The following is a 140,850-nucleotide window of genomic DNA, read 5'->3' on the forward strand; positions in this document are numbered from 1 at the left end:
TTTTATTTTTTGAAAAGTTTTTCTACAGCTCTTAAGAAATTAACCCTTACCATGGAACACATGTCATAAAGCATAGTTTAGTTCCAATCCCATTAATTGTTCCGCATATTTTATTTCTACGCAAATGCATACTTCTTAAGGAAAACAGTAGAACACTCGATTTGACTTGCGAGAGGGAGAGTGTTCCACGAGTACGAGTTTTACAAGAACTTTACTCTTCACTCTTTTCGTTTATGTAAGAGAGCTCGCAAGTTTCTCCTGCTTTAAAAACAAGAGATTGGAGTCAAAATGTCCGAAACAGAATTCACTCTAAAAGTAAACTTACGAATCGGACTCTCTACTAGAATACAAGCGAAACTTGCTGATCACTGGACCTACCCTTCATACCCTAGCGATTATTCTTTGCAGAAAATCTTTCGAGAACTCGTTCATACATTCGAATACAAAAAATCTATGTTTACCAGTTGTTCCATAATGGTAGACATAATGCCACTGAGGGAGTTTACCTCGTACATAATGCGCTTGTGTCATTACTACCAGCATTTCCATCACGATTTGCGTCTTTGAGTCGACCGTGATTCAGTCACTTTAGTTTATCTTTCAATATATATATATTCTTTTTTATTCAACATTGCAGTTTTCCCCCTGCAACGATCGTGTTGGCGGTGCATAAAGTGGCTGAAATTTCACCTCACTGCCAACACCACCTCCACACTAAAAAGCTGAAAGCAAAAACAACAACTGATTGCCACCAACCGAGGCTGCCATTATCACGGCTGACTATCGTCAAATACTTGTGTATCCTTCCAACCCGCACTGGATTCATCATCTCCCTCTCTTTCTTTCTATGACACTCTAACGAAAATATGATATAGTGCCGTAGCAAACCAACTGTGCAACAATCTGGAATACTTCATATCCAGGTGGCAGGAGGGTTGGAGACCGAGAAATGAAGGTGTAAAATGTTCATGTCGAAAATGTTGCGACTCGAACGAGTCATATTTTGGGAATTCCTTGCACGACGAAGACGCCAAGGCATGCAACGTCATTTTTGTGTTTGTATGTGTTCGCATGAGCTTACCCCAGCGCCTGGATGACAATGTGCGGTACGGAGTTGCATGCATCGACGACCAAGTGTTCGTTCATTGGCTGTAATCAAAAATGAACATTTCTCAGATCTTTGGCATTTATGTGGCGGCATAAAATCATTATATTTAAAGTCTTTAGTTGCCGATATATTTCGCTGCAATGACATCCAGACACATGTATGCAAACAGCAGCCACTCAGCTGCAACTAAATCCAAGTAATGGCATGATGAATGCTGAGTAAGAGAAAAGACACATGGTGGCGTGGGGGGAGTAAGGATTTAAGGCCAGTATTTAACGTAAAGTTTTAAGAATTGAAATGTGGGGAAGGGAGGAAATTCCCTGCATTATATAATGCACAATAAGGCCCCACTTAAATAAGGAGCGTCCAGGTCCACATTTTCATATAGAGGCATGTGATATATAAATCAAGTAAAAAAGCTGTAAGTTCGGCCGGGCACAACTTTAAATACCCTCCACCAGATAGAACCTATTTGGCTATTTTCAAAAAAAAAAATATAATCCGTTAAAAATGCTGTTAAAATCTTAAAAATACCGAATGTGGGCGTTATATTAGGGTCTATACGACGACGTGGACCTACATCATCAAAATACCGAATATAGGGAAGTACAATTTTATGGGGGATATACCAAATCGTGGACCGGCACAGACACTTTTCTGTCTTAGGCTGTAGTATCCATTACAAACTTCGGTTAACAAATTTGAAACAATTCCGGTGAATAATGTCGCTAAAATCATTAAAATACCGAATATGGGAAGGTACAGTTATATGGGGGCTATAAGAAAACGTGGACCTGCAAAGACAATCTTCTATCATAGGCTGTAGTATCCATTACAAACTTCAAAATACCAAATTCCGGTGAATAATGTCGCAAAAATCAACAAAATACCGAATATCTGGAGGTACCGTTATATGGGGGCTATGCCATTTTCAATACCAAAAGTCTGCAGACATAATATACATTTGAGTAAAATTTTGTCAACCTACATCATTTCGTTCGGAAGCTATAGAGATTTCCACAGACGGACGGACATCGCTAAATCGACATAGAATTTTATGCTGATCAAGAGGTGTTACAAATGGAATAACAAACTTAATATACCCTCCATACTATGGTGGAGGGTATAAAAATAATTTATCGTATCTGCCTGTGAGATAACTAAACCCTACCTGGAGAGATTTTCTCAAGGGAAAACTTCCTTAAAACAAAGCATTGCTAAAGTCCAAAGAGCAGCATCTTTACCAATCACATTCAGAAGCACTGGACACCCTACTTAACTTGAAACCTTTAAGTCTATTTGTAGAGGAACAGGCTAGGTGTACCTTGAGATTCAACGTAAAACAGCGTCATTATTCGTTTACAGCATAATGGACACTTCAGCTTTTGCCAACATTCTGTTTACCACATAAAGCAAATAATTCTCATTTACTTGATAATGTGTCCGACAGGCTTGCTACTGCAGGGGCCTTGCCAAATGGTATAAAGTGATTTTCTGATGAATCTTTAGATGAGGATACTTTTTTTGAAATGACTCTCATTGAGTATCCGGTAATTCATTTAAACAGGGTCTTCGGCTCGCCATTTCACAGGAGCTTCGGCTCGTTGAACCGCATTAAAGCCCAACATTGGTAGTTCATTAGACACAGTCATAAAACGTAATGCTAGCTAGAATAGTGTCCTAGCCATTGCAGTCGACCCAAACTGATAAACCCAAATTTACCCACAGAGAGCTGCCGAACCCGAACGAGTACCGATCGATCTGTGAAAGCATAGGCATCGGCTGTCACACATACCATCAGTAAGTTTCCAGACCCGAACGAGTTCTGATCCATCTGCGAAAACCTAAACATCAGCTACCTTCAGTAAGCTGCCAAAGCCGAGCGAGCCCCGAAGACCTGGACATCAAAATCCTATCCACATATTGAAGCTCCCAATTGCATATAAATCGTCAATATTCCCAAATTCCTGATTATATTCAACCCTGATCTCTCACACCAGTCAACATCTGACGTCCATCTACAAGTTCCCGATTTGATTCTGCCGCCCCATATTTTTTAGTTTTTTTTTTTTTTTTTTTTTTTTTTTTTGAGGACTCAACGTCTTAAGCTTAACTAGAACTAAATTCTGGACATTGAATGTCATATTAAATGCATTTAAAAAAACGGAGTGAATCTCTTTATCTTATTCAGCGTGATCAGTTTCCAGTCTTTAAAACAATACAAAAGTGATAGCCAACAAAAAATCTCATTACCAAAGCCAAACGAGTTCCGAAGACCTGGTCATCAAAATCCTATCCACATATTGAAGTTCCAGATTGCCTTCAAATCGTCAGTACCCCAAATTCCGGATTACGTTCAACCCTGATCTCTCGCACTAGTCAACATCTGACGTCCATCTGCAAGTTCCCGATTATATACAAATCGTCACCATTCCCAACGCCAGCGTCACATGGTAATTCCTGATCTTCACTCATTTTTCAACGTCCACGAATTATCCCCTGCTAATCACAATTAACATCAATCACTATATGGCAGAGCCCAATTTGTACAATTCTACAATATGATCAAATTAGCCATTGAATAAATATTACTTCTTAAGATGGAAAAAAACGATTAGGAGAACATTTCCAACTGTATGGTAAAATTTAAAAGAGAGCTCGGCAAGAGTAGAATCACTTTCGAACGAATTGTGCTCTCACTCTAAAAAGAGAGAAGCGAAATTGAAACGAAGAGTATACTCGTTTTGTTTTTTTTTACTCCCAGGAGTGCTCCCGCTCGAATTGGAGCGAATTTCACTTTTTTCGGTGGTCTAGTCTCTTAACAGCATATTAAATTTATAGGCGTAGAAAACATTTGCCGATTCCAAAAAAACACATGCAACCAAAGATATATGTTTGTGTATCCGTGCACCCATGACTGTTGCATTTTCCCTTCAGGGTAAAGAGATTTTCTTACAACGCCTGACAATTGTTGGAAGTTGTATATTTTCCTTTGTACGGTTTCGCCCCGCTGTCAGTTAGTTTTAGTGGGGCAGATATTTCTGTAATCACGGGCTACAATGTGATCAAAACATGTTAAATGTAATTTAATGTTGGCGCTGTGATTAGCTGCAATTTATGTAACAAGTTTCTGCATGTAGTGGTTAAATGAAATTTGAACAATAAGAAATTGTGGGAACTTTTTTATGAACACCCGCGCAACAGATTTGAGATGTGGGCGCGAATAAAACATTTGGTAGCGGTAAAGAAATAAGAGGTGACAATAGGAAATTAACTGAAAATGCTACATTCAACCACACGTGCTGGTTCAATGTTGAAGTGGAACACGAGAAAATATTTCAAGTTTTAATTAATTAACAAGAGATAGATATCCCATCTGAACCCCAATTACACGAAGATCGGTCTGTTCGGAGAATAGATTTTCTTCGGATGCAATGTCTTTCATAGCAACAACATTTAGATGTTGGAAGTAACAGCTTGTTTCTGGATTTGATTCTGCCGCCCATTTTTTTTTTTTTGAGGACTCAACGTTTTAATCATAATTTGAGCTAAATTCTGGATATTGAATATATTGAATGCCTTTTAAAAGGAGGTGTGAAGATCTTTATTATCTCCAGCGTGATAAGTTCCCAGCCTTTAAAACAATACAAAAACAAGTAAGCAAAGGCTACAGTCGAGCGGGGCCGACCGTTGAATACCCTACAACACTACAATAAACGATACAGTTTATATAGGCGAGATACTCGAAAGAATTCCACAAGATATTGTGACAAATTATAAAAGAAAACCATCAGGTTTCGTTCTCTAATTTTCGAATAATAGCGACTTTAACTAATTTGCTCATTTCCAATTTATTTTTAGATGTTGCACGTAAACGGTCTTCCTAGATCTGGAACCAATATTTCCCAAAGACCTATAATCTCTCAGAAGTGGCAAAAGATTAACATTTATTATTGGTTTTTGACTGAAACGCATCTATATGAGATACAGACATTTGACTATATTCTTCAACGAAATAGTCAGAAGTGCGTCTTTCCTGTAGTTGTGAATTCTCCAAAAAGTCACTGGAATGGACATTTTCGTATTTTGTCTACAAAAGTTGGCAAACTATTTCACACATTGAATATTTTTGGGATGGCCATCCAAAACTGCTTGGCTTTTGCAATGTCCGGTAACCCCCATCCAAATGTGCTTGAGGATCGGGCAATAATTACGACCTGTTGACAAATTTTGCAGTTTTTTGGTCCATTTCAACCCCTAAATATATGGCGATCATCTCCAAAAAGAGTAGGCATCTATTCTGACCCTCATATTCTCCCCATGCAAAATTTCGTAATGATCGGGCCATAAATGCGATCTGTATATGATATCCTGATATCCTAACTACTTAGTTTTGTTAGCTGTAGAAATATTACCAAATGTTTAATTCAAAATGAAAATATGCCAAAAATATGACAAAATTGAAAAAATATGAGAAAATTTACAAAATCAATATTTTCATCTTTAGCGAGATATTTTTATGCGATTTTTTAGAAGTTTTTTCTTTTCTGCCAAGAGGCCATTCTGAATTAATGAGAACTGTCGAAATCAGTTCAGCCGTTCTGGACATAAAATAGATCTTTCAAGCATATCTTCTTTGATAGACATATATATCGCACATATTTTGCTATATATGCTTTTTGTTGGATGTTAACATCAATGTAAAGATCAGAAGTAACCTTGTCATGCCTTTGTGATTTCGCCGGGATTTAAAATATTCGCGGTTTAATGAAAAATTTTGAATTTTTTCAACAAAAAATATATGGTCTATTTTACCCGCTAAATATTATCCGATAACCACCCAAATTGGTAGGCTTCTTCCCCGCCCTAAACTCTAGCTACATCCGAAATTCCGCGTCGATTGGTCTATAATTGCGACCTGTACAGCTACTGCAAAATCCGACATTTTTTCAGTATTTGGTCCATTTCAACCCCTAAACATTTGGCGATCATCTCCAAAAGAAATAGGGTTCTATTCTGACCTTAACCCCACCTACATTTTAAATTTCGTGAAGATCGGGCCATAATTGCGACCTGTAGAGTGATTACAAATTAACATGGACAGACGGACAGACGGACAGACGGACGGACGGACATACATAGCTAGATCGACTCAGCTCGGCGAGCTAGGAAGATCCATATATACTTTCCTATATGGGAAACCAATATTTCGAGGTGTTACATAATTTTTGGCCCAATCAAACTTATAATACCCCCAACACATAGTGTTGTAGGGTATAATGATAGCCAGCAAAAAATCGCATTACCAAACAAATAAAAATGATTTAAATCCGGCCGAACTTTGAATATCCTCCACCATTTGGATCGAATTTGGCAATTCTCAAAGACAATAAAATCCTTTAAAAATTCTGTTACAATTTTAACAAGTAAGCAAAGGCTACAGTCGAGCGGGGCCGACCGTTGAATACCCTACAACACTATAATAAGTGATACAGTTTATATAGGCGAGATACTCGAAAGAATTCCACAAGATTTTGTGACAAATGATAAAAGAAAACCATCAGGTTTCGTTCTCTAATTTTCGAATAATAGCAACTTAAGCTAATTTGCTCATTTCCAATTTATTGGTAGATGTTGCACGTAAATGGTCTTCCTAGATCTGGAACCAATATCTCCCAAAGACCTATGATCTCTCAGAAGTGGCAAAAGTTTAACATTTATTATTGGTTTTTGACTGCAACGCATCTATATGAGATACAGACATTTGACTATATTTTTCAACGAAATCAGCGTTAACGAAATAGTCAGAAGTGCGTCTTTCCTGTATTTGTGAATTCTCCAAAAAGCCACTGGAATCGACATTTTCGTATTTTGTCTACAAAAGTTGTCAAACTCCTTCACACATTTAATATTTTTGGATGGCCATCCAAAACTGCTTGGCTTTTGCAATGTCCGGTAACCCCCATTCAAATGTGCGTGAGGACCGGGCGATAATTACGACCTGCTGACAATTTTGCAGTTTCGGTCCATTTCAACCCCTAAATATATGACGATCATCTCTAAAAAGTGTAGGCTTCTATTCTGACCCTCATCTTATCCCAATTCAAAATTTCGTAAGGATCGGGCCATAAATGCGATCTGTATATGATATCCTGATATCCTAACTACTTAGTTTTGTTAGCTTTAGAAATATTACCAAATGTTTAATTCAAAATGAAAATATGCCAAAAATATGACAAAATTGAAAAAATATGAGAAAAACTTACAAAATCAATATTTTCATCTTTAGAGAGATATTTTTATGCAATTTTTCAGACGTTTTTTCTTTCCTGCCAAGAGGCCATTCTGAATTAATGAGAACTGTCGAAATCAGTTCAGCCGTTCTCGAAATATATGAGATCTTTCAAGCATATCTTCTTTGATAGACATATATATCTCACATATTTTGCTATATATCCGATTTGTTGGATCTTAACATCAATGTAAAGATCAGAAGTAACCTTGTCATGGCTTTGTGATTTCGCCGGGATTTAAAATATTCGCGGTCTAATGAAAAATTTTGAATTTTTTCAACAAAAAAGATATGGTCTATTTTACCCGCTAAATATTATCCGATGACCACCCAAATTGGTCGGGTTCTTCCCCTCCCTTAACTCTAGCTACATGCGAAATTCTGCGTCGATTGGTCTATAATTGTGACCTGTAGAGCAACTGCAAAATCAGCAAATTTTTCAGTTTTTGGTCCATTTCAACCCCTAAATATTATGCAATCCTCTCCAAAAGAAATAGGGTTCTATTCTGACCTTAACCCCACCTACATTTTAAATTTCGTGAAGATCGGGCCATAATTGCGACCTGTAGAGTGATTACAAATTAACATGGACAGACGGACAGACGGACAGACGGACGGACGGACATACATAGCTAGATCGCCTCAGCTCGGCGAGATAGGAAGATCCATATATACTTTCCTATGTGGGAAATCAATATTTCGTGGTGTTACATAATTTTTGGCCCAATCAAACTTATAATACCCCCAACACATAGTGTTGTAGGGTATAAAAATGCCGAATGTAGCTGTTATATTAGGGTCTATACGACGACATGGACCTGCATAGGTAACATTTGTCATAAGCCATTACAATATTCAAGTGCGAAACTTAAAAAAATCGGTAACAATGTAGCTAAAATCATCAAAATACCGAATATCGGGAGATACCGTTATATGGGGGCTATACGAAGACGTGGACCGGCACAGACAATTTTCCGTCTTAGGTTGTAGTATCCATTACGAACCTCAAATACCAAATTTGAAACAATTTCTGTGAACAATGTCACTAAAATCATCAAAATACCGAATATCGGGATGTACCGTTATATTGGGGTTATACGAAGACGTGGACCGGCACAAACAATTTTCTGTCATAGGCTGTAGCATCCATTACGAACATCAATAATACCAAATTTGAAACAATTCCGGTGAATAATGTAGCTAAAATCATCAAAACACCGAATATCGGAAGGTACCGTTATATGGGGGCTATACCAAAACGTAGGTCCACGTTTTATAATCCATTTTCAATACCAAAAGTCCTGCAGACATAACATACATTTGAATAAAGTTTTATCAATCTAGTTGATTTCGTTCTGAAGCTAGAGTGATTTCCACAGACGGATGGACATCGCTAAATCGACATAGAATTTTATGCTAATCAAAAATATATATCGAGGTGTTACAAACGGAATGACAAGCTTAATATACCCTCCATACTATGGTGGAGGGCATAAAAAATGGATTTATAAAGTACATTTTGGTGCAAGCAACTACTTACCAAACAGCATCCTAACACCTTATTTTAACATGGACAAGACGTAGAAAGTAATTGTCAAATTTACTCCAAAAGCTAATAAATGTCAAATCAGCAAAGAACGGACAAAAATTGGGCAGGGCCGACTATAGGATACCCTACCAACTGTGATCGTTATTAATTGGGTGTTTCGGCTTTGGAGAGCTTTCAGTTTAAAATGGGGTGAACTTAATCGATTCTTACTCAAGTTGCTTTATCTAAATCGATGTGGTACAAAATTGGCACACTTAATGCTAATCGAAACCTGATCGTATGTTCCAAAATCCATTCTAATTGGACATACATAGCGTCGTTTACATCAAATGAGAGGGAAATATATTTGAAAAAAAAACTATATCCAAAGCTGAATCAACCTCAAAATAATTTGGAAAAAAATTAAGTCTGTATGTGCCATCTTGTATCTACTAGGTGAAACATTTATATATATATTGGAGGTATAGTTACACCTGATTTGATCTTCACCCAATTTGACATACCTGTTTATATGCCAAATTTTAGTTTAATTCATCGTATTTGGACTAATGTTTCACATTTAGTTACTGTGAACGTCAAATTCGGTGAAGATATTTTTGAGAGCCATATTTGAATCCGTGCCGATTATCACCAATTTTAATAGGGTTCGTCCTTGAGTCAAACAAATGAACAGTGGAAAATTTCATCTCAATCGGACATGGACAGATGAACGGGCGTACGGACATGCCTAAATCGACTCAGAATGTGATCCAATTGAGATATACAAAGGAAACTATGGGTATATATGTTTTCCTTCCACATGTTATATACAAATGTACAAAGACAATTTATTATCCTTATTATTGATATTAAAACTGTAGCATACTTTTAGGCATATTAAATTCATATATTTCTAAGACACCCTGTTAAACCAGCAGTTGCTATCGTAACGAATCAAGCAACCAACGCAATATGTCAGCGGGATACTGTGGCCGATTTTACACAATACCAGTCTCTTATACATAGACACCCCAATAGGTAATGTCAGTAATCAATCACTACTGACCAAGTGTATTCAAGAAATGCATTTTTCCTATAAACGTGGGCTTGCCATTCAGAAGTCACTAATGACATTTTCGGTATTAAGTCAGTAATCCATAAGAGGTATATGGAGATATTGAAAATAGTGAAGAAACACTTCATGAGGGTAATATAGAGAGATTTGTTTTTTACATTTACTTGGCATTTAGTCCGCTTTTGAGAAAACTTTTACTAGATCGCATAACTAGCTGATTTATTCATAACTCAATATATTGACCTTTTGGGGTAGGAGGTACTTGATGGAGTGGTCCGATATTGTCCATTTTCACACCTGTCCTAGCACAGATGCAAATATTAGAATTTGCAAAGTTGAACTAAAATCCAACTATCCTTTCTCTTTCTGTGAAGTAAAATATTTTTTGAAAATGTCGAACTTTTGTGGGGAGGTACCAGGAAGAGTGGACCGGTAAAGACCATTTACGAACTCGATATAAGTTTGATAATAATATTACGATGTACCTAGTTTGAACCAAATCGGATACTCCCTTCGAGAGTTATAGTGCGCACCAGCCATTCAAACAGAAGGACGATAATCGCTAGATCGACTCCAAATGTCCTGAAACGGATTTGGTCCAAAAAGACCTAGGGTCTAAAATCGCTATGAGGCCCGTTTTGGCCTTATGAAATGATATGTACCCTCTCTAGCCACATGGTTGAGGATATAAAAAGAAGCTATGTGCGGCCAGGCTGAATTTTTAATAACCTTCACCATTTGAAAGGAACATGAAAAAATTTGGGAAAATACCGCTTAAATTAAAATCGTTATATGGGGCGATACGAAGACGTGAACCTGCATATCTATGCCGCCTAAGAGGACGAGGAATAAAGGTTAAACAGTCATGTAGATATCACCTCACCTTGGGGAACTTCCTATTTCACTCTACTCACATATAGTTGATTATCCAATGTTTCAAACTTGGCCGGAGGATGCGCAATCTCAAACATCATACTATTTATACTATAATTTAATCACCAATAGTTGACCCCCCAAGGTCTTCGTGAGTCCTTTACTGTTTTAGGAACAACTCTAGTTTAGTAAAAACTCTTCGAATTTTTAAGTTAAGATAAGGACTAAAGTTAAGCCCTGTTTTAAATGCCGTATATTATAAAAACTATATTTTTAATTTATTGTTTTTTTCTTCCTCGCCAAAATTTCTCCGCCGCCGACAAAATATATAGAGCACCGCCGCCGATGAAAAAAAATCGTTTCGCTTCGTTGTCTGCTTTTTGCATTACCTTCATTCAACCCACAACCAGATGCTCCTGAAGCAGTATGGAAATAGCCTATAAATTAATAAATCTATTGCCACAAATCGATGAAATTAAAGAAATACTGAAATCAAATCCCGAAGGCGAATTTATTTTAAAGAAAACTTTCGAAACATTTAATGGAATCCAAAAGCAGAAACCATCAACAAGTGACTCTGATGATGGAGTTGAAGAATGTTATTTTCTTGTACAGGCATTGTTGGATAAGTTTTGGGAGGTAATACATACGGGACACTTTAGTGAGGTGCCACTGGATGTACGCAAAACATATGCCTTGGCTAGCTTTTGTAAGGTAAGTTCTGCGGGTCACTAACTCAGATTGCTGTCATTATCTCGAAAATTACAGATTATATTTCTCTTATTAGAATCCATGGAAAAATCACAAATTGAGAAATGTAATGAGGTACTGGATGATGCCATACTATTGGGCTGTTCTCAAAATATATTCAGCAATGAAGCGAAATTCATGAATTTACTAACAGAGTTATTCGACAGCGAGTTGGGTAAGTGGTTCCCATTAACACCTCAAATTTCGTATTTTAATAAAAATATCTCTACAGATCCCACTGTGGACCTACAATTGCCCATAATAGAACCCTTACCTCGGAGCTCGGTTGACTGTGATATTTTACGCCTAGATTGTCCATCCCTTGAGGAGTTTAATGAGAAATGTTTCACTCCCCAAGTTCCTGCCCTGTTACTCAACACCATCAGACATTGGCCGGCACTGGAAAAATGGCGAGATTTAAATTACATTCTAAAACTTGCCGGAAATCGTACGGTTCCCATTGAAATTGGTTCCAATTATACCACAGATGAATGGTCACAGCAATTAATGAAAATCAAAGATTTTCTCAAACGGCAATTTTCCCAACCAAAACAGCAATCGCCCAATGATGACAAACATGAAATAGAATACTTAGCTCAACATGAACTCTTCGAGCAAATACCACTGTTGAAAAATGATTTTTCAATACCCGACTACTGCTTGTTGGGCGAACACAAAGAGATGGTGGATATAAAAGCTTGGTTAGGACCAAAGGGCACCATTAGTCCAATGCACTATGATCCGAAACACAATATCTTGTGTCAAATATTTGGTTCGAAGAAAATCATATTAGCTTCACCCAAAGACTCCGACAATCTTTATCCACATGAGGGTGAATTCCTATCGAACACATCACAAATTAATGCAGCCTCACCGGATTTGGAGAAATATCCACGTTTGTCTATGGTAAAATTTTATGATTTAACCTTACAGGCAGGTGATTGTTTGTATATGCCACCGAAATGGTGGCATTATGTCGAATCGGAGAGTCCAAGTTTTTCCGTCAGTTTTTGGTGGGAATAAAATAAATGTGGAATGAATAATAGTTTGAAATGTGTTTTAATTGCTTCTTTCTTAGTGACTTCCAAGTCAAGGAGACTGAAAACTTGGAATGTTTGGTGTACCACCGCCAAATGCTCTTCTGTATGAGACTAATGATTATGGGAAGAAAAATGATCCTAAATGTGTCTTAATTCTTCGATACAGATCCAGAAATGCTACTTCTGGCCAGAAGATTAAAGCGACTAAAAACGACACGATAATATCTTATCGTTGATTACACAAATTTTCTTTTTTTACATTTAGAAAGAATACAATGGGCCAGGACGTCTCCAAGTAAAGCAAATGTCATAAGTCCTGAAGAAGAAACCAATCTATTAGAAAATTTAATGTACGTGTGACAGCAGACCAAAAGAAACCCCTATTTATAGTTGTATTTCGCACCAAATTGAATTATTTCGAAAAGTGGTTTCCCATTTAGGGAATATTTCAGACCTCGAAGACCTGCTAAATTGATGACTAATGGTACAAGATCCCAACACACAATGTCTTGTGTCTATTGAAAGATAATACACAGGGTGAGATGAAAAAAGTGCAACCAACTTCAGCTTGCTGTTATTTCTAAGCCACTCGTCCGATAGCTATTAAAATTATTCCAGTGATAGTTCATTATATTGTTTACAAGCGTACAAAAGCATTTTGGTGAGAATTTTCCAAAATTCTGATTTCTTTATATTTGGCTGGTAAACTACTACCGTGATACTGGTAGCGTAGCCCGACGTCAAGGAAGTGGACGGAAGAAAACAGCAACATCAGCAGAAATGGTTTGAAATGTAAAGAAGCGACTTGATCGAAACCCGCGTCGCAGTGACCGAAAAATGGCTCGTGAGCTGAACATAACGCAATATTCCATTCGGCAAATATTGAAAAATGAGCCATTGAAATTCCAAAAAGTGCAGAAACTTACACCGCAACAGACTCAAAGAGCTTAAGTGTTGCTTCGCTTGGCCGGAAGTGGTGAACTGCCGAATTTGGTTTTCTCCGATGAGAAAACATTTGTTGTCCAGCAGTTTGTAAACAAACAGAATGATCGTGTTTACTTGCCAAAGAGGTCAGCTGAAAATGTGCGCCACAACAACCCAAACGCAGGCCATGGTGATGGTGTGGGCCTCCATAACAGCCGATCGTCTCTCTCCGCTCGTATTAATCGACAGTGGCATCAGAATAAAACCCGAATATTATCACGAAAATATTCTGAAAGGTATTAAAGCCTTGGGCAGGCAAACATTTTGGCCACAGACCTTGAACATTCCAACAGAACTCAACACGTTCACACTCAACACGCTCCACCCAAGAATGGTTACAAAATGAGGTTCCTCGCTTCATTTCCAGCGCACAATGGCCACTAAAATTCCCAGATACCAATTCGTTGGACTTTTGTATGTGGAGTATTTCGAAAAGCAAGGTTGGCACTAAAAAATACGAATGTTTCGATTATATCAAGCAGGCGCTTCGACGGGAATGGGCCAAAATACCGCAGAGCAACATTCGGGCAACTTGTGACAATTTCATTGGCCGTTTACGGTCATAATACGTGCCAAAACTGACCAATTCGAACAAATCTAAACAAGTTCTAAAATTTGATGCTATTTCCGACAAAGCCATAGTTTTTACATTTTGTTTCAAATTTTATTGAATGAAAGCAAATTCAATAAAATTTGAAACAAAATGTAAAAACTATGGCGTTTAACTTTGTTGCAGTTTTTTTAACTCACCCTGTATGGTTATATTATTGAATATTCATCATAAAACTATCAGCACTTACTTGAAGTTTCCATGTCATGTAGGAACAACTTGTAGACATCTAGAAACACAAAAATAAAAATTATTTGTTATAAAATACTGTAAAAACTGTATTGTAAACACTTACGATTGAATATGATTGCTTGTTTGGCCATTTTGTTGACAATCTCATTAAATTTTAAAGTTAAGACGAAGCACTAACTACCCTTGTACCATACACCACAATGGATGACAAATAATAGGAATACAAAAATATCCAAAATTTGGATGAAATTCGACTGAGTCTACTTGAATGAATGTAAATATAGTAAAAGGGGATTTCTAACATGAATTGGATTTAGGAATATAAAGACCTACAACATAATTTTCCTAGATAGAGCCCACAAAAAGTGAAGTTGGGATGCATCTTAAAGAGAAGAAAAATCATCTGAATAAAGAAAATTAATTACCCCTTGAAGCTTCCAGGGATCAATTATAAGCCAAAGCTCCGTTACTTAAAAAAACCCAATGATTGCCAATTTCTATCAGATGTAAATGTTAAAGCAACAACTTCAAATCAGTTAACAGGCTAATTGGAAACATTGTTTCAGTATTATATTGAAACGTAAGGACTTAAGATAAGATGCGGATTTTGCAGCAAAATTCCCAAGATCATTGCAGTTTTTCAACAACCCATTAGTTATAGAAGAAGATTAGATTATTTATTTCTATTGTCTTCAATTATGTGGTGTAGGCGCTACAAGAATGGAAACATTTTAACGGAAACTCTAATTTTTATAACACTTATCGCACACACTTTAAAAAAAGTCGACTACAACCGAAAATTATTTTCAATGACATTATTTAGAAAAATTAACGACATTTCTATTCCACCGCGCGTCGAGAAATGTTAGCCTTTAATACCGGATGTACAATAGCACCAATAAAAGTTTCCAAGAGCGATTTTTTTCTTTCACACATAAAACAATTAAGATTTTCTTTGCCATTTTTTCACACACATCGGAACACAATTCAAAATATTGATTTTAAACTCAAACACACATTTCACAAATCAAAATAATGGCAATTTAATTAATTTAAGAACTTTTTAATGCAAATAAACTCACAAAACTAAATCTGCAATTTTTATGCCGCGAATAACGGTAAAGGGACGCAATGCTATAAGAGTTGCCAGATTGAGTGGTCGTATAGCATAGCCTAAATTAAAATCGTTTCAACGGCGACGTAAAATTCAAACAATGCTTAATATCATGGTGCAAAAATACAGGTAGTCACATCGACACAGCTGCTGGAACAATGAACTGTTAAACCAATTTTGAAATTGAAAAATTTGAATGAAAAATTATTCAAACTCGTTAAAATTGTTTAAAAATGCATGTCATGGCAACATCCGATTGGTGTCGTATAAGAAAACATATAAAAATCTACTTATTTTTGAAAAAAAAAAAATATTAAAAATTTGATATATCAATGTTCCCAAGCGTTGATGCATCTACCTAAATTCTCCTACCATGGCTTAATACGATTGCTAAAGACTTCGAGACATGTGGTATGTTCCGGAACTTCAAGAATGTAAAGTTTTTAACTGGATAACCGATTTTCCCTTTATGATTCGAAAAAAAATTGGAAAAATAGTAGATTCTTTAGGTTTTGGAACAAAGCAATGGTATTCCTCTTCCACCATGCTTAGAGACATATTAAAACATACAGGGTGAGATGAAAAAACTGCAACTAACTTCAGACTGCTGCCATTTCTAAGCCACTCGTCCGACAGCTATTAAAATTATTCCAGTGACAGCTCATTATATTGTTTACAAGCGTATAAAAGCATTTTGGTTAACAATTTTCCAGAAAAAAAGTTATTCGTAATAAAATTCAAGCGTGATAGTGTGATTTCTTTATATTTGGCTGGAAACCACAAGTCGCAATGTTCCACTCGGTAAATATTGGAAAATGAGCTCGGGGTAAAGCCATTGAAATTTCAAAAAGTGCAAGAACTCACACCGCAACAGGAAGAAAATAGACTCAAAAGAGCTAAAGAGTTGCTTCGCTTGGCCGAAAGTGGTGAACTGCCGAATTTGGTTTTCTCCGACGAGAAAACATTCGTAGTCAGTTCCACTCGGCAAATATTGAAAAATTATCTCGGGGTAAAGCGATTGAAATTTCAAAAAGTGCAAGAACTCACAACGCAGCAGAAAGAAAATAGACTCAAAAGAACTAAAGATTTGCTTCGCTTGGCCGAAAGTGGTGAACTGCCGAATTTGGTTTTCTCCGATGAGAAAACATTCGTAGTCCAGCAGTTTGTAAACAAACAAAATGATCGTTTTTACTTGCCAAAGAGGTCAGCTGAAAATGTGCATCTTCGGTTGGCCACCAGAACTCAAGCGCCGGCCATGGTGATGGTGTGGCATCAGAATAAATGCCGAATATTACGCGAAAATATTCTGGAGGGTGTTTTAAAGCCTTGGGCATGCAAACATTTTGGCCGCAGACCTTGGACATTCCAACAGGAAGACTCAGCACCATCGCATTCAACACGCGCCACCCAAGAATTTTTACAAAATGAGGTTCCTCGCTTCATTTCCAAAGCACAATGCATTTATATGCTCTGTTCCAGAACTTGCAACAATCTGCTAGTTGTGCATTTTTTCGGTATTTTAAAGGGGAAATCGATTATCGCAGTAAAAAATTGTATATTCTTGCAGTTCTGGAACATGCCAATATATTGGAAGTATATTTGAACCGTTTTTTTCATATTCGTTATATTTGCTTAATTCTAAATTTGGTCGTATGTGTCAAAAACCCATCCTATTTGGGGGGATATTAACCATTTGGTGCTCAAAAACGTGAAATCGGGTGAAGATATATATGACAACTACACCTAAGTCTCTTTTTACACGGTAGATTGGTTCCAGAAGAAGCCGTGTAAAAAAGAAACGTGTAAAAAAGGACATTGATCTTATACAAAAATGGGTGATTTGTTCCTAATCTCTAAAACCTATTAAAATTAGTGAAAAACAAGAATTTTAATTTTTTTAATTTTTTCTTTACCAAACGCGACTTATTGCATTGACAGTTTACAAAATATTAACACGTTTCAATTACTCTGACCAGTAAATTTTATTGTATGCACATAAAGGGAATTCCCCTAAATTAGTGCTATTCACATTTGCTTTGACCAACAAAAATTGTTTGTACGCGCTAAAGGGGAATTCACTTAAATCTTTAAGCTAGTGTTCGCAAACTATCGATACTATCGATGGTTTCAGACTTTTTTTTCTTTTTTCAATTTTCAAACCGTGTTATATCAAAACCGTGTGCAAAAAGACCGTGTAAAAACAGACTTAGGTGTATATCCAAATCTGAATCAATCTCGATAAAACTTAGCAAATAGTTTTCTGAACTGTATTTTACATCTTGTCTGTAATACCAATTTCATAGTGTATATTACGGCTGTGGAGGACTTTAATATCAGATTGGAGAGACATTATTTCTTCCCAATCCGATCCGACACAGAATGTGATTCTATGGACAAAAAACGAAACGAATTTTATTAAGGTATTTATGTATATATTTTATTATTAAATCTATGAACTATATAATTCTGTGTTCTGAACCTTATAGGTTTTTTATTTTTCGTAACACTTGGCAATAAAAAAATTTGAAATAGAATGTCGTTCGGAGATTGAAACAATTTTATCAATATAAAATTATATTTCTCGGGCGAATTTTACAAATAATTAATAGATTTTATTGGCTTATTAGGCAAAGAAAATAAATGGAAATATTAAATACTATTATCTTCGGTTGGTAGGCTTTTAACATCATTTATCGGAATTGCAAATTTGATATCCGCAAACCAATCGAGTCTTTGCCAATCTCACTCACTTCACACACGGCACACAGTTTGCCCTTGTATTGTGGATCATAGTAGGCACCGCAGAAGGGACAGCTTGTATCGGGTTTACCACGATACAATGGCTTATAGCTAATGCCACAAATATTAAATGGATTGAATTCTTCGTATTGCAGTTGATGTTCATCGACGGGATTAACTTCACAGGCTTGTAGAATTTTGCGCACCTGTTGTGCCACCTCAGGACGTGGTCCCAATTCCAATAGACGGCGTGCAAACGATGCTGCTGTTTTGTAGTTCTTCAGTTTGAAGAACATGTTAAGAGCTGTACGCAAGGTAAGAATTTGATGTACAGGCTGCAATTTGCAGTGAGTAAAGTATGCAGCCATTTCACACAGACGTTTTTGTTCCTCCAATGTGGACTTGGGCAAGCCTTTGCGGGCAGTTTCCATTTTCAGACCGAGAATGTATTCCGTGCAGATTTTCAACAGTTGTTGGGCTTCAGCTATATCTTGTTTGGTATCGACCACCAATAGGGGAATGCTTATTAAAATTGAATGGAATTTCTCCACAGCTTCAGAGAATTTGCCACCCGTTGTTAATTGATAGCCAGCCTGTAAACGTTGCACCAAATCGTTCAATTTAATACCCAATGCGGGACGTTGTTGTTTCACATTGTTTTCATTGGTATTGCGTAGTGGGTAAGCACACAGTGATGCCAAATTGGGCATGCCAGTAAAGCTCGTTGAGGCACAGGCATAATTCTGCATAAACAATGCCTTAAATGGTTGGAAATTTACAATACCCAATTGTTCGTTTAACAAACGGAAAGCAGATTCAAAGGAGCCGGACTTAATGTGATCCAGAACCAAGGGTGAATTATTGGCCCAGTGCTGTGGTGCAGATAGACCCCTATTTGGAGCAGCATAGTAGCCGCTATCCAATGCAGATGCCTTAATTTTCGATGCAAGCTCTTCGGGAACCACCAAATCATCATCGCCAACATCCCAACCAGCTCCTTCATCAGCAACGCCCTCCAGACCCTCATCACCAATGGCATCATGCATTTCATCATCGCCATCTTCATCAAGACCCAAATCAGCATCAGCTCCCCAGCCATCGCCGGCACCCACATCAAGGGCAGCATCAGCATTTACGTTCAAAGCTTGTCTAGCTGTAGCACTTGTATTTGCACGTGTCAACATGGCGCCCTCAAAGAAGCCCTTCGAAACACTTAACAATGGCCAATTGGTTTCCACTTGTTGAATTGGTACAGGTGGTCTTAGCAAAGTAGCATTTGGATTCACTTCAGGCAAAGGATTTCCCTCCTGGGCAATGGCTTCAGCCAAATTGTTGGCTTGTTCATCAAAACCGTGGGTGGCTGCAGTCAAATACGCCAAGGACATTTGGCCGCAATTCTTCAGGATGTTCACACGTTCCTTGACATCACCCAACACCAAAGCTCCCTGGTATTGGGCCGAAACATCCTTGCGAATTTCAGCGATCTTATTCATTTTCTTAAGCTTCTCCAAGTTGCCGGTAATCAGATAAAGGAAACTAAGCTTGTCGAAATTCTTGGTACGTTGATAGCACATTTCCACAATTTGATGGTTACCTTGCAAGAGGGCGGCTTGACCCAGACGCTCCCAACAATCCTTATCATCCAGAGCCTTGGCAGCCTCCAAAGCAATTTCAATATTGCCACATTCCAAGGCCAAGCCAAATCTTGTCTTTTCATCTTTGACAAAATGCAATGCAACCTCTGGATAACCTTTCTGCTGCAAATAGGCAATAATACTTTGACCTACCAAACGGGCATTGCGTACCATATGCAAAACTTCGTCGTATTTACGATTGATAAGAGCCAATTTGAATTTGTATTCGGTAGGATCTATATGAAGTACGCGAGTCCGGCATTCACGATCCAAACAGAAGACCTGGTTACCCTTGACACGTGTCAAGTAAATGGGCAAATCTAATGTTCTAATAATACCGTGATCTCCATTTGTAATGGCATACTTGATATGGTTACTGGTGGTATAAATGAAGACACCTGAATCATCCCAGGCTCCCGATTTAACACGGCAATTTTCTTGTATGGTACAGAGGTACTGCAAACGTCTATCGCAAATGGTGACTGAATGCTTGCACAACAAAGCCACCAAAGACATGTCCGGAGACCAGACTACATAACGACACTTGGGTAGCTTAATGCAACCCACAGACACGAGACGTTGCACTTCGTACAAGGTAACATATTCAGGATCACGAATAAGCAGCATACCAGTACCGGCATAGAATATCTCTTCGCAGAATGTGGGGATCTTTTTGGTAACTTCATTCTTGAAGTTCTTGATGACAAGCTGCTGATTGCGATCGAGTACAGCAAATCTGTTACGGGCTACCCAAATCGCTGTTATGCCCGATGAACGTTTGCTATCATTTTCACTTTGAGATTCTGCATCCTTGGGGATTTGACACAGATCATATGTGCTGTTCTCCAAATTGTTGGTACGTGTACACAATAGAACTGCATTCAATGCTGGATTGTAGGACATGCTATGAACCGGTGATTTGCCACCACCTCGCAATTGCATAACCACTGTGTCCTTGGTAGTGGTAAAATCAAGTTTGCGCAAGAAACGATCCTTCACGTAGTACAAGATATTGCCATGTACAGCATAAGCGGGGCGCTCACGTTCCAATTTGAAAACAACCATGCCTGGAATTGAAAGATGGAGTAAATAGAAATGTTATATACTAGAAATGTTCTTCATACCTCCATCGTGGCCGGCGGCAAAAAGATTGAGTGTGGGATGGGCAGTAAGAATCCAGAAACGTTCTCCATCTCTTCTAAATGTATACAAACACTGGCGTTTGGTCATATCCCAAACACGAATGCTGCGATCTTCACCATTCGAAATGATGAGGTCTTGACGTGGATGGAACAGGACACATGACACATTGTTGTAATGGCCACGGCATGTGTCCACTTCCCAAGCTTTGTATTCATTCATGCGCCACAACTTCACCAAGCGATCATCGGCACCGGATACTATAAGTGGCAATGTGGGATGGAAACTAGCCCAATTTACACCACGATCATGACCCTCCAGAACATGTTTAACCACAGCATCGGCTTGGCCAAAAAGATCTGTTGCTCCTGGATGACCCTTTAGGTGTTCATCCAATCCTCCCGGTCCTGGAGCCACATTCTTCTTCCTCAAACCCGAAATATCCCAGACACGCACGGTCTGATCCAAAGAAGCCGAAACAATTTGATCTTCTGTTGGGTGGAACTGGGCGCACATCACATAATGATTGTGTCCGGTCAATACACAAATACAATTACGCGATTGCCAATTCCAAATGCGAATAGTTTGATCATCGGATGCACTCAAAATCCAGGGATATTCATGATGGAATGCCACTGTTCGTACATAATCCAAATGAGCCAGTAGCGTAAAAATGCAACGTCGCTGCTTGTAGTTCCATACTTTAATCTTGTAATCATCGCCACCGGAAACGAACAGTGGCATTTGTTGGTGAAAAGCCACACTACGCACTGGGCCATCGTGCTCATCGAACTTTTCCAACAAGGTGTGCATACGATAATCCCATAACTGGATTACACCACTATGCAAACTTGCCAAGATCCATGGTCTTTTGGGATGGAAAGACAAGCCTTTGACTCGTGCCGATTTCGATTCGAAGTTTGTCAACATTTTTTGTGTGTGTTTGTGCAAATCTTTCTTTTGTTCTTAATGTAGATATGTGGTTTGAAGTTTATAAAGTCCACAATTGAATTTAAAACATTTACTTTCTTATATTTTTTTAGTTAATTCTCTTTTCACATTAAACTAATCGGCCACACAAATTCTTTACACGTCATTTACTTTTTGATAATGTTAGCGTTGCCACATTGCAAGTGATGTGATATTGACAAAAGCAGAGGTATTAGGTAGTCGCATTAGCACTCGTAGCGGTGACAAGATATGTCAACAAAAACGTTAAAATATAAAAATAAAAAATATAAAAAAAAATAAAAATTATAAATGAAATATTATGTGTAAATGTAAAAATTCTATTCCGAAATGGTCAAAATTATGTCAATTTATTAAAACAATTTTATTTCTGCAAGTTAGATGTAGTAATGTCAATTTTTTATACAATTCACTTATAGGTGCAAGTTGAAGTACTTCATTATATGCATTGAACCATGGCAGAAAAATACAGGTAGATGAATCAACTCTTGGGAGGATCGAAATGCCAAAAACTTTTAAATGTTTTTTTAAATATAAGTAGATTTTTATATGTCTTCTTATACGACGTCATTCGGAGGTTCTTATAATTCATGTTTTTCGACAAGTTTTACAAATTTAAATAATTTTTCATTCAATATTTTCAATTCCAAAATTGGTTTGACAGTTCATTGTCTCAGCAGCTGTGTCAATGCGTCTACCTATATTCTTCTACCATGCATTGGACACTGCACTAGACACTGTTTTGTTGTTGTTATCTTATTTCGACTACGGGTTTGCAAATTGCAAAGAAAAAAGTGATACTATTTGGGACCCTATACTGTGTTGTTTTCACTACAAAAAGAAAAAAAATATGTCGTCCTAATTAGGATAATAACATCTTTTCTGGTAAATTCTCACGAAAATGTTTTTGTTCGCTTGTAAACAATATAATGAGATGTCACTGGAATAATTTTAATAGCTATCGGACGAGTGGCTTAGAAATGACAGCAGTCTGAAGTTGGTTGCAGTTTTTTCACTCATCCTGTATTTAATTCTGCTGTCCCTCCTATATAAGTGACTTCTATTATTTCTCTTTTTACGCAAATTTTTTTCATACCTTCTTACAAGAAAGAATATAATTTCATGCTTTTGAAATCTGTCCAACTATGCACGAATCATTTATCCAAGTTTTTAATTATTTTTGGCCGTCCTAGCCGATTTCTAAAAAGTTTGTCCAATGTAAACAAAAACAGTTTTAACTTCTTCCGACTGTTATTTTTCATGGAGTTTCAAAAGTTATGCCATGAATTCAATAGAAATTCCCACAGGTAGTGTGGAATTTATCTAACTTATCATACAAAAGCCCAAGATCTCGAAACATGTGTTATCATGTTCCATAAAAATACTTAATCTAGTTGATTACACTCACAATTATGTTATGAGTCACCACATCAAAATTCAATAACATATTCAAGAGTTTTATCGCTTGCAAATTTCCAATATCTACAATAAACCGTTTTAACATGAAGCAAGTCTAGGGGAACAAGTTAAAAGGATTTGTGCCATGACCCTAGCGAATATGTAAGAACTTATGTTACATATAATAAACAAGATCAGCTGTTAATTTCCAAGAAAACTGTAGATTTTTTTCTTTTTTTGATTTTAAAAATTTATATTTATTAATTACAAAATTTTTAAACTAATAAAGTGTTGAAAGAATAGAAAGTAAAGAATTTTTTGTTGAGAGATTTGTCATCGTTAGATTGCGCAAACAAAACAAAAACACCATAAATATTAAATATAAATAAGTAAAGGAAATACTAAAGAAAAAAATGTTACATCAATATAAAAAATACATTTTCAATATATATGTTTTATCAAAAAAAAAAAAAAAAAGAAAAAGACAAAATGTAATGCATATTCTTTAATATCCTTTAATTAACATATACACTTATTTTTAGCGTTGCCTTCTTCCTTTGCCGGCAACTTATATATAGCTAAGTCACAATCGTTTGTTATTCTCCTTTCACATATTTCATTTCTGGGCGATAAAGAAGAAAGTCTTGACATCTTAGATGTTTCCTTTTCATTCAATTAGTATTCAAGTAGAGTTTAAAACGAAGCTAAATACAATGTTGTTTATTTAATCATCTTTGGAATCGCCCTTGCCGCCAGCACCACCACTAATGGTGATTTTCTTCTGCAATTTGCTATATTCCTCGGTGAGACGATCATATTCCTTATTCAAACTTTCGGCTTGAGATTTCAGGGCTTCCTTGTCCTTCTTTTCACGATTCAATTCGGCAGTAAGCTCATGGATGCGATCTTTCAATTTTGTAATCTAATATAAAAAGACATATTAGTATTTAAAAAAAGGCTTATTTCGCTGCTCGTTATTCTATATAAACATAGATTATTCATTAAAAATCGTTATAAACAATACTGTGGGTATACTTAATAAATACAAAAACAACACAACTATTACATATACACTTAATATATGTATTTTTGTTGATTTCGTTATGAGTCGTTTTGGATTAATAAGGATAGATAGGATAGATCGTTTGTGTTGGGTCTTTTTGCTAAAATTCAAATTGCATAGTATTGTTTTGTATGCCCTCAAGTGTTGGGAGGATACCGTGCATTTCTTCAAGAGAAATCAACACAGTTATTGATTGAAATATATTTTGTTCGTTTTGCTTATGAAATGGGATGTTGTGCTAGCTTTGCTGTGAGTCCTTGTACACGTCTCCTTAAGCTGGATAGCTGTTAAAAATAATATAGAAATGTAAATATATAAAACAAAAACATAAAACAAGAGGATAGTGTTTTATTATTTGGCAAACAAAATTGTTTGTTAAAAACCAAAAACAAAAAAACGAACAAGAAACAACAATCAGAAATGCATGCAAAAATCTACCAACAATTGTTGTGGGTATACTAAAAGTAGACAGCATTTTTGGTAAAATTTGGTCAAAGCGCATTATTTTCTATACAGAGATATGTACAAGAACTCGTTTTATATTATATCAAGCGGCTGTGGCAAATTGTCATAAATAAATATAGAATAAAAATGAGCAAATCGTGTATAGTCTAATAGGTTAAACTAAAAGAACAATTTGGAATTACTTCACAAAAACATAGGTCTGTTTCTCTATGTCGAAATAAAATGAAGGCGAAAGAAACCCCCTAAATGTATGTGTTATTCATAGTTTTGATCTTCATTCAATTAAAATGACATTCCAAAATTTCGCATTCATTTCCATTCGACATAGAGCAACTGTTCTAGAATATTGATATATATATATTTTTTTTTTTTTTTTTTTGAAAAACTTGTTGGCCAATTACAATGTCTAGAGGGTTGTCAAGTTGTGTGCTTCGGCCACAAACGATACAACCTCTTTGTACAACTTCACTTTTCGAAGAGTTCATTTGAGTTAAGATGACACCGGAAATAATTTCGTGCTCTATAATTTACTTAATAGTCTTTATTTATTTTTATTTTTTGAAATTCCGTTTTATATATATTTTAAGTTTTTTATATTTTTATTGAAATCACACATTTGATTGGATTTCGTATTGTTTTGATGTGCAAAAAAATGATGTTGCCTCCTCAAAAATAAACACAAAAATGAAATTGTATTCGACATGGCCACTAACGTTACAATCGGTTGGTACAACATGCCAAATATAAAAAAATTTTGATTTTTTATACAACCGAGACACAACTTCGTGCAACCGGGCCACAAACGATACAATCTTGAATACAACCTCTCCAAGTTGTACAGCCAGTTGTATTGTGTGTGGCTTGCATCAGATTTATCATGAAAGAAAAGGACTTTTTTATAAATTTATGGGGAAAATATAACATTTCAAATACTTGTCTTACAAACTAAGCAAAAAAGGAAAAAATAAAAGTCGACCGGAGCCGTAAACAAGTAGGACAAAACATAGGGTGAATCTAGTAGATTCTCGTAAAAAATATTTATTCAATTTAACATTATATATGGATGCTAGATCAGGATAATATTAGATAATCTTCAATGTATTATAACATAGCCATGCTATCGGTTGAAAACATGTGTGGAGCTTTATCGGAACCGTTTTCACAATGGTAGCTGTACTAAGTTGTAACCTATTAAGACCATGAAAACGGGTGAAAATAGGAAAATATCAATTGTGAAAGGTTTGTATGTAAAGTAACATCATGAATGTAATTGCGAAAGGAAAACGCCATTCGAAAAGTTTTTATACCCTCCACCATAGTATGGAAATCACAACCGTATGTGGAAATCACTCTAGCTTCCGAACGAATTAAAGTAGATTGATAAAATTTTATTCAAATGTATATTATGTCCGCAGGACTTTTGGTATTGAAAATGGGCCATGTAGGTTCACGTTTTGGTATAGCCCCCATATAACGGTACCTCCCGATATTCGGTATATGGATGATTTTACCGGCAATATTCATCGGAATTGTTTCAAATTTGGTATTTGAAATTCGAATGGATACTAGGAAAAAATTGTCTATGCAGGTCCACGTCTTCGTATAGCCCCCATATAACGGGAACTCCCGATATTCGGCATTTTGATGATTTTAGCTACATTATTCATGTAATGGCTTATGATAAAAGTTACCCATGCAGGTCAATTTGGCCGTATAGACCCTAATATAACAGCTTCATTCGGTATTTTTAAGATTATAACAGAATTTTTAACGGATTTTATTGTTTTTGAGAATTGCCAAATTCGTTCCAAATGGTGGAGGGTATTCTTGTCAATTTTTTTTAATATTTTTTTTAATAATTAGATTTTGATATTTTTTCACGCCAATCGTAGGTTGTTCTGATATGCTTTTTCAACTATTTTTTTCAAATTTCATTTTTTTTCATTCAGATTTTTAAATTTCAGTGTCAATGCGGCTATCTGTATTCTTCAATCATGGCCCTGAAATGACGTAGAATATCGGGTTTTTACTTATTTCTTTAGAAGTGATAGATTTCTTTTCTAGCAAATCTGCTAAGTTTCGATTCGAGTTGAATATAAACAAAAATATTTTTAATACCTATAGCTATTAGCAATTCCCCACACTATTGTTGTTGTCGCATACCCCCATTTAAAATATTATATGGCTACGCATCTGGCGAAGGGTCTACTTAGCTAATAGTAACCAAAAAATTGCTGTAAGCTATATTGGCCCAGACAAAAATTAATATCAACATATTTTTGTGCAATCTTCCAACACACACAACACACTCACTCATTCACTCTCGCAGCCAAAATATGTACGCATTTTAAATATACACTTTTGCAAAAACACGTCATACAAAAATAGAATTTTCAAAAAACAAAACGAAATACTAATTAATGTGAGTGAAGGGGAATGGAACTCTTCACTTCCAAAAAAAAAAAACAATACAAATACATTTTGTTGTTATTGTTTGATTACAACGTACCTCTCCCAATGTAGCATCCTCGGTTGCTTCTTTAGCTTTTTCGGTACTCTTCTCGGCCATCAATGACTTGGCAGCTGCCGAAGCAGAGGCGGCCTGTTTCATTGAAGCTTCACTTTGAGCCAAGAGATTGGCCTGTGTCGAAATCAGGGTGACCAAACGACGAATAACCAGGACCAAGAAAATTGCAAATCCAGATATGTAGAAATTACGCTGAGCACGGAACAAACGCATACTATGTTGCATTTCAACATTCAAATGTACATCGCTGCTGTGGTCGTGGTGTGAATATTTACGCATTTCCCGAATGGCATCCAGCAGGAAGAGCACCAAGACTCCCATTATTAGGAAGAAATATAAGTGAGCCTGCCGGGCCAGCATGGCCAAAAATTTGGATTTGAAGAAACGGTTCCATTTATACGGACTGGCAACGGGCAAGACTAATAGCAGTACCACGGCTATTTCGGCATAAAGGAAGCCAGCAATCAAAGTCCAGACAAGACTCATGGTGGTGTGTCACCTTTCGAAGTTATTCGATTCGTCTAAGTCTTTTAGTTGTGATCTTAAAATAGATTCCCTTTCCTTGGATTTCGCTTGACTGTGTGTCTCCAAGTATAAGAAAGCTGTTGAAAACTTTTAAGAAAATGCCTTTATATTTACTATATGTTGACCGTTAATAGCTCCGAATAGGTAAAGGAATATCCAAATCGTTACTTTTAACTTTCTCAAAATTAACTTTTTTAAATGTTTCTTACGTTTTCCCTTATTTATATATTCGTCGTTTCGTTGCTTGCTGAGTAACCAACTGATGAAATATTTTGAGACACGTATTTTAAGTGCCTCACCTTTGTACCATTTCAACCGAATGAGAGTGAAAGAGAAAACTGCATATTAGACCGGTAACATCTCTTTTATTTTTGTTTTATTTCGTTTCATCTGTCAAAAGTACACTGTGTTGCCATATTGCTTCATGTCACTAATATTTTTTTTTTTTTTTTTTTTTGGACTCGATAGTTGATTTCTCCGTCAAGAAGTAGTTGGTACCCGATACCCGAAGTATTCATGTACCAGTTGCTAAGTTATCGGTTATCGATTGTTAGTTCCTTTTATTGGTATTTTCTTCTAGTGGTGTGTGCGTATTATAGTTGTATGTTGTTTTTCTTAATGAATTTGCACAATTCATTAAAGTGTTCGCTGGAGAAGGTTTTGAGAATCGCTGGTAAGTCCGAGAAAATCGTGAAAAAATTGTAATTTAACCGCTCACTGTTGTATTTAGGACATACAAAGATTTGGTGATTGTCGGTATTTGGTATATTGCAGATTTCGCATATGTTGGAATTTTCAGCCTTTATTAAATACAGGTAAGTTTTGCCATAGGTGTGTCCTGTGAAAAGTCGATTAATGAGTTTTATGTTACCAGGAGTGAGGTTAGTGCCATAAAACCAGTGACGAGTTGGCGGTTCAGGAAAAAATTGGGAGAAGTATGTGCCTTTTCTTGTGATGATATTTTTGTAATTTTCATTCCATTCTCTCCATAGGTGTTGATAAACTAATGAATAGCCATCCTTTATTGCCAGCTTACTAATATTTCTAGATGTTTACAACTCAGCAAGGCATATCTACTAGGTAGCACAGTAAACAAATATGATGTAAAATAAAGTTTAAATATACAGTTTTAGTGCCAATTTCCAAAACAAAAATACATTTTTTCGGTATTTCTGGAAGTACACCTACAAGAGTTACAGTGGAATCAACATTCCATTAATGCATTGTTTGAACATAACGGAAGACAAATAAAACTCGTCTTCCTAAGATATAGAACATATGAACTGCATTTGCATGTCGAGGAACGCCGAAAATCAGAGATTATTTATTATTTTTATAAAGTATGCCAGTCGTCATACATAAATATATTAGGTATGAAAATAAATTTTATTTGAAAAATGACAAGGAAGGAGTTATTTCGAGAGGACCTCTATTTTTTTGCCTATTAGGCTAACTGACCGATTTTATACGGACATTTATTGGGGACTTGTCTCAAACAATTTTCTATTTTAATTTGCAGTGTTTTCCCAAATTTCCTGTGCTTAAGCCGCTTCTCAGGACAGCCATATAATTTTCAAAACATCCTCATCCTTATTATCCAAAACCACAATTCTGTTTTCATTTCGCACTTACCTCATCAATTTGTTTATCTTCACCCGCTTCTTTGGCCTTCTCAACCGATTTATCTTCCATTAATGAACGGGCAGCTTGCGTTGCAGACTTTGCCTGTTTCAGCGAAGCTTCACTTTGTGCCAACAGAAAAGCTTGTTCCGAAATTAAAGTGACCAAGCGTTTTATGACAAAGACCAAGAATATAGCGAAACCCGATATGTAGAAATTACGTTGGGCACGGAATAAACGCATACTATGTTGCATTTCAACATCCAAATGTTCCGAGTCCGATTTGCTTTCGCTTGAGAATTTTTGCATTTCACGCAATGCCTCCAACAGGCACAAAATTAATAGACCAATCAGCATGGCAAAATATATTTGTGCCTGCTTGGCAAGCATTGCCAGGAATTGAGATTTGAAGAAACGATTCCATGTTGTGGCATTGAACACTGGAAGTGTTAGTAGTAGAACCACGGCCAATTCAACGAATAGAAATATATCGATTAAAGTCCAAATTAAGCCCATGACCGCTCTGTTTGTGTCTCGTTGCGTTGAAGAAATTTGTTAAACTAAAACGAATTGTACTCCACACCATATCACCTTTGCTCTTCTATGGCCGTTTATAGTAGAAACATAGACAAATGAAAATATCTTAATTTGTCTATGGTAGAAATGCAAACGTACATATGTATGTAGGTACGTGTTTGTGTCTAAATGGTTTACACATTATCTTTTGGAAGCTTGTTTGTTGTTTCATTCAAAATCGATGATTAGCTAGTATGATCAGTTAGCTGTTACTTTGGCTCATACTTTCTTTTAACTTTTTTCTCTCCAAACTGGAAAGATTCTTCTAAACAACCAAACAAATGGAGAGTATTAGTTGTTTTTATTTTACTTTCAACTCTCTTCTCTAAAATTTACTAAAAACCTTTGATAACCGTTATCTTGATACGATTGAGTCACTTTCGTTTGGAATTACCTTTATGTGACAGGTACACCGTGAGAAAGTTGTTTTAAAGAGAGCACATTGCTTTGACATAAGTGCATCGTGACGGCACAAAGAAAAAACAAGAAATGAGTATTAATTAACAAGTTCAAAAGAGTCTTCTCCGACTGTGTAATATCAAACAACCGGGCATTAAGTCTCTTTTAGCTACAGATATAAGCAAGTTTTTAGTGAAAAAATAAATATCATCTACACCATATTCCTTCGAAATTTGAATTATTTCAATTACAATTCGATATGCTTGTATTAGGAGAGTGGAGATAAGACCTTTTCTGCTTACCTTTACCTACATAATTTCATTCAATAAAACAGGTTTAAAAGGAAATTTGTATAACATTAAAAATTTAATAGATATCTGTACATTTTTCATAAAAAATTTCCTGCCAAAAGCAGGCCCTTGTTTTAATATTAAATGCATGAACTATCTTACATTTATCACAAACCACTCGTTCTATTTTTTTCAGCACCAACTCCGTTTCTTTACAACAACTGATCGATGAAACATTTATCTCGGCGCGGTTCTATTTTTGGTTTCTTCATGAAATTTGTGCCATTTTCATTGCTGCTATTTAATAAATCATCTGCTTTGCGTTTCATATTCTCATGTTCTTCTTCGGTGAGTGTTGCAAAGACAAAATTTTTGGGTTTAATACTTTTTATTGAAACAGTACCAGCTGCATCATCACCAGTGGGATTGGCCATGGCGGCACTTCCCTTAGTAAGCCCTGCTAATTTACTCAGAGTTTCTTTGTCACGTACAAGAAAAGAGCCACGCACAGTTTTCTTATTCATAGCTGCTATGCCTTTCGAGATTAGGAACGGTGTAGCCGTTGTAGAATCATTACTTTTTACAGAAGTCTTTTTTGCAGTAATAACTTGTATCTTTTTAGTTGCTAGGGAGACGTTAGCCATTGTGGTAGAGTTTGTGGCATTTAGTGTTGCATTTGTTATGGTGGCAGATAAATCTTGGGAATCTGGTTTAAGGCCATTCTCCTTAAGAAACTGTTCCCTCTCGTAGCGTATTTTACGCCATTGATGCTCATTCAATTCATCTCCGCTATCACCACCATTGTTAGCTTCGCCATTTTCATCTCTCGGTCCATCGTCCAGACTAAATCCACTTTCAGCATTCTTCCATTTAAACTGTCTCTGACGACCCACGCCATCTTTTTCTTCATCTTCAAAGAGCATATCTTGAATTTTTCTCACTTCGCGCAAGTCATCATCCAACATTTTTCGTCTAAAAATAAATAGCAAAATTTTTGAATATAAACTCAGCAATCATAACATTATATAATACGTACGCATGTATTTGTTCCAGTTCAGAACGTAATTTCTCTCTGTCGAATTCGTCTTCATCACCCAATTCTATGTCGTATTTATCCAGATTCTTTTCATCTTCATCTGCACTACCCCACTCAGATTCGGAAAGCTCTGCTTCTTTTTCCAAGAAATTTGCTGCCTTCTTGAGACAATCTTTCTTGGTCATTTGCACAACAATTTCATTTTCTTCCGAGTCATAATCCACAAATGTAGCAGGTTCATCATCTGCGGGTAATTCTTCTTGTTCCTCGTCTGCATCATCTTCTTCGTCACTGTTACCGCCTTGTGCTATTTCCTCCTCTTCTTCTTCATCGTCTGAGAATCCGAGCTTGGCTGCTTTCTTCTTTAACTTCTTGGTTAACTTTTTGGTTCTCGGTGCTTTTGTTGTTGTCTCATCGTCTTCGTCGCTTGATAAAATTTTATTGCACTTTAATTGCTGGACCTCCCCTTTGACTTCGGTCTGCTGAGTTGCGCCCACTGCCTCCTCAAATGTACCAGAACACAATTCCATTAATTCATCATCATCCAGTGGTTTGCCTTGATTTTGTGTTAGAGGTATTTGTGACATCAAAGCATTGGGCGATGGAGGTTTTTGGGTAATATCAAATGTTCCGGAACACAAACCCATTAACTCACTTTCTTCATCTGGTTTTGTGGATGCTTGTGTATCGAATATGTTTGGTTGGGTTTGTGGTGGCTGTGTTTTAAGAAAATCTCTATCATCGTTGTCAACGTCTTCTTCTTCGGAATCCTCAAATGTTTTTATAATACGTGTACGTTTGATTTTATTTTCAGGATTTGTTTCGGTTAGTTCGTCATCGTTGTCATCGTCACTATCATCATCTTCGTCTTCCGCATCATCATAAGCTTCTTCGTCTGAACTATCCACAGGATTTTCTTCATCATCCATCTGGTTTGAGAAAAAAAATTTAATATAAAATGCTTGATCAATAAAGAGTTTACATACTTCGATTTCATCTTTCACTTTTAATTTTGTATCTTCTTCGTCATCATTTTCATTTTCTTCTTGGTCTTCATTTTCTTCTTCGTCGTCTTCTTCATCTCCTTCTTCCAGGGGATTTTCTTCATCGTCGATCTGTAAACATTCGATTGTTATTAAAAAGTCAACACATGAGATTCTATACTCAAGTATTACCTCTAACTCACTAGCCTTTTTGTGGGGTTTTGATTCTGGCTCGTATTCTTCTTGATCCATTTCATCGTCTTCTTCTAAACACTTACTGTGCTCTACTTCATCTTCCTGTTTCTTATGCAATTCTTCCAGTCTTTTCTTTTTTATTATTTCTTTGAGATTCTTTTTCAGTTCAAAGTAGGCTGCACGCGGTTTTGGTTCACTTGTAGTTGGATCTTTCTCATCAGTAAGACTAACATTAACTTTTGTTATTTCAAGTTTTCCATTATCCGTTGTTAGGATATTGCAAACTTCATTGGTTTTAGATTTTCGTCCTTTGGCATTACACATTAAACGTTTCATAAGATTTTCCACTCCTGTTGGTTTTCGTTCTACCAAATCTCCAGTCTCTAAATCAATTAGCTTATTTGGATCGCCGCTTAGTGAAGGGCTATCTTTAAGATTTTTTGTGGCCAAAATCTGTTTTATATTTAAAGAATTTCTAGGTGTCTGTTGTGGTTTTGGTGGAGGCTTCTTTACAGGACTAATTTTCACTGTGTTCATATCTAGTTTCGGCAATTCAATAACTTCTGTTATAAGAACTTTTGAAGTAGATGGCATATCTTTGTTTGTATCCTTTGCCGCAACTTCTTGTTCTTGTTGTTCTTCTCCCGCTAAAATCTCTGCCATTTCCTCTTCGGTCAATTGAAGAGGCTCAGACACGTTTTCAGTTGATTGTGGTGTAAATTCAGGGTAAGTCTTGTCGAGATCTTCTTCAGTTGGCTTATCCAAAATCCCGTCATTATCTTTGAATTCTTCTTTTTCGTCATCTTCTGATTCGGATTTAAAGAATTCTGTAGCTTCCTTAGCTCTTTCCTCCATTAATTTACTGAAATATAAGAAGTAGGAGTGTTAATTTTTTTCCTTATCTGATTCATATATATAGTTCATCAAAGAAGGTTGTCGTTTATACTGACGCATATTCCTCTAATTCTTCTTGTGACATCTTTAAATTTTTAGATCGCACTGCTTCCACAATTGGACTACTATTTCGAGCTTCTGGTTTAATGATTGTCCTCCGATTTAGAAAATCTTGAAGTGTATGTTTCTTGGGTTTGTGGTAGGGTATGCTACAAAGAAAACAAACTAAATTATTTAGAACTGCACACAAAATACCACAGAACTCACCTTATACTGGCTTCTCGATGCAGCCTTTGTTGTTCACTTTGAATGGCTTGCATTTCATCCATAGCTTTCTTGGCAGAAGCCTGAAAATAGTTTACGAAATTTTAGAATCATAAACTTCGATAATTCTTATGTATTTACCCGAACAGGTTTCTTATTTTTATCCTTTGTTTTTATTGACAAATCCTCCTCATTATTGTTTTCTTCGTAGTTGTAAGCTCTGACCGATGCATCTAAATCCATTTCGCTATCATTGCCACTGTTGGCACAATTTTCTTCTTCAGAATCGCTGTCCACCAGTTGGGATATTTTCTTTTTCGACTTTTTAAGATCACTATCATCTTCCTGTTCCGACGACGTTTTCTTTTTGGATTTTTTCTTCAATTTATTCTCTCTAGATTGTTTTTGTTCTTTATTTTTCTTTTTATGTTTGATTCCATCATCTTCAGCGCCATCAGTTTCACCTGCCGAATCTGGTTCTCCTGCTCTTGATTCATTTTCTGAATCAGAATCCACCAACATTAGCCGATTTTGTTTTGCGACATCATGTTCGGTGCCCTCATTTTCGCTGTCAGAATCTATAAGTGCAGATATCTTTTTCTTCGACAAAGTAGTTGGTTCGTTCACATTGCTAAATTCTTGCTCATCAATTTTTTCCTTATTTTCCATTGGTTGCTCATCGTCACTGTCCACTATACGTTTGGTTCTGTTCGAGTTATTCGGGCTGATTTTCTTCAGAGGGCTGTTCTTTTTTACACCTGACTCGCCTTCATCTTCTGACTCGGAGAATAACAAACTCTGTGCTCCCAATATATCTTCTTCCATTGAGGTTTCTTTGACATTATCTTCCTCATCCACCTTTAATGCTTCCATGCTGGTATTATGTTCATCCATTGTTGTTTCTTATATAATTGTTTAACTAATTTAGTTATTTAATAAAATATCTTTGAATTCGTTTGTAAAGTTGTAAAAATAAATTGACGAACATAAATATTTGTTTCTAGACCACACACACACTTTTGTAATTGGGCGCGAAATAACAATACACAAACCAGGGATATGTAACTCGACTTTCAATTAATCGATTAATCGTCGTTTGATATTTGAGAGACTTATACAATGTTCTCATTGAAGCTTGAATCGAGTTGTTGGTAAATCCTATTTTCAAGTTCAACTAGAGAAATACTCTTAAAAATTGTTTTTGTCGATACAACCATGGTAGAAGAATATAGGTAGACGCGTCGACACAGCTGCTGGGACAATGAACTGTCAAACCAATTTTGGAATTGAAAATGTTGAATGAAAAACTATTATATTTGTAAAAATTGTTGAAAAACGCGAATTATAATAGCCTCCGAATGAACGTAGTATAAGAAAACATATAAAAATCTACTTATATTTGAAAAAACATTTAAATTTTTTTGACATATCAATGCTCCTAAGCGTTGATGCATCTACCTGTATTCTTTTGCCATGGATACAACGTTATCAATAGTAAAAGGTAAAGCAACAAATAACGATCGAATTTTTGTTTAAATATCGTTGCGTCAGAAAAAATGTCACCTTATCAAAAAAATGCCGGGATGAACTCATGATCAGCAAATATTTGGTCTGTTCCAAAACTGCAGGAATGTATAAGTTTTTAGAACAATAACCGACTTTCCCTTTATGAAATCAAAAACAAATGCCAAAATAGTAGATTCTATAATAACAATCTTCTTAATTCTTTGTTTAAAATTTGCTGAAAAAACTGGACAAAATCCTAACAATATCTAAACTCTGTATTAATACGTAATTTAATATGTCGTGTGTTTCTACTACTAGTATATGACAAAGAGAAGATGTTCATGTAAATGTATAATCATTCTTTTTTGTCATTATATCATTCTTTTGCATGTGCTGAACTTTTTGAAAGTAATAGAGTCAAATTTATTCCCAACAGATGTGAATTGTCAATTAATTAAGTTAATAATATTAAAAATGCCGGAAATTGAGATTTTTTGGATTAAAATTTAATCCTAAATTAAAGGGATATGTTCTTATTACTACCATTATCTTACCTTTGGTGGAAGAATACAACTAGATGCATCAACGCTTGGGAACATTGATATGGTAAAAAAATTTAAAAGTTTTTTTTTTTAATTAGGTCGATTTGTATAAATGTTCCTATATGACGCCAATCCATGGTAAAATTAAGAAGGTAAAGTCTTTTCAAATAAGCATTCCCATCTTCGCATTTTCTGTAATTTAGCTTGTCAAATTTGACTGCATGGAAAACAAGCTCCCATCTCTGATTTTGTATGTACAATGGGTTTATAAATATATACTTTGACAATGAGATGTTGTCAAATGAATAATTTTGAAAAAAAATGTAAATATATGATTGCATGACTTTACCTTCTTAATTCTACCAGGCGGCAATCGAAGGTTGTTATAATATGTATTTTTCAACAATGTTTCCAGATCCAATATTTTTTCATCCGAAAATTTTAATTTAAAAATTGGTTTGAGAGTTCGTTGCCCCCATGGTAGAACAATATAGGTAGACGTATCGACGCAGCTGCTGGGACAATGAAATGTCAAACCAATTTTGGAATTGAAAATGTTGAATAAAAAAAATTTTAAACTTGTAAAAATTGTTGAAAAAGGTATTTTATAATAACCTCCGAATGACGTCGTATAAGAAAACATATAAAAAGCTACTTATATTTGAAAATAAATTAAAAAAATTTTGACATATCAATGCTCCCAAGCGTTGATGCATCTACCTGTATTTTTCTACCATGGTTGCCCCGCAGCTGTGTCGATGCGTCTACCTATATTCTTCTACCATGATCTTACCTTATTCTTATACCATGTTCCTAGCCAAAATTAACTGCCGCCGTCGAAGAAATAGGAAGCGCGGCATCAGACTTGTTTACATTTTGAGTAGCCGGCGGTGAATAAATCGTTTCGCTTCGTTATCTGCTGCAACAGCCCTGAAAGTTTTTAGTGCGTAAATACCGTAAATATGGATTCAGCTCCACTTAATTTGGTAATAACAGACACTTCAAATAATAATAGTAAATATTATAATAATTATAATAATTATAGGCTCACTTCCATGAAAGGCGAGCAGAAAAGTTACTGAAACGGCATCAATACGATGAGGCTTACAAAGCCATAGAAAATTCCTTGTTTTATGTTGCAGATGCCCACAAAACAGTGCGAACTCCAAAGGCATTGGAAGTGCTCGATATTATAAAGTGGGATTATGAAAGAAAATTGCAACAGATATGTATGCGTAAACAACAATATGAAAGATTGAAACAAAAGGAAATTCTACCTCCCGTTTGCCAGAGTGAAATCATCAAACCAGAAATTATAAATGTTCCCTCTATTGCTGCCAGGTCCATTGATAAAACAATTAAGGAATTCAATGAAAAATATGGAAGTGCTTCCTTAATGTTAAATATGCAAGGGCTTTCTTTGGAGCCAGGCAATGAAAACAAAGATCCCAACAGCGAGTGTTCCAAGGTAAATGTGAAAAGTGATGAAAGCAAATCGGAATCAAAAGATGATATTGCCAAAAGGCGTATGAGTATTTTGGACGAACATATGCTACAAACCGATGAAGAGTTACCATCATTGGTGCCTTTGGAATTACCTTCCTTTGATTATTCTGTGTTTATATCATCGGGTTTGGTAGAAAATTTCCAAAAATAATTTAAACCTGTGATTTAGTTTAATTTTTCCAGTATGATCTCTATGGTTACCGCAAAGTGTATATAGTATAATAAAAAAACAAGTGTTTGTAAAGCCAAGTCGATTTATTTATTTCTTTAAGAGACCTTGTAAGAGTTCTTCCATATCGGTTTCGGTCTCAACATCTTTCAACAAAAGCAGCACTTGGGCTTCCATTTCACAAAGAATTTCTGGTTTTTTATAGGTTATTATCAATGTGTTGTATTGATGATGAACCATTATATTTTCCTGTGACGGTGATATACCACAACGATCCAAGTCTGGTACGGGAATCACTTTGTAATATTTTTTATTGGTGGTTTTTACAACAATGGCACGTTTCTCTGCATCGGCTTGAACATTGTATACCTCCAGGGGATATGGTAGATTTCTAATTCTCCATTCAATATTTTTCTTTGTAATACGTTTGCTAAGTATAGGTTCATTGCTACAAACTTTTACCATAAAACTGCCATCATCATTACGAATGTCATTCTTTTCTCCCGCACTACCCAATTGTCGAGTATCCTCTCCTAATTCGACTTCCCATTCTGGTTCTCCCATAAGCTGCTTACATTTGCGCCAGGCCCTTTTTTGTACAACTCCGGTTTCCATGCTATATTCTTCAGCCATTTGATTTCCGTCGGGAAACTTGTAGAAAACTTTACGAGTTTTGCCGCTTAGCATTGAATTTTTCTCGGCACTTTTAAGGTAAGTTAACCAATTTTCATATGACATTTTTAAATAAAATGAACTCTTAGGCCTGTGCTACTGAAAGAAATTGGAAGTCTAAAACTGAGTTTGTTTACTTCGGTTACTATGGCACAGGGACGCCTAAGTCGACTTTCGACTAATAATATTAATTGAATTGCAAGTAGTTCGATCACGATAAAATAATGCTATCGATGTACATCGAATAAGGTGACCAATATAAAGTAATGCGTCTTTGAATAGTAATTTGAGTTTCATTACATGATTCGGGTTTCACACATGTAATTCGATACACTGTTCCAGAACCTGGTACATTGTTGCAGGTTCTGGAACATTTGTTTCCATGTTCTTTTTCGTATTGCAATTTAAATGATTCGAATTGCAAAATATGTTCTTTCCGGGTATACTATATGGATGTAATAAACACTCCGAGACATACCCAGTGTAAAAGTTTCAGAACGATATGCGTCCAGATACCAAACTTAATTTATGCCCATCTCAAAAATCTTTACTAACGAAAATAAGCACATATTACAAGCATAATGCAACCTGTACCATACTTCTGCTGCCCTCACCGAGAAAATATACAATTCCATTAACAGTACTTCATAGACTTTATTTACTGTAAATTGAAGTGCTTTCAACTACTATTCTTCTTTCTGATTTGTTTTCTATTCATAAGTCTTCCCTTGTTATATGGGTTCTTTTGGAATTTCTTCTTTTTCCTTAGATGAGCTGGTAGACTTTTCAACGTATTGTTTCTATCTTTTCTAGCTTTCTTCTGATTGGCCTTTTTGTCCAGCTGCTGTTTCATTTTGAAAGCCTTAGTCTTCTTAAGTTTCTTCATGGTCTTGACTTTTTTGAAGTGGTCCAATTCTTTTTTTGTTTTTAGTTCTAATTTTTCTTTTTCTGTTTTTGACTTTTTACTTTTGACTTTTTCCTCGTCACTGTCATAATCTTCATTTTCCGAATCTGCGGCATGTTTCCTTTTTCTGGCGTTGATATCGAAATCCATTCCTGGTATACAGTTGGGACTATTGTTTTCATCATCGTCGTCATCTGTTTTAGCCTCTTTTTCGCTTTCTTCGGATTCCTCTCCACGATTTACTCCCAACATATTGCGTTGAGCGGCTAAATCACCCGTGGATAACTCCACTATTTTAACCTTCACATCATCATCTTCGTACTCATCCTCATTGCGTTTGTCTGCCTCCGTAAGTTCCTTCAATGGTTCAAATGACTTTTTCATGTGTTTAATACCATCTTTGATTTCCAATCGAATTCTGCGACGTTCTTCCTTTAAATTGCGCTCCAATTCCTCTTGCGCACGTTTACGTCTCTCATTCTTACGCTTCCGAAATCCGGTCAAAAACTCCCTTTAACATAAAAATTATCATTTATAAATTATTAATCTTTTTAGGTGTAAATACATTTTGGCTGCTTTACTTTCTTTTCTGTGGATCGAAAACAATTTCCAATTTCTTTTTAGGATTCTTTTTTCTTGCCATTGTGTTTATTTATATTTAGCACATGTACTAGGTATGTATAATTCGAATATCGGCTATCGATTGTACTAGGGATGTACAATTCGAATATCAAATAATCGATGAAAATATAAAACTTTAAAAATATCAATTGTTTTTTTGTGTTGTTGGAGTTATACAATAGATGAGGTCTTTGATAGATGTCACGATAGAAATATATTTTTACTTTTCCAGTAAGATTTACAAAGTAACTGTAAGGGTTTAATGGTCTTCGAAACACGCTTTATTTTACGTCTATAGGTGTCAATAGCCCAGAATAAACAGTTGAAAAGGGTTGCCAAAATCTATACATTATCATCTATGTGAATTCTATATTAAAAATTGCGCTGACGGATTTTTTAATGAATTTGACCTGATTCGACAGAAAATCTTCGTATTTATTCTAGCTCCAATAATAATAGACATTTAATTTTTCCATAATCAAGTCTTTGTGGCTTATGTGTGACGTTCTGGAAATACTAACATTTTTCCTTCATAGAGTCTATAAAATAAGTGAAAATGACAAAACAATTGGTCAAAAATAAATAAAAAAGTGTAATCAGTTGAGTGAGACCACCTTTTTATACCCTCCACCATAGTATGGAGGGTATATTAAGTTTGTCATTCCGTTTGTGATCAGCATACAATTCTATGTCGTTTTAGCGAAGTCCGTCCGTCTGTGGAAATCACTCTAGCTTCCGAACGAAATGAAGTAGATTGATAAAATTTTACTGAAATGTATATTATGTCTACAGGGCTTTTGTATTAAAAATGGGCCATGAAGGTCCACGTTTTGGTATAGCCCTCAGATAACGGTAACTCCCGATATTCGGTACTTTGTTGATTTTAGTGACATTATTCACCGGAATTATTTCAAATTTGGTATTTGAAGGTCGAAATGGATACTAAAGCTTAAGATAGAAAATTGTCTGTGCAGGTCCACGTCTTCATATAGCCCCCATATAACGGTACCTCCCGATATTCGATACTTTGTTGATTTTAGCGACATTATTCACCGGAATTGTCTCAAAATTCGTATTTAAAGTTCGTAATGAATACTACTGCATATGACAGGAGATTGTCTGTGCAGATCCACGTCTTCGTATAGCCCGTATAGTATAATATCACCTCCCTATATTGATGATTTTAGCTTCATTATTCACAAATTTTTTTTATTTTCGCATTTGAATATTTCAATGGCTTATGACAAAAGTTGCCTATGCAGGTCCAAGTCGTCGTTTAGACCCTAATATGACGGCTACATTTGGTATTTTTAAGATTTTAACAGAATTGTTAACGTTTTTTTTTGAAAATTGCCACATTCTTTCCAAATTGTGGAGGGTATTCAAAGTTCACCCGGCTTTACTTGTTACATCTACCAATTTTACATCTACATTACATCTTGTTACATCTACCAATTTTATAGAACGTGGGCTGAGGAGAGGAGACGTTAATACAAAAAAAAACTCACACAGACATATTTTTAGTTAGAAACATTTTTATGCAAACATTTTTTGTAGTTCTTTCTTCACGAAGAGAAGGCTAAGAAGTGTGACCTTATATCACATAGTCAAAATGTCAGGAACAAACTTTTCTATCACTCCAAAAATCAATCATTAGGTAATCAAAATATTTTGAATCTAGGTAACAAGTATATATAAATTATAGCTGTTTCTGGAAAAAGCTGTAATTTTCTTTCCATTTTTTATTAAAAACGGTTTGAATATTTTTCCTCTTAACAATTATTTCACAATAGTATAAAGGGGGAGGGGTAATTATTGATATTATCATTAAATTGATTGATTTCAGTCAATTTATTAAACAAAATGAACGGTTAAGGGAAACATCAAACGTGACTAAGTTTTCGTTTGTTATCGTTTCAAGTACAAGAAATAAACATCACAAATGTATAGAACAAAAGTTAATATTAGTCTTTATAAAAATTCTTTGTGGCCTTTGCGTGTATTGATGCATATTTGTAATGCACTGCCATGGCAATTCGATGAACTTAATAGTATTGATCACAATGGATTATCTTGTAATATAATATGCTGGAGATTACTTCATCAATTGTTGGTTATATTACTTGTGGGATGGCTGTCTATGCTGAGAATCAATCATTTTGAAGATGTTTATTATGAAAAAACGGATATATTTTCAATTGGCATGGATGCTATAAGTTATGGCATATTAACGGCTATTCACCTAATTGTTTATTGGGAAAATACATGGAAGGCACTAACTTATGTAGAGCTATTCAAAAATTTCGAAACAATACTGCAAAAATTTCGGCTCTATCTAAAATTTGAAGTTAATACAACTTACTTGTTTCTATACGTCGCACTATTGTATAGCATGTTGACTTTGAATATTCTTATTACCTTCTTTGTGATATATTTGCGCTATTTAAAATCTCTAAATGCAATTCGTTTGTTATTGGAACAATATAGTGAAACTATTTTAAAATTTAAGTTGCTGGAGTATGCATTGTTTCTGGTTATTATTGTGACAATTCAAAGGCACTTGAATGCATTTGCCGCGCATTATTTAAGAACCACGGTGTTGAGATTGAGGACTATGCCTGAAGGCAAAGAACAAACGGACATTTTAAACATCATTGGAATTCTACAAGACATACACAATCTTCTGGTTACCAATGTAAATCACATAGAAAATTACTTTAACTGGAGCCTTCCCATGTTGATTTTGAGAATGTTTACCGAAATTGTTCTAACGTCATATTGGATGTATTACATAACAGATTATGAACTATCTCGTTTATATCATCTATGTGAGTTCGTTGTAATTATTTAACACAATTAATGTAAATTAAATTTTTTTAATTACAGATGGCTACTCCTCGATAATATTACAACTTATGTTCTTATTTGTAATATGTGCCTTATGCTCACAAAGTGAAAAATTGGTAAGTTAGCAATCATGTTGTATTGTGACTTGTGATAAAACTTTTTAATTCATTTTTAGGACACACAACTTGCAAACATTTTGCACATGTCAAGGCATCAACGCCATAATCCCCTTTTAAATGGATTACTCAATGAAATGTCCTTGCAGTTATATCATCAACAAATAAAATTTACTGCAGGTGGTTTTGTTGATGTAAATTATAAAGTATTTGGAAAGGTTTGTATTATATGATATAGAAAGTTAATTTTGTAAATTAAATTAATCAATTACTTGATTGTACTTTCAGTTCATTTTTGCAACCGTATGCTATGTTGTGATCCTTATACAATTCCATATGTCAGTCTAGGAATCATCCCTTAAACGATTTCCAAGTCAACGTTATATCATTTTAATGAAATATACCATTAAATTTTGAACATACTATTGTATTACAATTGTTGTATCAAAAATTGCATAAATGAACCAAGGAGGTTTAAGAGAGAAAGCGTCGGCAGCTTCGTTTTTTTTTTGGTGGAAATGACCAGCTCTGTATATCAACAGCCTTATACTTAACACTAACAATTGTCCGCTACTTCGTCAGTGAAAAGTGTACCTTAAAATTAGAAAATATAAAAAGTGTACCTTAAAATTATAGTATCAAATCGACTTTTAAATATACAACAGTTGGTTTTGTTTATTTTTCATTTCTTAACAAAATTTTTATGTTGGGGAAAACCCGCGAAACAAGATTGGAATTTTAGGGTTATTCCACAAGATTGAATCTAAAACAGTAGGATAATACAGTTTTTTTTTTTTTTTTTTTTTTTTTTTTTTTTTTTTATTAATCCATTTGTAATAAAAAGGCCTAATAGACCATACATAATTATTACATAGCCTACCTTAAACCTGAGTTAAAAAACAATTCAATAATAAAAGTAAATAAATTCACAATTTCATGATATATACATACGTACATACATTATACTACTATATAAAGTACTTGTTATTATTATTATTATTATTGTTATTGTTATTATTATTGTTATTATTGTAGTTTTAACCCAATATTGTACAATGTGTTGCCCATTAACATCGAAAGTATGCATATATAATTATTTTCAAATTATTGTATTTTTTATTCAAAACAATACAAAGTTTTTATATATTATTCATGTTTTTCCTTTTTCGAAAGTAATAACAGAAAAATGTTTACTTAGAGCACCAAAAAGTCTTCAAACTCTTTAATTTTGAAGTTTACAGAAGAGGATATTAGTAAAAATTTTGCTCAATGGTCCAAAGTTGTCTTAAAGTTTCAATATGTTAATCCTAGTTTCCTAAATTTAGTCACATTTAGTATACATATCCAAAACAATCTACATCTCTCCACCCCAGACACCTCCATACAGACACCATTAAAAATAAGTAACATTTAGTACTTTTCGAATAATTATATTATGTATTTGCAAAACCAACACAAGATCTCAACACTCGATACCAACATAGACCTCAATATCAAACTTCGAGATTTCAGTTCTATCCCTTCACCCAATCACCCAATACCAAATTTCGTTCCTTTTGTACGAATATAGGACGCGTTTTTAAACCACCGCCAATTCTCAAACACAAATACCATCACTGATCTAAATAACACATTTCAGAATTTTACCTATATCCCTTCACCCAATACCAAATTTAGTACCATTCAGAACTTTTCGTCCAATTATAGTACACATTTCCAAAAACCATTTCCATATGTGCAGGCTACACAGGAACAGTGACCTTAATAAACATTTTAGGATTTAAAGCACCATCTGTTCAACCAATAGGAAATTTTGTCATGTACTTGTAGTACACATTTTCAAAGCCACCTCTTTATCAAAAACCTACCAACAGCAGGGACCCCAACACAAACTTTCAAAATTCCAGCTACATCCGGTCGCTCTAAGCCAAACGGTTTCATATTTAGTACCAGTTCGCGCACGTAGTATACACGTCCACGCACAAAGACTAACCCTCATCAAAATTTCAACATTCTAGCTTCAGCCGTCAGTCAGTTATTTGACTACTCTCTTATCAATAACGAAGTACCGACTTAAGACCCCAAAGCTCTTTGTTTTATTATATTTAGAGTCAACGTAGCCATGCCGCTCATCTATCTATCTGATGCGCGACGACTCCTGAAGAGAGTGACATGTTTGGACTAAATTGACCAAACATCGCACATCGTAATATTTTTTCATCAAATCTAGTACATTCCAAAAAGAGAAGTATCACATAGAAAGCGAAGGGAGCAATAAATGTAGTCCAAACTTGACATATTGTAATTGATCTATAACAACAAATTCAGGCGAAAAAATTGACAATATCGGTCCGTTTTTTCTTGTACTACCCTACCCTTGTACTTCTATTTTGAATGATTATAACTCTAATAAAATGCGAAATCCGAGTCTGACATTAGATCTACATATGTGGAAAATCATAGCTCTCATAAAATGCAAGCAAAGCCTGAAAAAATAATTCAAGCACATTCCCGACTATATGATATGTGTATTTAGTAGAGCTCCCGTAACAAAAAAGAAGTTTATATTGGGAATTTATGTGAAGTAGATGATACTAACTATGAACCTTATTTGAATGCGCATCATGGCTTTAAAGTAGTCTCTCTTTAGGAACTGTATCCAATTCTGAACCGATTTTAAACAAATTTGATGAAGGCTTTTTTACCTCTAGTAAAAATATCCTTCTTGTGCAATGTCTATTACGCATGTGAGGGACTTTAACACTGGATTTAACACAAATTGGATGAAACATTTATGGGAGCTTTAGCTATATGTGAACCGATTTTCACCAAAATTTGAAGTACTTGCTTCTGGACTAAATTACGTTGGAATTGCCAAAATTCAGGCCATTTGGACTGATATAAGCCATTTGGTGCACAATAAACCTGAAATCGGATAAAGATGTATACGGGAGCCTTATCCAAATCTAACCCGATCTTGACAAAATTATGAGGCACTTATTTCTGAGCTGTATCTGGATATTGGGAGGGGCCTAAAACCCCAAATCGGGTGAAACATATATATGGGAGCTATAGCGAAATCTGAATCGATTTTCGCCAAATTAGGTGCACAATATCTAAATTTTGACCGATTATCTCCAATTTCATTAGGGTTCGTCCTTGGGCCAAATAAATTATTTATGCAAAATGTCATCTCGATCGGACAATAAATGCGGCCCGTACTTTGATTACAAAAATACATGGAAAGGCGGACGGTTGCATAAATCGATGTAGGGTATAAAAATATGTATACTATTAATAATTTTCTAGGTACGTATAGTAAACAAATTGCTAAGATGACATTATCTTGCAATGAATAATGTGTCGAACATTTATTTAGTACCAGAGAAAATATTCATTCATTGCTAAACTTCTTACATTTTATTTCCATACCGAGTAGGCATACTGAAGGAAAAACCAAGCTATGTACCGGACAAAAGTTGGAAATTTCCTTTATAAAAAGACATTGTGGCCATTGCGTATATTAATGTACATTTGTGCAGCTCTACCATATGAGATCAATGAATTTCATACCCCATCGTGCAGAATTATATGTTGGAGATTTATGCATCAAGTTATAGTAACAGTATTTGTCGGATGGCTTTCTGTGCTGCGTTTCAATCGTTTTCAAGATGTACTGTACAAAAAGTCTGATATATTCTCTGTTGGCATGGACTCTATGGGCTATGGCCTTCTATTACTCATTCATTTAATTGTCTACTGTGAAAATACCTGGAAATCACTTTATTACATTGAAATATTTAATAATTTCGAAATGATTTTGCAAAAATTCCAATTAAATTTAAAATTCAAATTAAACATAAGTCGTTTACACTTATACACGATGGTGTTGTACAGTATGCTGGCGTTGAACATTACAATTACGTTTTTTGTAATCTATTTGCGGTACATAAAATCCTTGAACGCAATACGTCTATTGTTGGCCCAGTATAGTGAGTTTATTCTGAAACTAAAACTCACCGAATATGCTCTGTTTCTTGTCATTATAATTGTCATTCAATTGCATTTGAACGTTTTCACCAAGCATTATGTGAGACATACAATACCACGACTGAAGTGTGTACCAGAAGGAAGGGAACAGGATGAAATATTACATGTTATTGGAATACTGCAGGATATTCATTATTTACTTATTTCCAATGTAAATCACTTGGAACACTATTTTGCCTGGAGTCTGCCCATGTTGATATTGAAAATGTTTTCGGAGATCGTATTAACCTCGTATTGGATATATTTTAGTGTGGATTTTAAAATAAATCTTTATTTTCAATTGTGTAAGTTGGCGAAATTATTGTTTTTATTGGAAAACAAATGAAGTGTGTCTTCAATTTTTCAGATGGCTACTCCGTCATAGTCTTGCATATAATAATTGTATTTGTTATAAGCTGTTTATGCTCAAAATGCGAAAAGTTGGTAAGTTTTTGCTACACATAATAAATTAACGTTATGGCGAGCTTTGTACAAATATTATACATATGTGCATATGTTTTTTTTTTAGGATACCGAGTTTTCAAATATTTTCCACATGACAAAACACGAAAGATACAATCCGTTCTTAAATGCGCTACTGAAGGAAATGTCTTTGCAAATATTCCATCAAAAAATTCGTTTTACCGCAGGTGGTTTTATTGATGTGAATTATAAACTATTTGGAAAGGTATGTATCAAATGTTTGTTTCTGGATGAGAACAATGAAACGAAATAGTGGTCTCGCCCGAGTGTTTTCGAATTAGGTTAGATGACTTAATCTATTATGGACGGTGATTTTTAGCGATAATCTTTTTGGCAACACTGGCTCAAACAGCTGTTTTGTTCCACTGTCATCGAAATAACGGTTTTAGACCCAAGGTCTCCTTGGACCAAATCCGTTTCAGGACATTTGGAGTCGATCTAGCGATGTCCGTCCGCCCATTTGTCTGTCTGGCTGGTGCGCACGATAACTCTCGAAGGGAGTATCCGATTTGATCCAAACTTAGTATATCGTAATATTATTGTCAAACTTCGGCCCACTCCTTCTGATACCTCCCAAACAAAATGTCAACATTTTCAAAGAAAATAATTAAGTGCACAGAAAGAGTAAGGATATTTCGATTTTACTCCAACTTTGCGAATCCTAATATTTACATCAGTCCTATATCGGTCCACTCCATCAAGTACCTCCCCCACAAAGGGTCAAAATTTTGAACAATTATAGCTCTTATAAAATGTGATGTAAGTGTCCGATTGTCTTCAAATTACACACATCACTATATTTTTATTAACTCAAGGTCCTGTGTGAAGATGGAATATATCGGTTCACTCCTTCATGAAGTTCATAAAACGCAAAATTAACATCCGATTTCATTCAGACTTGGCACATCTTAATACTTCCATGAACACAAGATCTGTTATAAAGATGGACAGATCGAACCACCACATAGGGTTTAAGATTTTTAAAAAACAAAACGCTCCAATATTGCGACATAAGTACCCAACTCTTCAAATTTCACACATCCCAATATTTTTGCTAACGCATCTACAAAGGGTCACAATTTCCAATACTTATATGTCATAACTTGCGAAACAAGTCGATGATTCTTTACAACTTGCTATATTTAAATATTTTTCTTAACCAGAAATATGATATGAATATGTAATCATCGATATTTATGATTTCCTTTTATTTCCTTCAAATTTTGCACATACCAATATTTTTATCTGTATTAGATGAAGAATGAAAATGGAATACTTCGGTCCGCTATATCTGTTACCTCACGCATATTTCCACATTTTCCAAAACTTTGTTCATATCTCATATAAAGTGTAGGAAGTAGCCGATATAGTCCAAATCTGGCACGTTGTAATATTTTTATCAGTCATAATTCAAATTCGAATTGGTCTCGGAACCTCCCCCATAAGAGTCAACAGTTTTGAATAGTCATAACTCAAGGCTGCGGGTAAAAATCTGTCGGCAAAACCGGCTGATACCATTTTACTTGTTTAAGCCTTTTTTAACCCGCCAATGGTGACGCACTGGTCTGTGAGACCGGTTGTGTTAAAAAATTCGTATAACTCTTTTCACCGTTATTCGTTTTTGTTGCGATTTCGAGTAGCTGTAGCTAAGTACATCCCCCACCGTCAGTTCATGACGAAACTGCTTAGTGAACACAAGTTCGTGTATTTTTGTTCTACCCTGGTGTGTGAGACCGTGAGTCACCGTTTGTGTAAGTAAAACAATCAAGAATTAATTTTTACTATTCGCGTTTTTATTAAGTTTATTATAATTTGTTGCTGTTTTATTGTAAATATATGTGTACTTGTGTGTTTACATGTGTATGTATGTATGTGTTTTATAATATAAATTTTTTTACAGCATGTCTTATGAAAGCTTCCAGCGTCAGCTTGAAGATCTTCTACAAGAAACAATATTTGATTTTTTTTTTTGAAGGATACCAATTTTGTTCATTTTATAAAAGTTCCTATTGTCGAAAGACTAATTAACATTATTTTCTTGAATTAATATGTGATTTTTTTATTTTTTCTTAATTTTAAAAAATGAATTGCTAAAACATTGTTATTTTTACTGCTCTATTTAAAAATGTCTGTGAGCTTTAATATTGAAATAAAAGAGCTTAAAATGATTAAATATCTTTATTTTATTGTCAAAGTGGATAAATAATAAAAAAAAATATTAACTATTAGTCATACGTTTCGAAAAAACTTCAGTTGAAAACCCCGGTGCGTGAGACCGGCGTCACCATTAATCAAAGTCAAATTAGCGTCACCATTGGCGGGTTAAGTTTGACATTCTGTTTCTAACACCACGAAATATACATTTTAGACCCACAAAGTAAATATATTCTTTATCAGCATAAAATTCTATGATTTAGCGATGTCTGTCCGTCTGTGGAAATTCTCTAGCTTCCGAATGAAATGAAGAAGGTTGATAAAATTTTACTCAAGTGTAGATTATGTCTACAGGACTTTTGGTATTAAAAATTGGCCATATAGGTCCACGGTTTGGTATAGCCCCCATATAATGGTACCTCCCTATATTCGATATTTTGGTGATTGAAGCTACATAATTGACCGGATCTTTTTCAAATTTGGTATTTGAAGTTCGTAACGGATAGTACAGCCTATGACAGAAAATTGTCCGTTGTTGTTGTTGTAGCAGTAGTACATGTATGTGTTAGCGTTCTGCTAATCTGGTTCCAGCTCCAGGTTTAGAAATTCGGCTACTTTAACGGGCTGTAGCCAGAGATCTTCTGGAGTGAGTTGGGTAGGTTTGGCTGAACAATTAAAAAGGTGTAGCGTATTGTGCGGGCCTGTATCGCACGCCGGGCAGACGTCACGCACATCTTCATCAATTCGTGCCCAATACGAATTGAGACGACTACACCATCCTGAACGTAATTGCGCCAAAAAATGTACAAAATTGTCCGTGTAGGTCCACGTCTTCGTATAGCCCCCATATAGGGTATTTTGATGATTTTAGCGGCTTTATTCACCGGAATTGTTTCAAATTTTGTATTTGAAGTTCGTAATGGATACTACAGCCTATGTCTGTGCATGAAAATCATATCTTAGATAAACACGAAACCCACATCTCTATCTAATCATTCAAATTGTGAATCGTCAACAAACGAACAACGCTTGCAAATCATTGAATTTTACTATTAAAACGTGTGCTTTTGTAGGAAAGTTTATCGCGCACATTTTCGATTTAATGGTCAGCTCATTTTTGTACAATGGGTACGTAACCAGGCAGAATTTTCGATTTTGGAGTGAAGATCAGACAGAAGCATTGCACAAGCTACCAATGCGTTAAGGGCTATGTTATGTTTATGTATATGCAAATATGACAACTTTCTTCTGCCTCTTAAGTTTAGTTTTTATACCCTAAGCCATATAGCTAGAGGATATATATCATTTGATACGGCCAAAACGTACCTCATCGAGATGACGGTTTTAGACCCTAGGTCTCCTTGGAATTGTTTCAAATTTTGTATTTGAAGTTCGTAATGGATACTACAGCCTATGTCTGTGCATGAAAATCATATCTTAGATAAACACGAAACCCACATCTCTATCTAATCATTCAAATTGTGATTTCCTATAATTTCAGTTTCTTTTTGCAACTGTGTGCTATGTTGTCATCCTGATACAGTTCCATATGTCGGTTTAAAGAGGCCCAAGAGTTTAAAAAAGAAACCAAGCTAATTTTGGGTTGTGTTTTTTATTTGTTTTTGTTTATTACTACACGTCCATACATAAATAATTAAAAGAATTACAAACTATATGGTAATGTAATAAAATTAATGTAGTTAAAGACTAATAATGAGGGTCTTATGAATTAAAAATTGGCAGTCATAAATGTGGTTGTTTTAATGAAAATGTACAAAGTGATTTGTAAGAAGAAAGCCGTCGTCCGTCCAAAATCTGCAACGAAAAATTGAAAAGAAAAATTTAATAAAAAATGCAAAATTCAATAATTCAATGCTTAATTATTTCACAGAAATCAGCTACAAATTTTATAATCAAATTATATTCATAGTCTAACATATTATGTAGAAACATCATTAAAAGAAAAATATATACAAAAGTGATTTAAATATGATTTAATATTTACCTTTTTTATAAGTTTATAGCTGGACTGGGTATCTCACAAAATGAATAAATGCTAATTAATTAAATCTGCAAATATGAATTAAAATGGCAAATGTTAATTTATTTGTTTAAATTGAAATAGCTTAATTCCTTAGTTTTAAGCTCAGCAATTCAATTTTTAATCAATGTAAATTCTTTAGTCTAACATATTTTGAAAAACATCACAAACATATACTATATAAATGATACAAAAGGAAATGGAGAACATTCTTACCTTTATGTGTTATAAGTAAAATTTCTGGATCCATTGTAAAATATGATCTGTAATAAGATAAAATAGTAACAATTAAAAATTATGTTTTATTCATAGAGCGGCGGATCAATATTTGTATGGTAATAAATTCAGTTAAATATACTCTTCATTAGTTTCAGTAGAACGAAAGTTAATGTAAAGTGTTGTTCATCATAAAAAAAATGCATATTTTCTATTCAAAACGCATGCTTACCTTTTGGAGATTAATGCAATGAAATATGCTTTTTGTTATAAATAAATGACATATCTGCAAAAGAAAAAAAATAGTTGTAATTGTTGTGTATATTTATATCTATTTGTTTATTAAATGTAATTATTTGTAAAATGACAAATGGTGGAAACATAGTCCATTATCCTCAATGTAACACAAGTTTAAAACACAAATTATCAATAATTTATAGTTTTTGTTTGCCAAACTTTAAGATACATGTGCCAATTTTGCTATTTGTAGAATTTACCGGACAAAAATTACAAGCTCTTGTAAAATTGTTTATATTCTTGATCAGCATAAAATTCTATGTTGATTTAGCGATGTCCGTCCGTCTGTGGCAATCACTCTAACTTTCGAACGAAATGAAGTAGGTTGATAAAATGTTACTCAAATGTATATTATGTCTACAGGACTCTTGGTATTCACAATGGGCCATGTAGGGGTCCACTTCTTTGTATAGCGTCCATTTAACGGTACCTCCTTATATTCGGGATTTTGATGACTTTAACGACATTATTCACCTGAATTGTTTCAAATTTAGTATTTGAAGTTCGTAATGGATATTACAGTCTATGACAGAAAATGGTCTGTGCAGGTCCTCGTTTTGGTATAGTCCCCATATAACGGCACCTCCCGATGTTTGCTATTTAGATGATTTCAGCGACATTATTCACCGGAATTGTTTTAAATTTGATATTTGAAGTTTGTAATGAATACTACAACCTATGGCAGAAAATTGTCTGTACAGGTACACGTCTTCGTATAGCCCCCATTAAAATGGCAAACCCAATATTTGGTATAATGAAGATTTTAGCGTAATTATTCACTGTAAGTGTTTCAAATTTGGTATTTGAAGTTCGTAAGGGATACTACAGACTATGCCTGAAAATTGTCTGTGCAGGTCTAATGGTACCTCCCTATATTCAGTATTTTGATAGCTTTAGCTGAATTATTCACCGATTTTTTTAAGTTTCGCCTTTGAATATTGTAATGACTTATGACAAAAGTTGCCTATTTTTAACATTTTAACGGATTTAATTTTTTTTTTTTTTTTGAAAATTGCCAAATTGCCACCATTTGGAACGGTGGAGGGTGGTATTCAAAGTTTGACCCGGCCGAACTTACAACTTTTTTACTTGTTATTTCTAAAAACTAAAAATAATAAGCCTTGTAACGCTGCTAAATCTCAATAATTTACATTTCCCATGAACAGTCCGCAAACAACTTGTGTTACTTTAAGGTGGTATTCTTCGAAAAAAAAAAAAAAAAAAAAAAAAAATCTAGTATTATGATCAGAACAATTATTCTTCATTAGTTCTCAGTAGAACGAAAGTTAATGTATATAGGAAAATCATCATTTAGTTAATATGTAAATTGTTATTTTAAAACAAAAACATTTATGTAAATATACCTCTATAGAACATGGGATGCCCTGGACAAGAGGAATATAGAATAAAGTTACCACCCCATCTGCAAGTAAAAAGAAACATAATTAATAATTGACAAATAAAAAATTCAAATAACTTAACAAAATGCGTATATAAATGACAATTTCAGTTTAAATTAAATTTACACAAATCACAGAACAATTCATAGGTGTCCCAAGGTAAAAATCTTGCTCATCATTTAAATACTTTTACTTAACAATGCAAAGAGCAAACTTACCTTGTTTAAAATATATATGTAAAGGAAGATACGCTGCTCTCCCCCAGTAATGTGTGTGACCTAAAAATAAATAAAAAAAAATAAAACTATTAAAATCTTTGCAAACCAACGTCCAAAATCCATATTCAAATAAAATAAACTATCAGATATTTAACGATTTACACTAATCATTGTTTTTTTCATAGGTGTCCCAAGGTAAATCACAAAGTCATCATTAAATAACGTATCAAATACAAATAAAAATTATGATATACACATACCTTTTTCTCCCTTAGAATGCATAGCGTGTTCTTATGTCTTCCAGTTTCTTGCACACCTGATTTGGTGTACGGAACATATCAGCGGCAATGGTCTTTTGTTTAGCTGGGTCTATAGACAAATACTGTTCACAAAGATCACCATCAATGACATTCTTAACCGGATAATAGGCACTGCGATAACTCAAATGATCACGGCCACATAGTGGTGGATTCTCGTTGCGCATATGCATTTCCAAATGTTGGAAGAAATCGTAATCTTCTCGACTGGTAAATGGCACAAATGCTCCAACCGTACCACTTAATGTTGTGTATATCAAGGCTTCGGACCCTCCAGGTATCAGTGTTGCTTTTTGGAGCGACATGATTATTTCTCCCACATGATAGGTTGAAATATTTTCCGATTTTTGGGATGCACCCGATAAAAGGCCGCGGTCCCAAAGTGACTTGGTACCGGTGGGATCTTCATCAACATCATCCGTAACAGAATGTGGTAATCGCTGGATACACATATTACCAAACTTATCACCAATGGCAATGGTGTCATAATCCAATAGGGTCGTGGACGTTACCCACCGTGGATGGGTATCATCGGCAAATATAATCAATTGATTTTCAGCACGCTTATAACGTATGAAAAACACCGACTCCTGTACATCAGACACATATACACGATGTCCCATAGCTTGTATATTTACTATTTGATATGGTATATGTTTATTTTCGCATTTACGTAACAGCTTCTTTTTGCCATAATCATAGATTCGGAGTATACGTCCACAGCCGGCCAGTAATCTACCTTGGAATGCGCACAGAGCTCCTGGTACCTCATCCAATTCAGTGCGATGCATAAACTCTAACGAAGAACAAGTGGGATCAATTTTGTAGACATCGATAAAGCCGCCGTTTGTTATGCGAGGATTTAACATCAATTCCTTGGCTATGCCCACTGCTAGATAGTAACGACCATCCTGAGTGACGGAAAACTTTAAAATTGTCATCGACATAATGGCCTCATTTTGAGCAAGTGGTATTTTAAACAGGGTTTGACCTTGTATGGGGTCAATAGCTCTAATTTGAGAAGCCCACAGTCCTACACCGGCTTTAGGTGCTGAAAAAATGTCTTCCGGCAACACTTCATTAATGAATGCATTTGCCATTTCATTGGCCAATTCACGTTCTTCATCGCCAGCAGCCATTCGCATTTCTTCGGCCATTTGTTGTTTACGGGCATTTTTGGTCTCTTCCGTATAGGCATTATGATCAGTTTCTGCCACAATCATTCTTCCGGTATCCGGATGTATGGCAAATGCCCTCGGTGTATATTCCAAGCCAAACGAAACTTGATTAAAAACGGCTCCCAATTTCTCCAAAGCCAAAATGCGTAGAGTATTTGTGGAAATGGCCACAATACCCTCACTACATTGCTCACTTGAAAATCCTGAAGCATATTCTAAGGTTTCATAGGACAATGGCGTCAAATGGAAACGATTTTGATAGTAATATGAGAGCCATGAACGGCTGGACATGGCCAATACAGCCTCTGAACCCTGCATACGTATACGGAAAAGTTTCACTGGCCTTGAACCCAAGTATCGTGTTCGTGTGTCAGCCAAATCACCAGACACTGGATCTAATACGGTACGCAATAAGACACCATTGCTTAGACCAATATTCAGATATATTGTGCCTTTGGTCGATACATTTCCTCGTTCACTTGGTTCGTCATTGGTGTTGGTCGAACTTTCCGTATGACCCATTTCAACGAGACACAGAGATTCAGCAGGTGATGGCAGAGCTTGCATAGAGCAAGGTGTTAGGCAATCGTTGGGATCCAGTGAAATAATGCGTACGGTATTATCGGCTAATCCGACGGCCAAGAACCATGATCTCTGTTCACCTTCAGGAACAGTGCCCAAGGCCATGCACATAATTTCGGCAGGCATTTCGGAACGTTCCGTATATTCATTCAGTTCACCAGTCTGAAAGGAAGAAATCGTAATAAAAATTTAGTACTTTTCTATGACACAAAACAACTTGATCATGTCATAAATATGACTCAGTACTGCAGGACACAAAGTGCCTCAACATGATTGTTCTTTTTCGTGATTTATCATCATTGTCAAATATGTGCTTCTACCTACTCTAGCCTTGTTTTAATTTAAATACAATTCAACTTCAAATGTTCACATTTTTTGTGAATTTGAGAACTAGAACAAGACTAGAGTAAATCAAAATAAAAAGCGAAATATTTTTTATGTAAACTTACCGCATCCATTTCAAAATAGACCAATTCACGTCCCGACAACGTTATCACAACTTGACGTTGGTTTACAGCACATTTGGTAATCGACTTCTTGCCGGGTGCTCGCCATTCGTTGACACGTTTATCGGAACGTATGTGACGTATACCATCGGGATATACCTGCACTAGAGCATCTTCTCCCAACGAAGCACAGCACAGTGTTGGTGTTGTACCCAAAAAACCACTGTCCGTAACTTCCTCCACAGTTTCACCAATACTCAAGACCAGTGTTGCATTAACGAAAGACACAATAATGTATGCATCGAATTCATCTACGGGGAAATAAAAGAACACCGAAGAAAAATGCATTACATAGCTGTATTTGATTAGAAAATATCTAAATGTGCCATGAACAATATTTATTTTGTAAGATGTCAGTTATCAAGAGTTATAATCAAATTAATTCAGCTGAAACACGGTTGATAAAATCACATCATATCTTACAAAATAAAATTGAATTAAGAAAACTTGTTTCTTAGTCGGGTGTAGTGGTAGTATCTGTTCTGTTTTTATAAAATGTTCAAGCTTAATCTGATATGTTAAATTAGTTTATAACAATGTTGCCTCTTACCTATATTTGAGTAACTGGGTCATTTTATTATTTCAACAATATTGATATAGAAGAAAGGAGAATTGTGTGGTGTTGGGAAGAAGTTTTGTGTGCAACAAACAACAAACACTACACTCTTGTGCATCTGTGTGTGTGTTTCAATTTGGGTTTTGTTGTTTATCCTTTTTATTTTGGATAATTTCAAACAAATCTCAAAAACCACTCGTCAGGGTTTCAGCACACAAGAGGAGTTCAAGAGCCTGAAACAATAAAAAGAACTGGTGTTTGATTCCACTTTGCACAATTTTTTTATCTTTTGTTCTTCAATATGGAAGTCCAGTTGGTATCACATGATATCATTGGTTCCATTTCAAATTCACCAGTTATTTGTTATAAAAATTCGTCTCAAGGATGAAGGAAATAAAAGTGTTACACCAAACCAAAGTGTACACCAAATATAGGCTCAAAATGCAAATATTTTGAAATAAGATGTATTTACATTCCAAATTATCTGCACTTATCCAAAAGTAAAATAGAAATAAATAAATCAAGAATGCTTGTTTTTTTTCTTACTCACCATCAATGCGTTTCTTAACTGTCCATACAGCATTTGGATTGCCTGGTAGTTCAGAAACGGCCATTTCCGACACTTCCAAACCATGACGCAAGACACGCAATGATGAACGTGGTCCTCGGCCACATAAAACATATAACTGAGGAGTATCTTCATTTGCCAAGTCAGCAACATGTGAGGAAATGATGGGTGAAAATGACGGCATTTCATCGACCATTATAAGATTTTTCAGAGGCCGTGGTGCAAAGAAGAATGTCTCTCCTTCTTCCAAAGGCATGGCAGAGCTAAACTCAGGCTCATCATCATCGTCACCCAAGTGAGCAATTTGATATAAATAACTATAATTTGTAAACGAAAATGGAATTTAGTACAATGAGCTGGTTTTGTTTAATAAATACGAAAACTTACTGGTTTCCAAACTCGCAAGCCACAAACAGAAAACCGGTTTTCAAAACGCACATTGACACAGCTGGTGGTACCGTATCGAAATATTTAAGTTTGATCTCAGACACCACGTCATCATCGGTTTCCAAGGTAACCTTAAAGATATCACCCTGTTCGGTTTGTACCAAGAAGAAATACATGCTCTTGGTACGATGGGTGGCTGAACATATGAAAATCATGCCACGTTCTGGGTCATCTAAATCATTGCGGCGACGAGGTATAGGACAACGAATATCATGTTGATCACCCAAATTTTTATAGGTCAAATAATTTTCCGAACAAATAAGAACTCCTGATGGGCCATCATTGCCACCGGGAACAGAAATTAGGAAATTGGCATGTTCTTCCAATGGTTCGGAATATTTTCGAACAACATGATTCAAACCCAAGTCTAATTCGTAGAAAGTTAGGGTTTGCTGGGTACGCTCCGCTGCTTCGCCTAAAAGAAATAAACAAGAAAACAATGTTTGAAATATAATTCAATCTGCAGGCATTGGACATTTTTTAATTCTAACTGAAAACATTGTTAGCCACCAATCAGTGAAGTATTTGCAAAAGTATACAATACAAATACCAATGGTTCAGAGGCCATAATTTTTATATTGCACTCAGCCAAAGCCAATTATCCGGTGGAGATCCGAAAAACGGGCATGTCTAAAGAGTGCATATATTACTTAACATTTTAAAATAAGAGTTATCTATCTTACCTGTTGGATCATTATCGGCTTCTTCATAATCAATTTCCAAACAAGCAAACATCGGGTTATCGAACCCCACATCAACGCCGACCATGTGATATGTGAATGTATTCGACTTGTGAGCCTCCAAGGGGGAGGAAATTGTCAAACGTGCTTGAGCATCTCTGTTCAAAATGTATGCAAGTTTTTGTTTTTCAACTGCCCCAATCATTACAGCACGACCCTTGGGATCAATGGCTAGATACTGGCCAGGGACTATGCGACGACATCCCGATTTACCAAATGTCTCCTGATGGACTTTGTCCAAACAGTTTTTAGTGGGATTATATTCCAAGATGACAATACGCCCAGAATCTGAACCGAACACAATATAGTCTACAATAAAATTGAGATTTATATGGTAACTAAGATTAATGTTGAGATAGTGAACTACATTTTCGAAATTAACACAAAGAACTGTACCTCAGAGTTTCAGTTCGATATGATATGAATGATCACATCAAATGCGACGCCAAGATTTATCTAATTTTTATAGCACTTAGTCGTTTTAAAGATGACTTATTGTGATTTCGAAATATCAGACTCGAAATCTCAATAGGGATTTGTGCAAATACATCCATATTAAAAATCAAAAATAAGTACCTTTATTGCCTCCAGTTAAACGAAAAGCCATCAAAGATCTAATGCAACCAAATACTTCGGTAGACAAAATCGTATGTACTTTGCCGGTATTCGAATCTGGCCTAACCAATTCCAATGATTTGCCACGTGACACGATTACCTCCTGCTGTTTGCCACCCGAAAAGTTGCCGTGGACAGCATGTGTGATGCCCGTGGCCTTTTGTAAGGTTAAATTGTATAAATACATATTTGTCCTACAACAATAATTATGGAAAAACACATTAGGAAACAATGTTCAAGAAAGTGAGGTTATCTTATATTCTAACTACTATGTTTTAATTTATCCTGCTCTCGTAATTCCATGGTGATAGTATTGTAAATGCAGTATCACCAAACGATGCAAATGAACAGAATTTTACTATTGCACGTCAAAAAATGCGACCAAAGCGTAGTTTAATGTTCTACGACCCTGGAGATACATCGTGCGAATTTTGACAAATAATTAAGTAAATACCAGCGAAATACTTTTCTACTATATGATTCAATTACCTTTATCCTATTTTAAATACGCAGTGACAAAAAATTGGAAGGATGTTTGTAGATTAAAGTCAATTTTTTTCTCAAATTTGGGACCGACTGTACAAATGCCATGCGCTTAATAAAACGCTACGCCATTTTGTAACTCGAGTCCAAAAACGTTCAATATTATCCAGCTCGAAGTTTCCACACTGCCGGCTAAATTAAAAATGAAAGAATGTTCAATCAGGGATACGTAAGTCGACTTTCGATTAATTGATTGTCGTTATTGAAAAGCAGTGTTGCCAGTAGTGAGGATTTTTTCAGAAAAAAGGTAATTTTTAAAGGCAGAAAAAAATTCAAAAGTAGCATGTAGATTCTTGCAGGTTCTGGAACAGAGTAAACAATTTCACAATTTTTCTGTCACGCAAATGTCAGATACCATACTAATTTGACGTTTATAGTTACGCTACACAGCAATGGTACAAACATGGTATAATTGATTGTAAAATAAATACGTGTGTAACAAATAAAATATGTTTTTAAATTGTTCTTTGCGAAATGACATTCTTTTTATCTTTAAATAGTTATTTCGTTGCAACATGCCCACACATAAATTGTAAAACGCTTTATTATTCCTATTGGATATGTGTGTATTTTTTAAAGAACACTCATCTAATTCAAAAGAGTACACAAACATCATTTAAGTTGATTCAATGAAAATAAAAAAGGGTGGGAGATTGGGAATGGCAACACAGTTAAAAGTCTACAAATCGACTATCCGAAATATCGATTAATTGTATGCATGAATTACATACGAACTGCAACCAACTTAATCTATTTCCGGTTGTATTTCTACCACGGTAGAAGAATACAGTTACACTGCCTTTACACGGTGCAATTTTTAGCTGGCATTTTTATCAATTCTCTTTTAAAATTTCTGCGTAAACCTTCGCGCCTTTACACGGTGGCATTTTACGATAATAGTGCTTGGCATTTTTTCTGACATTTTATTTTATTCATTATTTCGTATAGAGCTAATTGTTTGTAACAGATATTTATAAAGAAGTGATTTAAAATTAAATGTGTGAATCTAAAGAAGAAATGATGGAAAAAGTTATTGAGGTGTTAAATATTGCATTATTAACTTTTATTTTAACTTTCTTTTTTTACTTTTTAATACTTCCAATTAATTTTCATATAATTCAATCACTAAAAACATCACATCACAATAAAAGAAACGCATCAAAAATTACAATAAAGAAACGATATGAAATGTCAAAATCATAAAAAATTCGGAAGAAGCAAAAAGAGAAATGCAAAGAAAATGGCATGTAACCCTGTGCGGTGGCTTATCGTGCCATTTTTTCTTCTATCCTTGTCTCTCTACACCTTTTACCAACAATAAAAAATGGCATGGTTAAAAAATGTCACCGTGTAAAGGCAGTGTTAGATGCATCAACACTTGGAAACATTGATATGTCAACATTTTAAGATGTTTTTTTTTTTTTTCAAAATAAGTAGAATTTTGTATGTTTTCTTATACGATTACAATTGGAGGTTGTTATGATATGAATTTTTCAACAATTTTTAAAAAATTAAATTATTTTTTATTCAAAAATTTCAATTCCAAAATTGGTTTGACAATTCAATGTGTCGCTATGTTAATTCCGCCCATTTTCGATCTGGAAAGACCTACTTTTCTTCGAGAGTAAAGGAGAATGAAATACATCTCTCCACTCGGTGTTTGTCATTCCCAGCAACAACTCTTCGAAGGAAATAAAACTGCCTATTTCTATGTTAATTCCGCCCATTTTTGATCTAGAAAGACCTACTTTTCTTCGAGGGTGAAGGAGAATGAAATACATTCCTTCACTCGTTCTTCCTCTTCCATTGGAAATTATTTTGCATAAAAAACCGAGACCCTAGGATACGCAGACCAGATATTACACATCAGTGTCTATCAAGGACATCAATTTACTTATTGAAATACATTCCCAGACAACAAGGTTTAAAATATTTGCCGGTTTAATCATAGACAAATGAAAATATAGACAACGAAATGCTCTCACCGTTTATCTTCGAAAAAAATCGAATCAGCAGATGTCGTCTATATCGTTTCAGCGGTTTGAGTGGGAATATTGAAATCACTCAATTCTAAAACGTTAAAAATAACAAAAACTGTAGGATGTTTGTCAGTTGGAAATTGTTCCATAATAAAATAAATATGAAAATTACGTGATGACATCAAAAAATTCCGGAATAATCAGTGAAATTCTTGAAAAACGATAAAATGTGTTTCCGAAGTCGAGCATAGACAAATGAAAATATAGACAACGAAAAGTTAGTTTTGTCTTTTTTTTCCAGGTGGCTCTAATCTTGTTTTGCATAGTCAACATGCTGATTTACGCGTTCAAGCCACTCGACTTCGAAAACACATTTTATCGTTTTTCAAGAATTTCACTGGAATATTCCTATATTTTTCGATGTCATCACGTACTTTTCACATTTCTTTTATTATGAAATAATTTTCAACCGGCAAATATGCTACAGTTTTTGTTATTTTTAACGTTTTAGAATTGAGTGACTTCAATATTCCCACTCAAACCCCTGAAACGATATGAACGACATCTGCTGATTCGATTTTTTTCGAAGATAAACGGTGAGAGCATTTCGTTGTCTATATTTTCATTTGTCTATGAGTCGAGTGGGTTGAACGCGTAAATCAGCATGTTGACTATGCAAAATATGATGAGAGCCACCTGGATAAAAAGACAAAACTAACTTTTCGTTGTCTATACTTTCATTTGTCTATGTTATCTCCTCTTTCGTAAACTCGCCTATTTTGTTCTCTGTTTATTTTTTTATACCGGCATTCTCTCTATCATATGGGACATATTTATCTGTGTGCAAACTCATTCAGTTTCATTCAGTGAATATTTCCATTAAACTACTCCACTCGACACGTGTATTTTGCATTATAATAATAATAAAATATTAGTTAATAACAAATTATGAGTGGACCACCAGCCAAAAAGCAAAGATTTCAAAACAAGAAGAAATTCTATCAGCCTAGTAAAAAACAGTATCTGGAAGTTGGACACAAGGGCTTTTTGGCAACATGTAACTTTAACGAAAAGGATTGTGTGAGAGAATGTTACAACATTCTGAACCAATATGCTGATGAATTGTATGGAGAGGAATCGTTTGAGGAGTTGAAGGCGAATGATCAAGTACAGGAAGATGCTAAATCGGAACAAGCCGAATCCGATGATATTGCAGATGCACTACAAAAACAAATTGATGCCACACAGCAAAAGGCCAAACAGACCAAAAGACGTTTTCAAGTTGTTGATACAGGTGCAACGAACTGTGTTTTTATAAAAACAACATTAGCGGATCCCACAGCTATGACAAAACATATCGTTAAGGATATAGCAGAAACTAAAAAGCAAAAGACTCGATATCTGTTGCGCCTATTACCCGTTGAAATTGTTTGCAAGGCCAATAACAAGGATATTGTCGATAGTGCCGGTCAATTATGCGACAAATATTTCCTCAATGAGCCAACAACGTTCTCCATAGTATTCAATAAACGTTTTAACAACGACATCAGTAGAGATACGTTAATCAAAGAATTGGCAGATATCATACATGCGAAAAATGTGAAGCATAAGGTTGATTTGAAATATGCCAAAAAGTCACTTATCGTGGAAGTTATCAAAGGTCTTTGCTGTCTAGCAGTGGCAGAAGATTATATGGGCATGAAGAAATACAATTTAGTTGAATTGGGTAGACATATTGCAGACTATGATGGAAAATCAGATAAATTGCCATCGAAAGAGTCCAATGAAGACAAAAAAGAAGTGGAGGAAAAGAGTGGTAGTGATTCAAAAGTTGACAACATAAAAGAGAGTTGTGATGAAACAAAAGATGAATCTGAAAATAAAAACTAGTTTAATAAAATGAAATACCTACTGTTGATGTGTTTAAATAATATATAAATTGTAAAAGTACATAAAAGTTTAATCTTCAGTTTAAAGCTGATTGGGTCCACATTTTTTTCTTTGCCTTTTTATTTAAACACTTTTTCACATGGTTTTGTTAACTTAAAAAAATACATTTGTATTGTTCAATCAATAAATATGCACCTGACTCCATAATGTTAAAATAATAGCCATAACTTAAACATTATTAAAATAAAAATAATTAGTGGATAATACCATGGAATTTACAACATTCCAAGTCGCACAATTGACTACCAACACTTTAAAAAAAGGAATTTACTCCAAATTATATAAATATGTTTTGGTAAATTATTTCGTTGGAGTCTTTTTCAAGAGCAAAAATACTGTATTATTAATTTTTTCATAGGCCATAAACATTAATGCCGCTGTTAACACAGTTTGCAGTATCTTTGCCTCCATGCCACGGAAGAGTCCTTTTACACCTTGATGCTGGAATATATCCAACATCATTTTAATAACGCCAACATCTTTTTGTGCCGCAGCCTGCTTGGATGTACTTGCCCCATTTTGTTCTTTCGTTCGGTGCCTTTGCTTAGTTTGAACCAATTGCAGAGGATATGTCATGACAGTGGCAAACGCTTTCGCTATCGCTCCAATAACAAAATATCCCAGGCTGGATATTTCACTACTTCTGTTGTATTTTATGTAATTACGTTTCAGCAATTCATACATCATAAATTGCAGTGATGGATTGGAGACTAGAATTAATGACGGTATTGTTCCAGACCAGAGGCCCTTAACACCCTCCGTTTTGGCAACATAACGTAGGCCAGACAGAAGGGATTTATAATATTTATTAACTTCATCTGATGTACCGGCAACATCGCGCATACGCAGTCTAGTATTTACAACCCAAAAGGGTGTTGTGCTAAAGACGTTGATGATACCAGCTACGGCACCCAGCATCAAATCTTTAAAAGCATTCTGTTGTTTTTTATCACCACCACTGCTTATCGCTTTAAGACAGTGAAATGCATAAAAATAAACAAAATTAGAAATGCATAAACTTTGCAATACGGGACCAAGACCACGGTATAATGATTGGAATCCTTCCCCTAGCACGATCTCCTTGATTACTTGCATGGTGCTTCGAGCTTCGCCATTCTTTTCGGGATCTTCAACTGAAAATAAATATTAAATTATAATTAAATAAAAAAAGTAACAAAACTTTGAAAAAATCTCGTCCATATCTACTATTCGCCCTTTATTAATATGCTTTAAGTAGAGGTAATGAAATGCTAAAATACAGCCAATAGTATCAGTCAGCTTATTGAAGAAACTACATTGTACCACGCCAAAACATGGACATTTTTCATTATTTCGCAAAGATGGTTTCAACCTCTTAAGAAATCGAAATACAAATTTATAACAAACCCATTGTGAATAGAAGTACCTCTATCAATCAAACCCTTCTATCTTTTATAGTCCGACATACGATATTTATCCATTATTTTTCCGTCTTCTGCCAATATAACTCCTGGCTTGTATTTATACATGGATTTCTTCCGTCTTCTATCAATATAACTCCTTGATTGTATCTATTGACTTTTCATTTCTCCCCATTCCTTTGTATGAAAAAGACCTATTTATGGATTTATCTCTTTTTTAACTTGCATTTTGAACTTTAGACTTTCCCAAAATGCCGTATAGGCGTAAGCCTTATCTCCTTGACGTCAAAGTTCGATTTGGTTTAAATGAATATTAACAAAAAGTGCATGTTGTGGAGAAATATTGTAATACACGTATTCAATAATGGAATATAACTTCGATAACAAACCATTAAAGGCAACTTTAATTGCAACAGCATTTTTTGGCTTAAATTTTTAATATGGTTACACACATGAGAAATGTGTGGGATACTTTCCTTTAACAAAGCTTAAATGTTTGCTTTTTACGTATTGATTCAACTAATCAATTAGCAAATATTTAACATATGTAAATATATATATAATAAGAGGGACTTACGTTGCAATCTGGAACGAACTGTGTCCAATGGATAAAATGTTGACATTGCTATACATCCGCCCTGGAATGGAAAGCATTTTGAACAATAATTGTCATCATAAAACCAAAATTCATATGCATACTACTTACAGCGGCGCCAGACATGGCATGTACCCATGAATCGTATGTGAATACTTGACTTAATTTCGATGCAGCCACCATTTTTTATATAGTATGTATTTGGGCGTTGTTAAAATTTTCCAAATGTAAATATTTTCTTACAATTTATTTTTCACAGAACGACCTTTAAACCCTTTTTCCAAATACACTTCATTTACTGTTCTGTGATCGAATGGCGAATACATCCAATGGAATAGATTTGTTTAGCCTCAAATTCTAATCGTTGACCCCAGCTGATTATATATTGATTAGATAGATATGAAAAAAAGTTAGAGGGTTGATTCCTTTCCGATACCGGCTTCTTCAACTTCTCGCGTCCTACTATGCCGCAACCAACTAATTTTTAACATGACATTGTATTTATGTTAATTTACGTTCTTTTGTGATGATGTCTGTTGGGCTTTTGCTCGTCGTGTTGTGTTTTACATTTGATTTTTATTTATTTGTAAATCTAGTAAACAATGCAAATTAAAGTAATTGTAAATGAAGAGAGAGAGAGAGAGAGAGAAGGAGAGAACGCGAGTTGGATTTCTTTCAACAGAATTCTTTCAATTAGAATTGTTTCATTGTTTCACCAGGCATATTTACTGCGTAATTTGTAAAAAATGTTTAAAAAATATTACTTTATTTTAACTATTAACAATATTTGCACAGAAAACTAAGTAATTATTCTTTTTGCCTCTCTGCTGCTTTTGCTTTGTGCAGGGTATGTTCAGTGTGTGGTTCAATGTACATAGTTGTATTAGAATAGTAGTAGAAAATTTGCAAATAACCCCTTTTCGCCGTTTAGCACAGCAACCATTATGAACAGTGTTTTAAGACTTACTATTGCCGAATTTAGTAGAAACATCAGATGAAATGGGATTTACATATGTGCCGTCTTCTTTGGTAACACTGTAATTATACTGAATTTTTAAGAAATTACAGAACTTTTTACCGTAAATTTAAATTTATATACAACACAACACTTTTGATTAAATTATATTTTTACGAAGAAAATAGGCCACGCTGATATCGGCAATACATTTAGAGGGGTTAAAATGGACCAAAAACACAAATTTGTTTCTGATTTTGCAAGAGATTTACAGGCTGAGATGAAAAATCTGCAACCAACTTCAGACTGCTGTCATTTCTATGCAACTCGTCCGACAGCTGTTAAAATTATTCCAGTGACAGCTCATTATATTGTTTACAAGCGTTCAAAAGCCTTTTGGTGAGAATTTTACAGAAAAAAGCTATTCGTGATGGAATCCAAGCGTGATGGTGTGATTTCTTTATATTTGGCTGGAAAACCACAAGTGGCTATAGTTAGAACACTCCAACATTTAAATGTGAATAAATCTTTTGTGTCTCGTACCATCGCTCGTTACCGTGATACTGGTAGCGAAACCCGACGTCAAGGAAGTCGACGGAAGAAAACAGCAACATCAGCAGAAATGGCTCGGAAAGTAAAGTAGCGACTTGATCGAAACCCACGTCGCAGTGGTCCAAAAATGGCTCGTGAGCTGAACATATCGCAACATTCCATTCGGCAAATATTGAAAAATAAGCTCTGCGTAAAGCCATTGAAATTCCAAAAAGTGCAAGAACTTACACCGCAGCAGAAAGAAAATAGACTCAAAAGAGCTGAAAGTTGCTAAAAATTATAGCGTTTGACTTTGTTGCGGTTTCTTTATCTCACCCTGTACAGCCCCAAAATTGTAGACTAATTGACGTAAAGTTTTGCTTTCAATTGCAAATGTTTTAAAACTAAAAGTCAATTCCCGGTGAAATCATAAACTCATGAAAAAATCTTAACATTGAATGTGATTTTTCAAAAAAAAAAAAAAAAAACTAAAATTACCCAGAAATCCGGGGTTCAAGATCCGGATCCACTTACCCAATATAAACAATGTAGGTATCGCTTATGAAAATACCTATCCAACAAGTGGTCACTTAATTTTTATAGACCCAATTTTATAGACCCTGATTTTACCAAAATGATAAAATTTGTGCTAATACCTTTTCTGGGTCCAGAGATATTCTCTTCTGGGTATGTTCAACCGGCTACGCGAACTGAAGTTTTCTAAATTGAACAGTTGTTGTAAGTAGCCGGCCTTCGGCGGTCATGCGACGACTTGTTGGATAGGTATAAGTTTTCAAACGATACCTATATTTCCTAAATCGGGTAAGTGGATCGGGGAAATCAATTTCCCGGAATCAGGGTAAAAATAACTACCCCTGGAAAAAATTTCGAAAAAATCAAAGAGTTTTTATTAAACTGGAGTTGTTCCAATTGGCCACAGCATTGAGGTTTTTAGTGCTAGGATCTTATTGGATCAGATTCGGAAATGACTTCAATATTTCCAAATTGTTTTGCTGTTGTTATTTTCATGGTCAAATATCAAATACAAATTTGTTTAAATATCAACATTGACTAAAAAATACAATGTTGTCACAATTTTTTACGGCGACAGTTATTCTCTAAAAACGACTTCACGTCGACTGTTATATCGACAATGATAATAGCAATCATTCATCGCCATCGACAAAAAACGACAACGACCTTATTACCATTATTATCGCCTCGACTTCATTTTGCGACAAGGACTGCAACGGTAATAGGGCCGATTAGCACGGTAGAGGAAAATCGTATTTGGACAGTGTATTGACAAAAACGCTGAACACTTCCCTTTTTCGACCTTTTTTTTGACGCAATCCTATTTTTTTTTGCACTTCATTTGATCCAGTATTCTAGGGTTCATTTTAAATGTTATGTTTTACTCATTCCAATTTTATAATTCAAAATTTAGTATTACTTTGTTTCCAACGGTTTAAATGTACACCAAAACAAAAATACCCAAACACAGAGAATACAGAGAATAGAATTTTTAATTGAATATATTGAAACTTGCAGTATCCGTTTGTTTAGTTTATTATTTATACGTTCTTTTTCATTGTATGCTATTATTAATATTATTTAGTTTTTGTTGTTTATCAGATAAAATATGTACAAAACTTATAATCTAAACTTATAAATATGTAATTTTTTTGTTTGTTTGTTATTTAAAACAAATTGTATGCATTCATTCTTTTTTCTGGTTATTTTAAATTCAAAAGAAATTATTTTCATTAATTGTTTCTTTTCATTCTTATTAGTTTTTCTCTTCTCTGGCTAAATATAGGAAATTCACAATAAAGTGTGATTGTTTTTAATATAAAATAATTGCATATATGTTTAAATAAAAAACATATTTTTTGTAAGTTTATTTGTTTCATTTTCTGTTTTACTAATATAATATATAAATGTTTATTGTGAATCAAAATAAAAAAGTGGTTCTGTGATTTTCATAATTGATAAAAATGTTTTTTTTTCCAAAATAGGAGTTTCTATGGGAGATAACTTATGTGAAAAAAGTGAATAACATGGATCATAAAAACTTTGCATATCGTTTTTATTGTATAGAACTGTAGCTAAGTACAACAAAAAAAGCTACAAATTGCAATGGTGAACTATCAAATAAAAATGTGTGGAGAAATTCATGCCTTGTGGCACATAACAAAATCAAATGGGGAATAATTAAAAGCAAAAAAAATCTAACTAAATATAAAAAAACAACAATTTTTTAATAAAAACTTATAATAGATTGGTTTCAATGAAAAAACGCAAGCCGAAAACAGTAACTAGATATAGCTATACACAATACATTAATCATTATTATGTGTTATTGGCATCTCTTGCACTGCTTTGCTTCGACGTCGTGTCCATTTAATTTTTAAGACACTTTTTGAAATTCTTAGCAATGGATTCCATTCTTTTTTTCTTTTTCTCATCATATAGTCCGAAAATACAATAATCATTTTTATTTTATTTTACTAAAAACATTTGAAATTACGTTAGCATACTTATCAATTAGTTTTTATTTGTATGGGGATAAACAATCTGGTTGGTTAAGAATCATTGCGTCTATGTGTATTGTTAGAATTATAGCCACCACCAGTACTAATCATATTCTTGCGGACAAACTTATGTGGAAATCTCTGAAATTTGAATTTATTGCGATGGAAGTTCTGTCGAAAGCCACCGCCGCTTCCACCCGTATGATGATAACGTTTCCAGCGCTTTTGATTTTCTTGCTCCTGGAATGGATTGTAGCCTGGCGTAGGGGCATTGGCATAAGGATCCCTAGGCGCTTTAACCTTTTTCTGACGACCCCGATCCATTTCGTTTTCTTCATCGTCCTCCCAATCACGTTGACGTTGTTCTCGTGCATCAGTTATTATCTGGAATGGAATAAAAGACAAAACATGGTGGTTTGTGTTTCGGAATCAGGAGGCAAAAAGTAATATTTGTTGTTCTGGGCCGGTTGCTGTGCTCGCCGGAGTCAACCTGGACGAAGATATTCACGTTCTTTTTTGGCATATTTCAAAGGTAGTTTTAGTTTGGGACTAAGGCTATTACACATTTAGATGTTTGGCGTACTATAATTGTTATGAACGAATAAAAAATTATCTGTTCCGCATCTCTGTCGAAAGTAAATATATACACATTTCACTTTTAAAATGTGAGGTTTTGCGTATTGAAGCTGGGTAAAACATCATTCCAAGAGTTTTAACATAGCAAAAGAATGGAATTTGTATTACTACAAAAAGTTCATTTTAGGTTTGAAGCAAATTACAAAAAAAAAAAAAAAAATGAACAACACGATACCATTGTTATTTTTGATGTAAATGTAGGCGCAGCTTCTTTGTAGGACTATTCGCCAGAGTAGGGAACATTTCCAAAATGTAAATCCTTCATTTCTCATTTTAAATTTTAGGAGATAAATAAATACATTTTATTTTCTTATTAAACTACAACACTGAAAATAAACTTTTTTCAAGAATACTATAGTTGCAATTTTTTTTCCAAAAATTCAGAACGTTCGTAGTCTCCATGAAATGTAGAATGTCCCAGCACAATTAAGTAAAAGAACAAATTGAAACAGCTTTGCACTAGATGAGTGGGGAGAATATGATTCATTCCAACATAATCCTGACAACCTTCATGTTTTCAGGGGAAGCTATTACATTTATCCATAGCTCAGGTATTTCCACATCTTAAGTCACATTAAAGTATTGAGGGAGAGTAGTCCTCACCAATGTGAAGTTGGAGTTGATCCATTAAGACATGAATATCGCAGGATTTTCTTCACTCTCTAAAAGGATAGCATGATATAAAGGATGATCAGCAACTCAGGTATCGAATAGAGTTCCATGTACCGATGGATTTTGTGGATGGTTAATTTTTACAAAAGTATATCTGATGCATAAAGCTTTAGTCCATTAATTACATTATGACTGGTCAGGGATAGATAAATCCAACAAAGACTGAATTGTGTACTATTCCCCCGGAAGCATGAGTTCTCCAATTTCTCTATCATAGCCTCCATTAAATGTAGAATGACCCAGCGTAATTCATTCCAACATTATCCTGACAACCTCTTCATGGGTATAGGGGGAGCTATAAAATGTATCCATAGCTCAGGTATTTCCACATCTTAAATCACACGGAAGTTTTGAGGAAAGTTTATTGGTAGTCCTCACAAATGTGAAGTTGGAGTCGATCCATAAAGATATGAATATCCCAGGATTTTCTTCACAACCTTCATTGCCTTAATGGATGGCATGATATAAAGGATGATCAGCAACTCAGGTATCGGAGAGAGTTCCATATACCAAGAAGAGAGTTCTTCATTCTCCTCAATCGTAGCTTATATCCAATTTCTAGCTATCGTTGCCAAAAAAATTCTCTGAAAACAAACGATCTTGGTGTGATCCAGGACGAATGTTTTAACTGAACACGGAACGGGTCTTATAACTTTCTGCTCCCAAAAGATGTAGGAAAAAGAGGTGGACTCAGGCGGTGGGAATATTTTCACTTGTGTCCAAGTTAAACACCACACAGTGCTACAATTGGAAACTTATTTGCAAACAAACTCTCATGGTACACTCCAGGACTAATGTTTTAGCTGGAGGAGGAATGCTGAGTAGGTTCTTATAGCTCTCTGCACCTGAAAGAACTCCTGGTCTATATTCAAGAATTGAATCAAATCTAATACAATTTTAATGATGTATGGGGTTTGTGATACTTTGTAGATATAATCCGTAATCGAACAAGATCTAGGGACAAATTCTTGCATTCGATATTGAACAAATTTCAATTGAAATTCATTTTTGTGTGCTTATTTTAGATTGTTTTAAATAAAGGCTTAAATTTACATACTCAAATTCTTTTTGATCGAGATTTTTTCGATATCGATTGAAAGAATTTGTCCCCAATTATTGCCACAAAAAGAGCGGTGTGACTGCCTCCTTCTTCCCGAGTTGGGATCACACAAAATCAAATTGATTAAAATCAATTTAGTCCAAACGTATATTGGTTTTGAGAACGACAATTAAATGTTCTTTTTTACCATCGAATGTCATACAAATAGGTTACAGTTTTTAAAACTTTGACACCATGGGAAGACATGCACGGCGACTTATTTTGCTGCTCCGTTTCAGAAAATATATTTAAAAATGATAATTTAAATGACCAATATTTGTTGAATTTCTTCTATTGGAAAGCAATAATCTCGAACATATATATTTCTTATAATTATAACATAGATAAAATATCTATATACATAATATGTATTTGCGTGAGTGAAACTCCTTTTTGTTTGCGTTATTTACATATAAATTACATTTACATACTTCATTTATTGTTACAGATTCTTATTCTCTTTTTTTCATTTTCATTTACATTGTCAGCAATTAAATTAATTATAAATAAGTCATATACGAATACTATGATATAATATGCTAAATAACTAAAAACTAAAACTAAAGGTATATTAAAAAATAATAAAATAATTTAAATTAGCTATAATTAAACTTTTCGTCCATTAGAATGGGGTTTTTAGATTTAGATTTTCGTCTGTCTGATTCGAAATAGAGCGAAAACAATAATATGCATCACAGATCTCCGGGCAACAAGGCTTCTAGAGATGGTTGGAATGCTGCTAGTGCTAGGATTCAAAACATTTGTGAGCTGTATTGGCTATGGGCGGAGGACTCCTCTCTTATACTTTAGTATCGATTAAAACTAATGTTAATACAATTTTGTATATATAATTTACAATAACAAAAAGGATTTATGATTTATGTGCCCCTATTTGTTGGCTGTTTGATTTTTTGCAACACTTGTAGTGCTTTTTATAATTATGCTCATAGTTATCATTTAGTTGTGTGAAAAAATATGTTTAAAACAAAAGAATGGGGATTTCTACTGGCTCCTTGTTGGCCAAAAAAGAAAATAAAAAAGTTATAACAATTCTTAACAGCAGTTTATGTGAATGAATTATTTCGCATATTTTTTGTTTGTTTGAATATAAAAACTTACAAATAAGAACAAAACACAGGAGGAGTAAGAAGAAGAAGGCTGATTATTAATAATCATCTCTGGCTTGTGGAGCCTTAAATGGTTTTCGTAATATACAACATAGCAGCACCATCATAAAATCATTAGGAAACACATATGTTTCATCATATATTCCTGTTATAGTTTATCCATTGAGTCCTCAGAAATCTGGAATATTATGTCATTGATTGTTGTGGCTAGAGTGGGAGTGGTGGGCTCATTATCCGTTGAATTTGGCGACAGACAATAGGTGTTTATAACTGTGGTGGCGGTGGTTGCTGAACTACAAGAGTCTAGGTTATTTTGCTCTTCACCAGCAATTGCGGTTGTTGTTGGAGCTTCTGTTGCATTCGCTACTGCTGCTGGTGGTGGTGATGATGACTCATCCTTTAAAGTATTGTTATCATCCTCCTTTGTCGATTCTGAACAATTTTCTGGCAGAGGTAGGCAGTTTTTATCGTTTATATTTTTAAGGTCAATGCGAAGAGCTGGTTGCACTTTTCCACATCTTCCACTTGTACTAGTAGCTGGGTTGCTATCATTCCCAATGTCATCGTATAACATGGCCACATAGCAAGAATCATCAAAATCAAAGTTTTCCGATTTTAACATATCACCATCGTCGCCATCATTGTCGTCGTAAAAACTAACTTCTCTCAGGAAATTTGTTGTGGCATCGCTAGACACGAGATTTATAATGTCACCATCCTTATCGTCTTCACGCAGTAGATGTGGACTATTATCCTCCTTGGCGATGTCTTGATCTTGTTCAAGATCACTATCCATGTGGCAATCATCTATGCTGCTGTTGTTGTCATTATTGTGAAGTGGTTGGTGGTGGTGGTGGTTGCTGTTTATGTTGTTGTCGTCTTCTATCCGTTTCTCATCAAACAAATAATAATTCTAAATTGAAGGGAAGTGGAAAATAGGATAATGATGCTAATTTCTTGTTTTGTAATTTTATTTACTTGGTATTTTTTTAGCATGTCTTGTTTAAGGTAATACAAATAAAAAAAGAACAAATCTAAGGTATATGACAAACTCAAAAATTTAGTTTCATTAAAAAAACAAAAGATAACAATAGTGAGAGGCAAAAATATGTAGAAGTGAAGAAAAAAAAACTAAAAAATTGTATATACCAAATAATAAAAATACACCAAAAGACAAGAAAATAATATCGTGCGTAGAGATTTTGCTTGATTTGTTTGTTTTTTTTTTTGTTCAATGAAGTGGAAGAAAATTGCAAAAATATGTAAATCTCAATATTTTTGTAAGAAAAAAATCGAAGCCGACGAATTGGTTTAATTTAGGTGACAATATTTACAAAGTCCCTGGGGGAAAAAGATTTTTGTTAAGTGCATACACCATCATTTTACAACATACAGGGTGAGATGAAAAAACTGCAACCAATTTCAGACTGCTGTCATTTCTAAGCCACTCGTCCGACAGCTGTTAAAATTATTCCAGTGACAGGTTATTATATTGTTTTCAAACGTAAAAAGGCATTTTGGTAAGAAATTTCCAGAAAAAAAGTTATTCGTGATGGAATTCAAGCGTGATAGTTTGATTTCTTTATATATGGCAGGAAAGCCATAAGTGGCTATTGTTAGAGCACTCCAGCATTTAAATGTGAATAAATTTTTTGTTTCGCATACCATCGCTCGTTACCAATTACGTGATACTGGTTGCGTAGCCCGCCGTCAAGGAAGTGGACGGAAGAAAACAGCAACATCAGCAGAAATGGTTCGAAAAGTAAAGAAGCGACTTGATCGACCTTGGACATTCCAACAGGACTCAGCACCACGCGCCAACCAAGAATGGTTACAAAATGAGGTCCCTCTCTTCATTTCCAGCGCAAAATGGTCACCAAAATCTCCGGATACCAATCCGTTGGGCTATTGTGTCCGTAGTATCTTGGAAAGCAAGGTTGGCACTAAAAATACCAAAATGCCGATAATCTCAAGCTAACGCTTCGCCGGGAATGGGCCAAAATACCGCAGAGCAACATTCGAGCGACATGTGATGGTTTCATTGACCGTTTGATGGCTATATTTCGTGCCAAAGGTAACCAAGTCGAACAAACCTAAACTTATTCTAAAATTTGATGCTATTTCCGACATTTTTTGCTTTCATTTCATAAAATTTAAAAAGAAATTTAAAAATTATGTCGTTTGTCTTTGTTGCAGTTTTTTTATCTCACCCTGTCAGATCATTTGGACTGATATTGACCCTTTAGTGAACAATTAACCCGAAATCGGTCGAAGATATATATGGGAGCTATATCTAAATGTGAACCGATTCTCACCAATTTCAATAGGCTTCGTCCTTGGACCAAACAAATATTGTTTGAAAAATGTCATCTCAATCGGATAATAAATGCGACCTGCATTTTATTCACAAAAATACATGGACAGACGGACTGACGTGCATACATCGACACAGAAAGTGATTCTATGAAGATCCTCAAAAATAACTATGGGTCTATCTCGCCCTAGTCCATGTTACAAACAAATGCTCAAAGACATAATACCCTTACCCCTACGTGGTGTAGGGTATAAAAACGGCTATGTATGTATTTCCTCATATTCTTTGAAACTAAAGTAAAAAAAAAAAACCATGGGGAAAATTATGTTACTTTAAGAAGAACTAGAATGTTTTAGACGGAAATTTAGAGACGGTCCAAGTAAATGATTTCATTTAATTTTTACAAAAGCTTTTCCAATTCCTATATGTATTATACACCATAAAATTTGTGACTTGGATTTTCACTGATTATTGCAATTTTCTTTCTATTCATTTAAGATTTTTTTATTTTTGTAAATGTAAAGTGAGCAGAACCAACCATTCAAATACTAAAATATACAGTATTAGTAGATAATTTTGTGTTTAATTCTTTGATTTTCAATTGTTTGTGAGAATTTTCTTATTTCGTTTGAAAACATTTGATAGAAGACGACACTTATATACAACTTTTTAATTTTTTTTTAAACTTATGTTTTCCTTCAACTCATGAAAATTGTGTTTCGTGTGTTTATTTTTTTTCCAAGATAGGGAAGTTATTTGTTGTTGATTTTTATCGTGGTATGACCAATGTTAATTTGCTATATAGCAAAGGTAAGACTGATTAAAGCGAAGTATCGTATGTATTAATGTCAAAACTTCATCCTGTGGCAGGCAGTGCGATGATATAGAATGAGAACAAAGTTGAAATGTTAAGATGATTACAACCTAGAGCATTTTGCCAGAGCTAGAATTTAGCTACCCTGTAACACCTCGAAATATACATTTTAGACCCCACAAAGTATATATTCTTGGTCAGTATAAAATTCTATGTCTATTTAGCGATGTCCGTCCGTCTGTGGAAATCACTCCAGCTTCCGAACGAAATGAAGTAGGTTGATAACATTTTACTCGAATGTATATTATGTCTGCAGTACTTTTGGTATTGAAAATGGGCCATGTCGGTCCACGTTTTGGTATAGCCCCCATATGATGGTACCTTCCGATTTTCGGTATTTGGGTGTTTTAAGCGGCATTATTCACCGGAATTATTTCAAATTTGGCATTTTAAGTTCGTAATGGATACTACAGCCTATGACACAAACTTGTCTGTGCAGGTCCACGTTTTGGTATAGCCCCCATATGATGGTGCCTCCCTACTTTCGATATTTTGATGATTTTAGAGACATTATACACCGGAATTATTTCAAATTTGGTATTTGAAGTTTGTAATAGCTTATGACAAAAGTTGCCTATGCTGGTCCACGTCGTCGTATAGACTCTAATATAATGGCTACATTAGGTATTTTCAAGATTTTAACATAATTCAACAACGGAACAATGGATTGCGGAAGGATTTTGGTGTGAAGCCCTTCAAAATACAGCTGGTGCAAGGATTGAATACGGACCGGCCTACCGCAACGCAGAACTGTTGGGTGAATGGATTCTTGGAAAGTTAGCCGAAGATTCCCCTTTTTCTATCCAAAAATTGTGTTCCGCGACGAAGCTCATTGTTGGCTCAATGGACAGAATTTCGATTTCGGAGTGAATATTAGCCAGGAGTATTGCAAAAGCTACTAACGCATCCAGAAAAAATCACAGTTTGTTACTGTGTATGGGTTAATGGTATCATTTGACCTACTTTTTCAAAGTATCGCTTGATACTGCGAAGCTTGACTTGCATGACATGTGGTTTCAACAAAGCAGTGTCCCATGCCACACAGCATAAGGAATTATAAAGAGGCAAAATAATCACTCGGGATCGGTCATTTGGCTGCCTAAATTTACGGCTTTTCAACTATTTTTTGTGGGGCTACGTTACGTCTATACAGGCGAGCCCGCTTCAATTTACGCATTGGAAGACAAAATTGAAGAATTTTTACGTGAGATACCGGCCGAAATTTTGGGAAGAGTATTTCAAAATTTCTGAACCGAGCAAAGTCGCGGTCAAAATTTGCATGAAATAATGTTCTAACTTTGAATTGTATGGAATGTATTATCAATTCATGCATTTTTTCGAAATCCTTTACTGATAAATAACCAATTATGTCCCACTGCAATTATTAAAGAATGGTTATTGTCACGATGGTTTTGTATTAATTTCAAGTTGATTTTAAAAGAATGAATATAACATGGGAATTGTATATTCAGTGCAAAGTAGTTTAAGTATGTGTTTGGAATATTAAAAAAAAAAAGAAATGTTCAAATAAATGTGCAGTGTGTCTGTCAAATGCTGTTTGACATTTTTCTATCAATCTGATCTTATACGATCATATGATGCACTTCTTTTCAGTCTTACATTTGCGCATGTTTAAACATGATATTTTGTAATTTCATCAAATTTAATTTTTTGATTTTTAATAATATAAAAGTTAACTAAGTACTACCTTGCCAAACTTAAGAATTTTGTTGTTGTAAAATTTCGAAAAAAAGAGATGTTTAAATACATAACGTAAAAACGACATGTTACGAGTCGAGTTCAACAACACTTACCTCTCTTTCTATTTCACTTTGTTGTCCATTCCATGTCAGGACCGGTGCTCCATAGCCGCGATGTGATTGCTTCAAGAGTTCGGAGACAGTGGTGTCTGTTGCTGTTTCACGTTGATAACCATTGCCCACAAAGTTCTGTTTGCCAGCGTTTTCTTTTTTAAGACGTTTCGAGTTTTCGCCTACTGCATTATTGTGCAGTGACTTTGCGCTGGCAAAAGGATTTTTCGGATTCTTGGGCAATTTTTCAGTTGTGGGACTGACACAGGCGCTGATAGGATGCAATGATGTAACTTGCCAAATGCCGGAATTCGTTTTGACTACAGGTGGTGATGGAGGTGTTGAATTTGATCTTTTGAATTGTGGCTTCGACGGAACTGATTTTATATCTTCCGAATCAGATGAGGAGGTGTCACTTGTTGGTGTAGTAGAGGTAACGGTAAATTGTTGATTTTGTGATTTCTTTTTGAGTGGCGATAAATAGTTTGAGGTCGCTAATGTGGAACGCTTATTGAATATTTCATCAATTGTTTCGGATGATTTTTTTGAACTGATGCCATTGTAATGTACGGATGAGGAGCCTGTGGCTTCGGCGCTAGTTACCGTAGTGGATGAGGCTGCCTTCTTAATTTTAGTACCAGTTGTTGGCTTGCAATCGTTGTCATTGTCATCATCATTGTCTGAGGAAGATGATCCTGCTGCATTGGACCATGATGAAGAACTTTGGCGTCGTTTTAACGGATTCGACATCAAAGGCGTTTTGTCAGATGATGATGATGTTGAGGAGGTCGACATTATGCCATTTGTGGTTATAGGCGTAGCCACATCCGTCTCATCATCTGATTCCCAGACATATGGAACAAGACTTTTGATTGCAACAACGGGGGCAGGTGACTTGGCAAAGCCATTTGTTAATGGCGCCTTTGTGTTGTTGGTGGTGGTGCTATTCACTTCGGCAGATATCAATTTAGGCATACTTGGCAGTGTTGATGTTGATGAACTTACAACCTCATTTTCGTCATCGTCGTCATCGGAGGAACTCTCGTTACCATTTTTAACAGTATTAACTTGTCTTTTATTTGCTGGGTCACCCAGTGCACGCTTCGTGTTCGCAGATTCTTGAAATTTACCGGTCCCCACAACATGGAGACCGTTACTGTTGCTATTACTTTTCAAACTGTCGAAAACAGAATTCGAAGCTGCCGTAGATGTGGTAGAGGATGTAGCCGAGGCACTAGTAAGCGACGATGTTGCAAGACTTGTTTTTACTGAGGGGCTTGATGGTGTTCCCCCGTTGTTATTCTTAAAGTGAATCATTATTTTACTACTATCTAATCCAGTCGTATTTTTACTGGGATTTGTGGCATTCCGATTTAGTATTAATTTACTACCTCCTCCATTTGTCAAGGGAGAAGAGGTGCCGTTGCTATAACCGGGCGGCAGTTGTGGCCCTATTATACGTTGCGGACTGGAGTTCACAACATGACCATTGACTTTTGTTGTCTGTAAATCTTTGAGATTTGTAACAGTACTTTGCGCCACGGCTCCACTAACCTGTGTGCTAGTCACCTGTCGCGCGGGCTGTGTATCCATTTCGTAAAATATTATGTACGCATTTGTATTGCAAACATTTTGCATTGATATTGGCCGGACATAACTGTCATCGTAGTTGTAGTACGTTCCGGATTCTGTTAGACCAATGGCTGTGTAATGACCACAATGTTGGGAAGCACCCAAATGGGTTACCATTGCCACTAGACGATAAGTCAATTGTTCACCGGGAATTTTGCGTGAGGCAAACTTTGTTAGATCCAGTCTAGGTTTTATGGTTATTTGTTTGTTGATTTTAGTGCCGGAAATAGAGAAACGTTTTAGTTGAATGCAGAGGGCAATTGGAGCCCGGTCCAATGAAAATTGTTTTGTTGCCGAGACCTAAAATTAATATAAAATGGGGCATTAGTTCCGAATACATTTTGTTTTCTATTTTTATTACTTACCTTTTTCTTGCATGCTTCACACTTGTAGCCCATATCTTCCAAACGCTCACGGGCAAAATAGCCCTCCAATGCTTCATTTATTGTATCCGCCTTGCGTATGTCCAGCAAAAGGTCTTGGAAATGTTGAAAAGTTACTGAAACATGTTGGCAGGACAAACATTTCACCGACGTTTTTAAATAACCGCCAAGAATTTGATTTAAGGGGGTCGTCTCCTTGCTGTATTGATCCAATTCCTTGTAGTTTCGGAACCTCTGCAAGTAGGATTTCTCCATGGCTTCAACCAAGTAACGTAAAAATTCATGGGCATCTTCCTGGCGACCCATTACTAAATGTTTACATATGGATTTAAGTTTTGAGTAAACAAAATAGGGCCTTATGGCCGATTGGCTGTTTTGTGAGGCCTGCAGTGTCTTGGCCATTGCACAAATGATACAACCAGAATCAGTGGATTCACATCTCTCCATGTGTGCCGAATCGGACATTAACCAATTGGCCATTGAGGACACGTGAAACAGGGCCTGCAGCGTTGAGTTCAAGTAACAGGTATTACCCACATTCATCATGCCCACACCGACATTCCATTTACGCCCGGTGGCCTTCCATCCAATACGTACATTTTCACGTGGAAAAAGTACCCGTTTGGGTGCGGGCAACTCATTGGGGCTCTGGGGCTGTTGGTTTCGTTTTCCCGGTGTCGTCGTTGCAGCTGATGTGTTACCATTGGCATCTGTTGTGTTGTTCGTTTGACACACACAGTCATAGATGGAAGAAGTAGAACAAGAAGAACAGAAGAATTCATTATCAGATTCGTCATAATTGTTGTATTTGTTATGATAATAATAGTAAAGTCTTCGTAAGACATTATAGCTTGGTTTAAATATGAAACGATAGAGCAGCCATAACACCAAATAGTCCAATGCGATACAACGCAATGTTTCCAATAGTAAGGCGCTCCAAACTTTCATTTGGAAAAGTCAATGATGTGGTATTTGTTTGGTAATGCTTAAGATATGAAAATTTCACACACAAAGCTCAAGGATGATGGTGCAGCAAATAATTTAGTCATGGGCAAAAGAATTTTTTTGTGTTCTGTTCTTATAACAACACTTCTTGACCAAGGGATGAATTTTGTTTTGTTTTTTTTCACAATTTCTTTCGTCGCCTGGCTTTACAATTTAAATTAATTTTTGTTTCCATCCGCAGAAAATGTTCATTGTCGTTTCCTTATTGGCTTATTGGCGATTGTGGGAATACTAATTTTCCACTTTTTTTTTTGTTCGTGAATTTTCCGTTTTCCCTTTCAGCGTACATACACAGTCGTACATACAACCTAATAACGCACTATTCATACGTATGTTCTAGGGAAATAATTTCTTGCGCGTATGCTTGGTTATTTTTTGCTTGCTTTGTGAAAAATTCACGAGTTTCTTATTTATGTATATTTTCAATACACTATATCATCATCAATGCGAGTGCTTCAAAATCCTCGTGTCATTCTATCCACCAATCTTGTGTTTTTATTCTTCTTCGTTCTTTTAGCTCTTGTTTTTTTATCTCTCTTTCTCTCACTCTCTGGTCAATGTCTTTGTTGTACATAGCGGTTTGTTTTTGTTTCTCATGCAAAGCACAACATTTCGCAATCGAAGGTAGTGTGTATGTATGTACATAAGTACCAGAGAAAGAGCAAAAAGTTCTGGGTGGGTGTGTGTGTATGCATTTGTACAGCGATAAAAGCAAACAATGCATGAAAATAAAAATACCACGCATAGATTTTGTTTGACAGCTACCACAGTTGCACTAAAGAGTAGTGAACACTTTGGTAATGAATGGGAATACAATACAGTAAAAACTGTATAAAATATTTCTCGGTCGTTTTTAGCTATTATAAAAGTAAAAAATCCTTACTGAAAACCTGCTAATTGATGACAATAGGAAATTAATATGAGAGTGACTAAGATCAGGGGTGTAGCTATACATTTGATATAAACTGTATATAGAGGTTAAAAAAACGATTTTATAATTTTGAAGCTTAGTCCGAAGTAAGGGTAAGGGGAAAGGAAATTACAAAAAAATGCTTGTACCGATATTCTGGCAATTCCTTTTGTACCCTTATTTTTACACAAAAATATAAACAAAAATGACCGTAAAAGCAATGATGAATAACAAAATTGCATTGTATAAATGCAAGAGACAGGTTCAAAGCAGAACAATAAGAATGGATTTAGAACAACTTCTAGTCTGTTACACATTCTTTCCAATACATGGGTTCTCGCAATTAATTTGTTTACAAAACGTAAAATTGCAGGTTCAAAATCACAAACAAAAAATAAAAAAGTTTGACAAGTGGATTCTGAAAATAAAACGAATACTTTTTTCCACAGTTGGGCTATAATCTAATCTCTCGTTGGCCGTGGAAGTTTGCCACTTTTAGCTGCTACGAATGAGATATTTCATTTGGTATTTTTGTAATAGTCTGAGGTGACATATCTTGGTCAAATCTGGAACTTCAATTTGCAAACAAGTAAATGCTATTGCCTTGGAACTACGAAAACTTGCTTATAAGACGACATCGACCGGCTTAACAATAAGAACAACTTAAAATACATTGACCAAATTCGCTTATTTTATATAAAAAAACATTTCGAAAAAAAAAAAACAATTTAAATATGTATGTACATTTCAGTTTGAATATATTGAACATTTTGGTACAAAGGACTATATTTCCAATATTAGAGCAAGATCCCAGATGTTTCAAAAAAATCTTGATTATAATCAATCTAAGATACACACAATTACACAACTATAACCCATATGAGGTCCTAATCAGTATGATATACGAGATTTAAACATCTTTCATTGAAATGCTTAAACGCTATAGGCTGTTATATGCCCAAGTCCTTTTAATATTTTAAGTCATTTTCAGGAAGCAGCTTGCCTACATTTCATTTTCTATACATTTTTTTTAAAGTATTTCTACCATCATTAAACAAATAGCTTGGTATTAACAAAAACAAGTAATGCATGTGCTGTGTGTCTCTTTTTATTAACAGGAAGAAGAAGAATATCGTAAACAATAACATGTTTTTACTTTTTTCAATTGGTAGCTGTGCTTTATAAATAAACTAGCTGAACCCGGTGCGCTTCGCTACCCCTTTTGATTTTATATGCATTCAAAATTTTATTTACGAATATATGTTGGATAAAGAAAACCAAATTTAAAAATTAAAAAAAAATATTGCACTAATTTAATGCGTTAATAAACAAAATCATTACAAAAGCAGTAACATGACATGCATACACGAAGGGTTTGTCCTTTGGATTTATTTATTTCATAGCAAATACCAAGCGTGCAGGAAACTGCAATTTTTTTAAGTAGAGTGGCATTTCTATTGCAATTAGTGAATTCGAGATAGCAACATACTTCGCCGTAATAAGCGTATTTCAAATAAATTGTTGTGTTGTTTTTTAGTGTTAGCCTAAGGCGTTGTGGGTCAATGCTTCTTATTAAAATCATATCCCAATCTGATCCGATTTAAATATAATTTTAAGAAAATTACTTTTACACCAAATTCCGCCACACCTTTCATATTTCATTGAAATTGGTGCGTCAAATATGTGAAATCGGCCGAGAATATATATATGGGAGCTATATCCAAATCTTAACTAATTTCCAATTAATTTATCACATTTATTATTATAACAAAATTCCGCCACACATTCTGAATTTCATTGGAATCGGTCATATATATCGTGTTTGGTGCATAATATGTATGAAATCGGCCGAAATATATATGTTAGCTATATCCAAACCTCAACTGATTTCAATATAATTGTGCAATTTTTGCTGGTGCCAGATTTTGTCTCTCTCGCTTTGGGTGCATCAAATATGTGAAATCGGCTGAGTATATATATGGAGCTATAATCACATCTGAGCGTATTTGAATATAATTTGTCAAATGTGCATCAAATATGTGAAATCGGCGGATAATATATATGGGAGCTATATCCAAATCTGAACCGATTTTAATATAATTTGACTAATTTATTTTCTAATCAAAATCCCGTTACATATTCCAAAATTCTTGGAAATCGAACATATATATCGTGTATGGTGCATAAAATACTTGAAATCGGTCGAAAATATATATGAGAGCTATATCCAAATCTGAACCGATTTTAATATAATTTGACAAATGTATATTTGTTTTAATTTCCGCTACACATTTCAAATTTCATTGAAATTAGAGATACATAGCGTGTTTGGTGCATCAAATACATGAAATCGGTCGAAAATATATATGGGAGCTATATCCAAATCTGAACCGATTTCAATATAATTTGAAAAATTCATTTTTGCTCCCGATTCCGTTACTTATTTTAAATTTCATTAAATTTGGACATACATATCTGGTTTGGTCCACCAATCACATGAAATCGGCCGAAAATGTATATGGGAGCTATATCCAAATCTGAACCGATTTCAATATAATTTGGGAAATAAATTTTTTTAGATAAAATCTATCACACGTTTCAAATTTCATTGAAATTGGGGATACATAGCGTGTTTGGTGCATCAAATGCTTGAAATCGACCGAAAATATATATGGGAGCTATATCCAAATCTGAACCGATTTCAATATAATTTGACAAATTTATTTTCGGATCAAATCCCGTCACATATTCCAAATTTCATTGGAATCGAACATTCATATTGTGTTTGAGGCATCAAATGAACGAAATCGGTCGAAAATATATATGGGAGCTATATCCAAATCTGAACCGATTACAATATAATTTAGCAAACTTATTTTTGTTCCAAATTCCGTTACGCATTCCAAATTTAAAGACTGTATCTTCAACCAATCAATAGATATGTGCATATAAAATCTAAATTTTTGGGAGGTACCTCCGATTCTGATGCTATATCTCCAGTTCCAAGTGGAAATTCAAAAATGTATATAGCCTATGTTACTTTCAGGCGATGTTGCAGTATATATGGAAATTTTCAGGAAAATCTATTCAGCGGTTTTCGAGTCCATAAATTACAAACAAACAAACAAACAAACAAACAAACAAACATACAAACATTTTCCTCTTTTATAGATATAGATATGTGTGTTTGTGGCGACATTATGACGAATCATACTTGTTTCCAACAATGCAAAAACGAAAAAGAATATGTTCATATAGAAGAGTAGGAGGAGTAACAAGACAAAGAAATGGATAAAATTTGCACATATTATTGAAAATTAAAATCTAAATCGCCGTAAAGCACGTGATTGTAAATTAAAAGTGAAAAAAACGTGTTGTTATTAATGGAAAACAACAACAACAATAATATCTCTCTAGCTTATAAACGAAACCTTTTCACCTGGCAACACCTCTCGCTTTAGTCTCGTCTTGTCAAGAGAAACAAGAAGCAGCATGACACTTTTTATATTTTATAAACATATGCCCCATCTCTTTCACTCTCATATCAAAGCAAAACAAAATGACGCGGTGTTGTAATTTTTATAAACACGCACGCACATACAAACACACACACTCACACGTATATACGATGTGGGGAAAACATAAATTTTCTTTTCGGAATGGTAAAAGGCAGCGGGAAATAAAATAGAAACTCTTGATTTAGAGAAAAAAATGGTACACGTAGTGTTACCGGCAGGCCGGTCATCACAATTTGCGCCATTATTTTTGCAGTTTGGAGAAAAAAATGTCTACAATCCACATATTTTGATTTTGGGCTTTCCAAAACTGTGGGTGACTTCCCTATATTCGAGAGCTGTATGCGCTCGACAGAAGCCAACAATTTGACATGCAGCAAATTATCTTCATCTGTTGCAAGGACTGAGCTATTATTTGTTTTAGATTCACCTATGGCTTTGTTGCTGGACAGCCAGCCGGCCATCGAATCAAACAATTCCTCCCTTAAGGTGGCACAAACATTTGCCATCGAGACTGTATGTTGTATATACGATAAGAGGAAAGAAACAGACATGTTTTTTGTTGTATGGCAAAATGCAACGTAAGAAACAACGGAAACAAAATAAAAACTCTTCAAAAAGCAATAAAAAAACAGTACACTTACGCTTACCGGCAGCACTGTCATCACCATTTGCGCCATTGTTGTTATTGTTGCAGGTTGCTGGAGACTTTCTGCCATTCTCCTGGCCATTATTGATGCCAGTCGATGGCTTCAAGACGATGTATTTGGATTTTAGACTTTCCAAAACCGATTGGCCATAGTTGGTGACTTCCTCATATTCGATTTTCGAGAGCAGTACCCGTTTGGCGGAAGCCACCAGTTTGTCATGTAACGAATCATTGTCGTCAGTTCCAAGCACTGAGCTACCATTTGTTTTAAGTTCATCTGGTGCTTTGTTGTTGGCAGCTGCTGAGCAGCCAGTGGCCGAACCGAACAATTCCTCCCTTAAGGCGGCATTTACATTTGCCGTAGTCTCACAAACCACGGAGACTGGCATGGAGTTGGTGGACGTGGGAGTTTGTGGTGGAATTTTGATGATTTTTGTTATTTCTCTTTTGGCTCAAAACGAGTGGCTTAACAAAAACAATATATGTATTTTGAGGTTATATTTTTGTTTAATTGATGGAGCAAACACAACAAACTAAGACAGCGGGTGCGGTCCCAAAGAAATGAAAGGCTTTGTCTGGCACCCGCTACGTTCCTCTTCCTACACGACAATATTCAAGTTTATTTCCGCCAACTTCGATGTAATGGAACCAATTTCTAATCCTTTGGTTGTTTCTTTCTGTTGTCTGCTGATTTCTCTCTACACTTCTTGCTACTGCTGCTGTACTTTTGCTACACCACATACAAACACTCATCAAGAAAAAATCTCCTTGAACGTCCTTAAGTTTGGCTGCTTATTATTGATTGCCCTTTTGCGGTTGATTAGTGTGTGTGTGAGTGTGTTAGTTAATATTTTTTAGAAATTGCAAAATGTTCATTATTTTTCTTTTTTTGTTTTGCGCGGCGTTTATCGCTCCAATATCTGGCATAAGACCTTATTTTTTGTTGCAACACTACTTTTTACACGTTTTTTTATGCCATATTCTTTTGGTGTTTTTTCGCGTTCAATGATTTTTTTCCTCTTTTTGTGGCTATTTTCACGACATTCGACTTATTTTATGACCGATCTTTCGAAGCTTTCCAAGGAATATACGTTGAAAATTCCACATAAATGTTGTATAGAGCAAAATACTCGTCCGATTTTTTACATATTTCCGCTATTATTGGTGGTATAAAAATACGAAAGAAAATTTTCTACGAGTTTTTTACGGCTTGCGACGACAAAAAAAATGTGCTTGTCTTCCCGTTCTTTCCGCAGAAAATTGCTTTTATGTGGACGAGTATCGATTACTTTGTGTACACGAAGTGAATGAGTGAATAACACCCTGTGTTCGTGGTGCCTTAAATTATGAAGTATGACGGTTGTCAAATGGAATGTGGTTTACATAGACATATAATGGCATGACTTTTGCCTGGAAATGAAATTTACAACGCTTTGGTTTATTACAAACACTTTGAAAATAATATTTAAATTATAAAAATAAATAATAGATAAAGGCGGCTCTACCTTGACACAATATTTTATCTGTCTGATGTATAATCAAGGGAATTGCACAACTAAATGACAGGTTTTATAGAAATGTGTGGATGTAAAAGTCGCCTAAGCCCACGTTTACATTATTTAACACATGTTTTGCTAAATTTTATGTCAAATTTATTATAAAATGTAAATGTTAGTCATATTTGTCCTATTGATTTATTGATGAAAAATTCAATTCAATAACTTTTTAATAGCTTTCAACATTGCATATCTTTCACCACGGCATTTACCACGAACATCATCATAGCTCAAGTCAAACAAAGCGATTCCATGCAGTTTTTTCGCCTGGGCAAACTTCACCTTTTCGCGAATGCTATCCAAGTCGTCATATGTTATTAGAAGACCCTGTTTGTTGGGCGGAGAGGCTGGGCGATATGCAAAACTGCCGAAATTTTTTTTCGAAACATTTGTAATTTTCGAGAGTTTTTTACACATTTCTGGCCATGCCAAGAGGCCAGTAGTACGTGTATTATAACCACCAGGGGCGGGACCTTTTAAGAGCTTTGTTATGGGCATTTTTGGATCCTTAAGTGGTTTTGTTGTGTTCCAGGTGCGAGCAAATACCGCAATACCTAAATTTATTTTTTCGAAAGGTAATTTGTGATGCGTCCACCATTGTTGTACTGTAAAGTTGACATTGGTTGTAGTGTGATGTTTATCCGGAGCGTAGAGCGGAGCAAAATAATCGGCTTTGCTGGGTGTTTCTTGGGGATTTGAGTAGTCAAATGCTGCCAATGTAATAAAATCCAAACTATCCACAATGACAGGCATATCGTAATAGGCTGTGGGTGAAGGCAAGTGAAACAGTAAGTAGGTTAAAGTATGTTTACATACAAGTCTGCATAAACCATGAAAATAACATTACATTTATTGTAATTGGCCAATTATTAGGGTTAAAGTACGTTTACAGGGTAAGATAAAAACTGAAACAAATCAAACGTAAAAGCAAAAATTGTCGGAAATAGCATCAAATTTTAAAATAAGTTTAGATTTGTTCGAATTGGCCACATTTGCCATGAATTATGGCCTTCAAACGGCCAATGAAACCGTCACATGCTGCCCGAATGTTGCTCTGCGGTATTCAGGTCCATTCCTGGCGAAGCGTTTGCTTGACGTGATCGACACTTTGTTATTTTTTAGGCCAACCTTGCTTTCCAAAATACTCCAGACACAATAGTCCAATGGATTGGTATCCGAAGATTTTCGTGGCCATTGTGAGCTGGAAATTAAGCGAGGAACCTCATTTTGCAACCGTTCTTGGGTGGCGCGTGCTGAGTGCGATGGTGCTGAATCCTGTCGGAATGTCCAGGGTCTGCGGCCAAAATGTTTGCTTTAATACACCCTCAAGAATATTTTCGCGATAATATTCGGCATTTATTCTGATGAGTATTTGCCGAATGGAATATTGCGACATGCTCAGCTCACGAGCCATTTTTCGGCCACTGCGACTCGGGTTTCAATCAAGTCGCTTTACTTTTCGAACCATTTCTGCTAATGTTGCAGTTTTCTTCCGTTTACTTCCTTGTCGTCGGGCTACACTACCAGTATCACGGTAACGATGCGATGGTACGAGACACAAAAGATTTATTCACATTTAAATGCTGGAGTGCCCAAACGATAGTCACTTTTGGTTTTCCAGTCAAATATAAAGAAATCACATTATCACGCTTGAATTCCATCACGAATAACTTTTTTCAGGAGAATTCTCACTAAAATGCTTTTACGCTTGTAAGCAATACAATGAGCTGTCACTGGAATAATTTTAACAGCTGTCGGACGAGTGGCTTAGAAATGACAGCAGCCTGAAGTTGGTTGCAGTTTTTTCATCCCATCCTGCACATACAAAATCTCTATCCGGGTGATAATAAATCTCAACAATTAATCTGAATGTATAAAACCTAGGTTAATTATCAGGGTCAATTAATCCGGGTAAAGATTTTGTATGTAAACGTACATTAAACCAGTATAAAGATTTAGCATATAAACGTGATATTAATCTCAAATATGATATATTTCGTCCAATACACGGCCCAATTAAGATCAGCTGATTGCAAAATATAATGTCAAAACACATTGTTGTTATTGAAAGTATTATTGAAAACCATGGCAGAAGGATACAGATAGATACATCGACCTAGATGACGAGACAACAAACTGTCAAACCAATTTTGGAATTGAAAATTTTGAATGAAAATTTATTCAAATTCTTAAAAATTGTTGAAAAACGCATGTTATAATAATCTCCGGGTGACGTCGTATAAGAACACTTATATTATTTATTAAACTTAATTTTAAATAAGATATCAATGTTTCCAAGTGTTGATGCATCTACCTGTATTCTTCTACCATGCTGTAAACGATAAACACAAGACCAACAAAATGTAAACAAATGTTGACATTTATTTCTATTGCTCCATGATGCAATACTTACCATCCACATTAGTGTTTGACATAATGGTCAACGATAATGAGAGATGATCTTTATGAAATCTCGATTTCATAGTTCTTATTAATTTCGTCATTTCGAAACGATAATTGCTTCCATTTGTCGATTTGGAGTTATTTCGAAAATGTTTAGGTAACGGATAGGCCAAATCGAAGCCATCAAATTTATATGTAGTCAAAACTTTAAGGATATTTTTGATAAATTCTTCTTTGATCGCCATTGGAGACTCCAGCAATTTTAAATATTTATTTTCTCTCCGTGAATCTTGGCCACCACCTAAACTTAATATGAATTTGACATTTTTATATTTCATTTTTAAATTCTTGATCAAGGCAAATTGTTGATGCTGTTGGTGATGTAGGGAAGTCGGTTTGAATGTTCTAGCTTGTATGCCAATATGACCGTAAATTATGACGTCACACAGTGGCAGGGCGTTCTCTAAGTCATACGTCTTGAAGCTGGCATAGCCTGAAATGGAAAATATTTATTTAAATAAGGGAAAAGCGTCAATAAAATGATTTACAGTTTTATAAAAAAAACAGCAACAAAATCAGGGAACGGCGAATTATGCTCTTTCGTGAGCATTTAAACAAAGATACTTTATTTTGGAACGCCATTATCAATGTTTACACTTTAATTCACTGTTATGTTAAATTATACAGTTGCATGCAATGCTATGTTAAAGTTTACAGTTGATTGCACTGCAAAAGTATGTTCTATGGTAGAAGAATACAGGTAGACGCATCGACACAGCTGTTGGGATAATGAACTGTCAAACCATATGTAAAATTGAAAATTTTGAATGAAAAATTATTCAAATTCGTTAAAATGAGAATGTATATTCTAACAACCATCGAGTGGCGTCGTATAAGAAGACATATAAAAATCTACCTATTACAATTTTTGATATGCTAATGTTCCCATGTGTTGATGCATCTACCTGTATTCTTCTACCATGGTATGTTCATAGTATAATAGTGCGTTTACATACATGAAACGTATATGGATATGTTTATTCGAAACGGCTTTACCTTCTTAATTTTACCATGATTGTAAGTAAATTAAATTAAAATTTCTCATAACATTTCATTGACGACATCCAAATTTCAAAATTAAAAATGGAAAGTCCCGAAATATTTATTGTTAATATTTATTGAAAATGCAAATGTCGGAAATAGCATCAAAAGTTAGAATAAGTTTAGATTTGTTCGAATTGGTCTACTTTGGCACGAATCATGGTCTTCAAATGGCTAATGAAACCGTCACACGCTGCCCGAATGTTGCTCTGTGGTATTTTGGCCCATACCCGGCGAAGTGCTCGCTTGAGGTGATCGGTGGTATTTTTAGAGCCAACCTTGCTTTCCAAAATACTCCAGACACAATAGTCCAACGGATTCATATCCGAAGATTTTGTTGGCCATTGAGCGCTGGAAATGAAGCGAGGAATCTCATTTTGTAATCATTCATAGTTGGATCGTGCTGAGTGCGTTGGTGCTGAGTCCCGTTGGAATGTCCAAGGTCTGCGCCCAAAATGTTTGCTTGCCCAAGGCTTTAATACATTCGCCATTTATTCTGATGACACGGTCGATTAATACGAGAGGAGAGCGACCATCGGCTGTTATGGCGGCCCACACCATCACCATGGCCGGCGTTTGAGTTCTGGTGGACAACCAAAGGTGCACATTTTCAGCTGAAAACAAGTCGCTTCTTTACTTTTCGAATCATTTCTGCTGATGTTGCTGTTTCTTCCGTTCATTTCCTTGACGTCGGGCTACGCTACCAGTATCACGGTAACGAGCGATGGTACGAGACACAAAAGTGCTCTAAAGATAGCCACTTGTGGTTTTCCAGCCAACTATAAAGAAATCACACTATCACGCTTGAATTCCATCAAAAATAACTTTTTTCTGGAAAATTCTCAACAAAATGCTTTTGTACGCTTGTAAACAATATAATGAGCTGTCACTGTAATAATTTTAACAGCTGTCGGACGAGTGGCTTAGAAATTTCAGCAGTCTGAGGTTGTTTGCCGATTTTTCATCTCACCCTGTATGTGGTTAATTGCTAAAAATTTTTTATAAATGAATTTTCACCGAAAATTATATTTTTTATATTTTCACATCATTATTTTTGGTGATGTTAACCAATGTTATAAGTTTACAGATGACCACGCTGTTATGTTAATGTTTACAGCTGATTACACTGTAAAAGTATGTTTATAGCGCGTTTACACACAGAAAAAAACCGGAAACCATACGAATTTCTATAATTGGATAATTGTGATAGGTTAATTATGCGTATTAACCCGGATGAATATTTGTATGTAAACGTACTTTTATTGGATAACCCACTGGGTTTAATAAATCCACTTGCATGCCATTTTAAACAAATTCGACAGAAAGAACAAATTTTTAAATATTTTTTGTAGCTGTTTGGAGGTAAAGTGTAAACATTAGTATTAATATTCTATACCCTGGCGGTGAAAAGATCTTTTTTATATGGTAAATTCCCGGTACAATAAAAAGGTGTTGCAAAGCTATCAGCTGATTATATTTTTTTGGTGTATTTGACTCCTGTCAATCCTGTGTTTGTATTTGTTGTTTTGGACAATAAAAAAATCTTTTGAAAATCAATGGAAACATTTATTGCTGGCTCAAATAATTCTGATAAAAAAACTGGCATGGAATCAGGGTTGTTTTGTTATAGTACTTGCGAAACGGTTTCATTACCTTATTGTACAATGGGTAAAACTGGTTGACTTCATATATGAAATTCAAATAACTTACCTGGTCGTAGGATACTCGACGTATTATAATAACATATCATTTTCAGTTTCGTAGTCCATGCTACGTCACATAGTATGTAGAAAATAGATATAAAAATTAAAAACACATTGACTTTCATCGGAAAACAAAACTTATTCGAAAACTATCGACTAACAACTTAGAAAGTGAAATGTAAAGTACTTTTCCGTTTTACAATTGAATTACTCATTGTACATTCATATTATTTTTATAAATGAACGTATCGGCAAGGAAAAACCCGCAATTTTATAAATAAACAGAATTATGAATAAGGAAGCCGCTACACAACAATTAATAATTCTTTTAACATTTTAAAAATATAATTCAGCTCTAAAAATAAATAAGTATAAATGATGAAACAGTAGAACTTCCTATATAAGAAAAAAATGCAGTATGTATCATATAGGTACTAATGGCACGAATGGACTTAATTAAAACATTACATCAAGTCTAAAAAAATACGCTCCAAGTTTTTAATAATAGAGTTGCATAGTTTACCAAGGAACTAGTTCGAACTATGTCAGTAAGACTAGTGAATTCAAGTACACTGAACTAAAGGTACGGTCACACTGGGCAAATATTTAATCCACATTTGTTCTCCCATATTTGACGGAACAAATGTGAAATATATACAGAGTTGATTTGATGTTCACATTACAGTCAAATATTTGTCAAATATTAGACATATGACCACTCGTGTGTTTGCTATCGTCTGACTATAATTCAGGAGAATTGTTTCAGTATCAATATTGCTATGATAAATACAATCATACCTACTTGTTGTTAGGTACTTCCAAAAAAATTGAAGCATTTCTTAAATGCTCCGTGGTACATTTGGAAGCTTCTCCACATCATCCATAAAATATAGGGCAACAGAAATATTCATTTTTCAATTAAAAAAAAAACAAATAAAGTGAACACAATCACTGGGAATTTCGGAATGTTATTTTGTTAGTTTATTTACAATTTGTTTGTTTACAACTGATCTGTCAGTTCGGAGAAAGCCAGCTAACGTAGGGTTGTATTTTTTACTGCTATTTCGCGTTGAAATCTTTCATTTTGGCGCTATTTTTTGTTGTTTAATTTCGCGATAACTCTGAGTCACGTAAGACTATGCGAAAGAACGAACGAATGTTAATGGAACGCATTCTGATACAAAGAAAGCGGCTAGTTTTCATTAGCACAAATTTTCTTTCGATATCGTGGAACAGGCTGTTAGTTATGAGTGACGAAGGCCATTTCCAATTAAATACGTTCGTTAATAAGCAAATATGGGCTGCAGAAAGCCCCAGAGTACTTCATCAAAAACAATTACATCCAGTTAATTGTACTGCTTGGTGCTGCAGAAAGGATAATTGTCCCATATATTTTTTTTTTTTTTTGAAAAATTTCATCACTTGAAATCGATATGGGGCCATGTTGGAAAATTTTGTAATGCCAGCCGTGAAAACCTTCCACAAATATGTTTCACAATGGCTCGTACACTCTACATCTTAAAAGAATAATTTCGCTTAGAAGCAATATTAGTTGGCTTCGTTCTCCAGAGTTAACCGCTTCAGACCGTTTCCTTTGGGGTTAGTTAAAAGGGAAAGTTATGTTAATAAACCTAGGACTCATGGTAAAATTATGAAGGTAGAGTCATATTAAATAAACACATTCTGTGTAATTTTTCTTGTCAGATTTTGATGAATAGAAAACAGGTTCCCATCTCTGATTTATGTATATGAAATGGATTTATAACCATAAATTTTGACAGTGAGATGTCGTCAAATGAAAAATGTTAAAAAAAGGTACAAACACATGATTGCATTACTTTACCTTTTTAATTTTACCATGCTAGGAGTGTGGGTTTATTTAAAAGGGAGAGTTATGTTAATAAGCCTAGGACTATAGAGGAATTAAAAACCTATACTCGAGAGGAATTTAACAACACAACTCCGGAAAAGAGCACATTTTTGCGAAGCAGAAAATGGCCACCCCTTGGGGATATCATTTTTAACAACTAATCGAAAAATATTCCCTATAAATTTACTTTGTTTCAAAAAGAAAAAAATAAAAAATATATAAATATTAAATACAAGGCTATAAGGAATTCACATAACTTCGGTCTTTCTGGGTCAACCTGTTCTCTGTTAACATAGCAAACAATTTTGTAAATCGAGGGGACACACATTATCAATTCCGTTCCATATATTTCGTATTACTCGTCAGTTTAAAAGGGAAAAAGCTCTAATGTATAAATGTTCATAACTGTCCTGCTCCAGAACCACCAATATGATAATCTTTCTTCAAATGCCTTCTATAAATAGAACTCATTCTACTACACTCAGTTAAGTATTATATAGATAAACTTAGAAAAATTAAGACTTATGCTAAGTATAGATATAAGGAACTATTGTTAGCCATAAGGTATTAAAATATTGTTTAAGGAATCGATGAAAAATATAATTGAATTGATAATCGATACATGAAAGCATCTTATATGTTTCCTGTAGAGAGATTACTTAAGGTGAGAATACATAAAAGTCTTTTTTGACTTGGTTGAGTATTCGACTGGCTTTTTTGTAAAAGAACAAAGGAGCATAGGGTGAACAAGTATAAATTATGCACCGAAATTGAATTAAGTCAACCAAAAACTCCTTTGAAGCCAGTCGATGTCTTAAGCCAGTAAAAAAGGCTCTTTATGTACTTCCACCTTTAGTCGCCTATGATCGTACGTTTTCTTCGTGTGTTTTTTTTGTTTGTTTTAAAAACCTAAAATAGTATAAATTGCAATAGCTGTGGTTTGGGCGATTAAATTAAATCGAATGATTTGTCATGGCGAACCTAAAATACCCTTGGCTATAAATTGAATGATCTGTGTCACACCGAACTGCATTTGTCAAGAAGCTATCGCGAAGTTTATTATACGTAGAAAAAAGAAAATAACTGAATTAAAATGAAGTTATTAATTGTATTGGGTGCCGTGTTATTGGCCCTCAATCAGTTGGTTGTGGCCAAAACTCACAATGTGATTTGTTACTACGATACCTCCAGCATAATGAGAATAGGTAAGATGATATGAAGCCTGGTAGGTCAATGGGATTATGTGAAGCCAATTTTTAGCAGCCTGTGTTTAAGTTTTGAATTGCATATTGCCAAAGGATCCAGAGAGCCTACGTTCGGACCGTAGATATATGTGTTCTTATGTGTGATGTGGTCTATTTCGAAAGAAAATGAATGCGAAAAAAACACCTATTCAATGTGTTTTCAAAACTTGATCAAATATTTAAAAATAATCCACAGTTTTGAAAAGACACGTAGAATTTGGGGTCTTTTTCGAATTCATTTTCTTTCGACATACATAAACAGACCTCAGGTTTCAGTGTTCAGCTGTTTCACCTGTGATATGAGATGGATATAAAACCGTTGGGCGCCACTTAAGTACAAAAACGTTTAGGGCTAAAACAGCAGACGCATAGTTGCATAACAAAATAACATTTGATTCGAATATTCAAAAAAAAAAAAAAAAAAAATCGACAATTTTGAAAAAGCGCCTAGAATTGGGATCTTCTTTTGCAGGCCTGTGATACAAGGTGGAATTGAAACCGTTGGGCGCCACTTAAGTAAAAAAACATTTAAGGCTAAAACAATAGTCGCATGGCGTATCCGACTCACTGTCGGAAAAACACTTATAGAAAAATACACAATGACGAAAGGGATGCCGTTTTTAAATTGGACAAATTTATTTTAGAAGTCAGAAAAATTAAATAATTTACTCCACCTTCAATGAAATCCTCTAAGTTGAGGAGAAAACCTATATGACCTGGCAAAATTCATAAGAGAAAGCAAAGCAGAAAATTTTATTAGAAGGCTCATAGCCTATAAACATAGTTTTGACCCCTGTAAAGGATTGCTCGTCAAGCCTGTGGAGCATTTTCACCTTTCTCTAGATCAAAATAGACAAAGGCATTGGAAAGCAGAAAAAAGGCTAATACAGATCAAATCCTAAATTTGTGACATCGGCGTGAAAATACAACACTGTTGCCACTGTAGTTGAAAACAGTGTTGTATTTTCAAGATGAAGTTACGATTAAGGGTTTGAATTATTTTAGCCTTTAACTTCTGAAATTAAATGCGCTTTTAGTGACCCAAGCGTTGGGCGCCACGTCAGCAAAAACTTCTTAAGGCCACAATGTTGTATTTACACGTTGAAGTCACGATTTAGGCTTTGATCTGTTTTGGCCTTAAATGGCGCCCAACGAAGCGAAGTCACATTTAAGTTATGCTTTAACCTTTAATTTTGCAAATCCAAGTAACTTTTTTCAGCTGAGATGAAATAGGAGAGATATCGCCTGCTCTTTCTCATATTAAACTAAGTATACAGGGTGAGATAAAAAAAACTGCAACAAAGTCAAACGCCATAATTTTTACATTTCTTTTAAATTTCATTGAATGAAAGCAAAAAATGTCGGAAATAGCATCAAAATTTAGAATAAGTTTAGATTTGTTCGAATTGGTCACCTTTGGCACGAATTATGGCCTTCAAACGGCCAATGAAAACGCCACACACTCCCCGAATTTTGCTCTGTGGTATATTGGTTCATTCCCGGCGAAGCGCTTGCTTGAGTTGATCGACACTTTGGTATTTTTTTAGTGCCAACCTTGCTTTCCAAAATACTCCGGGCGCAATAGTCCAACAGATTGGTATCCGGAGATTTTGGTGGCCATTGTGCGCTGGAAATGAAGAGAGGAACCTCACCACTCTGCTGAGGGCGATGGTGCTGAGTCCTGTTGGAATGTCCAATGTATGCAGAATATTTTCGCGATAATATTCGACATTAATACGAGCGGAGAGCCAACAAGCTTGAGTTCTGGTGACCAACCGAAGGTGCACATTTTCTGCTGACCTCTTTGGCAAGTAAACACGATAATTTTGTTTGTTTACAAACTACAGGACAACGAATGTTTTCTCCTCGCAGAAAACCAAATTCGGCAGTTCACCACTTTCGGAAAAGCGAAGCAACTTTTTAGCTCTTTTGAGTCTATTTTCTTTCTGTTGCGGTGCACTTTTTGGAATTTCAATGGCTATACCCCGAGCTCATGTTTCAATATTTGCCGAATGGAATATTGCGATATGTTCAGCTCACGAGCCATTTTTCGGCAGCTGTGACGCAGGTTTTGATTAAGTCGCTTCTTTACTTTTCGAACCATTCCTGCTGATGTTGCTATTTTCTTCCGTCCACTTCCTTAACGTCGGGCTACGCTACCAGTATCACGGTAACGAGCGATGGTAGGAGACACAAAAGATTTATTCACATTTAAATGCTGGAGTACTCGAACGATAGCCACTTGCGGTTTTCCAGCCAAATATAAAGAAATCACCCGATCACACTTGAATTCCATGACGAATAATTTTTTTGTCGGGAAAATTCTCACCAAAATGTTTTTCGACGGTTTTAAACAATATAATGAACTATCAATTGAATAATTTTAACAGCTGTCGGACGAGTGGCTTAGAAATGACAGCAGTCTGAAGTTGGTTGCAGTTTTTCCAACTCACCCTGTATATCACTCCGATTCCTCCAAATTATAAATCTTATTTCAAATATTTGTTTTTCTCATTTCAAATATTCCTTGCGCTTATCCTAAAATAGGAGCAGCAAATTTTACCAGCAAAGATCTTGAAACATCCCTGCAACTTTGCACACACGTGGTCTACGGTTATGCGGCTATTAGAAGATCCACATACGAAATTGTGCCCGGTGATAAACGACAATTGCCTTTGTTCCAGCAAGTTAATGTCCTTAAGAAGAGGTACCCCAACGTAAAATTCCTCTTGAGTATGGGTGGTAACGCGGACAAACGGAATCCACACAAATATATGGAACTTTTGGAGAGTAACCGTGATCAAAAGAGAGGTTTCATAAATTCCGTTTTGGGATTTTTACGTAACTATCAGTTTGATGGTTTGGATTTGGCCTATCAATTTCCCGAAGAAAAACCAATTTTAGACGAGTCTCTGTTGAAGAGGGTGTTCTCGGCCGCCAAAGAAAAGGTGTCCAGCAATTTGGATAAAAACAAAGTTCCAACAAAGGTCGTATCCGTGGCGGAACGTCGAATGCAGTTAACACAATTAATTGGCGATTTGAAACAGGCCATGAGAGGCAGTAATTTGTTGTTGTCTTTGACCGTACTGCCCAATGTTAATTCAAGTCGTAAGTATTTCGATGAGGTGATCATAAATTTAATTGTATTTTTCTATGGTCCGATTTGTTGTGTTTGGGCAGTTGTCAGTATTTCATCCATTTAAAATTATATTCCAGTTTATTTCAATGTTCCCGTGATTATGGGCAATTTGGATTTTGTAACTTTGGCGACATTTGATTACAGCACTCCACAACGTACGCCAAAACAAGCTGATTACTTGGCACCACTGCAAGCCTTGCCACCAAATAAACTACGCAATCCACAGGCAAATGTTGATGCCCAAATACGCTATTGGTTGGGACAGGGTGCCAGTTCGGCTCAGCTCAATATGGGTATCGCTGGTCATGGTCGCACATGGCAATTCAAAAAGTTACTGAAGAGTGACAAAATGCCCATTAGATCGTCCCTAGATGGTCCTGCTGCGGCAGATGCTAATGTCCGTAAAACAGGTATAATGGCATGGCCAGATGTCTGCACCAAAGTTAAGCAAATGACAAAATATGAAGATAAAATCTCTGGCAACTATGCCTACAATGCGCCACAAGTTAAGGGTAGCACTGGACTGTTGATTACCTACGAGAATGTGGCCAGTATTGCTGAGAAAGCGTCCTATGTAAAATCTCATAAGTTGGGTGGTATGGCCTTGTTTGATCTTAGCCTAGATGACGTTCATGGTGTTTGTAGCGGTGAGAAATTCCCATTATTGAAAACTATACGCAATAAATTAATCTAGGACATTATTTTAATCAAATATAAAATTTTTGTTGTAAATAAAATAAAATAAAAGTTGTTAATAGCATGTTCACACAAGAGCGTTTCTCTATTTACAAAGGGTCATTTTTTTATCTTTTTGGTAACACTGGTTTAAACAGCTCGACATACATAAACAGACCCTAAATTCCAGTGTTTCAAGTGTTCAACTGTTCCATCTGTGATACTAGGTGAAAATGAAACTGTTGGGCGCCACTTAAGTATAGTTTCTCAATTTCTTAGTTTGGCTAATACTTCCTTATTTTTGAGTTTTTTCGCGTTTTAAATGTTAGTTTTTCATTGATGAACATTTCAATTTCATATTTTGGCCATGACTCATTTATTATTGAGTTTTTATACCATCCGCCATTCTATGGAGGGTATATTAACTTTGTCATTCCATTTGTAATTCCTCGAAACATAGACCCTACAAAGTATATATATTCTGGATCAGCATAAAATTCCAAAACTATCTAGCGATGTCCGTCTGTCTGTTGTAATCACGCTATCTTTCGAACGAGTTGAGATAAAAGGCTAAACTTTTGCATACATGCATAGTGTACTAGTAGGCAGGTTAAGTTCGTAAATGGGCCATGTCGGTCCACGTTTTCGTATAGCCACCATATAACGGTACCTTCCGATATTCGGTATTTTCATGATTTCAGCAATATTATTCACCGGAATCGTTCCAAGTTTCGTATTGAGATATCTTAATGGTCACTACAACCTATGGAAAAAAATCGTATGGCCCCCCTATGGCGATACTTCCCCATACTCAGTACCTTTATGATATGTGCGTTTCCGGAAGTTTTTTTTTTTTGAAAATTTTCGAGTACCGTCCAAATAGTGGAGGGTATAAAAAGTTCGACCGGCCGAACTTAGCTGCTTTTTTACTTGTTTTTTTTTCGCTTTTTTGTTATTATACCCTCTACCAAAAAAAGTATGGAAGGTATATTAAATTCGTCATTCCGTTTGTAACTCATCGAAATAATATTTTTAAACCTAACAAAATGTATAAATTTTTGAGATATTCCGAAATTTTTATGATTTTAGCGACATAATTAATCGGAATTGTTTCAAATTTCGTATTTAAGATTTCTAATGGGTACTACCGTCTATGACTGAATACGGCTCATGCATGTCCATGTCTTCTTCACATTTTGGAATGGAATTATCTGAAAATCCACACAATGAGTTCCTTCTGAGCACTTTACCCCATGGAAGAGAATTGTCCAAATTTCGTGTTTGAAGTTCGTAAGGGGTACTTCAAACTACGGCGGAAAATTGTCTATGCAGGTCCACGTCTTTGTATAGCCCACATAAAACGGTTTTCATTTGAGGGGTATATTCCGATGGATTTTTTTTTTGAAATTTCCAAGTTCATTCCCAATGGTGGAGATTATAAAATCTGCTTTTTTACTTGTTTGTTGTTGAACATTTCAGTTTCTTATTTTGGTCATAACTCCTTTATTCTTGTGTTTTGGGGTGTTTTGCCCCCTTTATTTTTGTACCCTTATACAGAGGGTATATATCATTTGATACGGCCAAAACGTGCCTCATAGAAATAACGGTTTCAGACCCTAGGTTTCTTTGGACCAAATCCGTTTCAGAAGATTTGGAGTCGATCTAGCGATGTCCGTCCGTTTATCTCTCAGGTTGGCTGGTGGCACGTTAATTATCGAAGAGAGTATTCTATTTGGTCCAAACTTATTACATCGTAATATTATTATCAAACTTAGATCGAGTTCGGAGATGGGCAATATCGGTCCACTCCTTCTGGCATCTCCCCCCCCCCCCCCAAAAGATCGAAACTTTCAAAAAATATGTTTTTTGCACAAAAAGAGAAACGATAATCCGATTTTGCTCCAACTTTGCAAATTCTAATATTTGCGTCAGGTGGGAAAATGGGCAATATCGGTCCACTCCATTAGGTACCTCTCCCACAAAGAGTTAACATTTTGAATGAAACAACTCTTATAAAATGTAATTTAAGTGTCCGATTGTCTTCAAATCACACATATCACAGTATTTTTATCAACCCAAGGTCTGGTGTGAAGATGGAAAATATCAGTCCACTTCTTTTGGTACCTCTCTACAAAGGTTCAAAATTTTGAATATCCATGAAACTCATAAAACGCGAAATTAACATCCGATTCCATTCCAGACTTGGTATATCTCAATATTTCCATCAACACAAGATCAGTTATAAAGATGGTAGATATTGGACCATTTCTTCTGGTACCTCCCCCAGCAGAGGGATAAAGTTTTGAATAACCAAAACCATATCCGAAACAAGCTTCCGGTTGTCTTCGTTATTAACACAAGAAGGGATATATCGGTCCTCTCCTTCTGGTACCTCCAGAATATCAAAATTTTGAATATCCACGAAGATAAAAAAACGCAAAATGAACATCCGGTTTCATTTAGACTTGGCACATCTCAATGTTTCTATCAACATAAGATGTCTTAGAAAGATGGCCCCAGAAGGCCAAAGTTTTAAATGACCAAAACGATTATAAAATCCGAAATAACCATCCGGTTCTCTTCATATTTCACACATCCTATTATTTCTACTTACACAAGATCTGATGTGAGGATGGGACATAACGGGTTAAAGATTTTGAAAAATAAAACGCTCAAAGAACCCCAAATAAGCATCCAACTCTCTTCAAATTTCACACAGACAAACATTTTTGCTAATAAAAGATCTGTTGTGGTGATGATATATATTAGCGAACCCCTTCAGGTACCTCATCCACAAAGGGTCACAATTTTCAATAGTGTTGTCTGTTAAAACTTTCCAAACAAGTCCGCCATTTTTTACAACTTGCTATATCTAAATATTTCTCTCAACCAAAAACCTGGGGTGAATGTGGAAATTTTAGATTTCCTTGTAGAAGTATGAAAATGGAATACTTCGGTCGACTAAATCTGGCACATTTTAACATTTTCTAAAAATTATCTCATATCTCATATAAAGTGAAAGAAGTAACCAATATAGTCCAAACATGGCACGTCGCAATATTTATAATACATTTATTTAGGTCTGATACGAAATGGACAAAATTGGCCCATTCCTTCGGAACCGACTCCATAGAGGGTCAACAATTCGAATAATCATAATAGAAGTCAAAATATATTTAAATCATCGACCATTCGCTGAGGGTATCCCACTGTCGGCAAAACCGACTGATAATTTTTAACTTGTTTATTATCATTTTAGATTACCTAGTGTCTTTCAGCAAAGATAAACTGAAGCCTATTATGAGACCATGGGAGTCAAATTTTACGTCATACGTACGTTATCAAAGTGATAGTACGATTGTCATGACACTTTGAAAACCTTTAGGGGCCAAAACAACTGCAAAAACGCCTCAAAAGCATGATTTGAAAATCATTCGTAATCTATATATATATTTTTATTTCATTTCCAAATGTGCGATAGAATCGAAGTGGGTGATAACCGTTTTAGAATAAAACTAGTCTACAACTTTGTTGGGTCAAAGGAAAATTTGTGGGACCCGTTTAAAATGTTATTATTAATTTTCTGATTTTTAGCTTTCTAATTTGACCTCTAATTTTAATATACATTTGAAAAAATTATTATTAATATTATAATTGTTCTAAAAAAATATAAAATATAATACAGGGTGAGATAAAAACCTGTAACAAAGTCAAACGCCATAATTTGTACATTTTATTTTAAATTTTATTGAATGAAAGCAGAAAATGTCGGAAATAGCATCAAATTTTAGAATAAGTTTAGATTTGTTCAAAAGGCCAATGAAACCGTCACACGCTGCCCGAATGTTGCTCTACAGTATTTTGGCCCATTCCCGGTGAGGCGCTTGCTTGAGGTGATCGACACTTTGGTATTTTTTAGTGCCAACCTTGCTTTCCAAAATACTCCAGACACAATAGTCCAACGTATTGGTATCCGGAGATTTTGGTGGCCATTGTGCGCTGGAAATGAAGCGAGGAACCTCATTTTGTAAACATTCTTGGGTGGCGCGTGCTGAGTGCGATGGTGCTGAGTCCTGTTGGAATGTCCAAGGTCTGCGGCCAAAATGTCTGCGTGCCCAAGGCTTTAATACACCCACCAGAATATTTTCGCGATAATATTCGGCATTTATTCTGATGCCACGGTCGATTAATACGAGCGGAGAGCGACCATCGAAATTGTAACTTCGAACCAAAGCCGCCTTCAATGACCGAAACTAACCACAGGATTTTGCAAATATTTGCGTAGACTTGTGTAAATTGTTTTGGTAATATCAAGTCGTAAAACAACTAAAATCAAATAGTTATTATTTTGCTCGCTCACCGTTCGAATCGTTCGCCAAAATGTCGGATCCAATTGAAATACCCGCTAGGAAAACCCTATATGATCCAGAGACAAAAATATGGAGTGGTGAAAAAAGTGAATTGGCGTTTAATCCGGAGGATTCAATTGCTTCGGTGGTATTGAAGAAGTTATTGGAAAATCCAGAACATATTGGACAGGTATTGTTTAAGACAACTCTACAATAATACAATAAAATAATAATATGTTGGAAAAGTTCAAAAATTAAAAAAAAAAAAAAAACATTTCTATATTAAATAAAAAAGTAAAAATAATTAAAAGAAATATAAACATAAAAATTAAAATTTTTAAAAGTAGAAAACTTGAGTAAAAAAAAAACAAAATATTTTAAAAAATAAATGTGTGGTACAAAGTCTATTTTGTGAGCATCAAATGATCGCCAGTTGGCCAAAGGTCAAAAGTGGTTTGTGGTATTTACCTGGGAGAAGCATTACCGCGATTTTAAATACAAACACAGCTATATGAGCCCTGTGCAGCGTGCCAAACACATGTAACTCTTCGGTATTGGTTGCAAAAAAGTGTCCCATCATTAAGGTAGTAAACCGGTACAATAAACAATGTCTGCGAAAAAAGCGTGATTTTAATAATGTTAACATTTTATTATGTTTTAATGATAAAACAAAATTTTCAACTGAGTTCTGGAGATTACACTTCCATATCAAAGTTTCCTGATAAACCAGAACGTAGTTTTCTCTGGTCGAAAATTACCATTAATTAAACTAACAACAACTATTTTTTAAAAGCAATTCTTAATAACGAAAAAATGGGAAATAATGATAAACGTGATCCAAAAGATACCCCAACATTGCAGGGATGTGTCTACAACATACTTTTTGAAAAAGTAACTTTGTCATGTCCCCCCAAAAAATGAACTTTGTCATGCAAATGTGTTCACATTTCGGTGGGGCCCTGGCCTCTGCATACTATCCACCAACACTTAACTATCGCTTAAATTGTATGAAAGAATATGCAAAAATATTTCCAAGTATCTGATTGATATGAGTGGTTATACAATTTTTATACCCTCAGACACATGGCTACAGGGGATATATATCATTTGATAGGCTAAAACGTGCCTCATTGAAATAACGATTTTAGATACTAGGTCTCTTTGCAGCGAATTCGTTTCAGGAAATTTGGAGTCGATCTAGAGAATTTGGTATATCGTAATATTATTGTCAAAATTAGATTGAGTTTGGGGATGGGCAATATCGGTCCACTCCTTCTGGTAGCTCCCCCACAATGGTGTGAAATATTTATAGAATATAATTTACCTCATTGAACAAGAACGGATCATACAATTTCTTTTAACATTGAAAATCCAAATATTTGTATCAGTGCTAGGGCCGGTGTGAAAATTTGGAATAATTATAATTATGACAAAATCCTGTGTGAAGGTGGGATCATTCCTTTTGGTACCTCCCTTCAACGGGCGAACTTTTTGAATTCGATTATATTAAAGTTTCATATACCCTAATATTTTTAATAATTTCTGGTATGAAGATAGAATATATCGGACCACCCCTTCGAATACTTCCAATACAAACGGGTCAACATTTAGAGTAACCATGAAGCTCATAAAACGCGAAGTGAGAATCTGACTTTTTTAATTCGGCACATTCCATAATTTCTATTAAAATTAATTAATTTTAAACAATTCCGGTTAAAAAAAACATGGCTAAAACTATATAATACGGAATATTGGGAGCTACCGGAGGTACTTATATGTAGGCTGTACGAAAACGTGCACCGACATGGCCCATTTACGAACTTAACCTGTATATTGACAAAATACACATATGTGCAAAATTTGAGCCTTCTATTTCAATTCGCTCGAAAGATAGCGCGATTATAACAGACAGACGGACATCGTTAAATCGACTTAGAATGTTACGCTGATCAAGAATACTGTAATAGACACTGTTAAATCTGACATTTCTAATAGTTCAAGCGGAACCACCCTTCATAGTGTGGTGGAGGGTATAAAACAATTGACTAAATTCTGACTCTTCCTTTCTTACACTCTTTACCAAATTTAGTTCCTTTTATACATTATACAATACGCATTTTCCAAAAATATATCATAACGTGTAAACCCTACACACCTACTGTGCTCTTTACACCGAAATTCAGAATATTTGCTCTATTTTTACACTCTTTGCTTAAATTAATACAATTTAGTACTTTTACGTATTTCTCACGTTTTTTACATTACATTACACACACACACACACACATATATATATATATATATATATATATATATATATATATATATATATATATATATATATATATATATATATATATATATATATATATATATATATATATATATATATATAGTTGGTTGTGACGTTTGATAAGGAGCTTCAACATGACTGGTTTGTATTGGAAAGTGACACAGCGAAATACTTATTGTTGTCAAAGATACATATATATACATATATATATATATATATATATATATATATATATATATATATATATATATATATATATATATATATATATATATATATATATATATATATATATATATATATATATTATATTATATATATATATATATATATATATATATATATATATATATATATATATATATATATATATATATATATATATATATATATATATATATATATATATATATATATATATATATATATATATATATATATATATATATATATATATATATATATATATAGTTGGTTGTGACGTTTGATAAGGAGCTTCAACATGACTGGTTTGTATTGGAAAGTGACACAGCGAAATACTTATTGTTGTCAAAGATACATATATATATACATATATATATATATATATATATATATATATATATATATATATATATATATATATATATATATATATATATATATATATATATATATATATATATATATATATATATATATATATATATATTTATATTTATATATATATATATATTAATATATATATATATATATATATATATATATATATATATATATATATATATATATATATATATATTTATATATATATATATATATATATATATATATATATATATATATATATATATATATATATATATATATATATATATATATATATATATATGTATCTTTGACAACAATAAGTATTTCGCTGTGTCACTTTCCAATACAAACCAGTCATGTTGAAATACTTGTCTTTAAGTTGTTTAAAATGTTCGAAACGATTATGGACATAAGTACATGTTTAGGTAAAAGCGTCACATGTACTTATCACCGAATTTTCAATGTCGCATGGAACTGTTGTTTTCTGATTAATTTTACAATCTTAAGAAAGCTCGTTAAACTTATCAGGAGAGTTCGATGATTATCTAAACAAGTGGTTGGGAGATAATATGACTCAGCAACAGCCAGACTAACCCCCAATAAATAAAAAATTAAAAAAAACAATAACAGTCCGAAAGATTACGGTAAAAAGACCTTTGACAACTTTTTACTGTCAAAATGTGTATTCATAATTGTATATACATAAACCACAGATGGAAACCCGATTTTTATACGCTCAGCTAGAGAGGCTATATATCATTTGATACGGCCAGAACATGCCCCGTCGAAATAACGGTTTTACACCCTAGGCCATTTGGAGAAGATATAGCGATGTCCGTCTGTCTCGCTGGTGTGCACGATAACTATCGAAGGGAGTATCCGATTTGGTGCAAACTTGGTTCATCGTAATATTGCTATTAAATTTCGATAGAGTTTGGAGATTGGCAATATCGGTCCATTCCTTCTGGTACCTCTCCCACAAAAGGTCGAAATTTAAAGAGAAATGTTTTACCACACAGAAAGAGAAGGGATAGTCCGATTTTGATCCAATTTTGAATTACTACTAGGTTAAGTGCGAAATTGGACAATATCGGTTCACTCCATCAAGTACCTCCCTCACAAAGTGTGAAAATTTTGAATTAATATATCTCTTATGTGATACATGTAAGAGTCCTATTGTCTTCAAATTACACACATCAGAATATTTTTATTAATACAAGGTCTGGTGTGAAGATGAAATGTATCGGCCTACTCCTCTGGTGCCTCCCCCAAAAAGGATCAACTTTTTTATCACCCATGACGCTCATAAAACGCGAAATGAGCATCCGATTTCTTTCAGACTTGGCACATCTCAATATTTCCCTCACAATATCTGTTATAAAGATGACAGAGATCGGACCATCTATTCTGATACCTTCTCCACAAAGGATCAAAGTTTTGAATAACCAAAACGATCATAAAATCCTAAATAAGCATCCGGTTCTCTTTAAATTACGCATGTCACAATATATTTAACCCAAGGTCTGGTATGAAGATGGGATATATCGGTCCACACCTTCTGGTACCTCCCCCACAAAGATTCAAAATTTTGAGTAACCATAAAGCTCATAAAAAGCGAAATTAACATTCGATTCCATTCAGACAACTCAATGTTTTCTTTAACACATGATCTGTTATAAAGATGGTAGAGATCGGACAATTTCTTCTGGTACCTCCCCACAAAGGGTTCAAGATTTTGAAAAACCAAACGCTCAAACAAAGAGGAATAAGCATTCAACTTTCTTCAAATTTCACACATCCAAATATTTTTGCTAACGCAAGATCTGTTGTGAAGATGGTATATATATACCAATCCCTTCTGTTACCACAACCACAAGGGGTCACAATTTCAAATACTTAAATCTGTCATAACTTGCAAAAAAGTCGGTGATTCTATACTACTTGCTATATCAAAATATTTCTCTTAACCAGAAATCTGATATGAATATGTACTTTATCAAAATTTATAATTTCGCATAAAATTGGATATAAATGTTCAATTTTCTTGTCATTTTGCCATACCAATATTTTTATCTGTATTAGATGAAGTATGAAAATGGAGTACTTCGGCTCGCTATAAATGGTACCTCAAGCATATTTCCACATTTTCCAAAAATTTGCACATATCTCACATAAAGTTTAGGAAGTAGTCGATATAGTCCAAATCTGGTACGTTGAAATAATTATATCAGTCTTAGGTCAGATACGAATTGGTCGATGCTTCGGAGCCTCCCCCATAAAGAGTCAATAGGTTGAACAATCATAACTCAAGGCTGGGGGTATAAATCTGTCGGTAAACCGACTGACTATATTTTACTTCACGTACTCTCACTTGTGCATACGTAAAATTAAGAATAATATAGGTGTAAGTAAGAGGAACCCTGGTTTAACCATATATTAGAAACTCGTAGTCCCAAAAACACGACTAGTCTTCCGACTTTCAGAATTTTATATTCATTTCATCCTTTTGTTTTGAAATTAATTTTAATTTAAAAATATTTTCTCCTTCAAAGGTCTGCTACCAAAGTGGCAATGAGTTGACGAATTTGGAAATTGCCAAACGAACGGTACAGGTTGCCAAATACTTTGAGAAGCTGCAGTTCCAACAGTCGGACATGATTGGATTGTGTGCCGGCAATACGGATTATATTGCCCCACTGGTATTTGGTGCATTGGCAGCTGGTCTGTGCATTAGTACCTTAGATCCCAGTTTTGATAAGGCTGGCATTAAACACGTCTATTCGCTGACCAAGCCACGTATGATGTTCTGCGATGGTGATCTCTACGAACGAGTGCGTGAAGCTTTGGATGAATGTGATTTGGGCGCCACGAAAATCTATACAATGAGTAATCATGTGGATGGTGTGCCGAGTATTATGGAATTCTTTGAGGATGAAAGTGTGAATCCCAGTGACTATAGGTAAGTGAAGGGGAAGATTTTAATGAGAGAAAAGTAATTGATTTTTTTCTGTCTCTCTCTCTCTGCTAGGGTACAACCCCTCAAGGATGGCGTACACCAGACGGCATTCATTGTTTGTACCTCGGGCACGACAGGATTACCCAAGGGCGTTTGTATATCCCACGCCTGTTTCCTGAGCATGAATATGTCAGAGTAAGTATTAGGTACCTCTTAGAACTCAATACCTGTTTCAAGATAATTTGCAGGCTATTTTGAAATTGGTAGTCACACTTTTATCTATAAAAGGTGACTCACCTTTAAAGGGACTTTCGATTAAAACAAGAAGAACTTTAGTAGACCTCCCAAAAATTAAGTACAAGCCTTCCCTCTGCAAAAATAATTTACTTCTGCCTTTACAAGATTTGTAGACGTCTCTTTGTGCAGCCTCAGGTTTTTGGCCTGACCCTCACAGAAGAACGGTCATAACTAGATCAACTTCAAATGCCTTGAAACTACTTTCGTCTCAAGAGACATTTAATTTTTAGCCGAAAGTATTTTCAGAACAGTCTTGCTCAAAATATAGGCATTAGCAGCCCAGCCAAATCAATGGCTAGGAAGTTTAATTCAGAGATATCTTCTATGTACTTCTGTCTATAAACACTTTTTCCAAATTTTCAAAGTGTCGCCCAATATAAATTTGATTTATAATTGACAAAAGATTTTAATTTTACCACCTCATCAGTCCATAAGATCTTCTAAAGAAAGAAAACCTTTCACAGGACCTCTGCGAATCTTCTATGTACTTTTGTCTACGAGCACTTTTTCCAATTTTTTAAAGTGGCGCCCAATATAAATTTGCTTTATTATTAAATTTGTTTTAAAATTATTTTGTACATCTCATCAGTTCATGAGATTTTCTATAGAACGAAAACTACCACAGGCCTCATGTACATCGAATACCATTTTCGGTCTTCTATAGAACCTTATAAGAAATTTTCACTTTTTCCAAATGACCAAAGTGGCGCCCAATATAAATTGGTTTATTTTAAAAGATTTTTTCACCTAATCAGTTCCTGAGATCTTCCATAGAACGAAAACTTTTCACAGACCTCATGTAGATCGAATACCTTTCTTAGTGGTCTTCTATACAACCTTATAAGAACATTTCCAGTAGGTCTCTCAAATCTTAAAGATTTTGGATTGCCTCGTATCACTTTGAGGGTCTGGAGAGAAAGAAGAATTATGGCATTTATACTACATAAAGTATACGCCTAAGAGAACCTACATTTTCAGAAACCCCTTGTGAGATGTTTACTTTTTAGAGGACCTCTGAGATATCTTCTATGTATTGTCTAGAATCACTTTTTCTTAATTCTCAAAGTGGCGTCCAATATAAATCTCTTTCATTATTGGCAAACCTTTTAATTTTTCCAACTCATCAGTTAAAATTATTTACATATTTTCTCTTCTCTCCTTTCAGGAATGGCTTCAAAGACCAGAATTTCCTATGCTTTAGCACTCTGTATTGGGTGTCGGGTCTCTTCACCTTAATACAAGGCACAATTGGCTGTGCCAGACGTATTATTTCCTCAAAAGCATTTAATGTCGAGGATTTCTTCAATATTGTTGAACGTTACAAGGTCAACATGACCATGGGCCCACCATCACAGATTGCCTTGGCTGTTTCATCGGATAAGATTGGCTCCGTCGATCTTTCGAGCTTAACAGCCTGTATGATTGGTGGCAGTGCAGTTTCACATTCACTCACCGAGAAATTCCGCAAATATGCCACTAATGCTTGGTGTCTGGTTGGTTATGGATCGAGTGAAACATCGGGAATTGCTGCAACAGCAAGTGTACCAAGCAATGCAGTTGGCAAATTGGTGGACAATGTAGAGGTGAAGATCATCGATGATGATGGCAATGCGTTGGGTCCCCAAGAATCGGGGGAGATATGTGTACGCACTCCTTTGCCATGGGCTGGTTATTTTGGCAATCCCACCGCCACCAAAGAAAAATATGATTCGGAGCGTTGGATCTATACCGGAGATGTGGGATATTTCAACGAAGAGGGTGAACTGTTTTTGGTCGATCGTAAATGTGATATTCGTAAATACAACAACTTCCATTTTTCACCCACCGATATTGAGAATGTCATCAGTGAACTGCCCCAGGTGGCCGATGTATGTGTTGTGGGTATTCCGCACAGTGTCCATGGTTTCTTGCCCGCAGCCTGTGTAATTAAACGGGCCAACAGTGACATCAAGGAATCCGAAATCTATCAACATGTTGTGGAGAGAATGCAAGACTTTGAATATTTGCGTGGTGGTGTTTATTTCGTCGATGATTTTCCACAAACAGCATCGGGCAAGACCATACGTCGTAAGGTCACCGAGATGTGTGAGCGGCTATGGAATGAAAAGAACGCAACTAATTAGATAAATTTTATTATTTTTTTTTAAATTGTTTTAAAATAAAACTTTATTTGTATTATTGTATTTTTAGTTTTGAAATATAAAGTCGTTGGTTTTCATGGAAGGGGTATATGAAATGACTGCTGGCGTATCAATTTTAAAAAAACAAAATACCACTTTTATCATTTTTGCAAGACAGACAGTCTTGCTGCTGCAAGGGGCTTGTCTTAAGGATATAGGTGTTTTTTGTTTTGGCTCAAGCAGGGTCTCATTCTTTCTTAAGTGGGTGGGTATACATTGACGCAGAGGCTCTGGTTCGCACTTCCACAGAATATTCGTCTTGCTGTTACCACAGGAGCTTCGGTTCACTCGAAATCGAGAGCAAAGACATAGAGGCAATCGTAGCATAACCCCACCGACTAACCTCCTAAAACCACAGACGATCGCCAATACCACGAGTCATTGATCGTCCATTCAATAAAAACACCTTCCAGAGTTCTGTACCACTAGTCGACACTGCAGCTGATTATACTCTCAGTCATATGGGTAGAGAGTGTATATATCATTTTTATACTGCCAAGACGTGCCTTATCGAAATAACGTTTTTAAAAACTAGGTTTTTGACTAAATCCTGCTCATGATATTTGGAGTCGATCTAGGGGTGTCTGTTGGGAAATCTTATTGATTTTGACAGTGCTAGGTCAGGTGTGAAAGTGGATAATATAGAACCACTCCTTCTGATACCTCTCTCACTATGGATCAAATTTTTGAATAATCTAAACTCTAGTAAAATGTTAAATTAATTTTGCATATCATAATATTTCGAACAACTATAGGTCTGGTAAAAAGATGGGATAAGTGGGACCACTCGTTTCGGTACCTTCCCCACAAAGGTTCAAATTTTTGAATAACCATCAAGCTCATAAGACACGAAATATGTATCCGATTCCTTTTAAACTCGGTACATCTCCATATTTTTATAAACAAAAGATCTTCTATGAAAATAAAATATATCCCTCCGGTACTTCCCCCACAACGATTTAAAATTTATATCTCTCCTACTACGCGAAATAAGCATCCGATTGTTTTCAAATTTCACACATTATAATATTTTTATTAACATAAGATCTGTTCTGAAGATGGGATATATCGGTCCACTCTTTCCCCACAAAGGGGTCAAATATTTGAATAATCTCAAGGCTTATAAAATGTGAAATAAGTGTGGAATTGTCTTGAAATTTCGCATAGCCCAATATTTGTAACAACTGTATCTCTAATAAGAAGGTCGGACCACTCCGTACCCCTCCTACAACGGGTCAAAATTTTTAATAACCATGATGATCATAAAACGTGAAGTGAGCATCTGAATCCTTTCAAAATCGACACATCTTCATATTTCTAAAAATAAAAGATCTGATGGGAAGATGGAATATATGGTACCTCCACCACAGAAAAATTTTGAACCAAAAGGCTTATAAAATGCGAAATAAGCTTCCGATTCTCTTCAATTGTACTCGTCCTAATTTTTTATTAACACAAGATCTTGTGTTATCTGGTGCCCTTTCTGATATATCCCCCACAAAGGGTGATTCATTTTTTTCAAGCTTGGTTTGCATTAACCAGAGTTCTGATGTGAATATAAAATGTATCGACCCACTCCTACTGATATCTCCACAACAAATAATTATTCTAATAAAATTGGAGTTGTGTAATTTTATATAATTTTTGGACTGGCCAAATAACTGTTGTAATTTTGAAGAAAACTTGCTTCCAATCAGAATTTGAGATATCAAAATGCAGTTGATTTAGTTGGAAATTATGGCAGAATCCTACAATGTACCGAAAATCAAAAAAACATTTTTGTTAAGAGAACGTGAACCTGATGAGAATGAGATATGATTATAATCCAGCCAATCACAGTTTTGGAATCACGCTACTTTTTTGATAAATACTTTTTAAATTAGTTGGTAACAACCATCATCTATCTAACATTTACCCACCAACTTCTTTGATAATTGTGAAAGTAGCTGACTTTTGCCAATTGATAATGCCGATCTGATTTTTCGTTTTCTATACCATCTATACGATATTAATCATAAAAAATTCGAATTTATTGTTCTTTATTGCTTTGATAAAAGGCGAATAGGCAAATCATCAAAAAGTGTGCGAAGTATCGTAAAATATTACCAATAATATGTGATTCACTTTATGGATGATATATGGGACAGCTTTTTTTGTAGATTTTATTAAGAATTTTACATTCGAATCTAATTACGAAAAAACATCACATCAAAGCCTCAAAAACTCAGATCAGTTCTAGGTCAGGTGCGAAAATGGCCAATGTCGGTCCACTCCATCAAGTACCTCCAAAGGGTCAAAATTTTGAATAATTAAAACTCCTATAAAATGTGGTGTAAGACTCCGATTGACTCAGGTTACGCTCATCACAATATTTAACTAACCAAAGGTCTAGTGCGAAGTTGGATTATATCGGTCCACTCCTTCTGGTACCTTATAAAACACGAAATGAACATCCCATTCCATTCAGACTTGACACATCTCATTATTTTTATAATCACAGGATCTGTTATAAAGATGGTAGAGATCGGACCATTCCTTCTGGTACCTCCCCCACAAAGGTTCAAGGTTTAGAATGAAAATCACAATATTTTAATTATCCCAAGGTCTGGTGTGAAGATTCAATGTATCGTTCCACTCCTTCTCCCCCACAAAGGGTCAAAGTTTTGAGTATCCATGAAACTCATAAAACGGGAAATTAATGCCGATTCTATAATGTTTCCATCAACACAAGACCTGTTACAAAGTTAGTAGAGATCGAACCATTTCTTCTGGTACCTCCCCCACATAGGGTTCAAGATTTTGTAAAACAAAACGTTCAAAAAAAGCGAAATAAGTATCCAACTCTGTTCTAATTTGACACATCCAAATATTTTTGCTAAAGCAGGATCTGTTGTGAGGATGATATATATCTGCGAACCCCTTCTGGTACCTCACCCGCAAAGAGTCACAATTTTCAATACTTTTTTCTGTCATAACTTGCGAAACACGTGAGCGATTCTTTAAGACTTGCTATATCTAAATATATCTCTTAACCAGAAATCTGATATGAATATGTTATTTATCGCAATTTATAATTTCGCATAAAATTGGATATAAAATTTTCGATTTCCTTTAAATTTTTTATCTGTATTAGATGAACTATGAAAATGAAATTCTTCCGTCCGCTATACCTGGTTACCTCATGCATATTTCCACATTATCCAAAAATTTGCAGACATCTCATATAAAGTGTAGGAAATAGTTGATATAGTCCAAATCTGGCACGTTGTAATATTTATATCAATCTTAGGTCAGATACGAATTAGTAAATATTGTCCAAATGCTTAGGAACCTCCCCCATAAAGAGTCAACAGGTTGAATAACTCCAGGCAAAACCGACTGATACTATTTTACTTGTTTTTTGTTTTATACAAGCGCTGTGATGGGAGATACCAGAAACAGTGGACCAATATTGTCCATTTTAGCACCTGTAGTAGAACTGAGGCAAATATTATGATTTCAACTTCTGAACTAAATCGGATGATCCTTTCTATTTCTGTGCAGTAAAATATTTTTTTTTTGACATTTTCTGATGGAGTAACCATAAGCAGTGGACCGATTTGTTCATCTCCGAACTCGATCTAAGTTTCATAATAATATTACGATGAACCAAGTTTGGACCAAATCGAATACTCGCTTCACGAGTTATCGTGAGCACCAGCCAGCCACACACAGACAAACAGACGGACAACCTTAGATCGGCTCCAAATTTGTTCCAAAGAGGGTTTAAAACCGTTATAAAAATATTCACATTTTATTGGCATATTATTATGCGATTTTTTAGATTTTATCCTTTTTGTGTAACAGGGCATTCTGGATTGGTGAGAATGTTTAAAATGGTCCAATCGTTCTTGAGTTATAAGCGTAATAACTGACATTCATTTTTTATGTACATATTGCACCTATTTTCCATATAACCGATATCTTGGCCACAAGTATTAGTGTAAGGGTCAGAAGTGACCTTTTCGTGTATTTGTAATTCGCTGGGACTAAAAATATCCGCGGTTTAATGGAAATTTTGATATTTTTGTATAAAAAAGTTGTGGTCCATTTCACCCTCTAAACAATATCCAATATCCATCCAAACTGGTAGGTTTTTGCTCTGCCTTTGGTAATTTTCAACCCCTAAGTATTTTGTGATCATTTCTAAAAAAAAAACAAATTTATAATACCCAAGACATTGTGTTGTTGGGAATAAAAAAGCAGAATACCTATAGGAAAGGTCTCCCGACACAACAACCCTTGGTACAATGAAATAAAGGTAACTTCATTTCAAATTAGCATTCCCAGCTCTGCATTTTCTGTAACTTACCTTGTCAAATTTAAATGCATAAAAACAGCTCCCATCCCTGATTTTGTGTCTATACAATGGATTTATAAATATAGATTTTGACAACTTAAAACAATTTTGTTTAAATTTGAAAAAAAAAAATTAAACATGACTTTACCTTCTTAGTTCTACCATGCAACAACCTTAACAATAAATTTTTATGAAACTGAAAAATTTGACACAAAGAAAATATATATTTTCGTACGTCTCTAGAGTTGCCCGGATTGAATATTTGACATAAATGATAACGCACTTGTATATCTTTATTACGCTGTTATTGGGTCTGTTTACATAGATGCGTTGCAAGTGAAGAGTCGGCAGAATATAATACTCTCTCTATCTCTCGCGGACAAAGCCGTTCGTTGGAGTTCTATAAAAACAAGTCGCTATGATTCTAAATAGTTTAGAGTTAATTTAGCAAGCACAGCATTCGCAACGCGTCACATCTCAACATGTCGGATAAGGTCGAACAACAAACCAGCTATAATCCAAAAACTAAAATATGGAGTGGCGCCCAAGTGGAAGTGACCTATGGACCGGAGGATTCAATTGCTGCACTGGCTCTAAGGCAAATGTTGGATAATCCCGATCACGTTGGACAGGTAACTCGGAAGGGGGATGGATTTGGAATATTAAAATTTTTAAATTATTTTTTTTTTAATTTTAAATTTAAATTAAATTCATTATATGCTTATTTGTTTGAAAGTGTTTGGTGAAGTTAGTGTGTATGTTAAATTAGTTTTATCTATGGAAATTATTAAAAAAAAATCATATGCCCATTTTTTGCAAGTCACTCTCCAAGCACTTACGACTATAAAACAAGTTTTAAGTAGCAACAAATTGATAAGATCTTAACGCCATGCTAACATTGCCAACAGCTTTATTAAAAAACTACACTGAGAAGTTAATATTTTACCAAGTTTATGTGGATTTGGTGGGGGATGTATTAAATTTATCTGAAGTTCGAAAAAGTATTTTTTTTTACTTTTGAATATTTTTAATTTTTTTAAAGCATGTTTTTTAAGAAATATATCGGCGTTTTTTTAATGAAATTTTAATGAAAGTGATTTGACAATATTGAAATAGCTTAGACATAGCCCACTAGCTAACGAACTTATTAGTGTTATATTAGTTAGTGATACTTATAATCCCCAAATTCTCATTCAGATGTACATGTAAAATAGTATCAGTCGGTTTTGCCGACAGATTTATACCCCCAGCCTTTAGTTATGATTATTCCGAAGCTTCTGAAGCAGTTGGCCAATATTGACCAATTCGTACCTGACCTGAGACTGATAAAATATTACAACGTGCCAGATTTGGACAATATCGAATACTTCCTATACTTCATATGAAATATGTCCAGAAGAAGGGATTGACAGATATATATCATTTTCACAAAATATTTTGTGTTAGAAAAAATGTATGTATGTGTGAAATTTGAAGAGAGAGTGAGATGCTTACTTCGCTTTCTTTGAGCGTTTTGTTTTTCGAAATCTTGAACGCTAGGTGGGGAGGTACCAGAAGAAATCTTATGTTGATGGAAATATTGAGATGTGCCAAGTCTGAATTTAATCGAATGTTAATTTCGCGTTTTATGAGCTTCAAGGATATTAAACATTTTTAGCCTTTGTGTGGGAGGTACCTGAAGAAGTGGACCGATATATCTCATCTTCATAGCAGATCTTGTGTTAATAGAAAAAATGGAATGTGAGAAATATGAAGAGAATCGGATGCTTATTTCGTTTAAGATCGTTTTTGTTATTCTAAATTTTAACCCTTTGTGGGGGAAGTACCAGAAGAAATGGTCCGATTTCTACCATCTTTGTAACAGAAATTGTATTGATAAAGGTATTGAGATGTACATCATCTGTGTGGTAATTTCGCATTTTATTAGCTTCATGAATATTCAATGTTGACCCTTTGTGGGTGAGTACCAGAAGAAGTAAACCGATATATTCCATCTTCGTAGCAGATCTTGTTTTAGTAAAAATATCGGGATATGTGAAATATTAAAATAGACGGATGCTTATATCGGATTTTATAACCGTTTTGCTTTTTCAAAACATTGACCCTTTGTGGGGGAGGTACCAGAAGGAATGGTTCGATCCCTACCATCTTTATAAAAGATCTAGTTTTGATAGAAATATTTATGAAATGGGCCGAAATTTTCCATTTTCGCAAGGGGGCTATATTAAGACATGAACCTCCAAATGCAATTTTTTGTCTAAGCTATATGACCCGTTAGGACTTTCAAATAGGCAATTTGGAACAATTCTGGCGAATAATGTCGCTAAAATCATCAAAATACCGAATATTGGGAGGTATCATTATATGGGGGCTATATGAAAACTTGGATCTGAACACGTTATCTGGTGGTTATATGATACCATGGACCGGTTTAGCCCATCTTCGAACTTGATCTGCCTGCAGATAAAGGACTTCCTATCTTAATTCGTTTTGATTCTAGCGTTATTACAACAGACGGACGGACAGAGCTTATTTGTCTCAAAATTTTACGCTGATCTGGAATGTATATAATTTGAGAGGTCTAAAATTATGAGTTCTATGAGTTACAAACAGAATGACGAACTTAATATTCTCTCCATACTATATATGATGGAGGGTATAAAAACTCAAAATTGATTTTTAATTCCCAGATTAATTTTTATACCTTCCACCATACATAGAATGGAGGGGGTATTAAGTTCGTTCTTTGTGATTACTTTACTCCCTGAAAGAGAATTATCCACGATATCGTATAGCCCTCATATAACGGTACCCCCGATATTCGGCATTGTAATGATTTTAGTCAATTTTTTTTACCGGAATTATTTCAAATTTCGTATTTTAATTATTAATATTTTAGAAATGGGCACTACAGCCTATATTTCGACGGAACATTTTGAGTTGAGTTCCTTCAGAATGGTGAAGGGTATTAAAAGTTCGGGCCGGTCAAAGTTAGCTGCCGTTTTTTTTGTTTTTGTTTTACTTTTCTAATCTGCTACAGTTTTTTCCTGCATTTTTGAAAAAACTGAATTTTGTTGCACAGTGTAATTTATTGCCTTATTCAAGGATTCCCATCAAAGTGGAAATGAACTGACGAACTTTGAGCTGGCCAAACGAACGGTACAAGCTGCCAAATATTTCGAAAAACTCCAGCTGCAACAGTGCGATATGATTGGTCTATGTGCTGGTAATACCGATTACGTAGCTCCCTTGGTGTTTGGTGCATTGGCGGCGGGACTTTCTATTAGTACCTTGGATCCTAGTTTCGATACAGCCGGCATCAAACATGTCTATTCATTGACAAGGCCCCGCCTGATGTTCTGTGATGGTGAACTGTATGAACGAGCACGCACGGCATTGGATGACTGCCAGCTTACGGCGACGAAAATCTACACAATGAGTAATCATCGTGAAGATGTTCCCAGCATTATGGAGTTCTTCGAGGATGATAGTGTGGATCCGAGGGATTATAGGTATGTTTATAGTAAACTGATAATTTTGATAGAGTTTTAAATTGTTTCCATTTTTTAGGGTACCGCTGTTGAAAAATGGCCTTGACCAAAGTGCTTTCATTGTCTGTACGTCGGGTACCACAGGATTGCCCAAAGGTGTTTGTATATCCCATGCAAACGTGGTGGTGAATTCCTTTTCATTGTAAGTAGCAATGTGGGACCAACTATTGGTCATTTGCAGATCTTCAAAGGGTCTCTTATAGACTTTCAAAAAAAATAAGAAGACCTTTAAGGATCTTCCATAGACAGGCGACATTAAGAGATATTTTATAGGAAGAAGATCTTTAAAATATAAGATATGAAGCTAAAATTTGGGACACATCAGTATTTTATCTGCAGGCAAGTCAAGTTCAAAGATGGGCTATATCATACCACGATTTCATATATTCTCCATATAACTGTACCTCCCGATATTCGGTATTTTGATTTAATGAATTTAGCCGATTTTTTCAATGGAATTGTCTGCAAATCCACACAAGGATTTCCTTCTGAATAATTTACCCCCTGGACGAAAATTGTCTATATAGGTCCACGATATCGTATAGCCTCAATATAACGGTACATCCCCCATGTTCGGTATTTTTACGATTTTACCGACAGAACCAGAGTGCTCTAAGATTTTTTTCAAATTTCGTATTTGAAGTTCGTAATGGTGCTATAGCTTATGACGAAAAATTTTGTATTCAAGTCCACGTTTTCGTATGGACCCCATATAACGGTACCTCCCGCGATTCTGTATTTTGATGATTTTTGCGTCATTATAGACCAGAATTGTTTCAAATTTCGTATTTGAAGATCTTAATGGATAATACATCCTATGACAAAAAATTGCGTATGCAGGTCCACGTCTTCGTATAGCCCCCATATAACGGTACCTCCCCATATTCGGTATTTTGATGATTTTAACGTCATTTTTTGTCGGAATTGGTTCAAATTTCGTGTTTGAAGGTCTTAATAGATGCAACAGCCTACTACAAAAATTTGCGTATTCAGGTCCACGTCTTCGTATATCCCCCCCATAACATTATTTACCGGAATGTCTGAAATTTTGTATCTGAAGATCCTAATGGGTGCTAAAGCCTTTGACAAAAAATGACATATGCAGGCCCTTATCTTCCTATAGCCCCCATATAAGGGTTTTTATTAAAGTTGTATTTTCGGCGAAATTTTTTTGAAATATTTTTTCCTTCCAAATGGTGGGTGGTATTAAAAGTTCGGCCCGGTCGAACTTAGCTGCTTTTTTCTTGTTATCTTTTATTTTTAGAAAAAGTTCTGTAAATCTTTATTTTTTCTATCCCCTTTTCACATTTCATTCAACAATTATTTTTCGTTAATTTTTCAGAAACGCCTACAAGGACACCACCCTACTTTGTTTTAGCTCCCTCTATTGGTTATCGGGGATAATAACCCTGGTGCATGGCACTATTGGTGGGGCCAAGCGCATCATTTCCTCCCGACCATTCAATACGAATGACTTTTTCGACATTGTCGAGCGTTACCGAGTCAAAATTACCATTGGTCCACCCTCACAAATTGCATTGGCCGTTTGCTCGGAGAGAATTGCCTCGGCGGATTTGTCAAGTCTTGAAGCCACTCTGATTGGTGGCAGTGCCGTCTCATATTCTTTAACGGAAAAATTTACACAATTCGCTAAAAATGCCAGCTGTTCGGTCGGTTACGGTTGCAGTGAAATTGGTGGCATATCCATGGCTAAGAGTTCTCCAAATAATTCAGTTGGTTTCTTGTTTCCCAATATTGAAGTGAAAATAGCTGATGACAATGGTCGGGCATTGGGTCCCAATGAAACCGGTGAGTTATGGGCTCGTAATTCACTACCATGGGCGGGTTATTTTGGCAATCCCGCAGCCACCGCAGAGAAATATGATTCGGAGGGTTGGATTCATACCGGAGATATTGGTTATTTCAACGATGATGGTGAGCTGTTTGTGGTGGATCGTAAATGCGATATTCGAAAGTATAACAACTTCCATTTTTCGCCAACGGATATTGAGAAGGTCATCAGTGAATTGCCACAAGTGGCTGATGTTTGTGTGGTGGGTATACCGCACAGTGTTCATGGTTTCTTGCCCGCAGCCTGTGTCATTATGCGGGCCGGTTGTGACATCACGGAATCGGAAATCTATCAGCATGTTGCGGAGAGAATGCAAGACTTTGAGTATTTGCGAGGTGGAATATACTTCGTCGAAGATTTTCCACAAACAGCATCGGGCAAAACGATACGTCGTAAGGTAACGGAGATTTGTGAGCGACTGTGGAATGAGAAGAATAAGAATAATTAACTGAATTTGAAAATAATTATTCAAAAAAAGAATAAATAAATAATTAAATAAAAAAATACCTACTTGAGTTTTTTTTTTAAGAAATGCTTCTGAAGACCATCAATGTATAAAGGATTTTCTGAAAGTTTTCGCATTATTCCTAAAATATAAGAAGACCCCTTAAAGGTCTTCAAACTTTGACTGTTAAGAGCTATTAAAGTGCTTCGGTCCGTAGAAGTGCCTTGCGTATATAAGAAATATTTTAGGCGACTTTTTTAGGTCATTTATAGAAGAGGAGACTCGAGATGTCTTATAGGAGTAGCGAGCTTAAAAGGGCATCGCTGTCTCGAAGCGATCTGGAAACTCTTCTCTATAGAATAGATCAATTACAGATCTGCATTCTAAAGAAGAGCTCTTAAAGGCCTTCTTAGTATGGAAGAACTGTTAAAGGTTTCCCTATAAAGGGTGAGATAAAAAACTGCAACAAATTCAAAAGCCATATTTTTATATATTTTTTTAAATGTTATTGAATGAAAGCAAAAAATCTAGGATATAGCATCAGCTTTTAGAATAAGTTTAGATTTTTTCGAATTGGTCACCTTTGGCACGAATTATGGCCTTTAAACGGCCAATGAAATCGTCACACGCTGCCCGCATGTTGCTCTGCGGTATTTTGGCCCATTTCCGGCGAAGCGCTTGCTTGAGGTGATCGACACTTTGGTATTTTGTATTGCCAACCTTGCTTTCCAAAATACTCCGGGCGCAATAGTCCAACAGATTGGTATCCGGAGATTTTGGTGACCATTGTGCGCTGGAAATGAAGCGAGGAACCTCATTTTGTAACCATTCTTGGGTGGCGCGTGCTGAATGCGATGGTGCTGAGTCCTGTTGGAATGTCCAAGGTATGCGGCCAAAATGATGCCACAGTCGATTAATACGAGCAGGGAGCGACCATCTGCTGTTATGGTGGCCCACACCATCACCATGGCTGGCCGGCGCTTGAGTTCTGGTGGCCAACCATATGTGCACATTTTCAGCTGACCTCTTTTTCAAGTAAACACGATCATTTTGTTTGTTTACAAACTGCTGGACAACGAATGTTTTCTCATCGGAGAAAACCAAATTCGGCAGTTCACCACTTTCGGCCAGGAAAAGCGAAGCCACTCTTTAGCTATTTTCAGTCTATTTTCTTTCTGTTGCGGTGTAAGTTCTTGCACTTTTTGGAATTTCAATGGCTTTACCCCGAGCTCATGTTTCAATATTTGCCGAATGGAATATTGTGATATTTTCAGCTCACGAGCCATTTTTCGCCCACTGCGACGCTGGTTTCGATGAAGTCGCTTTTTCTTTGACGTCGGGCTACCGTAGTAGGTCTTCCCCGTATAGAAGATCTTCTCTGAACAACATCGCTTTTAACGTTTTTCTCCGCCAAGAAGAAATTTTTAATGTCTTCCCTCTATAGAGAGTTTTTAATGCTCCTATCTGTATAGCATTCCTTTCAATCTAATCTCTGCATAGAGAAGAATCATGCAAAGGTCTTCGGTATATAGGAGACATTCAACGACCTTCGGTCTGTGTCTTTGCTGTGTAAAAGATCTTAAAATGGTATTCGGACTTTATAACCTTTAAACGGTCTATAGTAAACTTTTTAAAAATCTTCGATTTATGGAGATATTCGATATATTCCAGACTTTGAACTTATTTAGCCTATGAGAAGATTTTTAAAAATCGTTGGCTTCAAAAAGATTTTTTAAGAGACATCGGCCTCTGGAGGACCTTTTGAAAGTCTTCTACATCTTTTATACCCCCAGACATATGGCTAGAGAGGTTATATATATATCATTTGATATGGCCAAAATACGCCTCATCGAAATAATAGTTTTAGACCCTAGGTCTCTTTGGACCAAAATCGGTTTCAGGACATTTGTTGTCGATCTAGCGATGTTCGTCCGTCTGTCTGGCTGGTGCGCACGCAACCTTCCGAAGGGGGTATGCGAGTTGGTCCAAACAGGGTTGAGTTCGGAGATAGGCAATATCGGTCCATTCCTTCTGGTACCTCCCCCACAAAAGGTCGAAATTTAAAAAAAAATTTTACTGCACAGAAAGAGACAGGATAATCCTATTTTGCATCCAACTTTGCAAATTGTAATATTAGCATCCGCTAAGGACAGGTGCGAAAATGGATAATATCGGTCTACTCCATTAAATTGCTCTCCCTCAAAGGGTCTAAATTTTGAATAATCACAACTATAATAATATTTTTACTAACGCAAGGTCCCATATCAAGAGGAAATATACCGGACCACTCTATCGATGCAAAATCTGAAGATGGGATATATCGGACCACTGTTTTTGTCACAAAGGGTACTATTTTTCATATCCAAATGCTCACAAATTGTGATCCCATAACTTGTCAAAATTTTGAATAACTATGAAGCTCATAAAACGGTAAATGAGCACCCGATTCCATTCTAAATGGCACATCCAAATGGTTATATAAAGACAAGATCCAGTGTGAATAAGGGATATATCAGACCACTTCATCGAGATCTGGTGTAAATATGGAATATTTAGAATTCCTTCCCACAATATGCAAAACATGTCAGTTTGTTTCACTAAAATCGAGATCTAATGTGATTATCGACCTTCTCCCTTTGAAGGAGTCAAAATTGTAAATAAGTCAAGTGTCATAGTTTTAAAAATAATTATTCGACTTCTTATTTCGCACAATGCAATACCTTCATCGACATTAGTTCTTGTGGAATGTGGAACACATTGGCCCATTCTTTCAGGTCCCTCTCTCACAAGGGTTAAAAAATAATATTTATGTAACCCATAGATGTAATAAAAATATGGAATATGTCGGTCTATCCCTTCCCACCCCCACTTTAAAGGCTTTTCGGTTTCTAAAAGCTTGGACACAATCTTCGGTCTCTAGAAGTATTCAGTATTTGTCCTCCATAAGTCCATTTAAAGATTTTCGGTTTCTAGAGTTGATGTCAATGCTGCTCTGCTTCAATAGCTTTTTGTGTATCCCCCTCTTAAAAAAATCTCTTTCACTCCACAAATCACTTTCACTAATTATAACATAAATTTATTTTCAAGTTGTTTTTACTTTATCGCTGTTCTAATTATTTGTCGGATGGCAGATTGCATGCCGTCACCACTGCCACCACCAATAACAACGATAAAAGATAGGGGTGCTTTGTTGGGTAAACAGACCCACAGAGGGGGAGATAAAAACAGGTCTATACGAAAAACAAAAAAGCCAAAACTTTTAATGAAACCAACTTCTAGTGCGATTTGTTGTTGTTGTTAAATTTTGGAACTTACTTTCATTCCTGCTTTGCACTGTAACTGACAAAATAATGAATAGATGAATAGGGGGAAGGGGCGAAATTGTAGTTGTGACAGGTAACTGGAGTGAGAAAATTCGATTTTGTCGTCTTTGATTTGCCTATGAACCGAAGGTAGCCAAACTCTCACACACACACACACACACAAATGTCACCAGCAGACAGAAAGGCAGGTCATACTGCCAATCTCATGACAACAGAAACTACAAATCTTTGCTAAGGCAAGTCGAAAAACGAAAAAGAAAGTATGTTGGAAAAATGAGCGTGCTCGTGCTTTAGTTCGTGCGACAGACGCACTTTCACCCCCCCCCCCCCAACTTCGATTATTACCCTGACGGCTTACAGGGTGATGGCGGCCAACTGATAAAGGCCCACGAAGACAGTCAGCTTGGCAGTTGGCGAGAATGGTGTACCAGTGAACATATGTCTGCATGGTATTCAGATGGGGGCAGCGCCTGGGGGAGGGGGAGTGAAAATGCACGTGTGTAAAGGCATTGTATTTCATTTGGTGTCAGTGGATATCTTAATTGTTACGTTTTGTGTGTTACCCGAAATAAAATAGGCTGATTTTCACTAACATCCATAAATATTGTCCTTAATTAATTCTGGGGGAGTTGGAGTGTTCGTTGAAAATATTTGTGACTTGATAGTGAACTTAAGAGTTCCAATTGACAGAATAAGTCGTACACTGTAAATGATTAAATATGATATATGATAAAAATATACATATTTTGGGAAATAATAATTAAATCATGGCCAGGCTGTGTGTATATCTGACTCGAGAGAGGGAAGAGGGGAGAGAGGGTATTGGTACCATAGGCCAAGCATATATAGTCATGTTAGTTTACTGAAAGTACGATATTATCTTTGAACTTTAATAGAGGTTTTTAAACCCTCCACCATACTATGGAGGGTATATTAATTTTGTCATTCCGTTTGTAGCTCCTCGAAATACTCATGTCAGACCCAACAAAGTACATATATTCTTGATCAGCGTAAAATTCTAAGACGATTTACCCTTCGACATTCGGTATTTTGATGATTTTAGCGACATTATTTACCGGAATCATTTCAAATTTGGTATTTGAAGTTCGTAATGGATACTACATCCTAAGTCAAAAAAATGAGCCATGTAGGTCCACGTCTTCATATAGCCCCCATATACCGTACCCCCCGATATTCGATATTTTAATGATTTTAGTGACATTATTTACCGGGATTGTTTCAAATTTCGCATGTGAAGTTCGTAATGGTGCAGGTCCACGTCTTCGTATAGCCCCCATATAACGGTACCCCCTATTCGGTATTTTGATGATTTTAGCTACATCATAAACTGATTTTTTATGAAATAAGTTGTTTTCTTTGAAAATGTTGACCTTTTGTGGGGAAGGTACTAGGGGAATGGACCGACACATTCCTTCTTCACACCAGACCTTGGGTTAATAAAAATATTGTGATGTGTGTAATTTGAAGACAATCAGACTTTACATGACATTTTATAAGCGTTAAAAATTGTTTCCTTTCTCCTTCCCTTTCCTCTTGTGGGGGAGGTATAAGGAGGAGTGGACCCATCACCGAAGTCGATCTAAGTTTGATAATTATGTAACGATATACCAAATTTGGATGAAATCGGATACTCCCTTCGAGAGTTATCATGCGCACCAGCCAGGCAGACGGCCGGACATCGCTAGATCAAACCCAAATGTCCTGAAACGGATTAAGTCCAAAGATACCTAGGGTATAAAATCGTTGTTTCGACTAGGTACATTTTGAGTAGCCATATATCTGTGGGGGAGGTACCAGAAGGAGTAGACCGATATTGCCCATTTCCGAACTCGATATAAGTTTGATAATAATATTACGATGTACCAAGTTTGGACCAAATCGGATACTCTATTCGAGAGTTATCGTGCGCATCGGACGGATATCCATAGATTGAATGCAAATGACTTAAAATGGATTTAATCCAAACAGACCTATGGTCTACAACCATTGTTTCGATGAGGGAAGTTTTGGCAGTATCAAATGCTATTTACCCTCTCTAGCCATATATCTGAGGTTATAACAATTGAAATAAAAATGTCCGTTGTCATGTCTTTGCGAGTCGCATCAATGCTTGAGACATCACTTCCAGTTTTCCCCATATCCATAGGTGTGATAGGAAAGGTAGAATATGCGGGCATTTTTAAATGACTGTTAAAATCGCTCTCTATTGTGGCACTAACTTTGAACCTCATATCGGCGTCTAGATATTAATATGCCGGTCATACGATAAAAACCAATGTTTCAAAAATTTAAATTCAAATATAAATTAAGTTTTATTTTATAATAATTAAACAAAAACAATTATTTTATAATAATTTAAAAACCATTCCAAAAATATCAAATTTCTAATTTTTTAATTCTAATTTTTATTTTTTAAAATAAATTTTTAATTTCTAATTAATTCCATTCTTTTCATTCCATAGCTTCTCACACAACTCCGTGACCTTACGACGTAAGGCCTTGCCCGATGCTGTTCGTGGAAAATCGTCAACGAAATAAACACCACCACGCAAATGTTCAAAGTCTTGCATTCTCTCCACAACATGTTGATAGATTTCCGATTCCTTGATTTCACTATTGTATCGCTTAATAACAAAGGCAGCGGGTAGGAAACCATGGACACTGTGCGGTATACCCACCACACAAACGTCGGCCACCTGAGGCAATTCACTGATAACCTTCTCAATATCGGTGGGCGAAAAATGGAAGTTGTTGTATTTACGAATATCACATTTACGATCGACCAAAAACAGTTCACCCTCTTCATTGAAATATCCCACATCTCCGGTATAGATCCAACCCTCCAAATCATATTTCTCTTTGGTGGCTGTGGGGTTACCAAAATAACCAGCCCACGGTAGGGGAGTGCGTACACATATCTCCCCCGATTCTTGGGGACCCAACGCATTGCCATCATCATCGATTATCTTCACCTCTACATTGTCCATCAATTCGCCCACAGTATTGCTGGGCAAACTTGGTGTTGCCGAAATTCCCGATGTTTCACTCGATGCATAGCCTATCAGACACCATGCATTGGTGGCATATTTGCGGAATTTCTCTGTCAAGGAATATAACACGGCACTGCCACCAATCATACAGGCTGTTAAGCTCGAAAGATCGACGGAGCCAATTCTATCCGATGAAACAGCCAAGGCAATCTGTGATGGTGGACCCATGGTAATGTTGACTTTGTAGCGTTCGACAATATCGAAGAAATCATCGGCGTTGAATGCTTTTGAGGAAATAATACGTCTAGCGCTACCAATTGTGCCTTGTATTAGGGTAAAGAGTCCCGACAACCAATACAGTGTGCTAAAGCATAGGAAATTCCTGTCTTTGAAGCCATTTCTGAAAGGACAGGAGGGAAAATAGATAAGTAATTGCAACGATGTGGTGGAAAAATAAAAATCTTTTGTAAAAAACAAAATAAATCTACATTGGGCGCCACTTTGAGATTTTGAAAAAAAATGCTTGTAGATGGAAGTTCATAGAAGATATATCAAATGTCCTCTAGGAATTAAACATCTTACCTTACAAATTATAGGTTCTTTTAGGGGTATTCTTTATACAGAAAAAATCCATAATTCTTCTATTTATCCAGTCTCTCAAAGGGATGCGAGACAAACAATTTTGTTCTTGTATGAGAGACCTACTGGATATTTTTTTATAAGGTCCTGTAGAAGTCCACAAAAGGTCAATATGAACGAGACCTGTGGAAGGTTTTCGTTTTATGGAAGATCTCATGAACTGATGAGGTGAAAAAAACAAAACTCTTAAAGCAAAAACTCCATAAAGCAAATTCAGTTTGAGCGCCACTTTGAGAATTTAGACAACTTGTAGACAGAAGTACATAGAAGATATCTAAGAGGTCCTATAGGAATTTAACATCGTACAAGGGTTTTCTTAAGTATAGGTTCTTTAGGGGTGTTCTTTATAAGGAATTAATTCCATAATTCTTATATTTTTCCAGACCCTGAAGATGATGGCAGTCCAATTTTTTTACGTATGAGAGACCTACTGGATATTTTCCTATACGGTTCTATAGAAGTCCACTAAAAAGTTGTTCAATCTAAACGATACCTATGGAAGATTTTCGTTCTGTAGATCTTATGAACTGATAAGATATACAAAATAATCTTAAAACAAATTTAATAATAAAGACATTTATATTGGGCGCCACTTTGAGAAATTGGAAAAAGTGCTAGTAGACACAAGTACATGGAATATATCTCCGAGATCCTGTGGAAGGTTTTCAGTCTTTAGAAGATCTCATGAATTTATGAGGTGATAATATAAAAATCTTTTGTTAATTATAAAGCAAATTTATATTGGGCACCACTTTGGGCATTTAGAAAGAGTGCTTGTAATGCATACACAGGGTGAGATGACAAAACTGCAACCAAATTCAGACTGATGTCATTTCTAAACCACACGTCCGATAGCTGTTAAAAATATTCCAGTGACAGCTCATTATATTGTTTACAAGCGTACAAAAGCATTTTGATGAGAATTTCCCAGAAAAAAATTTATTCGTGATGGAATTCAAGCGTGATAGAGTGATTTCTTTATATTTGGTTGGAAAACCACGAGGGTAGCCCGACATCAAGGAAGTGGACGAAAAAAAACAGCAGAATCGGAAACCAGAAGAAATGGTTCGAAAAGTAAAGATGCGAAATCCGCGTCGCAGTGGCCGACAAATGGCTCGTGAGCTGAACATATCGCAATATTCATTCCATTCGGCAAATATTGAAAAATAAGCTCGGGGTAAAGCCACTGAAATTCGAAAGAGTGCAAGAACTTACACCGCAACAGAAAGAAAATAGGCTCAAAAGAGCTAAAGAGTTGCTTCGCTTGGCCGAAAGTTTAAAACTGCCGAATTTGGTTTTCTCCGTCTCCGATTAGAAAACATTCGTTGTCCAGCAGTTTGTAAACAAACAAAAGGATCATGTTTACTTGCCAAAGAGGTCAGCTGAAAATGTGCACCTTTGGTTGGCCAGTGGCCACCAGATCTCAAGCGCCGGCCATGGTGATGGTGTGGGCCGCCATAATAGCCGATGGTCGTATTAATCGACCGTGGCATCAGAATAAATGCCGAATGTTATCGCGAAAATATTCTTAAGGGTGTATTAAAGCCTTGGGCACGCAAACACCAAAATCCCCGGATACCAATCCATTGGACTATTGTGTCTGGAGTATTTTGGAACCAAAAATATCAAAGTGTCCAGAACCTCAAGCGAGCGCTTGCCGGGAATGGGCCAAAATACCGCAGAGCAACATTCGGGCAGCGTGTGACGGTTTAATTTGCCGTTTGAAGGCCATAATTTGTGCCAAAGGTGGCCACTGCGAACAAATCTAAACTTATTCTAAAATTTGATGCTATTTCCGACATTTTTTGCTTTCATTCAAGAAAATTAAAGAAAAATGTAAAAATTATGGCGTTTGAGTTTTTTACAGTTTTTTTATCTCCCCCTGTATTTATCTCTACTAGGAACCTGATATGAAAACAGGATTTATCGGAACTTATGATTTCGCATAAAATTTTCTTGTAATTTTGTCCAAACCAATATTTTTATCTGTATTAGATGGAATGTGAAAGTGGGATACTTTGGTTCGCCAAATGTGGTACCACACGCACATTTTATTATTTTCTAAAAATTATCATATACTTCATATAAAGTTGATATAGTCCAAACCAGGTACGTCGCAATATTTATATCATTTTTTAGATCTGATACGACATGGACAATATTGGCCCATTCGTTCGGAATTTACTTCATAGAGGGTCAACAATTCGATTAATCATAACAGAATATATTCGAATAATCAAATATTGGGTTAGGGTATACATTTGTAGGTAAAACCGACTGATACTTTTAAACACGGTCCTTTTGGTACACTTATAGATAGAATTTCGAAAAAAACCCATAACCTAGACCTATGTGCAAAATTTCAAGATTCCAGCTTCAGCCGTTTTATATTGCCACTACGAACACTTGCAATTTTTCAATTAGTCTAATACTCACTCTATCATAGTCATAGACAGAAAACTGGCGTGGGATATGCAAACACCCTTGGGTAATCCTGTTGTGCCCGAGGTACAAACAATGAATGCCGTCTGATGTACGCCATCCTTGAGGGGTTGTACTCTATGAAAGAGAGAGAGAGAAAAATTAATAACTTTGCCCTCATTAAAATACCCCCTTCGCTTACCTATAATCACAGGGATTTACACTTTCATTCTCAAAGAATTCCATAATACTCGGCACCCCATCCACATGATTACTCATTGTATAGATTTTCGTGGCGCCCAAATCACATTCATCCAAAGCTTCACGCACTCGTTCGTAGAGATCACCATCGCAGAACATCATTCGAGGCTTGGTCAGCGAATAGACGTGTTTAATGCCAGCCTTATCAAAACTGGGATCTAAGGTACTAATGCTCAGACCAGCTGCCAATGCACCAAAAACCAGTGGGGCTATATAATCCGTATTGCCGGCACACAATCCAATCACGTCCGTCTGTTGGCACTGTAACTTCTCAAAGTGTTGGGCAATCTGTACCGTTCGTTTGGCAATTTCGAAATTCGTGAGCTCATTGCCACTTTGGTAGCAAATCTTGAAGAGAAAATAAATTTGCAACATTTTTATAATTTTTTTAAAAATTTTCAAAAGTTCATCAACATTTTTAAAATTTTATTAAAATTTTCAAAATTTCAAATATTTGAAAATTGTAAATGCAAATAATAATGTCTGCTGATATTTTGAAGGTTTAAGACGATTTGGTTACGACATGTTATCGTATATATTACCTGACCGACATATTCCGGATCTTCTAATAATTTCTTTAACACCACCGATGCAATTGAATCCCCAGCATTAAAAGCTACTTCACGTTTTTTCCCTTGCCATATTTTGGTGTCAGGATTATATTGAGTTTTCCGAACGGTTATTTCGAGTGTATCTGACATATCTGCTAACTATTCGAACGGTAGGCTGGCTAAATACTAACTATTTGCTTTAAGCACTTGTGCCTATTGATATAGCCAAAAAAACTATGTACACTAGTCTACATTAACACATAAAAAAATATTAGAGTGAGTGTTGGACCGACTGATTCATCTACGCCCTGACGCAACGGCTGAAGATAGAATTTTTAAATCTTACATATAGGTCTATGTTGGAGGGTAAGGGTGAGAAAGGACTTGATTTCTCGAAATTCGTACTAAAAGGTACAAAATATAAAATCCATTGTATTGGTCAAACGCATAGAGCTAGGAAATTGTAAAATTTGGAATGAGGATCGCTAATGGGGTGTAGGATAATGTAGGAAATTTAATCTATTGATCGAATGGATAAAGCTATAATTCTGAAATTTGAAATGAGGATGTTGTGGGGTGTAGGATAGATGCACTAAAGAGTTTTTTGGATAGTCGAACTATGAGTGTACTAAAAGAACGCGAAAGCCATAATTTTGTTATCACTTGGTAATTGGCTGAAATCTTGACATTTCGTGTAAGAATTATGTTGAGAGAAGTAGTGCTGATATAAGGAGATTATTTTGGACCAGTGTACTAAGTGTTAGAACCTAAATTTGGTACGATTTGGTTTTTGTGAACGAACATAGCTGCAATTGTGAAATGTTGATATTTGGGTTGGGTTGAGACTTGAAGATGATTTTGGAAATTTGTACTAAAAAAGTACGAAAAGTGCTAAATTGTATTAAAATTGATACTAAAGGGAGGTAATAGAGTTGTCAATCTAAAATTTGGTATTAGGATCACTATTTGTGAGGTAAGTTGCGATTTGGTGGTGGTTTTGGAAATATGTTGTGGGAACTAGGGTTGATATCTGAGGAGGTGATTTTGGACCTGCTTACTAAGTGGAAGAACCTTAACTGGGTACAATTTGGTTTTGGGTGAACGAATGTAGCTGTAATTTTGAAATGTTGATAAATTTGATGTTAATGTGTGTTAGGTTCAGACTTGAAACGGATTTGGGACATTTGTACTAAAAAGTACAAAAAATACAAAAAGTACAAAAAGTACTAAATTATATAAAATTTGGTATTTAAAGGAGGAACTAAAGTTGGAAATCTAAGATTTCGTATTAAGTTTACAAATTGTGAGTTAAGCTTGAGGTACTAAATTATTCAATATTTGGAATTGGATGTTCAAAATCTGAAATTTCGGATGGGGTACGTTGTTGTTGTGTAGCATTTTTTGGCAGTTCGAATAAAAACTGTACCAAAAGTACTAAAACTCATTAAACTAGTTACCATTTGGCATTATGGGAAAATATAGGGGATAGAGGTATAATCTACAATCTTTAAATTTGGTCAGGTTTGGGATATAAGTTTGATATGAGGAGGTGTCTTTGGAAATTTATAGTATGTTCGAATAATAAGTGTACCAAAAAGTACTAAAATTTATTAAATTTTGTGCCATTTGACATTAGGCGAGAGGATAGAGGTTCAATTTTTAATCTTGAAATTTGATCGGGTTTGGGAAATAGGTTTAATAAAAGAAAGTGTTTTTGTAAATGTGTACTAAGCGTAAGAATTGTACTTAATATTGTACCAAATTGGTACGATTACGATTGGGGTCACTGCTGGTTGATAGGGTTGAGATAAAGAGTCGGGGTTGGAAATTCGTTCAGTAAGCGTACGAAAGGTACTAAATGGCACTTATGTTGCTTGAAATCTGAAATTTGGCATAAGGGTCATTCTTAGCGAATAGGATTGAGAATTGACATTGTTTTTGGAAATGTGTACTATAAGTGCACGGAAAGTACTTAATAGTACTATATTTGCTACACTTGGGTATTGGGTGAACAGATAGTGCTTGAAATCTGAAATTTGGTATTAGGGTCGTTGCTCATATGTAGCTTTGACATATGGATGTGGTTTTGGATGTGTGTATTATAATTGTTCGAAAAGTACTAATTGGTAATAAAATTGGTAATGCGTGAAGGGATAGAGCTGGAGTCCTCAAATTTGATAAAAAAAAGTCACTTTTGGTATTTAGGCTTGATATTTGGAGGTGGATTTATAAATATGTACCAAAAAAGCATAAAAATAAGGAGTCGAATTTTTGGACATTTCTACGATGCCGTGTACGAAAAGTGCTAAATGGCACTAACTGTGATATAAAGGCTGGGAAAGGAACTAGAAATTTGAATATTTTTATAAGGATCTCCGAGCGTTTAGATAAGGATGTACATTTGAAAAACCATTGTAAAATATGTACGAAAAGTTCCAAATTGTACTAAAGGAAAGGGTACTACGTGTAAGAACTGTACTAAACTTGATACAATTTTATAATTGTAATTGTGAATGTTGAAATTTGTATACCCTCCACCATAGTATGGAGGGTATATTAAGTTTGTCATTCCGTTTGTAACACCTCGAAATATACATCTTAGACCCCACAAAGTATATATATTCTTCATCAGCATAAAATTCTATGTCGATTTAGCGATGTCCGTTCGTCTGTAGAAATCACTTTAGTTTCCGAACGAATTGAAGTAGATTAATAAAATTTAACTCAAATGTATATTATGAACTTTTGGTATTGCAAATGGGCCATGTAGGTCCACGTTTTGTTATAGCCCCCATATAACGGTACCTCCCGATATTCAGTATTTTGATGATTTTAGCGACATTATTCACCGGAATTGTTTCAAATTGTTTCGTAATGGATACTTCAGCCTAAGACAGAAAATTGTCTGTGCAGGTCCACGTCTTCATATAGCCCCCATATAAGGGTACCTCCCGATATTCGGTATTTTGATGATTTTAGCGACAATATTAGTTAAAATACTTTCAAAATTGATATTTGAAATTCGTAATGGACGCTACAGCCTATGGCAGGTGATGATGATTTTAGCGACATTATTCACCGATTTTTTTCCCAAGATTCGCATTTGAATATTGTAATGACTTAGGACAAAAGTTACCTATGCAGGTCCATGTCGTCGTATTGACCCTAATATAACAGCTATATTCGGTATTTCTAAGATTTTTTAACAGAAATTTTAACGGAGTTTATTGTTTTTGAGAATTGCCAAATTCGGGTTTTCAAAGTTCGGCCCGGCCGAACTTACAGTTTTTTTACTTGTTTTTTTTTTTATAAAAATCTGTCGTTCTAGAAATGCGTAGAATAGATGTACGAAAACTACTAAATGGTACAAAATTTGACATATAGTGTTGGAAAACTGAATGGTATTAAATTTGGTATAGAGTGTGGGAAATAAGCTAGAATTGTATAGGGATCATTGTGAGTGTGTGTTGCGTTTAGAAAAGGGGGTGTAGTTGGAAACCCATTCTGATTATTTCACTTACGTTGTGGAGGAGAGGTAGCCGAGAGAAATTAAACTCGTTGGTTTTTGACGAGAACTAATTTTATTTAACAAAAGTAACCTAAATTTAGTTACTAAACTTTATATTAGAAAATTCTCGAAATAATATCGAAAATTTCAATTTTTGGGTCCATGCTCCAAATGTTACTTAGTTCATTTATTTCGAAAGATTTCCTAGTATTAAACTAATTATTTCAAAAAATGCCTCACCTCGTTATCCTACCATTTTCGAGATTCAGGATTTTTCACTCTTCCTTATGCTTCATATCATTTCTATATTGGGTTTTAAGTTAATTTTTTATTCACTCAACATTGTAGACTAGTTTATTTTAACGTAACTTTGGAAAAGGTTTTTATTATTTTTTTTTACATAGATAAAGATTTGGAATGATTTTCAAATCATGCTTTTAAAGCATGACCACCGATCTTACAATGTGCCTTAGTTTATCTACTCGTGTACACACAAAATTGACTAACTGATAATCAATGGCCAGACGACACGTCTGGAGGTGTAATCTCGAAATTTTGCATGTAGATCACAACAGGCAAACAGCTGTGTCTGTGATAAGGCTGAGTTTTTGTTTGTCCACTCTTAAAGGCATTAAAACGTACAAAATTCCGTACCAGGTTTTCACATGTATATAGAATAGAGTTCTGAATTTAAGTATATTAGACTTGAAAACCGGTGGGAAAAGGCCAAAGTCGGTCGTCCATCCCACACCATCAATATACAGTTTAAAAATTTAAACATTCTTGAAAATTTAGGCATTATTTTAACATTTTACCTATTATCAACTTTTAGAACCTTCGCTACGTTGGTTGGTCAATTACTGCTCAAAACGTATTTGCGAAAGTCCTGTAGGCCATAATGCAACAGCAACAGTCAGCCAACAACAATGTGCCAACAACAAATGAAAAATAACCGATGGCTTGGCAAACAGTAATGCAATAATCAGTGCAAGTTTATACTGCCAAGGGCATCCTTTGTCCTTGAACACTAATTATGGATGTGGCCGGGCAAGTGGTGATGGCTGTAGTAGGTCGTAGTAGCTGCAGTAATTGGTCGACCATGTCTATGGTCAGTCCAATGTCATGGTCAGGATTCCTAGCTAATGTGATGGACATTTAATAATGTTAGAGGGTGCTCTTCCTGAATGTGGTAATGCGGTTGGATTTAATGATGCAAGGAATGCATTAGACACAAACAAACAGGAATCAAGCTAATATTGAACGAATTATAACAGTCAGGAAAAAGGGAAATTGGTTGTCCGCATGGGTGAAGTGAAGTGTGTGATACGATGGTTAGGAATATTTTTCCAAGGATCTTCACAAAGTATGAATGTTTTAAGAGAATTTGTTATGATCCATAACAAATCGTAGATTTTTGTAGAAATCATATTTTCAAGGACCCTCTCAAATTACTTGTTGGATGAATGTCAAAAAATTGAACCTAGCTTTTGCAAAAAACTTGTTAAAAGTATGCCACAAAATATAAAAGGAATTACTTAGGTAATAGTAGCTATGTTCTTGAAACTTAAAAAAATTTGGCGGTATTTTAGTCTATACAGAGGAACCTGTTCTGTTCGATAATCCGCGATTGATCTTTTGTTTAGTTATATACCGTCGTTATTAGAATATTTTATAAGAATATTAATTTTCAAAATTTTATGAAAGAAAGTATATCAGATCAAGGTTTAGCTTATATTTAAGTAGAAATTCGTTACAGTAAATTTATTTAAACGGATATAAATTTGAAATATTTATTGAAGGTGGATTTGATATTAAAATTATAAAGATAAATAATTCCTTTTTATTCGAGATGTGGAATTTTAAGATCCTCTTTTACAAGTTCAAAACCAACACCAGGGCTGCAGTATCACAAATTGTGGAAATTTTGCAACTTGCAATTTGTTTTCTCCGGCCTACTCCACTATGCTCGCAGGTCTCGCTGAAAGTGCCTTAGTGATGACAAATGATGAAAGTGAAGGTGTAGAGAATGATACAACTTTGATTGGAAAAGCATTGCCTCAAGATTCTGTATACCATAGCACTAGAGAAAGAAGATTACCTAGCAAACTTCCGATACAAAACAAGAGAAAGAATACCGGAAATTTACAAACGAATTTCTGGATTGGAAAATGCTCCAAGAAATGTAAAGTTATTCAAATTGATTTTTCGAATAAAGAAAAATGAAAATAACAATTCAAATAAATATAAGTTTAGTAGACAAGTCCAAGTGACTTCAAGCAATGAGGTACATTTATTAAACATTTACAGAAATTGTTTTTCTTTAAATTTCAAATTGTTCTATTGGATGCCATATTATCTTTCCATTATTAAATCTGTTCACGGATAAGTGAACATGTTTTTATTATAAGAGAGAATAGCAGGGCTATCTAGTGTAGATGAGAGGGATTTGTTATAAAGGGATCTTTTTAATACAGTCCACATGAAATAAAATTAGAAAATGTGTACCTTCGAGTTAAAAATAAGTAATATAGAATTTTCAATTGATGCATGTGTTATGGCGGAGTTAAATTATGGGATGTAATCTTTACTCAGACGGCTGAGCAAGTGAGATAGCTATGTGTGTTTATGGTGCATATGCATGTGTACAGTTGGTATCTGTCTATCTCTCTCTCTCTTATTTACACTCAATGCTAAGTAAGGTTAAGTCATATTATCATAAGTAGTTCTTAAGGAATATTTTTAATAAATAAATTCTGTGTCTCACAAACGCTCATCAAAGATAGACGTGGTGTCTATAAAATTACTGATTTCGGTTTACATTGGTCTTTCGAGCCGGATCAGTGAAGGATAGTGAAGAAAAAATCGAACTCTGCATTAATGTTGAAGAATTTGCCTTAACGTCGAGGAAATTCTGTCAGCTGGAAAGTTACCGAACTAAAACTATAGCTGGAATTGTTCTCATACAAAGGAAATTTATAAGCCAAATAAAAGGATGCTGAGTCAGAAACAGACTTCAGCGCCGCCTTATGTGAAGGCGGTGCACACCGAGTGGGTTTCATATCTGAGATCTTCAGACGGAAGGGGTGAGGTATATCCCCTGGACGATGTATAGGTGAAGTGGCCGCCAATGATGAAAATGAAGGAAGTGATTGCGAATCCTCTCGAAATGATGGGTACTATTATGGGAATAATGAGTACATTAAAGACGGAAAAAGCCATAGAAGACGTATTTAATTTCGCCGCAGAAAAACTTCTGGACGCGGCAAGGGACGTAAAATGCGGTCCAGGCATTCATAAGCGGGTTTTAGAGAGATGCCTCTAAATAATTCCAAACTAGCCGCTGCTATCAGAGCAAGGCAGCCGAATGCAACAGCGTGGCTGTACTCGAAAGATGTTAAGGTCATGCTTGAAGTCACGCAGGCTCTTATTGTGGAGACGAAAGAGAAAGTCATTGGCTTCAAGAAACAAGTGGCCTACATAACACTGGAATTGGACAACGAGCGAAAGGAGCGTACAGCATCGTAGCCGAAATAAGAGAAATGGTAGGTGATATTAAAGAAAATTGAGGTTACCTTGATTTCACATAATAATGAAAGGGAAGTTGCCTTCAAACTTATCAGGGATTTAAAGGGGGGCGTCAAGAATGATGTGTGGGTAGCGAAGGAATCTAATGATAAATTACTAGCGACTAACCAGAAGGCAAACGGAAGGGCAAGCCTATAAAGACGGTAATAAGAGAACTTAGTGATGAGTTGTCTTGTGCAAAAAGAGAACGACTTGCAGCTGAAATCTAACGTGAAGGATTAGCTGGAAAATCTCGAAGCTGGAGAAGAAAATTTCTGCTGGAGGCTTATATATTGCAACTAAAAGAAGATTTGCTCATATCACAGAGGGCATTAATAACATCCGTAATCGAGGCTGATGAATTGGCTGCAAAATTAGCGGTCAATATCATAAAAAAGATATGATGGTTGAAAAGGTTTATA

At 35.3% G+C, this 140,850-nt stretch overlaps 18 protein-coding genes and 1 long non-coding RNA gene across 27 annotated transcripts; 9 read left to right on the forward strand and 10 right to left on the reverse strand.

Annotated features, from left to right (window-relative positions):
• The first annotated feature begins 11,238 nt into the window (after window positions 1–11,238).
• On the forward strand, window positions 11,239–12,671 carry LOC101900399 (bifunctional peptidase and arginyl-hydroxylase JMJD5). Its single transcript, XM_005189007.4, has 3 exons — window positions 11,239–11,590; window positions 11,645–11,801; window positions 11,859–12,671. Exons 1-3 carry the CDS (start codon window positions 11,303–11,305, stop codon window positions 12,647–12,649), a joined length of 1,236 nt encoding a protein of 411 aa, XP_005189064.2. The 5' UTR covers window positions 11,239–11,302; the 3' UTR covers window positions 12,650–12,671.
• A 5,429-nt stretch (window positions 12,672–18,100) lies between these two features.
• LOC101897826 (coatomer subunit alpha) lies at window positions 18,101–22,198 on the reverse strand. The gene is made up of 2 exons (XM_005188991.4): window positions 21,064–22,198; window positions 18,101–21,006 (listed from the first exon to the last, which is right to left on the reverse strand). The coding sequence occupies exons 1-2, from the start codon at window positions 22,007–22,009 to the stop codon at window positions 18,257–18,259; spliced, it is 3,696 nt and encodes a 1,231-aa protein (XP_005189048.1). The 5' UTR covers window positions 22,010–22,198; the 3' UTR covers window positions 18,101–18,256.
• A 1,719-nt stretch (window positions 22,199–23,917) lies between these two features.
• LOC101897986 (B-cell receptor-associated protein 31) lies at window positions 23,918–30,215 on the reverse strand. 4 transcript variants are annotated; one of them, XM_059127437.1, is made up of 3 exons: window positions 28,236–28,393; window positions 27,484–28,103; window positions 23,918–24,368 (listed from the first exon to the last, which is right to left on the reverse strand). In XM_059127437.1, the coding sequence occupies exons 2-3, from the start codon at window positions 27,985–27,987 to the stop codon at window positions 24,171–24,173; spliced, it is 702 nt and encodes a 233-aa protein (XP_058983420.1). In that variant the 5' UTR covers window positions 27,988–28,103; window positions 28,236–28,393; the 3' UTR covers window positions 23,918–24,170. The 4 variants fall into 4 exon arrangements, with proteins under 4 accessions (XP_058983420.1, XP_058983421.1, XP_058983422.1 ...); XM_059127438.1 differs by having other exon boundaries at window positions 27,484–28,113; window positions 28,236–28,386; XM_059127439.1 differs by lacking the exons at window positions 27,484–28,103; window positions 28,236–28,393 and adding an exon at window positions 29,659–30,215.
• On the forward strand, window positions 28,469–29,652 carry LOC131804491 (uncharacterized). Its single transcript, XR_009343152.1, has 4 exons — window positions 28,469–28,699; window positions 28,757–28,841; window positions 28,901–28,961; window positions 29,019–29,652. It is a non-coding gene; the product is annotated as an uncharacterized LOC131804491 (long non-coding RNA).
• A 753-nt stretch (window positions 30,216–30,968) lies between the features above and the next one.
• LOC131804485 (claspin-like) lies at window positions 30,969–35,314 on the reverse strand. Its single transcript, XM_059127427.1, has 7 exons — window positions 34,425–35,314; window positions 34,287–34,366; window positions 34,076–34,228; window positions 33,123–33,987; window positions 32,934–33,062; window positions 31,948–32,876; window positions 30,969–31,883 (listed from the first exon to the last, which is right to left on the reverse strand). The coding sequence occupies exons 1-7, from the start codon at window positions 35,175–35,177 to the stop codon at window positions 31,124–31,126; spliced, it is 3,669 nt and encodes a 1,222-aa protein (XP_058983410.1). The 5' UTR covers window positions 35,178–35,314; the 3' UTR covers window positions 30,969–31,123.
• A 1,862-nt stretch (window positions 35,315–37,176) lies between these two features.
• Window positions 37,177–38,086, forward strand: LOC101898848 (uncharacterized). Its single transcript, XM_005188998.4, has 2 exons — window positions 37,177–37,317; window positions 37,377–38,086. Exons 1-2 carry the CDS (start codon window positions 37,294–37,296, stop codon window positions 37,986–37,988), a joined length of 636 nt encoding a protein of 211 aa, XP_005189055.1. The 5' UTR covers window positions 37,177–37,293; the 3' UTR covers window positions 37,989–38,086.
• On the reverse strand, window positions 38,074–38,860 carry LOC101898683 (protein DPCD). The gene has a single exon (XM_005188997.4). It carries the CDS (start codon window positions 38,742–38,744, stop codon window positions 38,097–38,099), a length of 648 nt encoding a protein of 215 aa, XP_005189054.2. The 5' UTR covers window positions 38,745–38,860; the 3' UTR covers window positions 38,074–38,096.
• Window positions 38,861–39,312: 452 nt separating this feature from the next.
• Window positions 39,313–40,302, reverse strand: LOC131804486 (uncharacterized). The gene is made up of 2 exons (XM_059127430.1): window positions 40,164–40,302; window positions 39,313–40,093 (listed from the first exon to the last, which is right to left on the reverse strand). Exons 1-2 carry the CDS (start codon window positions 40,223–40,225, stop codon window positions 39,358–39,360), a joined length of 798 nt encoding a protein of 265 aa, XP_058983413.1. The 5' UTR covers window positions 40,226–40,302; the 3' UTR covers window positions 39,313–39,357.
• A 1,896-nt stretch (window positions 40,303–42,198) lies between these two features.
• LOC131804527 (putative gustatory receptor 98a) lies at window positions 42,199–43,704 on the forward strand. Its single transcript, XM_059127509.1, has 4 exons — window positions 42,199–43,031; window positions 43,090–43,166; window positions 43,226–43,384; window positions 43,455–43,704. The coding sequence occupies exons 1-4, from the start codon at window positions 42,209–42,211 to the stop codon at window positions 43,512–43,514; spliced, it is 1,119 nt and encodes a 372-aa protein (XP_058983492.1). The 5' UTR covers window positions 42,199–42,208; the 3' UTR covers window positions 43,515–43,704.
• A 2,958-nt stretch (window positions 43,705–46,662) lies between these two features.
• On the forward strand, window positions 46,663–50,024 carry LOC131804470 (putative gustatory receptor 98a). The gene is made up of 4 exons (XM_059127405.1): window positions 46,663–47,500; window positions 47,563–47,639; window positions 47,725–47,883; window positions 49,932–50,024. Exons 1-4 carry the CDS (start codon window positions 46,693–46,695, stop codon window positions 50,022–50,024), a joined length of 1,137 nt encoding a protein of 378 aa, XP_058983388.1. The 5' UTR covers window positions 46,663–46,692.
• Window positions 50,025–51,431: 1,407 nt separating this feature from the next.
• On the reverse strand, window positions 51,432–60,168 carry LOC131804483 (splicing factor 3B subunit 3-like). Of its 3 annotated transcripts, XM_059127424.1 has the most exons (13): window positions 60,003–60,152; window positions 59,475–59,707; window positions 58,842–59,207; window positions 58,099–58,573; window positions 57,694–58,028; window positions 56,531–56,838; window positions 54,265–56,243; window positions 54,005–54,064; window positions 53,751–53,809; window positions 52,322–52,375; window positions 52,090–52,136; window positions 51,838–51,902; window positions 51,433–51,647 (listed from the first exon to the last, which is right to left on the reverse strand). In XM_059127424.1, exons 2-7 carry the CDS (start codon window positions 59,698–59,700, stop codon window positions 54,276–54,278), a joined length of 3,678 nt encoding a protein of 1,225 aa, XP_058983407.1. In that variant the 5' UTR covers window positions 59,701–59,707; window positions 60,003–60,152; the 3' UTR covers window positions 51,433–51,647; window positions 51,838–51,902; window positions 52,090–52,136; window positions 52,322–52,375; window positions 53,751–53,809; window positions 54,005–54,064; window positions 54,265–54,275. The 3 variants fall into 3 exon arrangements, with proteins under 3 accessions (XP_058983408.1, XP_058983407.1, XP_058983409.1); XM_059127425.1 differs by lacking the exon at window positions 51,838–51,902 and having other exon boundaries at window positions 51,432–51,647; XM_059127426.1 differs by lacking the exons at window positions 51,433–51,647; window positions 51,838–51,902; window positions 52,090–52,136; ... (2 more) ...; window positions 54,005–54,064; window positions 54,265–56,243 and adding an exon at window positions 57,138–57,376 and having other exon boundaries at window positions 56,703–56,838; window positions 60,003–60,168.
• Window positions 60,169–62,934: 2,766 nt separating this feature from the next.
• LOC101899550 (THUMP domain-containing protein 1 homolog) lies at window positions 62,935–64,029 on the forward strand. The gene has a single exon (XM_005189001.4). It carries the CDS (start codon window positions 62,984–62,986, stop codon window positions 63,923–63,925), a length of 942 nt encoding a protein of 313 aa, XP_005189058.2. The 5' UTR covers window positions 62,935–62,983; the 3' UTR covers window positions 63,926–64,029.
• Window positions 63,994–66,592, reverse strand: LOC101899709 (peroxisomal membrane protein PMP34). The gene is made up of 3 exons (XM_005189002.4): window positions 66,092–66,592; window positions 65,963–66,023; window positions 63,994–65,118 (listed from the first exon to the last, which is right to left on the reverse strand). The coding sequence occupies exons 1-3, from the start codon at window positions 66,161–66,163 to the stop codon at window positions 64,286–64,288; spliced, it is 966 nt and encodes a 321-aa protein (XP_005189059.2). The 5' UTR covers window positions 66,164–66,592; the 3' UTR covers window positions 63,994–64,285.
• A 2,396-nt stretch (window positions 66,593–68,988) lies between these two features.
• Window positions 68,989–87,906, reverse strand: LOC101899882 (ubiquitin carboxyl-terminal hydrolase 36). 4 transcript variants are annotated; one of them, XM_005189006.4, is made up of 4 exons: window positions 86,623–87,903; window positions 80,531–81,258; window positions 78,537–80,465; window positions 68,989–70,384 (listed from the first exon to the last, which is right to left on the reverse strand). In XM_005189006.4, the coding sequence occupies exons 1-4, from the start codon at window positions 87,014–87,016 to the stop codon at window positions 70,052–70,054; spliced, it is 3,384 nt and encodes a 1,127-aa protein (XP_005189063.2). In that variant the 5' UTR covers window positions 87,017–87,903; the 3' UTR covers window positions 68,989–70,051. The 4 variants fall into 4 exon arrangements, with proteins under 4 accessions (XP_005189063.2, XP_005189061.2, XP_005189060.2 ...); XM_005189004.4 differs by lacking the exon at window positions 68,989–70,384 and adding an exon at window positions 72,729–74,447 and having other exon boundaries at window positions 86,629–87,906; XM_005189003.4 differs by lacking the exon at window positions 68,989–70,384 and adding an exon at window positions 72,729–74,447 and having other exon boundaries at window positions 86,623–87,906.
• A 356-nt stretch (window positions 87,907–88,262) lies between these two features.
• LOC101900748 (chitinase-like protein Idgf3) lies at window positions 88,263–93,550 on the reverse strand. Its single transcript, XM_059127449.1, has 3 exons — window positions 93,398–93,550; window positions 90,597–91,079; window positions 88,263–88,947 (listed from the first exon to the last, which is right to left on the reverse strand). The coding sequence occupies exons 1-3, from the start codon at window positions 93,513–93,515 to the stop codon at window positions 88,337–88,339; spliced, it is 1,212 nt and encodes a 403-aa protein (XP_058983432.1). The 5' UTR covers window positions 93,516–93,550; the 3' UTR covers window positions 88,263–88,336.
• A 2,721-nt stretch (window positions 93,551–96,271) lies between these two features.
• On the forward strand, window positions 96,272–100,403 carry LOC101900924 (chitinase-like protein Idgf4). Its single transcript, XM_005189010.4, has 3 exons — window positions 96,272–96,465; window positions 99,052–99,612; window positions 99,721–100,403. Exons 1-3 carry the CDS (start codon window positions 96,354–96,356, stop codon window positions 100,335–100,337), a joined length of 1,290 nt encoding a protein of 429 aa, XP_005189067.2. The 5' UTR covers window positions 96,272–96,353; the 3' UTR covers window positions 100,338–100,403.
• A 4,245-nt stretch (window positions 100,404–104,648) lies between these two features.
• LOC101889887 (uncharacterized) lies at window positions 104,649–112,988 on the forward strand. The gene is made up of 4 exons (XM_005189261.4): window positions 104,649–104,857; window positions 110,083–110,489; window positions 110,559–110,681; window positions 111,949–112,988. Exons 1-4 carry the CDS (start codon window positions 104,699–104,701, stop codon window positions 112,904–112,906), a joined length of 1,647 nt encoding a protein of 548 aa, XP_005189318.2. The 5' UTR covers window positions 104,649–104,698; the 3' UTR covers window positions 112,907–112,988.
• Window positions 112,989–117,699: 4,711 nt separating this feature from the next.
• On the forward strand, window positions 117,700–123,169 carry LOC101890054 (uncharacterized). The gene is made up of 4 exons (XM_005189262.4): window positions 117,700–117,934; window positions 120,408–120,814; window positions 120,873–120,995; window positions 122,196–123,169. Exons 1-4 carry the CDS (start codon window positions 117,785–117,787, stop codon window positions 123,151–123,153), a joined length of 1,638 nt encoding a protein of 545 aa, XP_005189319.2. The 5' UTR covers window positions 117,700–117,784; the 3' UTR covers window positions 123,154–123,169.
• A 5,748-nt stretch (window positions 123,170–128,917) lies between these two features.
• Window positions 128,918–133,530, reverse strand: LOC101890211 (probable 4-coumarate--CoA ligase 1). The gene is made up of 4 exons (XM_005189263.4): window positions 133,348–133,530; window positions 132,747–133,153; window positions 132,560–132,682; window positions 128,918–129,884 (listed from the first exon to the last, which is right to left on the reverse strand). Exons 1-4 carry the CDS (start codon window positions 133,504–133,506, stop codon window positions 128,927–128,929), a joined length of 1,647 nt encoding a protein of 548 aa, XP_005189320.2. The 5' UTR covers window positions 133,507–133,530; the 3' UTR covers window positions 128,918–128,926.
• Window positions 133,531–140,850: the final 7,320 nt, after the last annotated feature.

The sequence above is a fragment of the Musca domestica genome, unplaced genomic scaffold, assembly GCF_030504385.1.
Source record: "Musca domestica strain aabys unplaced genomic scaffold, Musca_domestica.polishedcontigs.V.1.1 45, whole genome shotgun sequence".
Lineage (NCBI taxonomy): Eukaryota > Metazoa > Arthropoda > Insecta > Diptera > Muscidae > Musca > Musca domestica.

Bases quoted from the DNA above. Each gene is read 5' to 3' on its own strand.
- LOC101898848 (XM_005188998.4), top strand. From the start codon at position 37,294: ATGGATTCAGCTCCACTTAATTTG. The intron at 37,318-37,376 runs GTAATAACAGAC...TAATAATTATAG, and splicing joins ATTCAGCTCCACTTAATTTG to GCTCACTTCCATGAAAGGCG.
- LOC101900748 (XM_059127449.1), bottom strand. From the start codon at position 93,515: ATGAAAGTCAATGTGTTTTTAATTTTTATATCTATTTTCTACATACTA. The intron at 91,080-93,397 runs GTAAGTTATTTG...TTTCCATTTCAG, and splicing joins GTCGAGTATCCTACGACCAG to GCTATGCCAGCTTCAAGACG. The intron at 88,948-90,596 runs GTAAGTATTGCA...CTTCACCCACAG, and splicing joins GTCAAACACTAATGTGGATG to CCTATTACGATATGCCTGTC.
- LOC101899550 (XM_005189001.4), top strand. From the start codon at position 62,984: ATGAGTGGACCACCAGCCAAAAAGCAAAGATTTCAAAACAAGAAGAAA.
- LOC101890054 (XM_005189262.4), top strand. From the start codon at position 117,785: ATGTCGGATAAGGTCGAACAACAAACCAGCTATAATCCAAAAACTAAA. The intron at 120,815-120,872 runs GTATGTTTATAG...TCCATTTTTTAG, and splicing joins GTGGATCCGAGGGATTATAG to GGTACCGCTGTTGAAAAATG. The intron at 120,996-122,195 runs GTAAGTAGCAAT...TTAATTTTTCAG, and splicing joins GTGGTGAATTCCTTTTCATT to AAACGCCTACAAGGACACCA.
- LOC131804486 (XM_059127430.1), bottom strand. From the start codon at position 40,225: ATGGCAAGAAAAAAGAATCCTAAAAAGAAATTGGAAATTGTTTTCGAT. The intron at 40,094-40,163 runs GTAAAGCAGCCA...TTTATGTTAAAG, and splicing joins TTCGATCCACAGAAAAGAAA to GGAGTTTTTGACCGGATTTC.
- LOC131804485 (XM_059127427.1), bottom strand. From the start codon at position 35,177: ATGGATGAACATAATACCAGCATGGAAGCATTAAAGGTGGATGAGGAA. The intron at 34,367-34,424 runs GTAAATACATAA...AACTATTTTCAG, and splicing joins AAAATAAGAAACCTGTTCGG to GCTTCTGCCAAGAAAGCTAT. The intron at 33,063-33,122 runs GTAATACTTGAG...GAATGTTTACAG, and splicing joins AAAAGGCTAGTGAGTTAGAG to ATCGACGATGAAGAAAATCC.
- LOC131804470 (XM_059127405.1), top strand. From the start codon at position 46,693: ATGTACATTTGTGCAGCTCTACCATATGAGATCAATGAATTTCATACC. The intron at 47,640-47,724 runs GTAAGTTTTTGC...TTTTTTTTTTAG, and splicing joins GCTCAAAATGCGAAAAGTTG to GATACCGAGTTTTCAAATAT. The intron at 47,884-49,931 runs GTATGTATCAAA...AAAAAACTTCAG, and splicing joins ATTATAAACTATTTGGAAAG to TTGAAAACCCCGGTGCGTGA.
- LOC101897986 (XM_059127439.1), bottom strand. From the start codon at position 30,162: ATGGGCTTAATTTGGACTTTAATCGATATATTTCTATTCGTTGAATTG. The intron at 24,369-29,658 runs GTAAGTGCGAAA...TTTTTATATTAG, and splicing joins AAGATAAACAAATTGATGAG to ATTACAAAATTGAAAGATCG.
- LOC131804527 (XM_059127509.1), top strand. From the start codon at position 42,209: ATGCATATTTGTAATGCACTGCCATGGCAATTCGATGAACTTAATAGT. The intron at 43,032-43,089 runs GTGAGTTCGTTG...TTTTAATTACAG, and splicing joins ATCTCGTTTATATCATCTAT to ATGGCTACTCCTCGATAATA. The intron at 43,385-43,454 runs GTTTGTATTATA...TTGTACTTTCAG, and splicing joins ATTATAAAGTATTTGGAAAG to TTCATTTTTGCAACCGTATG.
- LOC101900924 (XM_005189010.4), top strand. From the start codon at position 96,354: ATGAAGTTATTAATTGTATTGGGTGCCGTGTTATTGGCCCTCAATCAG. The intron at 96,466-99,051 runs GTAAGATGATAT...ATCCTAAAATAG, and splicing joins CTCCAGCATAATGAGAATAG to GAGCAGCAAATTTTACCAGC. The intron at 99,613-99,720 runs GTAAGTATTTCG...ATTATATTCCAG, and splicing joins GCCCAATGTTAATTCAAGTC to TTTATTTCAATGTTCCCGTG.
- LOC101900399 (XM_005189007.4), top strand. From the start codon at position 11,303: ATGGAAATAGCCTATAAATTAATAAATCTATTGCCACAAATCGATGAA. The intron at 11,591-11,644 runs GTAAGTTCTGCG...CGAAAATTACAG, and splicing joins CCTTGGCTAGCTTTTGTAAG to ATTATATTTCTCTTATTAGA. The intron at 11,802-11,858 runs GTAAGTGGTTCC...ATATCTCTACAG, and splicing joins GTTATTCGACAGCGAGTTGG to ATCCCACTGTGGACCTACAA.
- LOC131804483 (XM_059127425.1), bottom strand. From the start codon at position 59,700: ATGTATTTATACAATTTAACCTTACAAAAGGCCACGGGCATCACACAT. The intron at 58,574-58,841 runs GTAAGATAGATA...TATTTCTTTTAG, and splicing joins AGCCGATAATGATCCAACAG to GCGAAGCAGCGGAGCGTACC. The intron at 56,839-57,693 runs GTGAGTAAGAAA...ATTTCCCCGTAG, and splicing joins AGTTAAGAAACGCATTGATG to ATGAATTCGATGCATACATT.
- LOC101898683 (XM_005188997.4), bottom strand. From the start codon at position 38,744: ATGTCATATGAAAATTGGTTAACTTACCTTAAAAGTGCCGAGAAAAAT.
- LOC101897826 (XM_005188991.4), bottom strand. From the start codon at position 22,009: ATGTTGACAAACTTCGAATCGAAATCGGCACGAGTCAAAGGCTTGTCT. The intron at 21,007-21,063 runs GTATGAAGAACA...TTTCAATTCCAG, and splicing joins TGCCGCCGGCCACGATGGAG to GCATGGTTGTTTTCAAATTG.
- LOC101899882 (XM_005189003.4), bottom strand. From the start codon at position 87,016: ATGCCAGTCTCCGTGGTTTGTGAGACTACGGCAAATGTAAATGCCGCC. The intron at 81,259-86,622 runs GTAAGTGTACTG...ACAACACAACAG, and splicing joins TGACAGTGCTGCCGGTAAGC to ATGCCAATGGTAACACATCA. The intron at 74,448-78,536 runs GTAAGTGTTGTT...CCTTCAATTTAG, and splicing joins AAAGTGAAATAGAAAGAGAG to AATTATTATTTGTTTGATGA.
- LOC101899709 (XM_005189002.4), bottom strand. From the start codon at position 66,163: ATGGTGGCTGCATCGAAATTAAGTCAAGTATTCACATACGATTCATGG. The intron at 66,024-66,091 runs GTAAGTAGTATG...TTTCCATTCCAG, and splicing joins ATGCCATGTCTGGCGCCGCT to GGCGGATGTATAGCAATGTC. The intron at 65,119-65,962 runs GTAAGTCCCTCT...ATTTATTTTCAG, and splicing joins AGTTCGTTCCAGATTGCAAC to TTGAAGATCCCGAAAAGAAT.
- LOC101890211 (XM_005189263.4), bottom strand. From the start codon at position 133,506: ATGTCAGATACACTCGAAATAACCGTTCGGAAAACTCAATATAATCCT. The intron at 132,683-132,746 runs GTAAGCGAAGGG...TCTCTTTCATAG, and splicing joins GTAAATCCCTGTGATTATAG to AGTACAACCCCTCAAGGATG. The intron at 129,885-132,559 runs GTGAGTATTAGA...CTGTCCTTTCAG, and splicing joins CTGTCTATGACTATGATAGA to AAATGGCTTCAAAGACAGGA.
- LOC101889887 (XM_005189261.4), top strand. From the start codon at position 104,699: ATGTCGGATCCAATTGAAATACCCGCTAGGAAAACCCTATATGATCCA. The intron at 110,490-110,558 runs GTAAGTGAAGGG...TCTCTCTGCTAG, and splicing joins GTGAATCCCAGTGACTATAG to GGTACAACCCCTCAAGGATG. The intron at 110,682-111,948 runs GTAAGTATTAGG...CTCTCCTTTCAG, and splicing joins CTGAGCATGAATATGTCAGA to GAATGGCTTCAAAGACCAGA.